We start from the raw sequence: 143505 nt of genomic DNA, 5'->3' as shown, positions 1-143505 counted from the left end.
CCCCCGGCCTTTGCCTCCACAGATCCTGTGGTTGGCTAATTAAAGGAGGAGGTGTAACTATTAATCTAATCTGGCTTGTTCTCAAATTTACCATAATTTCCACACTTGAGAGGCTGGTGAAATGAAACAGCACTACTACACTTTCCCATTCATCAGCCGGAAGCAGAACAACTCCGAGAACCGGGCGAAAAATAATTAGGATGCGGGATCAGGTGTTGCGCGCGTGCATCTGTGCCTGTACAGGGGCACGCAGGCACATGAGCATTCACGGGAGGCAGAAGCAGTAGCACGGGGGCAGATGAGCACCACCAGTCATTTGACCTCGACAGGTGAATGCTTGCAGATGTACTCACAGCACACTTATTAGAAGAGGCCCAAATGCCCGAGAAAACTGCCGTCAGATTACGCCGGAAACAACAACGGCTTTTTAAACAACTATAGCCGCCAGAACGGTACCGGTGGCAGCACTGCAGGAGCTGCTCAGGAACCGCTGGGGCAACCCCAGCGCACCGGGTGCTCAGCGCGTGGCCCTGACCCCACCGCATGGCATGTCACCCTTGGGCAGGAAGCTTGACGTTTTCTGGAAGCACCGGTGTCATTTCACGGGCTTTGCCGTCGCTTTGCGCTTGTGGGGTAACACTATAGAGTTTTTCAGAAAGTGTTGGAGCAACTTTGGTACCTTTTCCATTCAGGCACACTGGGAGTGAGCTGTGGGGCTGCTGCCAGGGGCTCTGCTCAGCACAGCATGGCTGGAGCTGGCCCAGGACCTCCTTCGAAAGACAGACTGGTCAGACACACAGCTATCCTGAATCATCAAGGATAATCCTATGTTCAAGTTCAAGTTCCTACCTTCCAGTTCAAGTTCAAGTTCCTACGTTCCAATTGGTGCCCGTTACCTCTTGTCCTGGATCATCAAAGATGATTTTTGATGATCCAGGACAAGATGTAACGGGTACAAACTGGAACGTAGGAACTTCTATCAAAGCATGAGGAGGAACTTCTTTACTTTGAGGGTGGCAGAGCGCTGGAACAGGCTGCCCAGGGAGGCGGTAGAGTCTCCCACCCCAGAGACATTCAAAACCCGCCTGGAGGTCATCCTGTGCAACCTGCTGTAGGTGACCCTGCTCTGGCAGGGGGGTTGGGCTGGATGATCTCCAGAGGTCCTTTCCAACCCTAACCAATCTGTGATTCTGTGATCAGAGCTGTTCTTCGAAATCTGTTCCTAGGAAATCGCTGCGAGAAGGAGGATGCACCTGAGGAGCAGGCCTAAGATGGAGGATTGAACAAACAAGTAGCTCTTACCTGAGGAATCGGCTATCCCATGGAACAACTTCTGAGAAAGATTCTGCAACATTACTAGGGGTCCGCCAAAACATACAATTACTTGCCATGTTCCAGTTAAAGCCTAAACTATCGAGTTGGCATTTCTTTTTAAAAGTGTATAAAGAAGCGGTAATGGGCCAAATCCTCAAGCCACTGTAAATCAACACGATTTGCTTGCCTCCGCTGGAACACCCGCTCTCTATTTCAGTTCAGGAGCTAACACACAGTATCTTAATATGCATTTATGTTAATATTTGCACTTTGCGGGGCTAGGTAGATTGCACGGCTGGCACATATCAGACTAAATGTCACTTCCGAAAGCTAAGGGACCGAACCGGAAGCTGCCATTCAGAGGGACTACCTGACAACATGTGGAACCTCTCCGGAAAAGCCTTCCCACCTCAAGCAACTCCTTTTGATTAATCTTTCACATAGACAATACACGTTATATACACCGACACACCCCCCCGGCCTTTGCCTCCACAGATCCTGTGGTTGGCTAATTAAAGGAGGAGGTGTAACTATTAATCTAATCTGGCTTGTTCTCAAATTTACCATAATTTCCACACTTGAGAGGCTGGTGAAATGAAACAGCACTACTACACTTTCCCATTCATCAGCCGGAAGCAGAACAACTCCGAGAACCGGGCGAAAAATAATTAGGATGCGGGATCAGGTGTTGCGCGCGTGCATCTGTGCCTGTACAGGGGCACGCAGGCACATGAGCATTCACGGGAGGCAGCAGCAGTAGCACGGGGGCAGATGAGCACCACCAGTCATTTGACCTCGACAGGTGAATGCTTGCAGATGTACTCACAGCACACTTATTAGAAGAGGCCCAAATGCCCGAGAAAACTGCCGTCAGATTACGCCGGAAACAAGAACGGCTTTTTAAACAACTACAGCCGCCAGAACGGTACCGGCGGCAGCACTGCAGGAGCTGCTCAGGAACCGCTGGGGCAACCCCAGCGCACCGGGTGCTCAGCGCGTGGCCCTGACCCCACCGCATGGCATGTCACCCTTGGGCAGGAAGCTTGACATTTTCTGGAAGCACCGGTGTCATTTCACGGGCTTTGCCGTCGCTTTGCGCTTGTGGGGTAACACTATAGAGTTTTTCAGAAAGTGTTGGAGCAACTTTGGTACCTTTTCCATTCAGGCACACTGGGAGTGAGCTGTGGGGCTGCTGCCAGGGGCTCTGCTCAGCACAGCATGGCTGGAGCTGGCCCAGGACCTCCTTCGAAAGACAGACTGGTCAGACACACAGCTATCCTGAATCATCAAGGATAATCCTATGTTCAAGTTCAAGTTCCTACCTTCCAGTTCAAGTTCAAGTTCCTACGTTCCAATTGGTGCCCGTTACCTCTTGTCCTGGATCATCAAAGATGATTTTTGATGATCCAGGACAAGATGTAACGGGTACAAACTGGAACGTAGGAACTTCTATCAAAGCATGAGGAGGAACTTCTTTACTTTGAGGGTGGCAGAGCGCTGGAACAGGCTGCCCAGGGAGGCGGTAGAGTCTCCCACCCCAGAGACATTCAAAACCCGCCTGGAGGTCATCCTGTGCAACCTGCTGTAGGTGACCCTGCTCTGGCAGGGGGGTTGGGCTGGATGATCTCCAGAGGTCCTTTCCAACCCTAACCAATCTGTGATTCTGTGATCAGAGCTGTTCTTCGAAATCTGTTCCTAGGAAATCGCTGCGAGAAGGAGGATGCACCTGAGGAGCAGGCCTAAGATGGAGGATTGAACAAACAAGTAGCTCTTACCTGAGGAATCGGCTATCCCATGGAACAACTTCTGAGAAAGATTCTGCAACATTACTAGGGGTCCGCCAAAACATACAATTACTTGCCATGTTCCAGTTAAAGCCTAAACTATCGAGTTGGCATTTCTTTTTAAAAGTGTATAAAGAAGCGGTAATGGGCCAAATCCTCAAGCCACTGTAAATCAACACGATTTGCTTGCCTCCGCTGGAACACCCGCTCTCTATTTCAGTTCAGGAGCTAACACACAGTATCTTAATATGCATTTATGTTAATATTTGCACTTTGCGGGGCTAGGTAGATTGCACGGCTGGCACATATCAGACTAAATGTCACTTCCGAAAGCTAAGGGACCGAACCGGAAGCTGCCATTCAGAGGGACTACCTGACAACATGTGGAACCTCTCCGGAAAAGCCTTCCCACCTCAAGCAACTCCTTTTGATTAATCTTTCACATAGACAATACACCTTATATACACCGACACACCCCCCCGGCCTTTGCCTCCACAGATCCTGTGGTTGGCTAATTAAAGGAGGAGGTGTAACTATTAATCTAATCTGGCTTGTTCTCAAATTTACCATAATTTCCACACTTGAGAGGCTGGTGAAATGAAACAGCACTACTACACTTTCCCATTCATCAGCCGGAAGCAGAACAACTCCGAGAACCGGGCGAAAAATAATTAGGATGCGGGATCAGGTGTTGCGCGCGTGCATCTGTGCCTGTACAGGGGCACGCAGGCACATGAGCATTCACGGGAGGCAGAAGCAGTAGCACGGGGGCAGATGAGCACCACCAGTCATTTGACCTCGACAGGTGAATGCTTGCAGATGTACTCACAGCACACTTATTAGAAGAGGCCCAAATGCCCGAGAAAACTGCCGTCAGATTACGCCGGAAACAACAACGGCTTTTTAAACAACTATAGCCGCCAGAACGGTACCGGTGGCAGCACTGCAGGAGCTGCTCAGGAACCGCTGGGGCAACCCCAGCGCACCGGGTGCTCAGCGCGTGGCCCTGACCCCACCGCATGGCATGTCACCCTTGGGCAGGAAGCTTGACGTTTTCTGGAAGCACCGGTGTCATTTCACGGGCTTTGCCGTCGCTTTGCGCTTGTGGGGTAACACTATAGAGTTTTTCAGAAAGTGTTGGAGCAACTTTGGTACCTTTTCCATTCAGGCACACTGGGAGTGAGCTGTGGGGCTGCTGCCAGGGGCTCTGCTCAGCACAGCATGGCTGGAGCTGGCCCAGGACCTCCTTCGAAAGACAGACTGGTCAGACACACAGCTATCCTGAATCATCAAGGATAATCCTATGTTCAAGTTCAAGTTCCTACCTTCCAGTTCAAGTTCAAGTTCCTACGTTCCAATTGGTGCCCGTTACCTCTTGTCCTGGATCATCAAAGATGATTTTTGATGATCCAGGACAAGATGTAACGGGTACAAACTGGAACGTAGGAACTTCTATCAAAGCATGAGGAGGAACTTCTTTACTTTGAGGGTGGCAGAGCGCTGGAACAGGCTGCCCAGGGAGGCGGTAGAGTCTCCCACCCCAGAGACATTCAAAACCCGCCTGGAGGTCATCCTGTGCAACCTGCTGTAGGTGACCCTGCTCTGGCAGGGGGGTTGGGCTGGATGATCTCCAGAGGTCCTTTCCAACCCTAACCAATCTGTGATTCTGTGATCAGAGCTGTTCTTCGAAATCTGTTCCTAGGAAATCGCTGCGAGAAGGAGGATGCACCTGAGGAGCAGGCCTAAGATGGAGGATTGAACAAACAAGTAGCTCTTACCTGAGGAATCGGCTATCCCATGGAACAACTTCTGAGAAAGATTCTGCAACATTACTAGGGGTCCGCCAAAACATACAATTACTTGCCATGTTCCAGTTAAAGCCTAAACTATCGAGTTGGCATTTCTTTTTAAAAGTGTATAAAGAAGCGGTAATGGGCCAAATCCTCAAGCCACTGTAAATCAACACGATTTGCTTGCCTCCGCTGGAACACCCGCTCTCTATTTCAGTTCAGGAGCTAACACACAGTATCTTAATATGCATTTATGTTAATATTTGCACTTTGCGGGGCTAGGTAGATTGCACGGCTGGCACATATCAGACTAAATGTCACTTCCGAAAGCTAAGGGACCGAACCGGAAGCTGCCATTCAGAGGGACTACCTGACAACATGTGGAACCTCTCCGGAAAAGCCTTCCCACCTCAAGCAACTCCTTTTGATTAATCTTTCACATAGACAATACACGTTATATACACCGACACACCCCCCCGGCCTTTGCCTCCACAGATCCTGTGGTTGGCTAATTAAAGGAGGAGGTGTAACTATTAATCTAATCTGGCTTGTTCTCAAATTTACCATAATTTCCACACTTGAGAGGCTGGTGAAATGAAACAGCACTACTACACTTTCCCATTCATCAGCCGGAAGCAGAACAACTCCGAGAACCGGGCGAAAAATAATTAGGATGCGGGATCAGGTGTTGCGCGCGTGCATCTGTGCCTGTACAGGGGCACGCAGGCACATGAGCATTCACGGGAGGCAGCAGCAGTAGCACGGGGGCAGATGAGCACCACCAGTCATTTGACCTCGACAGGTGAATGCTTGCAGATGTACTCACAGCACACTTATTAGAAGAGGCCCAAATGCCCGAGAAAACTGCCGTCAGATTACGCCGGAAACAAGAACGGCTTTTTAAACAACTACAGCCGCCAGAACGGTACCGGCGGCAGCACTGCAGGAGCTGCTCAGGAACCGCTGGGGAAACCCCAGCGCACCGGGTGCTCAGCGCGTGGCCCTGACCCCACCGCATGGCATGTCACCCTTGGGCAGGAAGCTTGACATTTTCTGGAAGCACCGGTGTCATTTCACGGGCTTTGCCGTCGCTTTGCGCTTGTGGGGTAACACTATAGAGTTTTTCACAAAGTGTTGGAGCAACTTTGGTACCTTTTCCATTCAGGCACACTGGGAGTGAGGTGTGGGGCTGCTGCCAGGGGCTCTGCTCAGCACAGCATGGCTGGAGCTGGCCCAGGACCTCCTTCGAAAGACAGACTGGTCAGACACACAGCTATCCTGAATCATCAAGGATAATCCTATGTTCAAGTTCAAGTTCCTACCTTCCAGTTTAAGTTCAAGTTCCTACGTTCCAGTTTGTACCCGTTACCTCTTGTCCTGGATCATCTTTGATGATACAGGACAAGAGGTAACGGGCACCAATTGGAACGTAGGAACTTCTATCAAAGCATGAGGAGGAACTTCTTTACTTTGAGGGTGGCAGAGCGCTGGAACAGGCTGCCCGGGGAGGCGGTAGAGTCTCCGACCCCAGAGACATTCAAAACCCGCCTGGAGGTCATCCTGTGCAACCTGCTGTAGGTGACCCTGCTCTGGCAGGGGGGTTGGGCTGGATGATCTCCAGAGCTCCTTTCCAACCCTAACCAATCTGTGATTCTGTGATCAGAGCTGTTCTTCGAAATCTGTTCCTAGGAAATCGCTGCGAGAAGGAGGATGCACCTGAGGAGCAGGCCTAAGATGGAGGATTGAACAAACAAGTAGCTCTTACCTGAGGAATCGGCTATCCCATGGAACAACTTCTGAGAAAGATTCTGCAACATTACTAGGGGTCCGCCAAAACATACAATTACTTGCCATGTTCCAGTTAAAGCCTAAACTATCGAGTTGGCATTTCTTTTTAAAAGTGTATAAAGAAGCGGTAATGGGCCAAATCCTCAAGCCACTGTAAATCAACACGATTTGCTTGCCTCCGCTGGAACACCCGCTCTCTATTTCAGTTCAGGAGCTAACACACAGTATCTTAATATGCCTTTATGTTAATATTTGCACTTTGCGGGGCTAGGTAGATTGCACGGCTGGCACATATCAGACTAAATGTCACTTCCGAAAGCTAAGGGACCGAACCGGAAGCTGCCATTCAGAGGGACTACCTGACAACATGTGGAACCTCTCCGGAAAAGCCTTCCCACCTCAAGCAACTCCTTTTGATTAATCTTTCACATAGACAATACACGTTATATACACCGACACCCCCCCGGCCTTTGCCTCCACAGATCCTGTGGTTGGCTAATTAAAGGAGGAGGTGTAACTATTAATCTAATCTGGCTTGTTCTCAAATTTACCATAATTTCCACACTTGAGAGGCTGGTGAAATGAAACAGCACTACTACACTTTCCCATTCATCAGCCGGAAGCAGAACAACTCCGAGAACCGGGCGAAAAATAATTAGGATGCGGGATCAGGTGTTGCGCGCGTGCATCTGTGCCTGTACAGGGGCACGCAGGCACATGAGCATTCACGGGAGGCAGCAGCAGTAGCACGGGGGCAGATGAGCACCACCAGTCATTTGACCTCGACAGGTGAATGCTTGCAGATGTACTCACAGCACACTTATTAGAAGAGGCCCAAATGCCCGAGAAAACTGCCGTCAGATTACGCCGGAAACAACAACGGCTTTTTAAACAACTACAGCCGCCAGAACGGTACCGGCGGCAGCACTGCAGGAGCTGCTCAGGAACCGCTGGGGCAACCCCAGCGCACCGGGTGCTCAGCGCGTGGCCCTGACCCCACCGCATGGCATGTCACCCTTGGGCAGGAAGCTTGACATTTTCTGGAAGCACCGGTGTCATTTCACGGGCTTTGCCGTCGCTTTGCGCTTGTGGGGTAACACTATAGAGTTTTTCAGAAAGTGTTGGAGCAACTTTGGTACCTTTTCCATTCAGGCACACTGGGAGTGAGGTGTGGGGCTGCTGCCAGGGGCTCTGCTCAGCACAGCATGGCTGGAGCTGGCCCAGGACCTCCTTCGAAAGACAGACTGGTCAGACACACAGCTATCCTGAATCATCAAGGATAATCCTATGTTCAAGTTCAAGCTCCTACGTTCCAGTTCAAGTTCAAGTTCCTACGTTCCAATTGGTGCCCGTTACCTCTTGTCCTGGATCATCAAAGATGATCCAGGACAAGAGGTAACGGGTACAAACTGGAACCTAGGAACTTCTATCAAAGCATGAGGAGGAACTTCTTTACTTTGAGGGTGGCAGAGCGCTGGAACAGGCTGCCCAGGGAGGCGGTAGAGTCTCCCACCCCAGAGACATTCAAAACCCGCCTGGAGGTCATCCTGTGCAACCTGCTGTAGGTGACCCTGCTCTGGCAGGGGGGTTGGGCTGGATGATCTCCAGAGCTCCTTTCCAACCCTAACCAATCTGTGATTCTGTGATCAGAGCTGTTCTTCGAAATCTGTTCCTAGGAAATCGCTGCGAGAAGGAGGATGCACCTGAGGAGCAGGCCTAAGATGGAGGATTGAACAAACAAGTAGCTCTTACCTGAGGAATCGGCTATCCCATGGAACAACTTCTGAGAAAGATTCTGCAACATTACTAGGGGTCCGCCAAAACATACAATTACTTGCCATGTTCCAGTTAAAGCCTAAACTATCGAGTTGGCATTTCTTTTTAAAAGTGTATAAAGAAGCGGTAATGGGCCAAATCCGCAAGCCACTGTAAATCAACACGATTTGCTTGCCTCCGCTGGAACACCCGCTCTCTATTTCAGTTCAGGAGCTAACACACACTATCTTAATATGCATTTAGGTTAATATTTGCACTTTGCGGGGCTAGGTAGATTGCACGGCTGGCACATATCAGACTAAATGTCACTTCCGAAAACTAAGGGACCGAACCGGAAGCTGCCATTCAGAGGGACTACCTGACAACATGTGGAACCTCTCCGGAAAAGCCTTCCCACCTCAAGCAACTCCTTTTGATTAATCTTTCACATAGACAATACACGTTATATACACCGACACACCCCCCTGGCCTTTGCCTCCACAGATCCTGTGGTTGGCTAATTAAAGGAGGAGGTGTAACTATTAATCTAATCTGGCTTGTTCTCAAATTTACCATAATTTCCACACTTGAGAGGCTGGTGAAATGAAACAGCACTACTACACTTTCCCATTCATCAGCCGGAAGCAGAACAACTCCGAGAACCGGGCGAAAAATAATTAGGATGCGGGATCAGGTGTTGCGCGCGTGCATCTGTGCCTGTACAGGGGCACGCAGGCACATGAGCATTCACGGGAGGCAGCAGCAGTAGCACGGGGGCAGATGAGCACCACCAGTCATTTGACCTCGACAGGTGAATGCTTGCAGATGTACTCACAGCACACTTATTAGAAGAGGCCCAAATGCCCGAGAAAACTGCCGTCAGATTACGCCGGAAACAACAACGGCTTTTTAAACAACTACAGCCGCCAGAACGGTACCGGCGGCAGCACTGCAGGAGCTGCTCAGGAACCGCTGGGGCAACCCCAGCGCACCGGGTGCTCAGCGCGTGGCCCTGACCCCACCGCATGGCATGTCACCCTTGGGCAGGAAGCTTGACATTTTCTGGAAGCACCGGTGTCATTTCACGGGCTTTGCCGTCGCTTTGCGCTTGTGGGGTAACACTATAGAGTTTTTCAGAAAGTGTTGGAGCAACTTTGGTACCTTTTCCATTCAGGCACACTGGGAGTGAGGTGTGGGGCTGCTGCCAGGGGCTCTGCTCAGCACAGCATGGCTGGAGCTGGCCCAGGACCTCCTTCGAAAGACAGACTGGTCAGACACACAGCTATCCTGAATCATCAAGGATAATCCTATGTTCAAGTTCAAGTTCCTACCTTCCAGTTCAAGTTCAAGTTCCTACGTTCCAATTGGTGCCCGTTACCTCTTGTCCTGGATCATCAAAGATGATCCAGGACAAGAGGTAACGGGTACAAACTGGAACCTAGGAACTTCTATCAAAGCATGAGGAGGAACTTCTTTACTTTGAGGGTGGCAGAGCGCTGGAACAGGCTGCCCAGGGAGGCGGTAGAGTCTCCGACCCCAGAAACATTCAAAACCCGCCTGGAGGTCATCCTGTGCAACCTGCTGTAGGTGACCCTGCTCTGGCAGGGGGGTTGGGCTGGATGATCTCCAGAGGTCCTTTCCAACCCTAACCAATCTGTGATTCTGTGATCAGAGCTGTTCTTCGAAATCTGTTCCTAGGAAATCGCTGCGAGAAGGAGGATGCACCTGAGGAGCAGGCCTAAGATGGAGGATTGAACAAACAAGTAGCTCTTACCTGAGGAATCGGCTATCCCATGGAACAACTTCTGAGAAAGATTCTGCAACATTACTAGGGGTCCGCCAAAACATACAATTACTTGCCATGTTCCAGTTAAAGCCTAAACTATCGAGTTGGCATTTCTTTTTAAAAGTGTATAAAGAAGCGGTAATGGGCCAAATCCGCAAGCCACTGTAAATCAACACGATTTGCTTGCCTCCGCTGGAACACCCGCTCTCTATTTCAGTTCAGGAGCTAACACACAGTATCTTAATATGCATTTATGTTAATATTTGCACTTTGTGGGGCTAGGTAGATTGCACGGCTGGCACATATCAGACTAAATGTCACTTCCGAAAGCTAAGGGACCGAACCGGAAGCTGCCATTCAGAGGGACTACCTGACAACATGTGGAACCTCTCCGGAAAAGCCTTCCCACCTCAAGCAACTCCTTTTGATTCATCTTTCACATAGACAATACACGTTATATACACCGACACACCCCCCCGGCCTTTGCCTCCACAGATCCTGTGGTTGGCTAATTAAAGGAGGAGGTGTAACTATCAATCTAATCTGGCTTGTTCTCAAATTTACCATAATTTCCACACTTGAGAGGCTGGTGAAATGAAACAGCACTACTACACTTTCCCATTCATCAGCCGGAAGCAGAACAACTCCGAGAACTGGGCGAAAAATAATTAGGATGCGGGATCAGGTGTTGCGCGCGTGCATCTGTGCCTGTACAGGGGCACGCAGGCACATGAGCATTCACGGGAGGCAGCAGCAGTAGCACGGGGGCAGATGAGCACCACCAGTCATTTGACCTCGACAGGTGAATGCTTGCAGATGTACTCACAGCACACTTATTAGAAGAGGCCCAAATGCCCGAGAAAACTGCCGTCAGATTACGCCGGAAACAACAACGGCTTTTTAAACAACTACAGCCGCCAGAACACTACCGGCGGCAGCACTGCAGGAGCTGCTCAGGAACCGCTGGGGCAACCCCAGCGCACCGGGTGCTCAGCGCGTGGCCCTGACCCCACCGCATGGCATGTCACCCTTGGGCAGGAAGCTTGACATTTTCTGGAAGCACCGGTGTCATTTCACGGGCTTTGCCGTCGCTTTGCGCTTGTGGGGTAACACTATAGAGTTTTTCAGAAAGTGTTGGAGCAACTTTGGTACCTTTTCCATTCAGGCACACTGGGAGTGAGGTGTGGGGCTGCTGCCAGGGGCTCTGCTCAGCACAGCATGGCTGGAGCTGGTCCAGGACCTCCTTCGAAAGACAGACTGGTCAGACACACAGCTATCCTGAATCATCAAGGATAATCCTATGTTCAAGCTCCTACGTTCCAGTTCAAGTTCAAGTTCCTACGTTCCAATTGGTGCCCGTTACCTCTTGTCCTGGATCATCAAAGATGATCCAGGACAAGAGGTAACGGGTACAAACTGGAACCTAGGAACTTCTATCAAAGCATGAGGAGGAACTTCTTTACTTTGAGGGTGGCAGAGCGCTGGAACAGGCTGCCCAGGGAGGCGGTAGAGTCTCCCACCCCAGAGACATTCAAAACCCGCCTGGAGGTCATCCTGTGCAACCTGCTGTAGGTGACCCTGCTCTGGCAGGGGGGTTGGGCTGGATGATCTCCAGAGGTCCTTTCCAACCCTAACTAATCTGTGATTCTGTGATCAGAGCTGTTCTTCGAAATCTGTTCCTAGGAAATCGCTGCGAGAAGGAGGATGCACCTGAGGAGCAGGCCTAAGATGGAGGATTGAACAAACAAGTAGCTCTTACCTGAGGAATCGGCTATCCCATGGAACAACTTCTGAGAAAGATTCTGCAACATTACTAGGGGTCCGCCAAAACATACAACTACTTGCCATGTTCCAGTTAAAGCCTAAACTATCGAGTTGGCATTTCTTTTTAAAAGTGTATAAAGAAGCGGTAATGGGCCAAATCCTCAAGCCACTGTAAATCAACACGATTTGCTTGCCTCCGCTCGAACACCCGCTCTCTATTTCAGTTCAGGAGCTAACACACAGTATCTTAATATGCATTTAGGTTAATATTTGCACTTTGCAGGGCTAGGTAGATTGCACGGCTGGCACATATCAGACTAAATGTCACTTCCGAAAGCTAAGGGACCGAACCGGAAGCTGCCATTCAGAGGGACTACCTGACAACATGTGGAACCTCTCCGGAAAAGCCTTCCCACCTCAAGCAACTCCTTTTGATTAATCTTTCACATAGACAATACACGTTATATACACCGACACACCCCCCCGGCCTTTGCCTCCACAGATCCTGTGGTTGGCTAATTAAAGGAGGAGGTGTAACTATCAATCTAATCTGGCTTGTTCTCAAATTTACCATAATTTCCACACTTGAGAGGCTGGTGAAATGAAACAGCACTACTACACTTTCCCATTCATCAGCCGGAAGCAGAACAACTCCGAGAACCGGGCGAAAAATAATTAGGATGCGGGATCAGGTGTTGCGCGCGTGCATCTGTGCCTGTACAGGGGCACGCAGGCACATGAGCATTCACAGGAGGCAGCAGCAGTAGCACGGGGGCAGATGAGCACCACCAGTCATTTGACCTCGACAGGTGAATGCTTGCAGATGTACTCACAGCACACTTATTAGAAGAGGCCCAAATGCCCGAGAAAACTGCCGTCAGATTACGCCGGAAACAACAACGGCTTTTTAAACAACTACAGCCGCCAGAACGGTACCGGCGGCAGCACTGCAGGAGCTGCTCAGGAACCGCTGGGGCAACCCCAGCGCACCGGGTGCTCAGCGCGTGGCCCTGACCCCACCGCATGGCATGTCACCCTTGGGCAGGAAGCTTGACATTTTCTGGAAGCACCGGTGTCATTTCACGGGCTTTGCCGTCGCTTTGCGCTTGTGGGGTAACACTATAGAGTTTTTCAGAAAGTGTTGGAGCAACTTTGGTACCTTTTCCATTCAGGCACACTGGGAGTGAGCTGTGGGGCTGCTGCCAGGGGCTCTGCTCAGCACAGCATGGCTGGAGCTGGCCCAGGACCTCCTTCGAAAGACAGACTGGTCAGACACACAGCTATCCTGAATCATCAAGGATAATCCTATGTTCAAGTTCAAGTTCCTACCTTCCAGTTCAAGTTCAAGTTCCTACGTTCCAATTGGTGCCCGTTACCTCTTGTCCTGGATCATCAAAGATGATCCAGGACAAGAGGTAACGGGTACAAACTGGAACCTAGGAACTTCTATCAAAGCATGAGGAGGAACTTCTTTACTTTGAGGGTGGCAGAGCGCTGGAACAGGCTGCCCAGGGAGGCGGTAGAGTCTCCGACCCCAGAAACATTCAAAACCCGCCTGGAGGTCATCCTGTGCAACCTGCTGTAGGTGACCCTGCTCTGGCAGGGGGGTTGGGCTGGATGATCTCCAGAGGTCCTTTCCAACCCTAACCAATCTGTGATTCTGTGATCAGAGCTGTTCTTCGAAATCTGTTCCTAGGAAATCGCTGCGAGAAGGAGGATGCACCTGAGGAGCAGGCCTAAGATGGAGGATTGAACAAACAAGTAGCTCTTACCTGAGGAATCGGCTATCCCATGGAACAACTTCTGAGAAAGATTCTGCAACATTACTAGGGGTCCGCCAAAACATACAATTACTTGCCATGTTCCAGTTAAAGCCTAAACTATCGAGTTGGCATTTCTTTTTAAAAGTGTATAAAGAAGCGGTAATGGGCCAAATCCTCAAGCCACTGTAAATCAACACGATTTGCTTGCCTCCGCTGGAACACCCGCTCTCTATTTCAGTTCAGGAGCTAACACACAGTATCTTAATATGCATTTATGTTAATATTTGCACTTTGTGGGGCTAGGTAGATTGCACGGCTGGCACATATCAGACTAAATGTCACTTCCGAAAGCTAAGGGACCGAACCGGAAGCTGCCATTCAGAGGGACTACCTGACAACATGTGGAACCTCTCCGGAAAAGCCTTCCCACCTCAAGCAACTCCTTTTGATTAATCTTTCACATAGACAATACACGTTATATACACCGACACACCCCCCCGGCCTTTGCCTCCACAGATCCTGTGGTTGGCTAATTAAAGGAGGAGGTGTAACTATCAATCTAATCTGGCTTGTTCTCAAATTTACCATAATTTCCACACTTGAGAGGCTGGTGAAATGAAACAGCACTACTACACTTTCCCATTCATCAGCCGGAAGCAGAACAACTCAGAGAACCGGGCGAAAAATAATTAGGATGCGGGATCAGGTGTTGCGCGCGTGCATCTGTGCCTGTACAGGGGCACGCAGGCACATGAGCATTCACGGGAGGCAGCAGCAGTAGCACGGGGGCAGATGAGCACCACCAGTCATTTGACCTCGACAGGTGAATGCTTGCAGATGTACTCACAGCACACTTATTAGAAGAGGCCCAAATGCCCGAGAAAACTGCCGTCAGATTACGCCGGAAACAACAACGGCTTTTTAAACAACTACAGCCGCCAGAACACTACCGGCGGCAGCACTGCAGGAGCTGCTCAGGAACCGCTGGGGCAACCCCAGCGCACCGGGTGCTCAGCGCGTGGCCCTGACCCCACCGCATGGCATGTCACCCTTGGGCAGGAAGCTTGACATTTTCTGGAAGCACCGGTGTCATTTCACGGGCTTTGCCGTCGCTTTGCGCTTGTGGGGTAACACTATAGAGTTTTTCAGAAAGTGTTGGAGCAACTTTGGTACCTTTTCCATTCAGGCACACTGGGAGTGAGCTGTGGGGCTGCTGCCAGGGGCTCTGCTCAGCACAGCATGGCTGGAGCTGGTCCAGGACCTCCTTCGAAAGACAGACTGGTCAGACACACAGCTATCCTGAATCATCAAGGATAATCCTATGTTCAAGCTCCTACGTTCCAGTTCAAGTTCAAGTTCCTACGTTCCAATTGGTGCCCGTTACCTCTTGTCCTGGATCATCAAAGATGATCCAGGACAAGAGGTAACGGGTACAAACTGGAACCTAGGAACTTCTATCAAAGCATGAGGAGGAACTTCTTTACTTTGAGGGTGGCAGAGCGCTGGAACAGGCTGCCCAGGGAGGCGGTAGAGTCTCCCACCCCAGAGACATTCAAAAGCCGCCTGGAGGTCATCCGGTGCAACCTGCTGTAGGTGACCCTGCTCTGGCAGGGGGGTTGGGCTGGATGATCTCCAGAGGTCCTTTCCAACCCTAACTAATCTGTGATTCTGTGATCAGAGCTGTTCTTCGAAATCTGTTCCTAGGAAATCGCTGCGAGAAGGAGGATGCACCTGAGGAGCAGGCCTAAGATGGAGGATTGAACAAACAAGTAGCTCTTACCTGAGGAATCGGCTATCCCATGGAACAACTTCTGAGAAAGATTCTGCAACATTACTAGGGGTCCGCCAAAACATACAATTACTTGCCATGTTCCAGTTAAAGCCTAAACTATCGAGTTGGCATTTCTTTTTAAAAGTGTATAAAGAAGCGGTAATGGGCCAAATCCTCAAGCCACTGTAAATCAACACGATTTGCTTGCCTCCGCTGGAACACCCGCTCTCTATTGCAGTTCAGGAGCTAACACACAGTATCTTAATATGCATTTAGGTTAATATTTGCACTTTGCAGGGCTAGGTAGATTGCACGGCTGGCACATATCAGACTAAATGTCACTTCCGAAAGCTAAGGGACCGAACCGGAAGCTGCCATTCAGAGGGACTACCTGACAACATGTGGAACCTCTCCGGAAAAGCCTTCCCACCTCAAGCAACTCCTTTTGATTAATCTTTCACATAGACAATACACGTTATATATACCGACACACCCCCCCGGCCTTTGCCTCCACAGATCCTGTGGTTGGCTAATTAAAGGAGGAGGTGTAACTATCAATCTAATCTCGCTTGTTCTCAAATTTACCATAATTTCCACACTTGAGAGGCTGGTGAAATGAAACAGCACTACTACACTTTCCCATTCATCAGCCGGAAGCAGAACAACTCAGAGAACCGGGCGAAAAATAATTAGGATGCGGGATCAGGTGTTGCGCGCGTGCATCTGTGCCTGTACAGGGGCACGCAGGCACATGAGCATTCACGGGAGGCAGCAGCAGCAGCACGGGGGCAGATGAGCACCACCAGTCATTTGACCTCGACAGGTGAATGCTTGCAGATGTACTCACAGCACACTTATTAGAAGAGGCCCAAATGCCCGAGAAAACTGCCGTCAGATTACGCCGGAAACAACAACGGCTTTTTAAACAAATACAGCTGCCAGAACGGTACCGGCAGCAGCACTGCAGGAGCTGCTCAGGAATCGCTGGGGAAACCCCAGCGCACCGGGTGCTCAGCGCGTGGCCCTGACCCCACCGCATGGCATGTCACCCTTGGGCAGGAAGCTTGACATTTTCTGGAAGCACCGGTGTCATTTCACGGGCTTTGCCGTCGCTTTGCGCTTGTGGGGTAACACTATAGAGTTTTTCAGAAAGTGTTGGAGCAACTTTGGTACCTTTTCCATTCAGGCACACTGGGAGTGAGCTGTGGGGCTGCTGCCAGGGGCTCTGCTCAGCACAGCATGGCTGGAGCTGGTCCAGGACCTCCTTCGAAAGACAGACTGGTCAGACACACAGCTATCCTGAATCATCAAGGATAATCCTATGTTCAAGTTCAAGTTCCTACGTTCCAGTTCAAGTTCAAGTTCCTACGTTCCAATTGGTGCCCGTTACCTCTTGTCCTGGATCATCAAAGATGATCCAGGACAAGAGGTAACGGGTACAAAGTGTAACGTAGGAACTTCTATCAAAGCATGAGGAGGAACTTCTTTACTTTGAGGGTGGCAGAGCGCTGGAACAGGCTGCCCAGGGAGGCGGTAGAGTCTCCCACCCCAGAGACATTCAAAACCCGCCTGGAGGTCATCCTGTGCAACCTGCTGTAGGTGACCCTGCTCTGGCAGGGGGGTTGGACTGGATGATCTCCAGAGCTCCTTTCCAACCCTAACCAATCTGTGATTCTGTGATCAGAGCTGTTCTTCGAAATCTGTTCCTAGGAAATCGCTGCGAGAAGGAGGACGCACCTGAGGAGCAGGCCTAAGATGGAGGATTGAACAAACAAGTAGCTCTTACCTGAGGAATCGGCTATCCCATGGAACAACTTCTGAGAAAGATTCTGCAACATTACTAGGGGTCCGCCAAAACATACAATTACTTGCCATGTTCCAGTTAAAGCCTAAACTATCGAGTTGGCGTTTCTTTTTAAAAGTGTATAAAGAAGCGGTAATGGGCCAAATCCTCAAGCCACTGTAAATCAACACGATTTGCTTGCCTCCGCTGGAACACCCGCTCTCTATTTCAGTTCAGGAGCTAACACACAGTATCTTAATATGCATTTAGGTTAATATTTGCACTTTGCAGGGCTAGGTAGATTGCACGGCTGGCACATATCAGACTAAATGTCACTTCCGAAAGCTAAGGGACCGAACCGGAAGCTGCCATTCAGAGGGACTACCTGACAACATGTGGAACCTCTCCGGAAAAGCCTTCCCACCTCAAGCAACTCCTTTTGATTAATCTTTCACATAGACTATACACCTTATATACACCGACACACCCCCCCGGCCTTTGCCTCCACAGATCCTGTGGTTGGCTAATTAAAGGAGGAGGTGTAACTATCAATCTAATCTGGCTTGTTCTCAAATTTACCATAATTTCCACACTTGAGAGGCTGGTGAAATGAAACAGCACTACTACACTTTCCCATTCATCAGCCGGAAGCAGAACAACTCCGAGAACCGGGCGAAAAATAATTAGGATGCGGGATCAGGTGTTGCGCGCGTGCATCTGTGCCTGTACAGGGGCACGCAGGCACATGAGCATTCACGGGAGGCAGCAGCAGTAGCACGGGGGGAGATGAGCACCACCAGTCATTTGACCTCGACAGGTGAATGCTTGCAGATGTACTCACAGCACACTTATTAGAAGAGGCCCAAATGCCCGAGAAAACTGCCGTCAGATTACGCCGGAAACAACAACGGCTTTTTAAACAACTACAGCCACCAGAACGGTACCGGCGGCAGCACTGCAGGAGCTGCTCAGGAACCGCTGGGGCAACCCCAGCGCACCGGGTGCTCAGCGCGTGGCCCTGACCCCACCGCATGGCATGTCACCCTTGGGCAGGAAGCTTGACATTTTCTGGAAGCACCGGTGTCATTTCACGGGCTTTGCCGTCGCTTTGCGCTTGTGGGGTAACACTATAGAGTTTTTCAGAAAGTGTTGGAGCAACTTTGGTACCTTTTCCATTCAGGCACACTGGGAGTGAGGTGTGGGGCTGCTGCCAGGGGCTCTGCTCAGCACAGCATGGCTGGAGCTGGCCCAGGACCTCCTTCGAAAGACAGACTGGTCAGACACACAGCTATCCTGAATCATCAAGGATAATCCTATGTTCAAGTTCAAGTTCCTACCTTCCAGTTCAAGTTCAAGTTCCTACGTTCCAATTGGTGCCCGTTACCTCTTGTCCTGGATCATCAAAGATGATCCAGGACAAGAGGTAACGGGTACAAACTGGAACCTAGGAACTTCTATCAAAGCATGAGGAGGAACTTCTTTACTTTGAGGGTGGCAGAGCGCTGGAACAGGCTGCCCAGGGAGGCGGTAGAGTCTCCCACCCCAGAGACATTCAAAACCCGCCTGGAGGTCATCCTGTGCAACCTGCTGTAGGTGACCCTGCTCTGGCAGGGGGGTTGGACTGGATGATCTCCAGAGCTCCTTTCCAACCCTAACCAATCTGTGATTCTGTGATCAGAGCTGTTCTTCGAAATCTGTTCCTAGGAAATCGCTGCGAGAAGGAGGATGCACCTGAGGAGCAGGCCTAAGATGGAGGATTGAACAAACAAGTAGCTCTTACCTGAGGAATCGGCTATCCCATGGAACAACTTCTGAGAAAGATTCTGCAACATTACTAGGGGTCCGCCAAAACATACAATTACTTGCCATGTTCCAGTTAAAGCCCAAACTATCGAGTTGGCATTTCTTTTTAAAAGTGTATAAAGAAGCGGTAATGGGCCAAATCCTCAAGCCACTCTAAATCAACACGATTTGCTTGCCTCCGCTGGAACACCCGCTCTCTATTGCAGTTCAGGAGCTAACACACAGTATCTTAATATGCATTTAGGTTAATATTTGCACTTTGCAGGGCTAGGTAGATTGCACGGCTGGCACATATCAGACTAAATGTCACTTCCGAAAGCTAAGGGACCGAAACGGAAGCTGCCATTCAGAGGGACTACCTGACAACATGTGGAACCTCTCCGGAAAAGCCTTCCCACCTCAAGCAACTCCTTTTGATTAATCTTTCACATAGACAATACACGTTATATACACCGACACACCCCCCCGGCCTTTGCCTCCACAGATCCTGTGGTTGGCTAATTAAAGGAGGAGGTGTAACTATCAATCTAATCTGGCTTGTTCTCAAATTTACCATAATTTCCACACTTGAGAGGCTGGTGAAATGAAACAGCACTACTACACTTTCCCATTCATCAGCCGGAAGCAGAACAACTCAGAGAACCGGGCGAAAAATAATTAGGATGCGGGATCAGGTGTTGCGCGCGTGCATCTGTGCCTGTACAGGGGCACGCAGGCACATGAGCATTCACGGGAGGCAGCAGCAGTAGCACGGGGGGAGATGAGCACCACCAGTCATTTGACCTCGACAGGTGAATGCTTGCAGATGTACTCACAGCACACTTATTAGAAGAGGCCCAAATGCCCGAGAAAACTGCCGTCAGATTACGCCGGAAACAACAACGGCTTTTTAAACAACTACTGCCGCCAGAACGGTACCGGCGGCAGCACTGCAGGAGCTGCTCAGGAACAGCTGGGGCAACCCCAGCGCACCGGGTGCTCAGCGCGTGGCCCTGACCCCACCGCATGGCATGTCACCCTTGGGCAGGAAGCTTGGCATTTTCTGGAAGCACCGGTGTCATTTCACGGGCTTTGCCGTCGCTTTGCGCTTGTGGGGTAACACTATAGAGTTTTTCAGAAAGTGTTGGAGCAACTTTGGTACCTTTTCCATTCAGGCACACTGGGAGTGAGCTGTGGGGCTGCTGCCAGGGGCTCTGCTCAGCACAGCATGGCTGGAGCTGGCCCAGGACCTCCTTCGAAAGACAGACTGGTCAGACACACAGCTATCCTGAATCATCAAGGATAATCCTATGTTCAAGTTCAAGTTCCTACCTTCCAGTTCAAGTTCAAGTTCCTACGTTCCAGTTGGTACCCGTTACCTCTTGTCCTGGATCATCTTTGATGATCCAGGACAAGAGGTAACGGGCACCAATTGGAACGTAGGAACTTCTATCAAAGCATGAGGAGGAACTTCTTTACTTTGAGGGTGGCAGAGCGCTGGAACAGGCTGCCCAGGGAGGCGGTAGAGTCTCCCACCCCAGAGACATTCAAAACCCGCCTGGAGGTCATCCTGTGCAACCTGCTGTAGGTGACCCTGCTCTGGCAGGGGGGTTGGACTGGATGATCTCCAGAGCTCCTTTCCAACCCTAACCAATCTGTGATTCTGTGATCAGAGCTGTTCTTCGAAATCTGTTCCTAGGAAATCGCTGCGAGAAGGAGGATGCACCTGAGGAGCAGGCCTAAGATGGAGGATTGAACAAACAAGTAGCTCTTACCTGAGGAATCGGCTATCCCATGGAACAACTTCTGAGAAAGATTCTGCAACATTACTAGGGGTCCGCCAAAACATACAATTACTTGCCATGTTCCAGTTAAAGCCCAAACTATCGAGTTGGCATTTCTTTTTAAAAGTGTATAAAGAAGCGGTAATGGGCCAAATCCTCAAGCCACTCTAAATCAACACGATTTGCTTGCCTCCGCTGGAACACCCGCTCTCTATTGCAGTTCAGGAGCTAACACACAGTATCTTAATATGCATTTAGGTTAATATTTGCACTTTGCAGGGCTAGGTAGATTGCACGGCTGGCACATATCAGACTAAATGTCACTTCCGAAAGCTAAGGGACCGAACCGGAAGCTGCCATTCAGAGGGACTACCTGACAACATGTGGAACCTCTCCGGAAAAGCCTTCCCACCTCAAGCAACTCCTTTTGATTAATCTTTCACATAGACAATACACGTTATATACACCGACACACCCCCCCGGCCTTTGCCTCCACAGATCCTGTGGTTGGCTAATTAAAGGAGGAGGTGTAACTATCAATCTAATCTGGCTTGTTCTCAAATTTACCATAATTTCCACACTTGAGAGGCTGGTGAAATGAAACAGCACTACTACACTTTCCCATTCATCAGCCGGAAGCAGAACAACTCAGAGAACCGGGCGAAAAATAATTAGGATGCGGGATCAGGTGTTGCGCGCGTGCATCTGTGCCTGTACAGGGGCACGCAGGCACATGAGCATTCACGGGAGGCAGCAGCAGTAGCACGGGGGGAGATGAGCACCACCAGTCATTTGACCTCGACAGGTGAATGCTTGCAGATGTACTCACAGCACACTTATTAGAAGAGGCCCAAATGCCCGAGAAAACTGCCGTCAGATTACGCCGGAAACAACAACGGCTTTTTAAACAACTACTGCCGCCAGAACGGTACCGGCGGCAGCACTGCAGGAGCTGCTCAGGAACAGCTGGGGCAACCCCAGCGCACCGGGTGCTCAGCGCGTGGCCCTGACCCCACCGCATGGCATGTCACCCTTGGGCAGGAAGCTTGGCATTTTCTGGAAGCACCGGTGTCATTTCACGGGCTTTGCCGTCGCTTTGCGCTTGTGGGGTAACACTATAGAGTTTTTCAGAAAGTGTTGGAGCAACTTTGGTACCTTTTCCATTCAGGCACACTGGGAGTGAGCTGTGGGGCTGCTGCCAGGGGCTCTGCTCAGCACAGCATGGCTGGAGCTGGCCCAGGACCTCCTTCGAAAGACAGACTGGTCAGACACACAGCTATCCTGAATCATCAAGGATAATCCTATGTTCAAGTTCAAGTTCCTACCTTCCAGTTCAAGTTCAAGTTCCTACGTTCCAGTTGGTACCCGTTACCTCTTGTCCTGGATCATCTTTGATGATCCAGGACAAGAGGTAACGGGCACCAATTGGAACGTAGGAACTTCTATCAAAGCATGAGGAGGAACTTCTTTACTTTGAGGGTGGCAGAGCGCTGGAACAGGCTGCCCAGGGAGGCGGTAGAGTCTCCCACCCCAGAGACATTCAAAACCCGCCTGGAGGTCATCCTGTGCAACCTGCTGTAGGTGACCCTGCTCTGGCAGGGGGGTTGGACTGGATGATCTCCAGAGCTCCTTTCCAACCCTAACCAATCTGTGATTCTGTGATCAGAGCTGTTCTTCGAAATCTGTTCCTAGGAAATCGCTGCGAGAAGGAGGATGCACCTGAGGAGCAGGCCTAAGATGGAGGATTGAACAAACAAGTAGCTCTTACCTGAGGAATCGGCTATCCCATGGAACAACTTCTGAGAAAGATTCTGCAACATTACTAGGGGTCCGCCAAAACATACAATTACTTGCCATGTTCCAGTTAAAGCCCAAACTATCGAGTTGGCATTTCTTTTTAAAAGTGTATAAAGAAGCGGTAATGGGCCAAATCCTCAAGCCACTCTAAATCAACACGATTTGCTTGCCTCCGCTGGAACACCCGCTCTCTATTGCAGTTCAGGAGCTAACACACAGTATCTTAATATGCATTTAGGTTAATATTTGCACTTTGCAGGGCTAGGTAGATTGCACGGCTGGCACATATCAGACTAAATGTCACTTCCGAAAGCTAAGGGACCGAACCGGAAGCTGCCATTCAGAGGGACTACCTGACAACATGTGGAACCTCTCCGGAAAAGCCTTCCCACCTCAAGCAACTCCTTTTGATTAATCTTTCACATAGACAATACACGTTATATACACCGACACACCCCCCCGGCCTTTGCCTCCACAGATCCTGTGGTTGGCTAATTAAAGGAGGAGGTGTAACTATCAATCTAATCTGGCTTGTTCTCAAATTTACCATAATTTCCACACTTGAGAGGCTGGTGAAATGAAACAGCACTACTACACTTTCCCATTCATCAGCCGGAAGCAGAACAACTCAGAGAACCGGGCGAAAAATAATTAGGATGCGGGATCAGGTGTTGCGCGCGTGCATCTGTGCCTGTACAGGGGCACGCAGGCACATGAGCATTCACGGGAGGCAGCAGCAGTAGCACGGGGGGAGATGAGCACCACCAGTCATTTGACCTCGACAGGTGAATGCTTGCAGATGTACTCACAGCACACTTATTAGAAGAGGCCCAAATGCCCGAGAAAACTGCCGTCAGATTACGCCGGAAACAACAACGGCTTTTTAAACAACTACTGCCGCCAGAACGGTACCGGCGGCAGCACTGCAGGAGCTGCTCAGGAACAGCTGGGGCAACCCCAGCGCACCGGGTGCTCAGCGCGTGGCCCTGACCCCACCGCATGGCATGTCACCCTTGGGCAGGAAGCTTGGCATTTTCTGGAAGCACCGGTGTCATTTCACGGGCTTTGCCGTCGCTTTGCGCTTGTGGGGTAACACTATAGAGTTTTTCAGAAAGTGTTGGAGCAACTTTGGTACCTTTTCCATTCAGGCACACTGGGAGTGAGCTGTGGGGCTGCTGCCAGGGGCTCTGCTCAGCACAGCATGGCTGGAGCTGGCCCAGGACCTCCTTCGAAAGACAGACTGGTCAGACACACAGCTATCCTGAATCATCAAGGATAATCCTATGTTCAAGTTCAAGTTCCTACCTTCCAGTTCAAGTTCAAGTTCCTACGTTCCAGTTGGTACCCGTTACCTCTTGTCCTGGATCATCTTTGATGATCCAGGACAAGAGGTAACGGGCACCAATTGGAACGTAGGAACTTCTATCAAAGCATGAGGAGGAACTTCTTTACTTTGAGGGTGGCAGAGCGCTGGAACAGGCTGCCCAGGGAGGCGGTAGAGTCTCCCACCCCAGAGACATTCAAAACCCGCCTGGAGGTCATCCTGTGCAACCTGCTGTAGGTGACCCTGCTCTGGCAGGGGGGTTGGACTGGATGATCTCCAGAGCTCCTTTCCAACCCTAACCAATCTGTGATTCTGTGATCAGAGCTGTTCTTCGAAATCTGTTCCTAGGAAATCGCTGCGAGAAGGAGGATGCACCTGAGGAGCAGGCCTAAGATGGAGGATTGAACAAACAAGTAGCTCTTACCTGAGGAATCGGCTATCCCATGGAACAACTTCTGAGAAAGATTCTGCAACATTACTAGGGGTCCGCCAAAACATACAACTACTTGCCATGTTCCAGTTAAAGCCTAAACTATCGAGTTGGCATTTCTTTTTAAAAGTGTATAAAGAAGCGGTAATGGGCCAAATCCTCAAGCCACTGTAAATCAACACGATTGGCTTGCCTCCGCTGGAACACCCGCTCTCTATTTCAGTTCAGGAGCTAACACACAGTATCTTAATATGCATTTAGGTTAATATTTGCACTTTGCAGGGCTAGGTAGATTGCACGGCTGGCACATATCAGACTAAATGTCACTTCCGAAAGCTAAGGGACCGAAACGGAAGCTGCCATTCAGAGGGACTACCTGACAACATGTGGAACCTCTCCGGAAAAGCCTTCCCACCTCAAGCAACTCCTTTTGATTAATCTTTCACATAGACAATACACGTTATACACACCGACACACCCCCCCGGCCTTTGCCTCCACAGATCCTGTGGTTGGCTAATTAAAGGAGGAGGTGTAACTATCAATCTAATCTGGCTTGTTCTCAAATTTACCATAATTTCCACACTTGAGAGGCTGGTGAAATGAAACAGCACTACTACACTTTCCCATTCATCAGCCGGAAGCAGAACAACTCCGAGAACCGGGCGAAAAATAATTAGGATGCGGGATCAGGTGTTGCGCACGTGCATCTGTGCCTGTACAGGGGCACGCAGGCACATGAGCATTCACGGGAGGCAGCAGCAGTAGCACGGGGGCAGATGAGCACCACCAGTCATTTGACCTCGACAGGTGAATGCTTGCAGATGTACTCACAGCACACTTATTAGAAGAGGCCCAAATGCCCGAGAAAACTGCCGTCAGATTACGCCGGAAACAACAACGGCTTTTTAAACAACTACAGCCGCCAGAACGGTACCGGCGGCAGCACTGCAGGAGCTGCTCAGGAACCGCTGGGGCAACCCCAGCGCACCGGGTGCTCAGCGCGTGGCCCTGACCCCACCGCATGGCATGTCACCCTTGGGCAGGAAGCTTGACATTTTCTGGAAGCACCGGTGTCATTTCACGGGCTTTGCCGTCGCTTTGCGCTTGTGGGGTAACACTATCGAGTTTTTCAGAAAGTGTTGGAGCAACTTTGGTACCTTTTCCATTCAGGCACACTGGGAGTGAGCTGTGGGGCTGCTGCCAGGGGCTCTGCTCAGCACAGCATGGCTGGAGCTGGCCCAGGACCTCCTTCGAAAGACAGACTGGTCAGACACACAGCTATCCTGAATCATCAAGGATAATCCTATGTTCAAGTTCAAGTTCCTACCTTCCAGTTCAAGTTCAAGTTCCTACGTTCCAATTGGTGCCCGTTACCTCTTGTCCTGGATCATCAAAGATGATCCAGGACAAGAGGTAACGGGTACCAACTGGAACGTAGGAACTTCTATCAAAGCATGAGGAGGAACTTCTTTACTTTGAGGGTGGCAGAGCGCTGGAACAGGCTGCCCAGGGAGGCGGTAGAGTCTCCCACCCCAGAGACATTCAAAACCCGCATGGAGGTCATCCTGTGCAACCTGCTGTAGGTGACCCTGCTCTGGCAGGGGGTTGGACTGGATGATCTCCAGAGCTCCTTTCCAACCCTAACCAATCTGTGATTCTGTGATCAGAGCTGTTCTTCGAAATCTGTTCCTAGGAAATCGCTGCGAGAAGGAGGATGCACCTGAGGAGCAGGCCTAAGATGGAGGATTGAACAAACAAGTAGCTCTTACCTGAGGAATCGGCTATCCCATGGAACAACTTCTGAGAAAGATTCTGCAACATTACTAGGGGTCTGCCAAAACATACAATTACTTGCCATGTTCCAGTTAAAGCCTAAACTATCGAGTTGGCATTTCTTTTTAAAAGTGTATAAAGAAGCGGTAATGGGCCAAATCCTCAAGCCACTGTAAATCAACACGATTGGCTTGCCTCCGCTGGAACACCCGCTCTCTATTTCAGTTCAGGAGCTAACACACAGTATCTTAATATGCATTTAGGTTAATATTTGCACTTTGCAGGGCTAGGTAGATTGCACGGCTGGCACATATCAGACTAAATGTCACTTCCGAAAGCTAAGGGACCGAACCGGAAGCTGCCATTCAGAGGGACTACCTGACAACATGTGGAACCTCTCCGGAAAAGCCTTCCCACCTCAAGCAACTCCTTTTGATTCATCTTTCACATAGACAATACACGTTATATACACCGACACACCCCCCCGGCCTTTGCCTCCACAGATCCTGTGGTTGGCTAATTAAAGGAGGAGGTGTAACTATCAATCTAATCTCGCTTGTTCTCAAATTTACCATAATTTCCACACTTGAGAGGCTGGTGAAATGAAACAGCACTACTACACTTTCCCATTCATCAGCCGGAAGCAGAACAACTCAGAGAACCGGGCGAAAAATAATTAGGATGTGGGATCAGGTGTTGCGCGCGTGCATCTGTGCCTGTACAGGGGCACGCAGGCACATGAGCATTCACGGGAGGCAGCAGCAGTAGCACGGGGGCAGATGAGCACCACCAGTCATTTGACCTCGACAGGTGAATGCTTGCAGATGTACTCACAGCACACTTATTAGAAGAGGCCCAAATGCCCGAGAAAACTGCCGTCAGATTACGCCGGAAACAACAACGGCTTTTTAAACAACTACAGCCGCCAGAACGGTACCGGCGGCAGCACTGCAGGAGCTGCTCAGGAACCGCTGGGGCAACCCCAGCGCACCGGGTGCTCAGCGCGTGGCCCTGACCCCACCGCATGGCATGTCACCCTTGGGCAGGAAGCTTGACATTTTCTGGAAGCACCGGTGTCATTTCACGGGCTTTGCCGTCGCTTTGCGCTTGTGGGGTAACACTATAGAGTTTTTCAGAAAGTGTTGGAGCAACTTTGGTACCTTTTCCATTCAGGCACACTGGGAGTGAGCTGTGGGGCTGCTGCCAGGGGCTCTGCTCAGCACAGCATGGCTGGAGCTGGCCCAGGACCTCCTTCGAAAGACAGACTGGTCAGACACACAGCTATCCTGAATCATCAAGGATAATCCTATTTTCAAGTTCAAGTTCCTACCTTCCAGTTCAAGTTCAAGTTCCTACGTTCCAATTGGTGCCCGTTACCTCTTGTCCTGGATCATCAAAGATGATCCAGGACAAGAGGTAACGGGTACCAACTGGAACGTAGGAACTTCTATCAAAGCATGAGGAGGAACTTCTTTACTTTGAGGGTGGCAGAGCGCTGGAACAGGCTGCCCAGGGAGGCGGTAGAGTCTCCCACCCCAGAGACATTCAAAACCCGCCTGGAGGTCATCCTGTGCAACCTGCTGTAGGTGACTCTGCTCTGGCAGGGGGGTTGGACTGGATGATCTCCAGAGCTCCTTTCCAACCCTAACCAATCTGTGATTCTGTGATCAGAGCTGTTCTTCGAAATCTGTTCCTAGGAAATCGCTGCGAGAAGGAGGATGCACCTGAGGAGCAGGCCTAAGATGGAGGATTGAACAAACAAGTATCTCTTACCTGAGGAATCGGCTATCCCATGGAACAACTTCTGAGAAAGATTCTGCAACATTACTAGGGGTCCGCCAAAACATACAATTACTTGCCATGTTCCAGTTAAAGCCTAAACTATCGAGTTGGCATTTCTTTTTAAAAGTGTATAAAGAAGCGGTAATGGGCCAAATCCTCAAGCCACTGTAAATCAACACGATTGGCTTGCCTCCGCTGGAACACCCGCTCTCTATTTCAGTTCAGGAGCTAACACACAGTATCTTAATATGCATTTAGGTTAATATTTGCACTTTGCAGGGCTAGGTAGATTGCACGGCTGGCACATATCAGACTAAATGTCACTTCCGAAAGCTAAGGGACCGAACCGGAAGCTGCCATTCAGAGGGACTACCTGACAACATGTGGAACCTCTCCGGAAAAGCCTTCCCACCTCAAGCAACTCCTTTTGATTAATCTTTCACATAGACAATACAACTTATATACACCGACACACCCCCCCGGCCTTTGCCTCCACAGATCCTGTGGTTGGCTAATTAAAGGAGGAGGTGTAACTATCAATCTAATCTGGCTTGTTCTCAAATTTACCATAATTTCCACACTTGAGAGGCTGGTGAAATGAAACAGCACTACTACACTTTCCCATTCATCAGCCGGAAGCAGAACAACTCCGAGAACCGGGCGAAAAATAATTAGGATGCGGGATCAGGTGTTGCGCGCGTGCATCTGTGCCTGTACAGGGGCACGCAGGCACGTGAGCATTCACGGGAGGCAGCAGCAGTAGCACGGGGGGAGATGAGCACCACCAGTCATTTGACCTCGACAGGTGAATGCTTGCAGATGTACTCACAGCACACTTATTAGAAGAGGCCCAAATGCCCGAGAAAACTGCCGTCAGATTACGCCGGAAACAACAACGGCTTTTTAAACAACTACAGCCGCCAGAACGGTACCGGCGGCAGCACTGCAGGAGCTGCTCAGGAACCGCTGGGGCAACCCCAGCGCACCGGGTGCTCAGCGCATGGCCCTGACCCCACCGCATGGCATGTCACCCTTGGGCAGGAAGCTTGGCATTTTCTGGAAGCACCGGTGTCATTTCACGGGCTTTGCCGTCGCTTTGCGCTTGTGGGGTAACACTATAGAGTTTTTCAGAAAGTGTTGCAGCAACTTTGGTACCTTTTCCATTCAGGCACACTGGGAGTGAGCTGTGGGGCTGCTGCCAGGGGCTCTGCTCAGCACAGCATGGCTGGAGCTGGCCCAGGACCTCCTTCGAAAGACAGACTGGTCAGACACAACGCTATCCTGAATCATCAAGAATAATCCTATGTTCAAGTTCAAGTTCCTACGTTCCAGTTCAAGTTCAAGTTCCTACGTTCCAATTGGTGCCCGTTACCTCTTGTCCTGGATCATCAAAGATGATCCAGGACAAGAGGTAACGGGTACAAACTGGAACCTAGGAACTTCTATCAAAGCATGAGGAGGAACTTCTTTACTTTGAGGGTGGCAGAGCGCTGGAACAGGCTGCCCAGGGAGGCGGTAGAGTCTCCCACCCCAGAGACATTCAAAACCCGCCTGGAGGTCATCCTGTGCAACCTGCTGTAGGTGACCCTGCTCTGGCAGGGGGTTGGACTGGATGATCTCCAGAGCTCCTTTCCAACCCTAACCAATCTGTGATTCTGTGATCAGAGCTGTTCTTCGAAATCTGTTCCTAGGAAATCGCTGCGAGAAGGAGGATGCACCTGAGGAGCAGGCCTAAGATGGAGGATTGAACAAACAAGTAGCTCTTACCTGAGGAATCGGCTATCCCATGGAACAACTTCTGAGAAAGATTCTGCAACATTACTAGGGGTCCGCCAAAGCATACAACTACTTGCCATGTTCCAGTTAAAGCCTAAACTATCGAGTTGGCATTTCTTTTTAAAAGTGTATAAAGAAGCGGTAATGGGCCAAATCCTCAAGCCACTGTAAATCAACACGATTTGCTTGCCTCCGCTGGAACACCCGCTCTCTATTTCAGTTCAGGAGCTAACACACAGTATTTTAATATGCATTTAGGTTAATATTTGCACTTTGCAGGGCTAGGTAGATTGCACGGCTGGCACATATCAGACTAAATGTCACTTCCGAAAGCTAAGGGACCGAACCGGAAGCTGCCATTCAGAGGGACTACCTGACAACATGTGGAACCTCTCCGGAAAAGCCTTCCCACCTCAAGCAACTCCTTTTGATTAATCTTTCACATAGACAATACACGTTATATACACCGACACACCCCCCCGGCCTTTGCCTCCACAGATCCTGTGGTTGGCTAATTAAAGGAGGAGGTGTAACTATCAATCTAATCTGGCTTGTTCTCAAATTTACCATAATTTCCACACTTGAGAGGCTGGTGAAATGAAACAGCACTACTACACTTTCCCATTCATCAGCCGGAAGCAGAACAACTCAGAGAACCGGGCGAAAAATAATTAGGATGCGGAATCAAATGTTGCGCGCGTGCATCTGTGCCTGTACAGGGGCACGCAGGCACATGAGCATTCACGGGAGGCAGCAGCAGTAGCACGGGGGCAGATGAGCACCACCAGTCATTTGACCTCGACAGGTGAATGCTTGCAGATGTACTCACAGCACACTTATTAGAAGAGGCCCAAATGCCCGAGAAAACTGCCGTCAGATTACGCCGGAAACAACAACGGCTTTTTAAACAACTACAGCCGCCAGAACACTACCGGCGGCAGCACTGCAGGAGCTGCTCAGGAACCGCTGGGGCAACCCCAGCGCACCGGGTGCTCAGCGCGTGGCCCTGACCCCACCGCATGGCATGTCACCCTTGGGCAGGAAGCTTGACATTTTCTGGAAGCACCGGTGTCATTTCACGGGCTTTGCCGTCGCTTTGCGCTTGTGGGGTAACACTATAGAGTTTTTCAGAAAGTGTTGGAGCAACTTTGGTACCTTTTCCATTCAGGCACACTGGGAGTGAGCTGTGGGGCTGCTGCCAGGGGCTCTGCTCAGCACAACATGGCTGGAGCTGGCCCAGGACCTCCTTCGAAAGACAGACTGGTCAGACACACAGCTATCCTGAATCATCAAGGATAATCCTATGTTCAAGTTCAAGTTCCTACGTTCCAGTTCAAGTTCAAGTTCCTACGTTCCAATTGGTGCCCGTTACCTCTTGTCCTGGATCATCAAAGATGATCCAGGACAAGAGGTAACGGGTACAAACTGGAACCTAGGAACTTCTATCAAAGCATGAGGAGGAACTTCTTTACTTTGAGGGTGGCAGAGCGCTGGAACAGGCTGCCCAGGGAGGCGGTAGAGTCTCCCACCCCAGAGACATTCAAAACCCGCATGGAGGTCATCCTGTGCAACCTGCTGTAGGTGACTCTGCTCTGGCAGGGGGGTTGGACTGGATGATCTCCAGAGCTCCTTTCCAACCCTAACCAATCTGTGATTCTGTGATCAGAGCTGTTCTTCGAAATCTGTTCCTAGGAAATCGCTGCGAGAAGGAGGATGCACCTGAGGAGCAGGCCTAAGATGGAGGATTGAACAAACAAGTAGCTCTTACCTGAGGAATCGGCTATCCCATGGAACAACTTCTGAGAAAGATTCTGCAACATTACTAGGGGTCCGCCAAAACATACAATTACTTGCCATGTTCCAGTTAAAGCCTAAACTATCGAGTTGGCATTTCTTTTTAAAAGTGTATAAAGAAGCGGTAATGGGCCAAATCCTCAAGCCACTGTAAATCAACACGATTGGCTTGCCTCCGCTGGAACACCCGCTCTCTATTTCAGTTCAGGAGCTAACACACAGTATCTTAATATGCATTTAGGTTAATATTTGCACTTTGCAGGGCTAGGTAGATTGCACGGCTGGCACATATCAGACTAAATGTCACTTCCGAAAGCTAAGGGACCGAACCGGAAGCTGCCATTCAGAGGGACTACCTGACAACATGTGGAACCTCTCCGGAAAAGCCTTCCCACCTCAAGCAACTCCTTTTGATTAATCTTTCACATAGACAATACACCTTATATACACCGACACACCCCCCCGGCCTTTGCCTCCACAGATCCTGTGGTTGGCTAATTAAAGGAGGAGGTGTAACTATCAATCTAATCTGGCTTGTTCTCAAATTTACCATAATTTCCACACTTGAGAGGCTGGTGAAATGAAACAGCACTACTACACTTTCCCATTCATCAGCCGGAAGCAGAACAACTCCGAGAACCGGGCGAAAAATAATTAGGATGCGGGATCAGGTGTTGCGCGCGTGCATCTGTGCCTGTACAGGGGCACGCAGGCACATGAGCATTCACGGGAGGCAGCAGCAGTAGCACGGGGGCAGATGAGCACCACCAGTCATTTGACCTCGACAGGTGAATGCTTGCAGATGTACTCACAGCACACTTATTAGAAGAGGCCCAAATGCCCGAGAAAACTGCCGTCAGATTACGCCGGAAACAACAACGGCTTTTTAAACAACTACAGCCGCCAGAACGGTACCGGCGGCAGCACTGCAGGAGCTGCTCAGGAACCGCTGGGGCAACCCCAGCGCACCGGGTGCTCAGCGCATGGCCCTGACCCCACCGCATGGCATGTCACCCTTGGGCAGGAAGCTTGGCATTTTCTGGAAGCACCGGTGTCATTTCACGGGCTTTGCCGTCGCTTTGCGCTTGTGGGGTAACACTATCGAGTTTTTCAGAAAGTGTTGGAGCAACTTTGGTACCTTTTCCATTCAGGCACACTGGGAGTGAGCTGTGGGGCTGCTGCCAGGGGCTCTGCTCAGCACAGCATGGCTGGAGCTGGCCCAGGACCTCCTTCGAAAGACAGACTGGTCAGACACAACGCTATCCTGAATCATCAAGGATAATCCTATGTTCAAGTTCAAGTTCCTACGTTCCAGTTCAAGTTCAAGTTCCTACGTTCCAATTGGTGCCCGTTACCTCTTGTCCTGGATCATCAAAGATGATCCAGGACAAGAGGTAACGGGTACAAACTGGAACCTAGGAACTTCTATCAAAGCATGAGGAGGAACTTCTTTACTTTGAGGGTGGCAGAGCGCTGGAACAGGCTGCCCAGGGAGGCGGTAGAGTCTCCCACCCCAGAGACATTCAAAACCCGCCTGGAGGTCATCCTGTGCAACCTGCTGTAGGTGACCCTGCTCTGGCAGGGGGTTGGACTGGATGATCTCCAGAGCTCCTTTCCAACCCTAACCAATCTGTGATTCTGTGATCAGAGCTGTTCTTCGAAATCTGTTCCTAGGAAATCGCTGCGAGAAGGAGGATGCACCTGAGGAGCAGGCCTAAGATGGAGGATTGAACAAACAAGTAGCTCTTACCTGAGGAATCGGCTATCCCATGGAACAACTTCTGAGAAAGATTCTGCAACATTACTAGGGGTCCGCCAAAGCATACAACTACTTGCCATGTTCCAGTTAAAGCCTAAACTATCGAGTTGGCATTTCTTTTTAAAAGTGTATAAAGAAGCGGTAATGGGCCAAATCCTCAAGCCACTGTAAATCAACACGATTGGCTTGCCTCCGCTGGAACACCCGCTCTCTATTTCAGTTCAGGAGCTAACACACAGTATCTTAATATGCATTTAGGTTAATATTTGCACTTTGCAGGGCTAGGTAGATTGCACGGCTGGCACATATCAGACTAAATGTCACTTCCGAAAGCTAAGGGACCGAAACGGAAGCTGCCATTCAGAGGGACTACCTGACAACATGTGGAACCTCTCCGGAAAAGCCTTCCCACCTCAAGCAACTCCTTTTGATTAATCTTTCACATAGACAATACACGTTATATACACCGACACACCCCCCCGGCCTTTGCCTCCACAGATCCTGTGGTTGGCTAATTAAAGGAGGAGGTGTAACTATCAATCTAATCTGGCTTGTTCTCAAATTTACCATAATTTCCACACTTGAGAGGCTGGTGAAATGAAACAGCACTACTACACTTTCCCATTCATCAGCCGGAAGCAGAACAACTCAGAGAACCGGGCGAAAAATAATTAGGATGCGGAATCAAATGTTGCGCGCGTGCATCTGTGCCTGTACAGGGGCACGCAGGCACATGAGCATTCACGGGAGGCAGCAGCAGTAGCACGGGGGCAGATGAGCACCACCAGTCATTTGACCTCGACAGGTGAATGCTTGCAGATGTACTCACAGCACACTTATTAGAAGAGGCCCAAATGCCCGAGAAAACTGCCGTCAGATTACGCCGGAAACAACAACGGCTTTTTAAACAACTACAGCCGCCAGAACGGTACCGGCGGCAGCACTGCAGGAGCTGCTCAGGAACCACTGGGGCAACCCCAGCGCACCGGGTGCTCAGCGCGTGGCCCTGACCCCACCGCATGGCACGTCACCCTTGGGCAGGAAGCTTGACATTTTCTGGAAGCACCGGTGTCATTTCACGGGCTTTGCCGTCGCTTTGCGCTTGTGGGGTAACACTATAGAGTTTTTCAGAAAGTGTTGGAGCAACTTTGGTACCTTTTCCATTCAGGCACACTGGGAGTGAGGTGTGGGGCTGCTGCCAGGGGCTCTGCTCAGCACAGCATGGCTGGAGCTGGCCCAGGACCTCCTTCGAAAGACAGACTGGTCAGACACACAGCTATCCTGAATCATCAAGGATAATCCTATGTTCAAGTTCAAGTTCCTACCTTCCAGTTCAAGTTCAAGTTCCTACGTTCCAATTGGTGCCCGTTACCTCTTGTCCTGGATCATCAAAGATGATCCAGGACAAGAGGTAACGGGTACAAACTGGAACCTAGGAACTTCTATCAAAGCATGAGGAGGAACTTCTTTACTTTGAGGGTGGCAGAGCGCTGGAACAGGCTGCCCAGGGAGGCGGTAGAGTCTCCCACCCCAGAGACATTCAAAACCCGCCTGGAGGTCATCCTGTGCAACCTGCTGTAGGTGACCCTGCTCTGGCAGGGGGGTTGGACTGGATGATCTCCAGAGCTCCTTTCCAACCCTAACCAATCTGTGATTCTGTGATCAGAGCTGTTCTTCGAAATCTGTTCCTAGGAAATCGCTGCGAGAAGGAGGATGCACCTGAGGAGCAGGCCTAAGATGGAGGATTGAACAAACAAGTAGCTCTTACCTGAGGAATCGGCTATCCCATGGAACAACTTCTGAGAAAGATTCTGCAACATTACTAGGGGTCCGCCAAAGCATACAATTACTTGCCATGTTCCAGTTAAAGCCTAAACTATCGAGTTGGCATTTCTTTTTAAAAGTGTATAAAGAAGCGGTAATGGGCCAAATCCTCAAGCCACTGTAAATCAACACGATTTGCTTGCCTCCGCTGGAACACCCGCTCTCTATTTCAGTTCAGGAGCTAACACACAGTATCTTAATATGCATTTAGGTTAATATTTGCACTTTGCAGGGCTAGGTAGATTGCACGGCTGGCACATATCAGACTAAATGTCACTTCCGAAAGCTAAGGGACCGAACCGGAAGCTGCCATTCAGAGGGACTACCTGACAACATGTGGAACCTCTCCGGAAAAGCCTTCCCACCTCAAGCAACTCCTTTTGATTAATCTTTCACATAGACAATACACCTTATATACACCGACACACCCCCCCGGCCTTTGCCTCCACAGATCCTGTGGTTGGCTAATTAAAGGAGGAGGTGTAACTATCAATCTAATCTGGCTTGTTCTCAAATTTACCATAATTTCCACACTTGAGAGGCTGGTGAAATGAAACAGCACTACTACACTTTCCCATTCATCAGCCGGAAGCAGAACAACTCCGAGAACCGGGCGAAAAATAATTAGGATGCGGGATCAGGTGTTGCGCGCGTGCATCTGTGCCTGTACAGGGGCACGCAGGCACATGAGCATTCACGGGAGGCAGCAGCAGTAGCACGGGGGCAGATGAGCACCACCAGTCATTTGACCTCGACAGGTGAATGCTTGCAGATGTACTCACTACACACTTATTAGAAGAGGCCCAAATGCCCGAGAAAACTGCCGTCAGATTACGCCGGAAACAACAACGGCTTTTTAAACAACTACAGCCGCCAGAACGGTACCGGCGGCAGCACTGCAGGAGCTGCTCAGGAACCGCTGGGGCAACCCCAGCGCACCGGGTGCTCAGCGCGTGGCCCTGACCCCACCGCATGGCATGTCACCCTTGGGCAGGAAGCTTGACATTTTCTGGAAGCACCGGTGTCATTTCACGGGCTTTGCCGTCGCTTTGCACTTGTGGGGTAACACTATAGAGTTTTTCAGAAAGTGTTGGAGCAACTTTGGTACCTTTTCCATTCAGGCACACTGGGAGTGAGCTGTGGGGCTGCTGCCAGGGGCTCTGCTCAGCACAACATGGCTGGAGCTAGCCCAGGACCTCCTTCGAAAGACAGACTGGTCAGACACACAGCTATCCTGAATCATCAAGGATAATCCTATATTCAAGTTCAAGTTCCTACCTTCCAGTTCAAGTTCAAGTTCCTACCTTCCAATTGGTGCCCGTTACCTCTTGTCCTGGATCATCAAAGATGATCCAGGACAAGAGGTAACGGGTACAAACTGGAACCTAGGAACTTCTATCAAAGCATGAGGAGGAACTTCTTTACTTTGAGGGTGGCAGAGCGCTGGAACAGGCTGCCCAGGGAGGCGGTAGAGTCTCCCACCCCAGAGACATTCAAAACCCGCCTGGAGGTCATCCTGTGCAACCTGCTGTAGGTGACTCTGCTCTGGCAGGGGGGTTGGACTGGATGATCTCCAGAGCTCCTTTCCAACCCTAACCAATCTGTGATTCTGTGATCAGAGCTGTTCTTCGAAATCTGTTCCTAGGAAATCGCTGCGAGAAGGAGGATGCACCTGAGGAGCAGGCCTAAGATGGAGGATTGAACAAACAAGTAGCTCTTACCTGAGGAATCGGCTATCCCATGGAACAACTTCTGAGAAAGATTCTGCAATATTACTAGGGGTCCGCCAAAACACACAATTACTTGCCATGTTCCAGTTAAAGCCTAAACTATCGAGTTGGCATTTCTTTTTAAAAGTGTATAAAGAAGCGGTAATGGGCCAAATCCTCAAGCCACTGTAAATCAACACGATTTGCTTGCCTCCGCTGGAACACCCGCTCTCTATTTCAGTTCAGGAGCTAACACACAGTATCTTAATATGCATTTAGGTTAATATTTGCACTTTGCAGGGCTAGGTAGATTGCACGGCTGGCACATATCAGACTAAATGTCACTTCCGAAAGCTAAGGGACCGAACCGGAAGCTGCCATTCAGAGGGACTACCTGACAACATGTGGAACCTCTCCGGAAAAGCCTTCCCACCTCAAGCAACTCCTTTTGATTAATCTTTCACATAGACAATACACCTTATATACACCGACACACCCCCCCGGCCTTTGCCTCCACAGATCCTGTGGTTGGCTAATTAAAGGAGGAGGTGTAACTATCAATCTAATCTGGCTTGTTCTCAAATTTACCATAATTTCCACACTTGAGAGGCTGGTGAAATGAAACAGCACTACTACACTTTCCCATTCATCAGCCGGAAGCAGAACAACTCAGAGAACCGGGCGAAAAATAATTAGGATGCGGGATCAGGTGTTGCGCGCGTGCATCTGTGCCTGTACAGGGGCACGCAGGCACATGAGCATTCACGGGAGGCAGCAGCAGTAGCACGGGGGCAGATGAGCACCACCAGTCATTTGACCTCGACAGGTGAATGCTTGCAGATGTACTCACAGCACACTTATTAGAAGAGGCCCAAATGCCCGAGAAAACTGCCGTCAGATTACGCCGGAAACAACAACGGCTTTTTAAACAACTACAGCCGCCAGAACGGTACCGGCGGCAGCACTGCAGGAGCTGCTCAGGAACCGCTGGGGCAACCCCAGCGCACCGGGTGCTCAGCGCGTGGCCCTGACCCCACCGCATGGCATGTCACCCTTGGGCAGGAAGCTTGACATTTTCTGGAAGCACCGGTGTCATTTCACGGGCTTTGCCGTCGCTTTGCGCTTGTGGGGTAACACTATAGAGTTTTTCAGAAAGTGTTGGAGCAACTTTGGTACCTTTTCCATTCAGGCACACTGGGAGTGAGCTGTGGGGCTGCTGCCAGGGGCTCTGCTCAGCACAACATGCTGGAGCTGGCCCAGGACCTCCTTCGAAAGACAGACTGGTCAGACACACAGCTATCCTGAATCATCAAGGATAATCCTATATTCAAGTTCAAGTTCCTACCTTCCAGTTGAAGTTCAAGTTCCTACGTTCCAATTGGTGCCCGTTACCTCTTGTCCTGGATCATCAAAGATGATCCAGGACAAGAGGTAACGGGTACAAACTGGAACCTAGGAACTTCTATCAAAGCATGAGGAGGAACTTCTTTACTTTGAGGGTGGCAGAGCGCTGGAACAGGCTGCCCAGGGAGGCGGTAGAGTCTCCCACCCCAGAGACATTCAAAACCCGCCTGGAGGTCATCCTGTGCAACCTGCTGTAGGTGACCCTGCTCTGGCAGGGGGTTGGACTGGATGATCTCCAGAGCTCCTTTCCAACCCTAACCAATCTGTGATTCTGTGATCAGAGCTGTTCTTCGAAATCTGTTCCTAGGAAATCGCTGCGAGAAGGAGGATGCACCTGAGGAGCAGGCCTAAGATGGAGGATTGAACAAACAAGTAGCTCTTACCTGAGGAATCGGCTATCCCATGGAACAACTTCTGAGAAAGATTCTGCAACATTACTAGGGGTCCGCCAAAACATACAATTACTTGCCATGTTCCAGTTAAAGCCTAAACTATCGAGTTGGCATTTCTTTTTAAAAGTGTATAAAGAAGCGGTAATGGGCCAAATCTTCAAGCCACTGTAAATCAACACGATTTGCTTGCCTCCGCTGGAACACCCGCTCTCTATTGCAGTTCAGGAGCTAACACACAGTATCTTAATATGCATTTATGTTAATATTTGCACTTTGCAGGGCTAGGTAGATTGCACGGCTGGCACATATCAGACTAAATGTCACTTCCGAAAGCTAAGGGACCGAAACGGAAGCTGCCATTCAGAGGGACTACCTGACAACATGTGGAACCTCTCCGGAAAAGCCTTCCCACCTCAAGCAACTCCTTTTGATTAATCTTTCACATAGACAATACACCTTATATACACCGACACACCCCCCCGGCCTTTGCCTCCACAGATCCTGTGGTTGGCTAATTAAAGGAGGAGGTGTAACTATCAATCTAATCTCGCTTGTTCTCAAATTTACCATAATTTCCACACTTGAGAGGCTGGTGAAATGAAACAGCACTACTACACTTTCCCATTCATCAGCCGGAAGCAGAAAAACTCAGAGAACCGGGCGAAAAATAATTAGGATGCGGGATCAGGTGTTGCGCGCGTGCATCTGTGCCTGTACAGGGGCACGCAGGCACATGAGCATTCACGGGAGGCAGCAGCAGTAGCACGGGGGCAGATGAGCACCACCAGTCATTTGACCTCGACAGGTGAATGCTTGCAGATGTACTCACAGCACACTTATTAGAAGAGGCCCAAATGCCTGAGAAAACTGCCGTCAGATTACGCCGGAAACAACAACGGCTTTTTAAACAACTACAGCCGCCAGAACGGTACCGGCGGCAGCACTGCAGGAGCTGCTCAGGAACCACTGGGGCAACCCCAGCGCACCGGGTGCTCAGCGCGTGGCCCTGACCCCACCGCATGGCATGTCACCCTTGGGCAGGAAGCTTGACATTTTCTGGAAGCACCGGTGTCATTTCACGGGCTTTGCCGTCGCTTTGCGCTTGTGGGGTAACACTATAGAGTTTTTCAGAAAGTGTTGGAGCAACTTTGGTACCTTTTCCATTCAGGCACACTGGGAGTGAGCTGTGGGGCTGCTGCCAGGGGCTCTGCTCAGCACAGCATGGCTGGAGCTGGCCCAGGACCTCCTTCGAAAGACAGACTGGTCAGACACACAGCTATCCTGAATCATCAAGGATAATCCTATGTTCAAGTTCAAGTTCCTACCTTCCAGTTCAAGTTCAAGTTCCTACCTTCCAATTGGTGCCCGTTACCTCTTGTCCTGGATCATCAAAGATGATCCAGGACAAGAGGTAACGGGTACAAACTGGAACCTAGGAACTTCTATCAAAGCATGAGGAGGAACTTCTTTACTTTGAGGGTGGCAGAGCGCTGGAACAGGCTGCCCAGGGAGGCGGTAGAGTCTCCCACCCCAGAGACATTCAAAACCCGCCTGGAGGTCATCCTGTGCAACCTGCTGTAGGTGACTCTGCTCTGGCAGGGGGGTTGGACTGGATGATCTCCAGAGCTCCTTTCCAACCCTAACCAATCTGTGATTCTGTGATCAGAGCTGTTCTTCGAAATCTGTTCCTAGGAAATCGCTGCGAGAAGGAGGATGCACCTGAGGAGCAGGCCTAAGATGGAGGATTGAACAAACAAGTAGCTCTTACCTGAGGAATCGGCTATCCCATGGAACAACTTCTGAGAAAGATTCTGCAACATTACTAGGGGTCCGCCAAAACATACAATTACTTGCCATGTTCCAGTTAAAGCCTAAACTATCAAGTTGGCATTTCTTTTTAAAAGTGTATAAAGAAGCGGTAATGGGCCAAATCCTCAAGCCACTGTAAATCAACACGATTTGCTTGCCTCCGCTGGAACACCCGCTCTCTATTTCAGTTCAGGAGCTAACACACAGTATCTTAATATGCATTTATGTTAATATTTGCACTTTGCAGGGCTAGGTAGATTGCACGGCTGGCACATATCAGACTAAATGTCACTTCCGAAAGCTAAGGGACCGAACCGGAAGCTGCCATTCAGAGGGACTACCTGACAACATGTGGAACCTCTCCGGAAAAGCCTTCCCACCTCAAGCAACTCCTTTTGATTAATCTTTCACATAGACAATACACCTTATATACACCGACACACCCCCCCGGCCTTTGCCTCCACAGATCCTGTGGTTGGCTAATTAAAGGAGGAGGTGTAACTATCAATCTAATCTGGCTTGTTCTCAAATTTACCATAATTTCCACACTTGAGAGGCTGGTGAAATGAAACAGCACTACTACACTTTCCCATTCATCAGCCGGAAGCAGAACAACTCAGAGAACCGGGCGAAAAATAATTAGGATGCGGGATCAGGTGTTGCGCGCGTGCATCTGTGCCTGTACAGGGGCACGCAGGCACATGAGCATTCACGGGAGGCAGCAGCAGTAGCACGGGGGCAGATGAGCACCACCAGTCATTTGACCTCGACAGGTGAATGCTTGCAGATGTACTCACAGCACACTTATTAGAAGAGGCCCAAATGCCCGAGAAAACTGCCGTCAGATTACGCCGGAAACAACAACGGCTTTTTAAACAACTACAGCCGCCAGAACGGTACCGGCGGCAGCACTGCAGGAGCTGCTCAGGAACCACTGGGGCAACCCCAGCGCACCGGGTGCTCAGCGCGTGGCCCTGACCCCACCGCATGGCATGTCACCCTTGGGCAGGAAGCTTGACATTTTCTGGAAGCACCGGTGTCATTTCACGGGCTTTGCCGTCGCTTTGCGCTTGTGAGGTAACACTATAGAGTTTTTCAGAAAGTGTTGGAGCAACTTTGGTACCTTTTCCATTCAGGCACACTGGGAGTGAGGTGTGGGGCTGCTGCCAGGGGCTCTGCTCAGCACAGCATGGCTGGAGCTGGCCCAGGACCTCCTTCGAAAGACAGACTGGTCAGACACACAGCTATCCTGAATCATCAAGGATAATCCTATGTTCAAGTTCAAGTTCCTACCTTCCAGTTCAAGTTCAAGTTCCTACGTTCCAATTGGTGCCCGTTACCTCTTGTCCTGGATCATCAAAGATGATCCAGGACAAGAGGTAACGGGTACAAACTGGAACCTAGGAACTTCTATCAAAGCATGAGGAGGAACTTCTTTACTTTGAGGGTGGCAGAGCGCTGGAACAGGCTGCCCAGGGAGGCGGTAGAGTCTCCCACCCCAGAGACATTCAAAACCCGCATGGAGGTCATCCTGTGCAACCTGCTGTAGGTGACCCTGCTCTGGCAGGGGGTTGGACTGGATGATCTCCAGAGCTCCTTTCCAACCCTAACCAATCTGTGATTCTGTGATCAGAGCTGTTCTTCGAAATCTGTTCCTAGGAAATCGCTGCGAGAAGGAGGATGCACCTGAGGAGCAGGCCTAAGATGGAGGATTGAACAAACAAGTAGCTCTTACCTGAGGAATCGGCTATCCCATGGAACAACTTCTGAGAAAGATTCTGCAACATTACTAGGGGTCTGCCAAAACATACAATTACTTGCCATGTTCCAGTTAAAGCCTAAACTATCGAGTTGGCATTTCTTTTTAAAAGTGTATAAAGAAGCGGTAATGGGCCAAATCCTCAAGCCACTGTAAATCAACACGATTGGCTTGCCTCCGCTGGAACACCCGCTCTCTATTTCAGTTCAGGAGCTAACACACAGTATCTTAATATGCATTTAGGTTAATATTTGCACTTTGCAGGGCTAGGTAGATTGCACGGCTGGCACATATCAGACTAAATGTCACTTCCGAAAGCTAAGGGACCGAACCGGAAGCTGCCATTCAGAGGGACTACCTGACAACATGTGGAACCTCTCCGGAAAAGCCTTCCCACCTCAAGCAACTCCTTTTGATTAATCTTTCACATAGACAATACACGTTATATACACCGACACACCCCCCCGGCCTTTGCCTCCACAGATCCTGTGGTTGGCTAATTAAAGGAGGAGGTGTAACTATCAATCTAATCTGGCTTGTTCTCAAATTTACCATAATTTCCACACTTGAGAGGCTGGTGAAATGAAACAGCACTACTACACTTTCCCATTCATCAGCCGGAAGCAGAACAACTCCGAGAACCGGGCGAAAAATAATTAGGATGCGGAATCAAATGTTGCGCGCGTGCATCTGTGCCTGTACAGGGGCACGCAGGCACATGAGCATTCACGGGAGGCAGCAGCAGTAGCACAGGGGCAGATGAGCACCACCAGTCATTTGACCTCGACAGGTGAATGCTTGCAGATGTACTCACAGCACACTTATTAGAAGAGGCCCAAATGCCCGAGAAAACTGCCGTCAGATTACGCCGGAAACAACAACGGCTTTTTAAACAACTACAGCCGCCAGAACGGTACCGGCGGCAGCACTGCAGGAGCTGCTCAGGAACCGCTGGGGCAACTCCAGCGCACCGGGTGCTCAGCACGTGGCCCTGACCCCACCGCATGGCATGTCACCCTTGGGCAGGAAGCTTGACATTTTCTGGAAGCACCGGTGTCATTTCACGGGCTTTGCCGTCGCTTTGCGCTTGTGGGGTAACACTATAGAGTTTTTCAGAAAGTGTTGGAGCAACTTTGGTACCTTTTCCATTCAGGCACACTGGGAGTGAGCTGTGGGGCTGCTGCCAGGGGCTCTGCTCAGCACAGCATGGCTGGAGCTGGCCCAGGACCTCCTTCGAAAGACAGACTGGTCAGACACACAGCTATCCTGAATCATCAAGGATAATCCTATGTTCAAGTTCAAGTTCCTACCTTCCAGTTCAAGTTCAAGTTCCTACGTTCCAATTGGTGCCCGTTACCTCTTGTCCTGGATCATCAAAGATGATCCAGGACAAGAGGTAACGGGTACAAACTGGAACCTAGGAACTTCTATCAAAGCATGAGGAGGAACTTCTTTACTTTGAGGGTGGCAGAGCACTGGAACAGGCTGCCCAGGGTGGCGGTAGAGTCTCCCACCCCAGAGACATTCAAAACCCGCCTGGAGGTCATCCTGTGCAACCTGCTGTAGGTGACCCTGCTCTGGCAGGGGGGTTGGGCTGGATGATCTCCAGAGCTCCTTTCCAACCCTAACCAATCTGTGATTCTGTGATCAGAGCTGTTCTTCGAAATCTGTTCCTAGGAAATCGCTGCGAGAAGGAGGATGCACCTGAGGAGCAGGCCTAAGATGGAGGATTGAACAAACAAGTAGCTCTTACCTGAGGAATCGGCTATCCCATGGAACAACTTCTGAGAAAGATTCTGCAACATAACTAGGGGTCCGCCAAAACACAGAATTACTTGCCATGTTCCAGTTAAAGCCTAAACTATCGAGTTGGCATTTCTTTTTAAAATTGTATAAAGAAGCGGTAATGGGCCAAATCCTCAAGCCACTGTAAATCAACACGATTTGCTTGCCTCCGCTGGAACATCCGCTCTCTATTTCAGTTCAGGAGCTAACACACAGTATCTTAATATGCATTTAGGTTAATATTTGCACTTTGCAGGGCTAGGTAGATTGCACGGCTGGCACATATCAGACTAAATGTCACTTCCGAAAGCTAAGGGACCGAACCGGAAGCTGCCATTCAGAGGGACTACCTGACAACATGTGGAACCTCTCCGGAAAAGCCTTCCCACCTCAAGCAACTCCTTTTGATTCATCTTTCACATAGACAATACACCTTATATACACCGACACACCCCCCCGGCCTTTGCCTCCACAGATCCTGTGGTTGGCTAATTAAAGGAGGAGGTGTAACTATCAATCTAATCTGGCTTGTTCTCAAATTTACCATAATTTCCACACTTGAGAGGCTGGTGAAATGAAACAGCACTACTACACTTTCCCATTCATCAGCCGGAAGCAGAACAACTCCGAGAACCGGGCGAAAAATAATTAGGATGCGGGATCAGGTGTTGCGCGCGTGCATCTGTGCCTGTACAGGGGCACGCAGGCACATGAGCATTCACGGGAGGCAGCAGCAGTAGCACGGGGGGAGATGAGCACCACCAGTCATTTGACCTCGACAGGTGAATGCTTGCAGATGTACTCACAGCACACTTATTAGAAGAGGCCCAAATGCCCGAGAAAACTGCCGTCAGATTACGCCGGAAACAACAACGGCTTTTTAAACAACTACAGCCGCCAGAACGGTACCGGCGGCAGCACTGCAGGAGCTGCTCAGGAACCGCTGGGGCAACCCCAGCGCACCGGGTGCTCAGCGCGTGGCCCTGACCCCACCGCATGGCATGTCACCCTTGGGCAGGAAGCTTGACATTTTCTGGAAGCACCGGTGTCATTTCACGGGCTTTGCCGTCGCTTTGCGCTTGTGGGGTAACACTATAGAGTTTTTCAGAAAGTGTTGGAGCAACTTTGGTACCTTTTCCATTCAGGCACACTGGGAGTGAGCTGTGGGGCTGCTGCCAGGGGCTCTGCTCAGCACAGCATGGCTGGAGCTGGCCCAGGACCTCCTTCGAAAGACAGACTGGTCAGACACACAGCTATCCTGAATCATCAAGGATAATCCTATGTTCAAGTTCCTACGTTCCAGTTCAAGTTCAAGTTCCTACGTTCCAATTGGTGCCCGTTACCTCTTGTCCTGGATCATCAAAGATGATCCAGGACAAGAGGTAACGGGTACAAACTGGAACCTAGGAACTTCTATCAAAGCATGAGGAGGAACTTCTTTACTTTGAGGGTGGCAGAGCGCTGGAACAGGCTGCCCAGGGAGGCGGTAGAGTCTCCCACCCCAGAGACATTCAAAACCCGCCTGGAGGTCATCCTGTGCAACCTGCTGTAGGTGACCCTGCTCTGGCAGGGGGTTGGACTGGATGATCTCCAGAGCTCCTTTCCAACCCTAACCAATCTGTGATTCTGTGATCAGAGCTGTTCTTCGAAATCTGTTCCTAGGAAATCGCTGCGAGAAGGAGGATGCACCTGAGGAGCAGGCCTAAGATGGAGGATTGAACAAACAGGTAGCTCTTACCTGAGGAATCGGCTATCCCATGGAACAACTTCAGAGAAAGATTCTGCAACATTACTAGGAGTCTGCCAAAACATAGAATTACTTGCCATGTTCCAGTTAAAGCCTAAACTATCGAGTTGGCATTTCTTTTTAAAAGTGTATAAAGAAGCGGTAATGGGCCAAGTCCTCAAGCCACTGTAAATCAACACGATTTGCTTGCCTCCGCTGGAACACCCGCTCTCTATTGCAGTTCAGGAGCTAACACACAGTATCTTAATATGCATTTAGGTTAATATTTGCACTTTGCAGGGCTAGGTAGATTGCACGGCTGGCACATATCAGACTAAATGTCACTTCCGAAAGCTAAGGGACCGAACCGGAAGCTGCCATTCAGAGGGACTACCTGACAACATGTGGAACCTCTCCGGAAAAGCCTTCCCACCTCAAGCAACTCCTTTTGATTCATCTTTCACATAGACAATACACCTTATATACACCGACACACCCCCCCGGCCTTTGCCTCCACAGATCCTGTGGTTGGCTAATTAAAGGAGGAGGTGTAACTATCAATCTAATCTGGCTTGTTCTCAAATTTACCATAATTTCCACACTTGAGAGGCTGGTGAAATGAAACAGCACTACTACACTTTCCCATTCATCAGCCAGAAGCAGAACAACTCCGAGAACCGGGCGAAAAATAATTAGGATGCGGGATCAGGTGTTGCGCGCGTGCATCTGTGCCTGTACAGGGGCACGCAGGCACATGAGCATTCACGGGAGGCAGCAGCAGTAGCACGGGGGCAGATGAGCACCACCAGTCATTTGACCTCGACAGGTGAATGCTTGCAGATGTACTCACAGCACACTTATTAGAAGAGGCCCAAATGCCCGAGAAAACTGCCGTCAGATTACGCCGGAAACAACAACGGCTTTTTAAACAACTACAGCCGCCAGAACGGTACCGGCGGCAGCACTGCAGGAGCTGCTCAGGAACCGCTGGGGCAACCCCAGCGCACCGGGTGCTCAGCGCGTGGCCCTGACCCCACCGCATGGCATGTCACCCTTGGGCAGGAAGCTTGACATTTTCTGGAAGCACCGGTGTCATTTCACGGGCTTTGCCGTCGCTTTGCGCTTGTGGGGTAACACTATAGAGTTTTTCAGAAAGTGTTGGAGCAACTTTGGTACCTTTTCCATTCAGGCACACTGGGAGTGAGCTGTGGGGCTGCTGCCAGGGGCTCTGCTCAGCACAGCATGGCTGGAGCTGGCCCAGGACCTCCTTCGAAAGACAGACTGGTCAGACACACAGCTATCCTGAATCATCAAGGATAATCCTATGTTCAAGTTCCTACGTTCCAGTTCAAGTTCAAGTTCCTACGTTCCAATTGGTGCCCGTTACCTCTTGTCCTGGATCATCAAAGATGATCCAGGACAAGAGGTAACGGGTACAAACTGGAACCTAGGAACTTCTATCAAAGCATGAGGAGGAACTTCTTTACTTTGAGGGTGGCAGAGCGCTGGAACAGGCTGCCCAGGTAGGCAGTAGAGTCTCCCACCCCAGAGACATTCAAAACCCGCCTGGAGGTCATCCGGTGCAACCTGCTGTAGGTGACCCTGCTCTGGCAGGGGGGTTGGGCTGGATGATCTCCAGAGCTCCTTTCCAACCCTAACCAATCTGTGATTCTGTGATCAGAGCTGTTCTTCGAAATCTGTTCCTAGGAAATCGCTGCGAGAAGGAGGATGCACCTGAGGAGCAGGCCTAAGATGGAGGATTGAACAAACAAGTAGCTCTTACCTGAGGAATCGGCTATCCCATGGAACAACTTCTGAGAAAGATTCTGCAACATTACTAGGGGTCCGCCAAAACATACAATTACTTGCCATGTTCCAGTTAAAGCCTAAACTATCGAGTTGGCATTTCTTTTTAAAAGTGTATAAAGAAGCGGTAATGGGCCAAATCCTCAAGCCACTGTAAATCAACACGATTTGCTTGCCTCCGCTGGAACACCCGCTCTCTATTTCAGTTCAGGAGCTAACACACAGTATCTTAATATGCATTTAGGTTAATATTTGCACTTTGCAGGGCTAGGTAGATTGCACGGCTGGCACATATCAGACTAAATGTCACTTCCGAAAGCTAAGGGACCGAACCGGAAGCTGCCATTCAGAGGGACTACCTGACAACATGTGGAACCTCTCCGGAAAAGCCTTCCCACCTCAAGCAACTCCTTTTGATTAATCTTTCACATAGACAATACACGTTACTATTTTAAAAAGCTGAATTTTTAAGGACAGAATACCTTAACGAACAGAGGAAAATGTGAACCAATTAGCATCTTCAAGCACTCTGAGACGCAGGGAGAGAAGGCCTACATAGAGTAGCCAGGTCCCTTCAGAGACCACAGCTGTAGCCCCTCTCTGCAATGTTGCCTCCTGGCAGCTAGACCGGGTCCAACCCCAGGACCCAGACACACTGCCAGTCACTCCAGAGTGTCATTAAGATGCACGGCACCACGGCGCAATTCAAATCAATGTTTCTTTCCTGCACGTTGCAGCGGGCGAGGTAGCAAAGTTTGACATGAAAAGTGGGAGAGCTGCCCAGTAACCGTGAGGTTTTGTATCATGCGAACTTACAAAATGGTCTGGAATAAAGAATCTGTGCAGTATTGCCTTTCACACGGTGTCTAATCTCGCACCGCTAGACAACTTCAACTACGAGTATCTGGAAGAACTCGAGATGGTTTCACAAAGACTTGTCATCCTCCTTCACCAGATCACTCTCTGGAAGGCGTGAGGGAGGGGGAGTTGAAATACATCATATTAGAATGAATAGAAATGGTAATGATCGGGCTCTTCCACAACACTTCCGCTCTAAGTAATCAGTTAATTAACCCTGAATCGAGCGGGCTTGCTGGTCAGGAATACAGCAGTTGGATTGACAAGAGCTTCCAGACTCCTGCTTCTCAAGGACAAGATTCGGTAACCCTTATTGATGTTAAACATTAGCTTACCCTGTGAGCAACCTCCAGAAATCAAGAGCGATTGTGCTACGTGAGGAAGACTGGCAGAATCTCATACCAATTTACAAGACAAGAAAGAACAGACAAGAAAGAACCTCCAGCAATCTCGCCATGGTAAAATCGTATGCCCCCCCACCGACACGCCCCCCGGCCTTTGCCTCCACAGATCCTGTGGTTGGCTAATTAAAGGAGGAGGTGTAACTATCAATCTAATCTGGCTTGTTCTCAAATTTACCATAATTTCCACACTTGAGAGGCTGGTGAAATGAAACAGCACTACTACACTTTCCCATTCATCAGCCGGAAGCAGAACAACTCCGAGAACCGGGCGAAAAATAATTAGGATGCGGGATCAGGTGTTGCGCGCGTGCATCTGTGCCTGTACAGGGGCACGCAGGCACATGAGCATTCACGGGAGGCAGCAGCAGTAGCACGGGGGGAGATGAGCACCACCAGTCATTTGACCTCGACAGGTGAATGCTTGCAGATGTACTCACAGCACACTTATTAGAAGAGGCCCAAATGCCCGAGAAAACTGCCGTCAGATTACGCCGGAAACAACAACGGCTTTTTAAACAACCACAGCCGCCAGAACGGTACCGGCGGCAGCACTGCAGGAGCTGCTCAGGAACCGCTGGGGCAACCCCAGCGCACCGGGTGCTCAGCGCGTGGCCCTGACCCCACCGCATGGCATGTCACCCTTGGGCAGGAAGCTTGACATTTTCTGGAAGCACCGGTGTCATTTCACGGGCTTTGCCGTCGCTTTGCGCTTGTGGGGTAACACTATAGAGTTTTTCAGAAAGTGTTGGAGCAACTTTGGTACCTTTTCCATTCAGGCACACTGGGAGTGAGCTGTGGGGCTGCTGCCAGGGGCTCTGCTCAGCACAGCATGGCTGGAGCTGGCCCAGGACCTCCTTCGAAAGACAGACTGGTCAGACACACAGCTATCCTGAATCATCAAGGATAATCCTATGTTCAAGTTCCTACGTTCCAGTTCAAGTTCAAGTTCCTACGTTCCAATTGGTGCCCGTTACCTCTTGTCCTGGATCATCAAAGATGATCCAGGACACGAGGTAACGGGTACAAACTGGAACGTAGGAACTTCTATCAAAGCATGAGGAGGAACTTCTTTACTTTGAGGGTGGCAGAGCGCTGGAACAGGCTGCCCAGGGAGGCAGTAGAGTCTCCCACCCCAGAGACATTCAAAACCCGCCTGGAGGTCATCCGGTGCAACCTGCTGTAGGTGACCCTGCTCTGGCAGGGGGGTTGGGCTGGATGATCTCCAGAGCTCCTTTCCAACCCTAACCAATCTGTGATTCTGTGATCAGAGCTGTTCTTCGAAATCTGTTCCTAGGAAATCGCTGCGAGAAGGAGGATGCACCTGAGGAGCAGGCCTAAGATGGAGGATTGAACAAACAAGTAGCTCTTACCTGAGGAATCGGCTATCCCATGGAACAACTTCTGAGAAAGATTCTGCAACATTACTAGGGGTCCGCCAAAACATACAATTACTTGCCATGTTCCAGTTAAAGCCTAAACTATCGAGTTGGCATTTCTTTTTAAAAGTGTATAAAGAAGCGGTAATGGGCCAAATCCTCAAGCCACTGTAAATCAACACGATTTGCTTGCCTCCGCTGGAACACCCGCTCTCTATTTCAGTTCAGGAGCTAACACACACTATCTTAATATGCATTTAGGTTAATATTTGCACTTTGCAGGGCTAGGTAGATTGCACGGCTGGCACATATCAGACTAAATGTCACTTCCGAAAGCTAAGGGACCGAACCGGAAGCTGCCATTCAGAGGGACTACCTGACAACATGTGGAACCTCTCCGGAAAAGCCTTCCCACCTCAAGCAACTCCTTTTGATTAATCTTTCACATAGACAATACACGTTACTATTTTAAAAAGCTGAATTTTTACGGACAGAATACCTTAACGAACAGAGGAAAATGTGAACCAATTAGCATCTTCAAGCACTCTGAGACGCAGGGAGAGAAGGCCTACATAGAGTAGCCAGGTCCCTTCAGAGACCACAGCTGTAGCCCCTCTCTGCAATGTTGCCTCCTGGCAGCTAGACCGGGTCCAACCCCAGGACCCAGACACACTGCCAGTCACTCCAGAGTGTCATTAAGATGCACGGCACCACGGCGCAATTCAAATCAATGTTTCTTTCCTGCACGTTGCAGCGGGCGAGGTAGCAAAGTTTGACATGAAAAGTGGGAGAGCTGCCCAGTAACCGTGAGGTTTTGTATCATGCGAACTTACAAAATGGTCTGGAATAAAGAATCTGTGCAGTATTGCCTTTCACACGGTGTCTAATCTCGCACCGCTAGACAACTTCAACTACGAGTATCTGGAAGAACTCGAGATGGTTTCACAAAGACTTGTCATCCTCCTTCACCAGATCACTCTCTGGAAGGCGTGAGGGAGGGGGAGTTGAAATACATCATATTAGAATGAATAGAAATGGTAATGATCGGGCTCTTCCACAACACTTCCGCTCTAAGTAATCAGTTAATTAACCCTGAATCGAGCGGGCTTGCTGGTCAGGAATACAGCAGTTGGATTGACAAGAGCTTCCAGACTCCTGCTTCTCAAGGACAAGATTCGGTAACCCTTATTGATGTTAAACATTAGCTTACCCTGTGAGCAACCTCCAGAAATCAAGAGCGATTGTGCTACGTGAGGAAGACTGGCAGAATCTCATACCAATTTACAAGACAAGAAAGAACAGACAAGAAAGAACCTCCAGCAATCTCGCCATGGTAAAATCGTATGCCGCCCCACCGACACGCCCCCCGGCCTTTGCCTCCACAGATCCTGTGGTTGGCTAATTAAAGGAGGAGGTGTAACTATCAATCTAATCTGGCTTGTTCTCAAATTTACCATAATTTCCACACTTGAGAGGCTGGTGAAATGAAACAGCACTACTACACTTTCCCATTCATCAGCCGGAAGCAGAACAACTCCGAGAACCGGGCGAAAAATAATTAGGATGCGGGATCAGGTGTTGCGCGCGTGCATCTGTGCCTGTACAGGGGCACGCAGGCACTTGAGCATTCACGGGAGGCAGCAGCAGTAGCACGGGGGGAGATGAGCACCACCAGTCATTTGACCTCGACAGGTGAATGCTTGCAGATGTACTCACAGCACACTTATTAGAAGAGGCCCAAATGCCCGAGAAAACTGCCGTCAGATTACGCCGGAAACAACAACGGCTTTTTAAACAACTACAGCCGCCAGAACGGTACCGGCGGCAGCACTGCAGGAGCTGCTCAGGAACCGCTGGGGCAACCCCAGCGCACCGGGTGCTCAGCGCGTGGCCCTGACCCCACCGCATGGCATGTCACCCTTGGGCAGGAAGCTTGACATTTTCTGGAAGCACCGGTGTCATTTCACGGGCTTTGCCGTCGCTTTGCGCTTGTGGGGTAACACTATAGAGTTTTTCAGAAAGTGTTGCAGCAACTTTGGTACCTTTTCCATTCAGGCACACTGGGAGTGAGCTGTGGGGCTGCTGCCAGGGGCTCTGCTCAGCACAGCATGGCTGGAGCTGGCCCAGGACCTCCTTCGAAAGACAGACTGGTCAGACACACAGCTATCCTGAATCATCAAGGATAATCCTATGTTCAAGTTCCTACGTTCCAGTACAAGTTCAAGTTCCTACGTTCCAATTGGTGCCCGTTACCTCTTGTCCTGGATCATCAAAGATGATCCAGGACAAGAGGTAACGGGTACAAACTGGAACCTAGGAACTTCTATCAAAGCATGAGGAGGAACTTCTTTACTTTGAGGGTGGCAGAGCGCTGGAACAGGCTGCCCAGGGAGGCGGTAGAGTCTCCCACCCCAGAGACATTCAAAACCCGCCTGGAGGTCATCCGGTGCAACCTGCTGTAGGTGACCCTGCTCTGGCAGGGGGGTTGGGCTGGATGATCTCCAGAGCTCCTTTCCAACCCTAACCAATCTGTGATTCTGTGATCAGAGCTGTTCTTCGAAATCTGTTCCTAGGAAATCGCTGCGAGAAGGAGGATGCACCTGAGGAGCAGGCCTAAGATGGAGGATTGAACAAACAAGTAGCTCTTACCTGAGGAATCGGCTATCCCATGGAACAACTTCTGAGAAAGGTTCTGCAACATTACTAGGGGTCCGCCAAAACATACAATTACTTGCCATGTTCCAGTTAAAGCCTAAACTATCGAGTTGGCATTTCTTTTTAAAAGTGTATAAAGAAGCAGTAATGGGCCAAATCCTCAAGCCACTGTAAATCAACACGATTTGCTTGCCTCCGCTGGAACACCCGCTCTCTATTTCAGTTCAGGAGCTAACACACAGTATCTTAATATGCATTTAGGTTAATATTTGCACTTTGCAGGGCTAGGTAGATTGCACGGCTGGCACATATCAGACTAAATGTCACTTCCGAAAGCTAAGGGACCGAACCGGAAGCTGCCATTCAGAGGGACTACCTGACAACATGTGGAACCTCTCCGGAAAAGCCTTCCCACCTCAAGCAACTCCTTTTGATTAATCTTTCACATAGACAATACACGTTATACACACCGACACACCCCCCCGGCCTTTGCCTCCACAGATCCTGTGGTTGGCTAATTAAAGGAGGAGGTGTAACTATCAATCTAATCTGGCTTGTTCTCAAATTTACCATAATTTCCACACTTGAGAGGCTGGTGAAATGAAACAGCACTACTACACTTTCCCATTCATCAGCCGGAAGCAGAACAACTCCGAGAACCGGGCGAAAAATAATTAGGATGCGGGATCAGGTGTTGCGCGCGTGCATCTGTGCCTGTACAGGGGCACGCAGGCACATGAGCATTCACGGGAGGCAGCAGCAGTAGCACGGGGGGAGATGAGCACCACCAGTCATTTGACCTTGACAGGTGAATGCTTGCAGATGTACTCACAGCACACTTATTAGAAGAGACCCAAATGCCCGAGAAAACTGCCGTCAGATTACGCCGGAAACAACAACGGCTTTTTAAACAACTACAGCCGCCAGAACGGTACCGGCGGCAGCACTGCAGGAGCTGCTCAGGAACCACTGGGGCAACCCCAGCGCACCGGGTGCTCAGCGCGTGGCCCTGACCCCACCGCATGGCATGTCACCCTTGGGCAGGAAGCTTGACATTTTCTGGAAGCACCGGTGTCATTTCACGGGCTTTGCCGTCGCTTTGCGCTTGTGGGGTAACACTATAGAGTTTTTCAGAAAGTGTTGGAGCAACTTTGGTACCTTTTCCATTCAGGCACACTGGGAGTGAGGTGTGGGGCTGCTGCCAGGGGCTCTGCTCAGCACAGCATGGCTGGAGCTGGCCCAGGACCTCCTTCGAAAGACAGACTGGTCAGACACACAGCTATCCTGAATCATCAAGGATAATCCTATGTTCAAGTTCCTACGTTCCAGTTCAAGTTCAAGTTCCTACGTTCCAATTGGTGCCCGTTACCTCTTGTCCTGGATCATCAAAGATGATCCAGGACAAGAGGTAACGGGTACAAACTGGAACCTAGGAACTTCTATCAAAGCATGAGGAGGAACTTCTTTACTTTGAGGGTGGCAGAGCGCTGGAACAGGCTGCCCAGGGAGGCGGTAGAGTCTCCCACCCCAGAGACATTCAAAACCCACCTGGAGGTCATCCGGTGCAACCTGCTGTAGGTGACCCTGCTCTGGCAGGGGGGTTGGGCTGGATGATCTCCAGAGCTCCTTTCCAACCCTAACCAATCTGTGATTCTGTGATCAGAGCTGTTCTTCGAAATCTGTTCCTAGGAAATCGCTGCGAGAAGGAGGATGCACCTGAGGAGCAGGCCTAAGATGGAGGATTGAACAAACAAGTAGCTCTTACCTGAGGAATCGGCTATCCCATGGAACAACTTCTGAGAAAGATTCTGCAACATTACTAGGGGTCCGCCAAAACATACAATTACTTGCCATGTTCCAGTTAAAGCCTAAACTATCGAGTTGGCATTTCTTTTTAGAAGTGTATAAAGAAGCGGTAATGGGCCAAATTCTCAAGCCACTGTAAATCAACACGATTTGCTTGCCTCCGCTGGAACACCCGCTCTCTATTTCAGTTCAGGAGCTAACACACAGTATCTTAATATGCATTTAGGTTAATATTTGCACTTTGCAGGGCTAGGTAGATTGCACGGCTGGCACATATCAGACTAAATGTCACTTCCGAAAGCTAAGGGACCGAACCGGAAGCTGCCATTCAGAGGGACTACCTGACAACATGTGGAACCTCTCCGGAAAAGCCTTCCCACCTCAAGCAACTCCTTTTGATTCATCTTTCACATAGACAATACACGTTACTATTTTAAAAAGCTGAATTTTTAAGGACAGAATACCTTAACGAACAGAGGAAAATGTGAACCAATTAGCATCTTCAAGCACTCTGAGACGCAGGGAGAGAAGGCCTACATAGAGTAGCCAGGTCCCTTCAGAGACCACAGCTGTAGCCCCTCTCTGCAATGTTGCCTCCTGGCAGCTAGACCGGGTCCAACCCCAGGACCCAGACACACTGCCAGTCACTCCAGAGTGTCATTAAGATGCACGGCACCACGGCGCAATTCAAATCAATGTTTCTTTCCTGCACGTTGCAGCGGGCGAGGTAGCAAAGTTTGACATGAAAAGTGGGAGAGCTGCCCAGTAACCGTGAGGTTTTGTATCATGCGAACTTACAAAATGGTCTGGAATAAAGAATCTGTGCAGTATTGCCTTTCACACGGTGTCTAATCTCGCACCGCTAGACAACTTCAACTACGAGTATCTGGAAGAACTCGAGATGGTTTCACAAAGACTTGTCATCCTCCTTCACCAGATCACTCTCTGGAAGGCGTGAGGGAGGGGGAGTTGAAATACATCATATTAGAATGAATAGAAATGGTAATGATCGGGCTCTTCCACAACACTTCCGCTCTAAGTAATCAGTTAATTAACCCTGAATCGAGCGGGCTTGCTGGTCAGGAATACAGCAGTTGGATTGACAAGAGCTTCCAGACTCCTGCTTCTCAAGGACAAGATTCGGTAACCCTTATTGATGTTAAACATTAGCTTACCCTGTGAGCAACCTCCAGAAATCAAGAGCGATTGTGCTACGTGAGGAAGACTGGCAGAATCTCATACCAATTTACAAGACAAGAAAGAACAGACAAGAAAGAACCTCCAGCAATCTCGCCATGGTAAAATCGTATGCCGCCCCACCGACACGCCCCCCGGCCTTTGCCTCCACAGATCCTGTGGTTGGCTAATTAAAGGAGGAGGTGTAACTATCAATCTAATCTGGCTTGTTCTCAAATTTACCATAATTTCCACACTTGAGAGGCTGGTGAAATGAAACAGCACTACTACACTTTCCCATTCATCAGCCGGAAGCAGAACAACTCCGAGAACCGGGCGAAAAATAATTAGGATGCGGGATCAGGTGTTGCGCGCGTGCATCTGTGCCTGTACAGGGGCACGCAGGCACATGAGCATTCACGGGAGGCAGCAGCAGTAGCACGGGGGGAGATGAGCACCACCAGTCATTTGACCTCGACAGGTGAATGCTTGCAGATGTACTCACAGCACACTTATTAGAAGAGGCCCAAATGCCCGAGAAAACTGCCGTCAGATTACGCCGGAAACAACAACGGCTTTTTAAACAACTACAGCCGCCAGAACGGTACCGGCGGCAGCACTGCAGGAGCTGCTCAGGAACCGCTGGGGCAACCCCAGCGCACCGGGTGCTCAGCGCGTGGCCCTGACCCCACCGCATGGCATGTCACCCTTGGGCAGGAAGCTTGACATTTTCTGGAAGCACCGGTGTCATTTCACGGGCTTTGCCGTCGCTTTGCGCTTGTGGGGTAACACTATAGAGTTTTTCAGAAAGTGTTGCAGCAACTTTGGTACCTTTTCCATTCAGGCACACTGGGAGTGAGCTGTGGGGCTGCTGCCAGGGGCTCTGCTCAGCACAGCATGGCTGGAGCTGGCCCAGGACCTCCTTCGAAAGACAGACTGGTCAGACACACAGCTATCCTGAATCATCAAGGATAATCCTATGTTCAAGTTCCTACGTTCCAGTTCAAGTTCAAGTTCCTACGTTCCAATTGGTGCCCGTTACCTCTTGTCCTGGATCATCAAAGATGATCCAGGACAAGAGGTAACGGGTACAAACTGGAACCTAGGAACTTCTATCAAAGCATGAGGAGGAACTTCTTTACTTTGAGGGTGGCAGAGCGCTGGAACAGGCTGCCCAGGGAGGCGGTAGAGTCTCCCACCCCAGAGACATTCAAAACCCGCCTGGAGGTCATCCGGTGCAACCTGCTGTAGGTGACCCTGCTCTGGCAGGGGGGTTGGGCTGGATGATCTCCAGAGCTCCTTTCCAACCCTAACCAATCTGTGATTCTGTGATCAGAGCTGTTCTTCGAAATCTGTTCCTAGGAAATCGCTGCGAGAAGGAGGATGCACCTGAGGAGCAGGCCTAAGATGGAGGATTGAACAAACAAGTAGCTCTTAGCTGAGAAATCGGCTATCCCATGGAACAACTTCTGAGAAAGGTTCTGCAACATTACTAGGGGTCCGCCAAAACATACAATTACTTGCCATGTTCCAGTTAAAGCCTAAACTATCGAGTTGGCATTTCTTTTTAAAAGTGTATAAAGAAGCGGTAATGGGCCAAATCCTCAAGCCACTGTAAATCAACACGATTTGCTTGCCTCCGCTGGAACACCCGCTCTCTATTTCAGTTCAGGAGCTAACACACAGTATCTTAATATGCATTTAGGTTAATATTTGCACTTTGCAGGGCTAGGTAGATTGCACGGCTGGCACATATCAGACTAAATGTCACTTCCGAAAGCTAAGGGACCGAACCGGAAGCTGCCATTCAGAGGGACTACCTGACAACATGTGGAACCTCTCCGGAAAAGCCTTCCCACCTCAAGCAACTCCTTTTGATTAATCTTTCACATAGACAATACACGTTATACACACCGACACACCCCCCCGGCCTTTGCCTCCACAGATCCTGTGGTTGGCTAATTAAAGGAGGAGGTGTAACTATCAATCTAATCTGGCTTGTTCTCAAATTTACCATAATTTCCACACTTGAGAGGCTGGTGAAATGAAACAGCACTACTACACTTTCCCATTCATCAGCCGGAAGCAGAACAACTCCGAGAACCGGGCGAAAAATAATTAGGATGCGGGATCAGGTGTTGCGCGCGTGCATCTGTGCCTGTACAGGGGCACGCAGGCACATGAGCATTCACGGGAGGCAGCAGCAGTAGCACGGGGGCAGATGAGCACCACCAGTCATTTGACCTCGACAGGTGAATGCTTGCAGATGTACTCACAGCACACTTATTAGAAGAGGCCCAAATGCCCGAGAAAACTGCCGTCAGATTACGCCGGAAACAACAACGGCTTTTTAAACAACTACAGCCGCCAGAACGGTACCGGCGGCAGCACTGCAGGAGCTGCTCAGGAACCACTGGGGCAACCCCAGCGCACCGGGTGCTCAGCGCGTGGCCCTGACCCCACCGCATGGCATGTCACCCTTGGGCAGGAAGCTTGACATTTTCTGGAAGCACCGGTGTCATTTCACGGGCTTTGCCGTCGCTTTGCGCTTGTGGGGTAACACTATAGAGTTTTTCAGAAAGTGTTGGAGCAACTTTGGTACCTTTTCCATTCAGGCACACTGGGAGTGAGGTGTGGGGCTGCTGCCAGGGGCTCTGCTCAGCACAGCATGGCTGGAGCTGGCCCAGGACCTCCTTCGAAAGACAGACTGGTCAGACACACAGCTATCCTGAATCATCAAGGATAATCCTATGTTCAAGTTCCTACGTTCCAGTTCAAGTTCAAGTTCCTACGTTCCAATTGGTGCCCGTTACCTCTTGTCCTGGATCATCAAAGATGATCCAGGACAAGAGGTAACGGGTACAAACTGGAACCTAGGAACTTCTATCAAAGCATGAGGAGGAACTTCTTTACTTTGAGGGTGGCAGAGCGCTGGAACAGGCTGCCCAGGGAGGCGGTAGAGTCTCCCACCCCAGAGACATTCAAAACCCGCCTGGAGGTCATCCGGTGCAACCTGCTGTAGGTGACCCTGCTCTGGCAGGGGGGTTGGGCTGGATGATCTCCAGAGCTCCTTTCCAACCCTAACCAATCTGTGATTCTGTGATCAGAGCTGTTCTTCGAAATCTGTTCCTAGGAAATCGCTGCGAGAAGGAGGATGCACCTGAGGAGCAGGCCTAAGATGGAGGATTGAACAAACAAGTAGCTCTTACCTGAGGAATCGGCTATCCCATGGAACAACTTCTGAGAAAGATTCTGCAACATTACTAGGGGTCCGCCAAAACATACAATTACTTGCCATGTTCCAGTTAAAGCCTAAACTATCGAGTTGGCATTTCTTTTTAGAAGTGTATAAAGAAGCGGTAATGGGCCAAATTCTCAAGCCACTGTAAATCAACACGATTTGCTTGCCTCCGCTGGAACACCCGCTCTCTATTTCAGTTCAGGAGCTAACACACAGTATCTTAATATGCATTTAGGTTAATATTTGCACTTTGCAGGGCTAGGTAGATTGCACGGCTGGCACATATCAGACTAAATGTCACTTCCGAAAGCTAAGGGACCGAACCGGAAGCTGCCATTCAGAGGGACTACCTGACAACATGTGGAACCTCTCCGGAAAAGCCTTCCCACCTCAAGCAACTCCTTTTGATTAATCTTTCACATAGACAATACACGTTATACACACCGACACACCCCCCCGGCCTTTGCCTCCACAGATCCTGTGGTTGGCTAATTAAAGGAGGAGGTGTAACTATCAATCTAATCTGGCTTGTTCTCAAATTTACCATAATTTCCACACTTGAGAGGCTGGTGAAATGAAACAGCACTACTACACTTTCCCATTCATCAGCCGGAAGCAGAACAACTCAGAGAACCGGGCGAAAAATAATTAGGATGCGGGATCAGGTGTTGCGCGCGTGCATCTGTGCCTGTACAGGGGCATGCAGGCACATGAGCATTCACGGGAGGCAGCAGCAGTAGCACGGGGGGAGATGAGCACCACCAGTCATTTGACCTCGACAGGTGAATGCTCTCAGATGTACTCACAGCACACTTATTAGAAGAGGCCCAAATGCCCGAGAAAACTGCCGTCAGATTACGCCGGAAACAACAACGGCTTTTTAAACAACTACAGCCGCCAGAACGGTACCGGCGGCAGCATTGCAGGAGCTGCTCAGGAACCGCTGGGGCAACCCCAGCGCACCGGGTGCTCAGCGCGTGGCCCTGACCCCACCGCATGGCATGTCACCCTTGGGCAGGAAGCTTGACATTTTCTGGAAGCACCGGTGTCATTTCACGGGCTTTGCCGTCGCTTTGCACTTGTGGGGTAACACTATAGAGTTTTTCAGAAAGTGTTGGAGCAACTTTGGTACCTTTTCCATTCAGGCACACTGGGAGTGAGCTGTGGGGCTGCTGCCAGGGGCTCTGCTCAGCACAGCATGGCTGGAGCTGGCCCAGGACCTCCTTCGAAAGACAGACTGGTCAGACACACAGCTATCCTGAATCATCAAGGATAATCCTATGTTCAAGTTCCTACGTTCCAGTTCAAGTTCAAGTTCCTACGTTCCAATTGGTGCCCGTTACCTCTTGTCCTGGATCATCAAAGATGATCCAGGACAAGAGGTAACGGGTACAAACTGGAACCTAGGAACTTCTATCAAAGCATGAGGAGGAACTTCTTTACTTTGAGGGTGGCAGAGCGCTGGAACAGGCTGCCCAGGGAGGCAGTAGAGTCTCCCACCCCAGAAACATTCAAAACCCGCCTGGAGGTCATCCGGTGCAACCTGCTGTAGGTGACCCTGCTCTGGCAGGGGGGTTGGGCTGGATGATCTCCAGAGCTCCTTTCCAACCCTAACCAATCTGTGATTCTGTGATCAGAGCTGTTCTTCGAAATCTGTTCCTAGGAAATCGCTGCGAGAAGGAGGATGCACCTGAGGAGCAGGCCTAAGATGGAGGATTGAACAAACAAGTAGCTCTTACCTGAGGAATCGGCTATCCCATAGAACAACTTCTGAGAAAGATTCTGCAACATTACTAGGGGTCCGCCAAAACATACAATTACTTGCCATGTTCCAGTTAAAGCCTAAACTATCGAGTTGGCATTTCTTTTTAAAAGCGTATAAAGAAGCGGTAATGGGCCAAATCCTCAAGCCACTGTAAATCAACAGGATTTGCTTGCCTCCGCTGGAACACCCGCTCTCTATTTCAGTTCAGGAGCTAACACACAGTATCTTAATATGCATTTAGGTTAATATTTGCACTTTGCAGGGCTAGGTAGATTGCACGGCTGGCACATATCAGACTAAATGTCACTTCCGAAAGCTAAGGGACCGAACCGGAAGCTGCCATTCAGAGGGACTACCTGACAACATGTGGAACCTCTCCGGAAAAGCCTTCCCACCTCAAGCAACTCCTTTTGATTAATCTTTCACATAGACAATACACGTTATACACACCGACACACCCCCCCGGCCTTTGCCTCCACAGATCCTGTGGTTGGCTAATTAAAGGAGGAGGTGTAACTATCAATCTAATCTGGCTTGTTCTCAAATTTACCATAATTTCCACACTTGAGAGGCTGGTGAAATGAAACAGCACTACTACACTTTCCCATTCATCAGCCGGAAGCAGAACAACTCCGAGAACCGGGCGAAAAATAATTAGGATGCGGGATCAGGTGTTGCGCGCGTGCATCTGTGCCTGTACAGGGGCACGCAGGCACATGAGCATTCACGGGAGGCAGCAGCAGTAGCACGGGGGGAGATGAGCACCACCAGTCATTTGACCTCGACAGGTGAATGCTCTCAGATGTACTCACAGCACACTTATTAGAAGAGGCCCAAATGCCCGAGAAAACTGCCGTCAGATTACGCCGGAAACAACAACGGCTTTTTAAACAACTACAGCCGCCAGAACGGTACCGGCGGCAGCACTGCAGGAGCTGCTCAGGAACCGCTGGGGCAACCCCAGCGCACCGGGTGCTCAGCGCGTGGCCCTGACCCCACCGCATGGCATGTCACCCTTGGGCAGGAAGCTTGACATTTTCTGGAAGCACCGGTGTCATTTCACGGGCTTTGCCGTCGCTTTGCACTTGTGGGGTAACACTATAGAGTTTTTCAGAAAGTGTTGGAGCAACTTTGGTACCTTTTCCATTCAGGCACACTGGGAGTGAGCTGTGGGGCTGCTGCCAGGGGCTCTGCTCAGCACAGCATGGCTGGAGCTGGCCCAGGACCTCCTTCGAAAGACAGACTGGTCAGACACACAGCTATCCTGAATCATCAAGGATAATCCTATGTTCAAGTTCCTACGTTCCAGTTCAAGTTCAAGTTCCTACGTTCCAATTGGTGCCCGTTACCTCTTGTCCTGGATCATCAAAGATGATCCAGGACAAGAGGTAACGGGTACAAACTGGAACCTAGGAACTTCTATCAAAGCATGAGGAGGAACTTCTTTACTTTGAGGGTGGCAGAGCGCTGGAACAGGCTGCCCAGGGAGGCAGTAGAGTCTCCCACCCCAGAAACATTCAAAACCCGCCTGGAGGTCATCCGGTGCAACCTGCTGTAGGTGACCCTGCTCTGGCAGGGGGGTTGGGCTGGATGATCTCCAGAGCTCCTTTCCAACCCTAACCAATCTGTGATTCTGTGATCAGAGCTGTTCTTCGAAATCTGTTCCTAGGAAATCGCTGCGAGAAGGAGGATGCACCTGAGGAGCAGGCCTAAGATGGAGGATTGAACAAACAAGTAGCTCTTACCTGAGGAATCGGCTATCCCATAGAACAACTTCTGAGAAAGATTCTGCAACATTACTAGGGGTCCGCCAAAACATACAATTACTTGCCATGTTCCAGTTAAAGCCTAAACTATCGAGTTGGCATTTCTTTTTAAAAGCGTATAAAGAAGCGGTAATGGGCCAAATCCTCAAGCCACTGTAAATCAACAGGATTTGCTTGCCTCCGCTGGAACACCCGCTCTCTATTTCAGTTCAGGAGCTAACACACAGTATCTTAATATGCATTTAGGTTAATATTTGCACTTTGCAGGGCTAGGTAGATTGCACGGCTGGCACATATCAGACTAAATGTCACTTCCGAAAGCTAAGGGACCGAACCGGAAGCTGCCATTCAGAGGGACTACCTGACAACATGTGGAACCTCTCCGGAAAAGCCTTCCCACCTCAAGCAACTCCTTTTGATTAATCTTTCACATAGACAATACACGTTATACACACCGACACACCCCCCCGGCCTTTTCCTCCACAGATCCTGTGGTTGGCTAATTAAAGGAGGAGGTGTAACTATCAATCTAATCTGGCTTGTTCTCAAATTTACCATAATTTCCACACTTGAGAGGCTGGTGAAATGAAACAGCACTACTACACTTTCCCATTCATCAGCCGGAAGCAGAACAACTCAGAGAACCGGGCGAAAAATAATTAGGATGCGGGATCAGGTGTTGCGCGCGTGCATCTGTGCCTGTACAGGGGCACGCAGGCACATGAGCATTCACGGGAGGCAGCAGCAGTAGCACGGGGGCAGATGAGCACCACCAGTCATTTGACCTCGACAGGTGAATGCTTGCAGATGTACTCACAGCACACTTATTAGAAGAGGCCCAAATGCCCGAGAAAACTGCCGTCAGATTATGCCGGAAACAACAACGGCTTTTTAAACAACTACAGCCGCCAGAACGGTACCGGCGGCAGCACTGCAGGAGCTGCTCAGGAACCACTGGGGCAACCCCAGCGCACCGGGTGCTCAGCGCGTGGCCCTGACCCCACCGCATGGCATGTCACCCTTGGGCAGGAAGCTTGACATTTTCTGGAAGCACCGGTGTCATTTCACGGGCTTTGCCGTCGCTTTGCGCTTGTGGGGTAATACTATAGAGTTTTTCAGAAAGTGTTGGAGCAACTTTGGTACCTTTTCCATTCAGGCACACTGGGAGTGAGCTGTGGGGCTGCTGCCAGGGGCTCTGCTCAGCACAGCATGGCTGGAGCTGGTCCAGGACCTCCTTCGAAAGACAGACTGGTCAGACACACAGCTATCCTGAATCATCAAGGATAATCCTATGTTCAAGTTCCTACGTTCCAGTTCAAGTTAAAGTTCCTACGTTCCAATTGGTGCCCGTTACCTCTTGTCCTGGATCATCAAAGATGATCCAGGACAAGAGGTAACGGGTACAAACTGGAACCTAGGAACTTCTATCAAAGCATGAGGAGGAACTTCTTTACTTTGAGGGTGGCAGAGCGCTGGAACAGGCTGCCCAGGGAGGCAGTAGAGTCTCCCACCCCAGAGACATTCAAAACCCGCCTGGAGGTCATCCGGTGCAACCTGCTGTAGGTGACCCTGCTCTGGGAGGGGGGTTGGGCTGGATGATCTCCAGAGCTCCTTTCCAACCCTAACCAATCTGTGATTCTGTGATCAGAGCTGTTCTTCGAAATCTGTTCCTAGGAAATCGCTGCGAGAAGGAGGATGCACCTGAGGAGCAGGCCTAAGATGGAGGATTGAACAAACAAGTAGCTCTTACCTGAGGAATCGGCTATCCCATGGAACAACTTCTGAGAAAGATTCTGCAACATTACTAGGGGTCCGCCAAAACATACAATTACTTGCCATGTTCCAGTTAAAGCCTAAACTATCGAGTTGGCATTTCTTTTTAAAAGTGTATAAAGAAGCGGTAATGGGCCAAATCCTCAAGCCACTGTAAATCAACACGATTTGCTTGCCTCCGCTGGAACACCCGCTCTCTATTTCAGTTCAGGAGCTAACACACAGTATCTTAATATGCATTTAAGGTTAATATTTGCACTTTGCAGGGCTAGGTAGATTGCACGGCTGGCACATATCAGACTAAATGTCACTTCCGAAAGCTAAGGGACCGGAAGCTGCCATTCAGAGGGACTACCTGACAACATGTGGAACCTCTCCGGAAAAGCCTTCCCACCTCAAGCAACTCCTTTTGATTAATCTTTCACATAGACAATACACGTTATACACACCGACACACCCCCCCGGCCTTTGCCTCCACAGATCCTGTGGTTGGCTAATTAAAGGAGGAGGTGTAACTATCAATCTAGTCTGGCTTGTTCTCAAATTTACCATAATTTCCACACTTGAGAGGCTGGTGAAATGAAACAGCACTACTACACTTTCCCATTCATCAGCCGGAAGCAGAACAACTCCGAGAACCGGGCGAAAAATAATTAGGATGCGGGATCAGGTGTTGCGCCCGTGCATCTGTGCCTGTACAGGGGCATGCAGGCACATGAGCATTCACGGGAGGCAGCAGCAGTAGCACGGGGGGAGATGAGCACCACCAGTCATTTGACCTCGACAGGTGAATGCTTGCAGATGTACTCACAGCACACTTATTAGAAGAGGCCCAAATGCCCGAGAAAACTGCCGTCAGATTACGCCGGAAACAACAACGGCTTTTTAAACAACTACAGCCGCCAGAACGGTACCGGCGGCAGCACTGCAGGAGCTGCTCAGGAACCGCTGGGGCAACCCCAGCGCACCGGGTGCTCAGCGCGTGGCCCTGACCCCACCGCATGGCATGTCACCCTTGGGCAGGAAGCTTGACATTTTCTGGAAGCACCGGTGTCATTTCACGGGCTTTGCCGTCGCTTTGCGCTTGTGGGGTAACACTATAGAGTTTTTCAGAAAGTGTTGGAGCAACTTTGGTACCTTTTCCATTCAGGCACACTGGGAGTGAGCTGTGGGGCTGCTGCCAGGGGCTCTGCTCAGCACAGCATGGCTGGAGCTGGCCCAGGACCTCCTTCGAAAGACAGACTGGTCAGACACACAGCTATCCTGAATCATCAAGGATAATCCTATGTTCAAGTTCCTACGTTCCAGTTCAAGTTCAAGTTCCTACGTTCCAATTGGTGCCCGTTACCTCTTGTCCTGGATCATCAAAGATGATCCAGGACAAGAGGTAACGGGTACAAACTGGAACCTAGGAACTTCTATCAAAGCATGAGGAGGAACTTCTTTACTTTGAGGGTGGCAGAGCGCTGGAACAGGCTGCCCAGGGAGGCGGTAGAGTCTCCCACCCCAGAGACATTCAAAACCCGCCTGGAGGTCATCCGGTGCAACCTGCTGTAGGTGACCCTGCTCTGGCAGGGGGGTTGGACTGGATGATCTCCAGAGCTCCTTTCCAACCCTAACCAATCTGTGATTCTGTGATCAGAGCTGTTCTTCGAAATCTGTTCCTAGGAAATCGCTGCGAGAAGGAGGATGCACCTGAGGAGCAGGCCTAAGATGGAGGATTGAACAAACAAGTAGCTCTTACCTGAGGAATCGGCTATCCCATGGAACAACTTCTGAGAAAGATTCTGCAACATTACTAGGGGTCCGCCAAAACATACAATTACTTGCCATGTTCCAGTTAAAGCCTAAACTATCGAGTTGGCATTTCTTTTTAAAAGTGTATAAAGAAGCGGTAATGGGCCAAATCCTCAAGCCACTGTAAATCAACACGATTTGCTTGCCTCCGCTGGAACACCCGCTCTCTATTTCAGTTCAGGAGCTAACACACAGTATCTTAATATGCATTTAGGTTAATATTTGCACTTTGCAGGGCTAGGTAGATTGCACGGCTGGCACATATCAGACTAAATGTCACTTCCGAAAGCTAAGGGACTGAACCGGAAGCTGCCATTCAGAGGGACTACCTGACAACATGTGGAACCTCTCCGGAAAAGCCTTCCCACCTCAAGCAACTCCTTTTGATTAATCTTTCACATAGACAATACACGTTATACACACCGACACGCCCCCCCGGCCTTTGCCTCTACAAATCCTGTGGTTGGCTAATTAAAGGAGGAGGTGTAACTATCAATCTAATCTCGCTTGTTCTCAAATTTACCATAATTTCCACACTTGAGAGGCTGGTGAATTGAAACAGCACTACTACACTTTCCCATTCATCAGCCGGAAGCAGAACAACTCCGAGAACCGGGCGAAAAATAATTAGGATGCGGGATCAGGTGTTGCGCGCGTGCATCTGTGCCTGTACAGGGGCACGCAGGCACATGAGCATTCACGGGAGGCAGCAGCAGTAGCACGGGGGGAGATGAGCACCACCAGTCATTTGACCTCGACAGGTGAATGCTTGCAGATGTACTCACAGCACACTTATTAGAAGAGGCCCAAATGCCCGAGAAAACTGCCGTCAGATTACGCCGGAAACAACAACGGCTTTTTAAACAACTACAGCCGCCAGAACGGTACCGGCGGCAGCACTGCAGGAGCTGCTCAGGAACCGCTGGGGCAACCCCAGCGCACCGGGTGCTCAGCGCGTGGCCCTGACCCCACCGCATGGCATGTCACCCTTGGGCAGGAAGCTTGACATTTTCTGGAAGCACCGGTGTCATTTCACGGGCTTTGCCGTCGCTTTGCGCTTGTGGGGTAACACTATCGAGTTTTTCAGAAAGTGTTGGAGGAACTTTGGTACCTTTTCCATTCAGGCACACTGGGAGTGAGCTGTGGGGCTGCTGCCAGGGGCTCTGCTCAGCACAGCATGGCTGGAGCTGGTCAAGGACCTCCTTCGAAAGACAGACTGGTCAGACACACAGCTATCCTGAATCATCAAGGATAATCCTATGTTCAAGTTCCTACGTTGCAGTTCAAGTTCAAGTTCCTACGTTCCAATTGGTGCCCGTTACCTCTTGTCCTGGATCATCAAAGATGATCCAGGACAAGAGGTAACGGGTACAAACTGGAACCTAGGAACTTCTATCAAAGCATGAGGAGGAACTTCTTTACTTTGAGGGTGGCAGAGCGCTGGAACAGGCTGCCCAGGGAGGCAGTAGAGTCTCCCACCCCAGAGACATTCAAAACCCGCCTGGAGGTCATCCGGTGCAACCTGCTGTAGGTGACCCTGCTCTGGCAGGGGGGTTGGACTGGATGATCTCCAGAGCTCCTTTCCAACCCTAACCAATCTGTGATTCTGTGATCAGAGCTGTTCTTCGAAATCTGTTCCTAGGAAATCGCTGCGAGAAGGAGGATGCACCTGAGGAGCAGGCCTAAGATGGAGGATTGAACAAACAAGTAGCTCTTACCTGAGGAATCGGCTATCCCATGGAACAACTTCTGAGAAAGATTCTGCAACATTACTAGGGGTCCGCCAAAACATACAATTACTTGCCATGTTCCAGTTAAAGCCTAAACTATCGAGTTGGCATTTCTTTTTAAAAGTGTATAAAGAAGCGGTAATGGGCCAAATCCTCAAGCCACTGTAAATCAACACGATTTGCTTGCCTCCGCTGGAACACCCGCTCTCTATTTCAGTTCAGGAGCTAACACACAGTATCTTAATATGCATTTAGGTTAATATTTGCACTTTGCAGGGCTAGGTAGATTGCACGGCTGGCACATATCAGACTAAATGTCACTTCCGAAAGCTAAGGGACTGAACCGGAAGCTGCCATTCAGAGGGACTACCTGACAACATGTGGAACCTCTCCGGAAAAGCCTTCCCACCTCAAGCAACTCCTTTTGATTAATCTTTCACATAGACAATACACGTTATACACACCGACACGCCCCCCCGGCCTTTGCCTCTACAAATCCTGTGGTTGGCTAATTAAAGGAGGAGGTGTAACTATCAATCTAATCTCGCTTGTTCTCAAATTTACCATAATTTCCACACTTGAGAGGCTGGTGAATTGAAACAGCACTACTACACTTTCCCATTCATCAGCCGGAAGCAGAACAACTCCGAGAACCGGGCGAAAAATAATTAGGATGCGGGATCAGGTGTTGCGCGCGTGCATCTGTGCCTGTACAGGGGCACGCAGGCACATGAGCATTCACGGGAGGCAGCAACAGTAGCACGGGGGGAGATGAGCACCACCAGTCATTTGACCTCGACAGGTGAATGCTTGCAGATGGACTCACAGCACACTTATTAGAAGAGGCCCAAATGCCCGAGAAAACTGCCGTCAGATTACGCCGGAAACAACAACGGCTTTTTAAACAACTACAGCCGCCAGAACGGTACCGCCGGCAGCACTGCAGGAGCTGCTCAGGAACCGCTGGGGCAGCCCCAGCGCACCGGGTGCTCAGCGCGTGGCCCTGACCCCACCGCATGGCATGTCACCCTTGGGCAGGAAGCTTGACATTTTCTGGAAGCACCGGTGTCATTTCACGGGCTTTGCCGTCGCTTTGCGCTTGTGGGGTAACACTATCGAGTTTTTCAGAAAGTGTTGGAGCAACTTTGGTACCTTTTCCATTCAGGCACACTGGGAGTGAGCTGTGGGGCTGCTGCCAGGGGCTCTGCTCAGCACAGCATGGCTGGAGCTGGTCCAGGACCTCCTTCGAAAGACAGACTGGTCAGACACACAGCTATCCTGAATCATCAAGGATAATCCTATGTTCAAGTTCCTACGTTCCAGTTCAAGTTCAAGTTCCTACGTTCCAATTGGTGCCCGTTACCTCTTGTCCTGGATCATCAAAGATGATCCAGGACAAGAGGTAACGGGTACAAACTGGAACCTAGGAACTTCTATCAAAGCATGAGGAGGAACTTCTTTACTTTGAAGGTGGCAGAGCGCTGGAACAGGCTGCCCAGGGAGGCGGTAGAGTCTCCCACCCCAGAAACATTCAAAACCCGCCTGGAGGTCATCCGGTGCAACCTGCTGTAGGTGACCCTGCTCTGGCAGGGGGGTTGGGCTGGATGATCTCCAGAGTTCCTTTCCAACCCTAAACAATCTGTGATTCTGTGATCAGAGCTGTTCTTCAAAATCTGTTCCTAGGAAATCGCTGCGAGAAGGAGGATGCACCTGAGGAGCAGGCCTAAGATGGAGGATTGAACAAACAAGTAGCTCTTACCTGAGGAATCGGCTATCCCATGGAACAACTTCTGAGAAAGATTCTGCAACATTACTAGGGGTCCGCCAAAACATACAATTACTTGCCATGTTCCAGTTAAAGCCTAAACTATCGAGTTGGCATTTCTTTTTAAAAGTGTATAAAGAAGCGGTAATGGGCCAAATCCTCAAGCCACTGTAAATCAACACGATTTGCTTGCCTCCGCTGGAACACCCGCTCTCTATTTCAGTTCAGGAGCTAACACACAGTATCTTAATATGCATTTAGGTTAATATTTGCACTTTGCAGGGCTAGGTAGATTGCACGGCTGGCACATATCAGACTAAATGTCACTTCCGAAAGCTAAGGGACCGAACCGGAAGCTGCCATTCAGAGGGACTACCTGACAACATGTGGAACCTCTCCGGAAAAGCCTTCCCACCTCAAGCAACTCCTTTTGATTCATCTTTCACATAGACAATACACCTTATATACACCGACACACCCCCCCGGCCTTTGCCTCCACAGATCCTGTGGTTGGCTAATTAAAGGAGGAGGTGTAACTATCAATCTAATCTGGCTTGTTCTCAAATTTACCATAATTTCCACACTTGAGAGGCTGGTGAAATGAAACAGCACTACTACACTTTCCCATTCATCAGCCGGAAGCAGAACAACTCCGAGAACCGGGCGAAAAATAATTAGGATGCGGGATCAGGTGTTGCGCGCGTGCATCTGTGCCTGTACAGGGGCACGCAGGCACATGAGCATTCACGGGAGGCAGCAGCAGTAGCACGGGGGCAGATGAGCACCACCAGTCATTTGACCTCGACAGGTGAATGCTTGCAGATGTACTCACAGCACACTTATTAGAAGAGGCCCAAATGCCCGAGAAAACTGCCGTCAGATTACGCTGGAAACAACAACGGCTTTTTAAACAACTACAGCCGCCAGAACGGTACCGGCGGCAGCACTGCAGGAGCTGCTCAGGAACCGCTGGGGCAACCCCAGCGCACCGGGTGCTCAGCGCGTGGCCCTGACCCCACCGCATGGCATGTCACCCTTGGGCAGGAAGCTTGACATTTTCTGGAAGCACCGGTGTCATTTCACGGGCTTTGCTGTCGCTTTGCGCTTGTGGGGTAACACTATAGAGTTTTTCAGAAAGTGTTGGAGCAACTTTGGTACCTTTTCCATTCAGGCACACTGGGAGTGAGCTGTGGGGCTGCTGCCAGGGGCTCTGCTCAGCACAGCATGGCTGGAGCTGGCCCAGGACCTCCTTCGAAAGACAGACTGGTCAGACACACAGCTATCCTGAATCATCAAGGATAATCCTATGTTCAAGTTCCTACGTTCCAGTTCAAGTTCAAGTTCCTACGTTCCAATTGGTGCCCGTTACCTCTTGTCCTGGATCATCAAAGATGATCCAGGACAAGAGGTAACGGGTACAAACTGGAACCTAGGAACTTCTATCAAAGCATGAGGAGGAACTTCTTTACTTTGAAGGTGGCAGAGCGCTGGAACAGGCTGCCCAGGGAGGCGGTAGAGTCTCCGACCCCAGAAACATTCAAAACCCGCCTGGAGGTCATCCGGTGCAACCTGCTGTAGGTGACCCTGCTCTGGCAGGGGGGTTGGACTGGATGATCTCCAGAGTTCCTTTCCAACCCTAAACAATCTGTGATTCTGTGATCAGAGCTGTTCTTCGAAATCTGTTCCTAGGAAATCGCTGCGAGAAGGAGGATGCACCTGAGGAGCAGGCCTAAGATGGAGGATTGAACAAACAAGTAGCTCTTACCTGAGGAATCGGCTATCCCATGGAACAACTTCTGAGAAAGATTCTGCAACATTACTAGGGGTCCGCCAAAACATACAATTACTTGCCATGTTCCAGTTAAAGCCTAAACTATCGAGTTGGCATTTCTTTTTAAAAGTGTATAAAGAAGCGGTAATGGGCCAAATCCTCAAGCCACTGTAAATCAACACGATTTGCTTGCCTCCGCTGGAACACCCGCTCTCTATTTCAGTTCAGGAGCTAACACACAGTATCTTAATATGCATTTAGGTTAATATTTGCACTTTGCAGGGCTAGGTAGATTGCACGGCTGGCACATATCAGACTAAATGTCACTTCCGAAAGCTAAGGGACCGAACCGGAAGCTGCCATTCAGAGGGACTACCTGACAACATGTGGAACCTCTCCGGAAAAGCCTTCCCACCTCAAGCAACTCCTTTTGATTAATCTTTCACATAGACAATACACGTTATACACACCGACACGCCCCCCCGGCCTTTGCCTCTACAAATCCTGTGGTTGGCTAATTAAAGGAGGAGGTGTAACTATCAATCTAATCTGGCTTGTTCTCAAATTTACCATAATTTCCACACTTGAGAGGCTGGTGAATTGAAACAGCACTACTACACTTTCCCATTCATCAGCCGGAAGCAGAACAACTCAGAGAACCGGGCGAAAAATAATTAGGATGCGGGATCAGGTGTTGCGCGCGTGCATCTGTGCCTGTACAGGGGCACGCAGGCACATGAGCATTCACGGGAGGCAGCAGCAGTAGCACGGGGGCAGATGAGCACCACCAGTCATTTGACCTCGACAGGTGAATGCTTGCAGATGTACTCACAGCACACTTATTAGAAGAGGCCCAAATGCCCGAGAAAACTGCCGTCAGATTACGCTGGAAACAACAACGGCTTTTTAAACAACTACAGCCGCCAGAACGGTACCGGCGGCAGCACTGCAGGAGCTGCTCAGGAACCGCTGGGGCAACCCCAGCGCACCGGGTGCTCAGCGCGTGGCCCTGACCCCACCGCATGGCATGTCACCCTTGGGCAGGAAGCTTGACATTTTCTGGAAGCACCGGTGTCATTTCACGGGCTTTGCTGTCGCTTTGCGCTTGTGGGGTAACACTATAGAGTTTTTCAGAAAGTGTTGGAGCAACTTTGGTACCTTTTCCATTCAGGCACACTGGGAGTGAGCTGTGGGGCTGCTGCCAGGGGCTCTGCTCAGCACAGCATGGCTGGAGCTGGCCCAGGACCTCCTTCGAAAGACAGACTGGTCAGACACACAGCTATCCTGAATCATCAAGGATAATCCTATGTTCAAGTTCCTACGTTCCAGTTCAAGTTCAAGTTCCTACGTTCCAATTGGTGCCCGTTACCTCTTGTCCTGGATCATCAAAGATGATCCAGGACAAGAGGTAACGGGTACAAACTGGAACCTAGGAACTTCTATCAAAGCATGAGGAGGAACTTCTTTACTTTGAAGGTGGCAGAGCGCTGGAACAGGCTGCCCAGGGAGGCGGTAGAGTCTCCCACCCCAGAAACATTCAAAACCCGCCTGGAGGTCATCCGGTGCAACCTGCTGTAGGTGACCCTGCTCTGGCAGGGGGGTTGGGCTGGATGATCTCCAGAGTTCCTTTCCAACCCTAAACAATCTGTGATTCTGTGATCAGAGCTGTTCTTCGAAATCTGTTCCTAGGAAATCGCTGCGAGAAGGAGGATGCACCTGAGGAGCAGGCCTAAGATGGAGGATTGAACAAACAAGTAGCTCTTACCTGAGGAATCGGCTATCCCATGGAACAACTTCTGAGAAAGATTCTGCAACATTACTAGGGGTCCGCCAAAACATACAATTACTTGCCATGTTCCAGTTAAAGCCTAAACTATCGAGTTGGCATTTCTTTTTAAAAGTGTATAAAGAAGCGGTAATGGGCCAAATCCTCAAGCCACTGTAAATCAACACGATTTGCTTGCCTCCGCTGGAACACCCGCTCTCTATTTCAGTTCAGGAGCTAACACACAGTATCTTAATATGCATTTAGGTTAATATTTGCACTTTGCAGGGCTAGGTAGATTGCACGGCTGGCACATATCAGACTAAATGTCACTTCCGAAAGCTAAGGGACCGAACCGGAAGCTGCCATTCAGAGGGACTACCTGACAACATGTGGAACCTCTCCGGAAAAGCCTTCCCACCTCAAGCAACTCCTTTTGATTAATCTTTCACATAGACAATACACGTTATACACACCGACACGCCCCCCCGGCCTTTGCCTCTACAAATTCTGTGGTTGGCTAATTAAAGGAGGAGGTGTAACTATCAATCTAATCTGGCTTGTTCTCAAATTTACCATAATTTCCACACTTGAGAGGCTGGTGAATTGAAACAGCACTACTACACTTTCCCATTCATCAGCCGGAAGCAGAACAACTCAGAGAACCGGGCGAAAAATAATTAGGATGCGGGATCAGGTGTTGCGCGCGTGCATCTGTGCCTGTACAGGGGCACGCAGGCACATGAGCATTCACGGGAGGCAGCAGCAGTAGCACGGGGGCAGATGAGCACCACCAGTCATTTGACCTCGACAGGTGAATGCTTGCAGATGTACTCACAGCACACTTATTAGAAGAGGCCCAAATGCCCGAGAAAACTGCCGTCAGATTACGCCGGAAACAACAACGGCTTTTTAAACAACTACAGCCGCCAGAACGGTACCGGCGGCAGCACTGCAGGAGCTGCTCAGGAACCGCTGGGGCAACCCCAGCGCACCGGGTGCTCAGCGCGTGGCCCTGACCCCACCGCATGGCATGTCACCCTTGGGCAGGAAGCTTGACATTTTCTGGAAGCACCGGTGTCATTTCACGGGCTTTGCTGTCGCTTTGCGCTTGTGGGGTAACACTATAGAGTTTTTCAGAAAGTGTTGGAGCAACTTTGGTACCTTTTCCATTCAGGCACACTGGGAGTGAGCTGTGGGGCTGCTGCCAGGGGCTCTGCTCAGCACAGCATGGCTGGAGCTGGCCCAGGACCTCCTTCGAAAGACAGACTGGTCAGACACACAGCTATCCTGAATCATCAAGGATAATCCTATGTTCAAGTTCCTACGTTCCAGTTCAAGTTCAAGTTCCTACGTTCCAATTGGTGCCCGTTACCTCTTGTCCTGGATCATCAAAGATGATCCAGGACAAGAGGTAACGGGTACAAACTGGAACCTAGGAACTTCTATCAAAGCATGAGGAGGAACTTCTTTACTTTGAAGGTGGCAGAGCGCTGGAACAGGCTGCCCAGGGAGGCGGTAGAGTCTCCCACCCCAGAAACATTCAAAACCCGCCTGGAGGTCATCCGGTGCAACCTGCTGTAGGTGACCCTGCTCTGGCAGGGGGGTTGGGCTGGATGATCTCCAGAGTTCCTTTCCAACCCTAAACAATCTGTGATTCTGTGATCAGAGCTGTTCTTCGAAATCTGTTCCTAGGAAATCGCTGCGAGAAGGAGGATGCACCTGAGGAGCAGGCCTAAGATGGAGGATTGAACAAACAAGTAGCTCTTACCTGAGGAATCGGCTATCCCATGGAACAACTTCTGAGAAAGATTCTGCAACATTACTAGGGGTCCGCCAAAACATACAATTACTTGCCATGTTCCAGTTAAAGCCTAAACTATCGAGTTGGCATTTCTTTTTAAAAGTGTATAAAGAAGCGGTAATGGGCCAAATCCTCAAGCCACTGTAAATCAACACGATTTGCTTGCCTCCGCTGGAACACCCGCTCTCTATTTCAGTTCAGGAGCTAACACACACTATCTTAATATGCATTTAGGTTAATATTTGCACTTTGCAGGGCTAGGTAGATTGCACGGCTGGCACATATCAGACTAAATGTCACTTCCGAAAGCTAAGGGACCGAACCGGAAGCTGCCATTCAGAGGGACTACCTGACAACATGTGGAACCTCTCCAGAAAAGCCTTCCCACCTCAAGCAACTCCTTTTGATTAATCTTTCACATAGACAATACACGTTATACACACCGACACACCCCCCCGGCCTTTTCCTCCACAGATCCTGTGGTTGGCTAATTAAAGGAGGAGGTGTAACTATCAATCTAATCTCGCTTGTTCTCAAATTTACCATAATTTCCACACTTGAGAGGCTGGTGAAATGAAACAGCACTACTACACTTTCCCATTCATCAGCCGGAAGCAGAACAACTCCGAGAACCGGGCGAAAAATAATTAGGATGCGGGATCAGGTGTTGCGCGCGTGCATCTGTGCCTGTACAGGGGCACGCAGGCACATGAGCATTCACGGGAGGCAGCAGCAGTAGCACGGGGGGAGATGAGCACCACCAGTCATTTGACCTCGACAGGTGAATGCTTGCAGATGTACTCACAGCACACTTATTAGAAGAGGCCCAAATGCCCGAGAAAACTGCCGTCAGATTACGCCGGAAACAACAACGGCTTTTTAAACAACTACAGCCGCCAGAACGGTACCGGCGGCAGCACTGCAGGAGCTGCTCAGGAACCGCTGGGGCAACCCCAGCGCACCGGGTGCTCAGCGCGTGGCCCTGACCCCACCGCATGGCATGTCACCCTTGGGCAGGAAGCTTGACATTTTCTGGAAGCACCGGTGTCATTTCACGGGCTTTGCCGTCGCTTTGCGCTTGTGGGGTAACACTATAGAGTTTTTCAGAAAGTGTTGGAGCAACTTTGGTACCTTTTCCATTCAGGCACACTGGGAGTGAGCTGTGGGGCTGCTGCCAGGGGCTCTGCTCAGCACAGCATGGCTGGAGCTGGCCCAGGACCTCCTTCGAAAGACAGACTGGTCAGACACACAGCTATCCTGAATCATCAAGGATAATCCTATGTTCAAGTTCCTACGTTGCAGTTCAAGTTCAAGTTCCTACGTTCCAATTGGTGCCCGTTACCTCTTGTCCTGGATCATCAAAGATGATCCAGGACAAGAGGTAACGGGTACAAACTGGAACCTAGGAACTTCTATCAAAGCATGAGGAGGAACTTCTTTACTTTGAGGGTGGCAGAGCGCTGGAACAGGCTGCCCAGGGAGGCAGTAGAGTCTCCCACCCCAGAGACATTCAAAACCCGCCTGGAGGTCATCCGGTGCAACCTGCTGTAGGTGACCCTGCTCTGGCAGGGGGGTTGGACTGGATGATCTCCAGAGCTCCTTTCCAACCCTAACCAATCTGTGATTCTGTGATCAGAACTGTTCTTCGAAATCTGTTCCTAGGAAATCGCTGCGAGAAGGAGGATGCACCTGAGGAGCAGGCCTAAGATGGAGGATTGAACAAACAAGTAGCTCTTACCTGAGGAATCGGCTATCCCATGGAACAACTTCTGAGAAAGATTCTGCAACATTACTAGGGGTCCGCCAAAACATACAATTACTTGCCATGTTCCAGTTAAAGCCTAAACTATCGAGTTGGCATTTCTTTTTAAAAGTGTATAAAGAAGCGGTAATGGGCCAAATCCTCAAGCCACTGTAAATCAACACGATTGGCTTGCCTCCGCTGGAACACCCGCTCTCTATTTCAGTTCAGGAGCTAACACACAGTATCTTAATACGCATTTAGGTTAATATTTGCACTTTGCAGGGCTAGGTAGATTGCACGGCTGGCACATATCAGACTAAATGTCACTTCCGAAAGCTAAGGGACTGAACCGGAAGCTGCCATTCAGAGGGACTACCTGACAACATGTGGAACCTCTCCGGAAAAGCCTTCCCACCTCAAGCAACTCCTTTTGATTAATCTTTCACATAGACAATACACGTTATACACACCGACACGCCCCCCCGGCCTTTGCCTCTACAAATCCTGTGGTTGGCTAATTAAAGGAGGAGGTGTAACTATCAATCTAATCTCGCTTGTTCTCAAATTTACCATAATTTCCACACTTGAGAGGCTGGTGAAATGAAACAGCACTACTACACTTTCCCATTCATCAGCCGGAAGCAGAACAACTCAGAGAACCGGGCGAAAAATAATTAGGATGCGGGATCAGGTGTTGCGCGCGTGCATCTGTGCCTGTACAGGGGCACGCAGGCACATGAGCATTCACGGGAGGCAGCAGCAGTAGCACGGGGGCAGATGAGCACCACCAGTCATTTGACCTCGACAGGTGAATGCTTGCAGATGTACTCACAGCACACTTATTAGAAGAGGCCCAAATGCCCGAGAAAACTGCCGTCAGATTACGCCGGAAACAACAACGGCTTTTTAAACAACTACAGCCGCCAGAACGGTACCGGCGGCAGCACTGCAGGAGCTGCTCAGGAACCGCTGGGGCAACCCCAGCGCACAGGGTGCTCAGCGCGTGGCCCTGACCCCACCGCATGGCATGTCACCCTTGGGCAGGAAGCTTGACATTTTCTGGAAGCACCGGTGTCATTTCACGGGCTTTGCCGTCGCTTTGCGCTTGTGGGGTAACACTATAGAGTTTTTCAGAAAGTGTTGGAGCAACTTTGGTACCTTTTCCATTCAGGCACACTGGGAGTGAGCTGTGGGGCTGCTGCCAGGGGCTCTGCTCAGCACAGCATGGCTGGAGCTGGTCCAGGACCTCCTTCGAAAGACAGACTGGTCAGACACACAGCTATCCTGAATCATCAAGGATAATCCTATGTTCAAGTTCCTACGTTCCAGTTCAAGTTCAAGTTCCTACGTTCCAATTGGTGCCCGATACCTCTTGTCCTGGATCATCAGCAAAGGTGCCAGCGGGCAAAAGTAATGCTGGTTCTCACTGCCTCCTGGAACCCTTTCAAATGCCCCAGACAATTTGGCCCTCTCTGCTTTCCTGCGGACTCCATCCTCAAAAGCACCTGTTTTCGCTTTCGGCAGCCTCCAGAGCAAAAAAGACAAACGTCCAGCTTTTGCTGCCACAGCAAAGGTGCCAGCGGGGAAAAGTAATGCTGGTCCTCATTGCTTCCTGGAACCTCTTCAAAAGCCACAGACAATTTGGCCCTCTCTGCTTTCCTGCGGACTCCATCCTCAAAAGCACCTGTTTTCGCTTTCGGCAACCTCAGGAGCAAAAAAGACAAATGTCCAGCTTTTGCTGCCGCAGCAAAGGTGCCAGCGGGCAAAAGTAATGCTGGTTCTCACTGCCTCCTGGAACTCTTTCAAATGCCCCAGACAATTTGGCCCTCTCTGCTTTCCTGCGGACTCCATCCTCAAAAGCACCTCTTTTCGCTTTCGGCAGCCTCGGGAGCAAAAAAGACAAACGTCCAGGTTTTGCTGCCACAGCAAAGGTGCCAGCGGGGAAAAGTAATGCTGGTTCTCACTGCCTCCTGGAACCCTTTCAAATGCCCCAGACTATTTGGCCCTCTCTGCTTTCCTGCGGACTCCATCCTCAAAAGCACCTGTTTTCGCTTTCGGCAGCCTCCAGAGCAAAAAAGACAAACGTCCAGCTTTTGCTGCCACAGCAAAGGTGCCAGCTAGGAAAAGTAATGCTGGTCCTCACTGCGTCCTGGAACCTCTTCAAATGCCACAGACAATTTGGCCCTCTCTGCTTTCCTGCGGACTCCATCCTCAAAAGCACCTCTTTTCGCTTTCGGCAGCCTCCAGAGCAAAAAAGACAAACGTCCAGCTTTTGCTGCCACAGCAAAGGTGCCAGCGGGGAAAAGTAATGCTGGTCCTCATTGCTTCCTGGAACCTCTTCAAAAGCCACAGACAATTTGGCCCTCTCTGCTTTCCTGCGGACTCCATCCTCAAAAGCACCTGTTTTCGCTTTCGGCAACCTCAGGAGCAAAAAAGACAAATGTCCAGCTTTTGCTGCCGCAGCAAAGGTGCCAGCGGGCAAAAGTAATGCTGGTTCTCACTGCCTCCTGGAACTCTTTCAAATGCCCCAGACAATTTGGCCCTCTCTGCTTTCCTGCGGACTCCATCCTCAAAAGCACCTGTTTTCGCTTTCGGCAACCTCCGGAGCAAAAAAGACAAACGTCCAGCTTTTGCTGCCACAGCAGAGGTGCCAGCGGGGAAAAGTAATGCTGGTTCTCACTGCCTCCTGGAACCCTTTCAAATGCCCCAGACAATTTGGCCCTCTCTGCTTTCCTGCGGACTCCATCCTCAAAAGCACCTCTTTTCGCTTTCGTCAGCCTCCAGAGCAAAAAAGACAAACGTCCAGCTTTTGCTGCCACAGCAAAGGTGCCAGCGGGGAAAAGTAATGCTGGTTCTCACTGCCTCCTGGAACCCTTTCAAATGCCCCAGACAATTTGGCCCTCTCTGCTTTCCTGCGGACTCCATCCTCAAAAGCACCTGTTTTCGCTTTCGGCAGCCTCCAGAGCAAAAAAGACAAACGTCCAGCTTTTGCTGCCACAGCAAAGGTGCCAGCTAGGAAAAGTAATGCTGGTCCTCACTGCGTCCTGGAACCTCTTCAAATGCCACAGACAATTTGGCCCTCTCTGCTTTCCTGCGGACTCCATCCTCAAAAGCACCTGTTTTCGCTTTCGGCAACCTCCAGAGCAAAAAAGACAAACGTCCAGCTTTTGCTGCCACAGCAAAGGTGCCAGCGGGGAAAAGTGATGCTGGTCCTCATTGCCTCCTGGAACCTCTTCAAATGCCACAGACAATTTGGCCCTCTCTGCTTTCCTGCGGACTCCATCCTCAAAAGCACCTGTTTTCGCTTTCGGCAACCTCAGGAGCAAAAAAGACAAACGTCCAGGTTTTCCTGCCACAGCAAAGGTGCCAGCGGGGAAAAGTAATGCTGGTTCTCACTGCCTCCTGGAACTCTTTCAAATGCCCCAGACAATTTGGCCCTCTCTGCTTTCCTGCGGACTCCATCCTCAAAAGCACCTGTTTTCGCTTTCGGCATCCTCAGGAGCAAAAAAGACAAATGTCCAGCTTTTGCTGCCACAGCAGAGGTGCCACCGGGTAAAAGTAATGCTGGTTCTCACTGCCTCCTGGAACTCTTTCAAATGCCCCAGACAATTTGGCCCTCTCTGCTTTCCTGCGGACTCCATCCTCAAAAGCACCTGTTTTCGCTTTCGGCAGCCTCAGGAGCAAAAAAGACAAACGTCCAGCTTTTGCTGCCACAGCAAAGGTGCCAGCGGGGAAAAGTAATGCTGGTTCTCACTGCCTCCTGGAACCCTTTCAAATGCCACAGACAATTTGGCTCTCTCTGCTTTCCTGCGGACTCCATCCTCAAAAGCACCTGTTTTTGCTTTTGGCAGCCTCCGGAGCAAAAAAGACAAACGTCCAGGTTTTGCTGCCACAGCAAAGGTGCCAGCGGGCAAAAGTAATGCTGGTTCTCACTGCCTCCTGGAACCCTTTCAAATGCCACAGACAATTTGGCCCTCTCTGCTTTCCTGCGGACTCCATCCTCAAAAGTACCTCTTTTCGCTTTCGGCAGCCTCCAGAGCAAAAAAGACAAACGTCCAGCTTTTGCTGCCACAGCAAAGGTGCCAGCGGGCAAAAGTAATGCTGGTTCTCACTGCCTCCTGGAACTCTTTCAAATGCCCCAGACAATTTGGCCCTCTCTGCTTTCCTGCGGACTCCATCCTCAAAAGCACCTGTTTTCGCTTTCGGCATCCTCAGGAGCAAAAAAGACAAACGTCCAGCTTTTGCTGCCACAGCAGAGGTGCCAGCGGGGAAAAGTAATGCTGGTTCTCACTGCCTCCTGGAACCCTTTGAAATGCCCCAGACAATTTGGCCCTCTCTGCTTTCCTGCGGACTCCATCCTCAAAAGCACCTGTTTTCGCTTTCGGCAGCCTCCGGAGCAAAAACGACAAACGTCCAGCTTTTGCTGCCACAGCAAAGGTGCCAGCGGGGAAAAGTAATGCTGGTTCTCACTGCCTCCTGGAACCTCTTCAAATGCCACAGACAATTTGGCCCTCTCTGCTTTCCTGCGGACTCCATCCTCAAAAGCACCTGTTTTCGCTTTCGGCAACCTCCGGAGCAAAAAAGACAAACGTCCAGCTTTTGCTGCCACAGCAGAGGTGCCAGCGGGGAAAAGTAATGCTGGTTCTCACTGCCTCCTGGAACCCTTTCAAATGCCCCAGACAATTTGGCCCTCTCTGCTTTCCTGCGGACTCCATCCTCAAAAGCACCTCTTTTCGCTTTCGTCAGCCTCCAGAGCAAAAAAGACAAACGTCCAGCTTTTGCTGCCACAGCAAAGGTGCCAGCGGGGAAAAGTAATGCTGGTTCTCACTGCCTCCTGGAACCCTTTCAAATGCCCCAGACAATTTGGCCCTCTCTGCTTTCCTGCGGACTCCATCCTCAAAAGCACCTGTTTTCGCTTTCGGCAGCCTCCAGAGCAAAAAAGACAAACGTCCAGCTTTTGCTGCCACAGCAAAGGTGCCAGCTAGGAAAAGTAATGCTGGTCCTCACTGCGTCCTGGAACCTCTTCAAATGCCACAGACAATTTGGCCCTCTCTGCTTTCCTGCGGACTCCATCCTCAAAAGCACCTGTTTTCGCTTTCGGCAACCTCCAGAGCAAAAAAGACAAACGTCCAGCTTTTGCTGCCACAGCAAAGGTGCCAGCGGGGAAAAGTGATGCTGGTCCTCATTGCCTCCTGGAACCTCTTCAAATGCCACAGACAATTTGGCCCTCTCTGCTTTCCTGCGGACTCCATCCTCAAAAGCACCTGTTTTCGCTTTCGGCAACCTCAGGAGCAAAAAAGACAAACGTCCAGGTTTTCCTGCCACAGCAAAGGTGCCAGCGGGGAAAAGTAATGCTGGTTCTCACTGCCTCCTGGAACTCTTTCAAATGCCCCAGACAATTTGGCCCTCTCTGCTTTCCTGCGGACTCCATCCTCAAAAGCACCTGTTTTCGCTTTCGGCAACCTCAGGAGCAAAAAAGACAAATGTCCAGCTTTTGCTGCCACAGCAGAGGTGCCACCGGGTAAAAGTAATGCTGGTTCTCACTGCCTCCTGGAACTCTTTCAAATGCCCCAGACAATTTGGCCCTCTCTGCTTTCCTGCGGACTCCATCCTCAAAAGCACCTGTTTTCGCTTTCGGCAGCCTCAGGAGCAAAAAAGACAAACGTCCAGCTTTTGCTGCCACAGCAAAGGTGCCAGCGGGGAAAAGTAATGCTGGTTCTCACTGCCTCCTGGAACCCTTTCAAATGCCACAGACAATTTGGCTCTCTCTGCTTTCCTGCGGACTCCATCCTCAAAAGCACCTGTTTTTGCTTTTGGCAGCCTCCGGAGCAAAAAAGACAAACGTCCAGGTTTTGCTGCCACAGCAAAGGTGCCAGCGGGCAAAAGTAATGCTGGTTCTCACTGCCTCCTGGAACCCTTTCAAATGCCCCAGACAATTTGGCCCTCTCTGCTTTCCTGCGGACTCCATCCTCAAAAGTACCTCTTTTCGCTTTCGGCAGCCTCCAGAGCAAAAAAGACAAACGTCCAGCTTTTGCTGCCACAGCAAAGGTGCCAGCGGGCAAAAGTAATGCTGGTTCTCACTGCCTCCTGGAACTCTTTCAAATGCCCCAGAAAATTTGGCCCTCTCTGCTTTCCTGCGGACTCCATCCTCAAAAGCACCTGTTTTCGCTTTCGGCATCCTCAGGAGCAAAAAAGACAAACGTCCAGCTTTTGCTGCCACAGCAGAGGTGCCAGCGGGGAAAAGTAATGCTGGTTCTCACTGCCTCCTGGAACCCTTTGAAATGCCCCAGACAATTTGGCCCTCTCTGCTTTCCTGCGGACTCCATCCTCAAAAGCACCTGTTTTCGCTTTCGGCAGCCTCCAGAGCAAAAAAGACAAACGTCCAGCTTTTGCTGCCACAGCAAAGGTGCCAGCGGGGAAAAGTAATGCTGGTTCTCACTACCTCCTAGAACTCTTTCAAATGCCCCAGACAATTTGGCCCTCTCTGCTTTCCTGCGGACTGCATCCTCAAAAGCACCTCTTTTCGCTTTCGGCAGCCTCCGGAGCAAAAAAGACAAACGTCCAGGTTTTGCTGCCACAGCAAAGGTGCCAGCCGGGAAAAGTTATGCTGGTTCTCACTGCGTCCTGGAACCCTTTCAAATGCCCCAGACAATTTGGCCCTCTCTGCTTTCCTGCGGACTCCATCCTCAAAAGCACCTGTTTTCGCTTTCGGCAGCCTCCGGAGCAAAAACGACAAACGTCCAGCTTTTGCTGCCACAGCAAAGGTGCCAGCGGGGAAAAGTAATGCTGGTTCTCACTGCCTCCTGGAACCTCTTCAAATGCCACAGACAATTTGGCCCTCTCTGCTTTCCTGCGGACTCCATCCTCAAAAGCACCTGTTTTCGCTTTCGGCAGCCTCCGGAGCAAAAAAGACAAACGTCCAGCTTTTGCTGCCGCAGCAAAGGTGCCAGCGGGGAAAAGTAATGCTGGTCCTCATTGCCTCCTGGAACCTCTTCAAATGCCACAGACAATTTGGCCCTCTCTGCTTTCCTGCGGACTCCATCCTCAAAAGCACCTGTTTTCGCTTTCGGAAACCTCAGGAGCAAAAAAGACAAACGTCCAGGTTTTCCTGCCACAGCAAAGGTGCCAGCGGGGAAAAGTGATGCTGGTCCTCATTGCCTCCTGGAACCCCTTCAAATGCCACAGACAATTTGGCCCTCTCTGCTTTCCTGCGGACTCCATCCTCAAAAGCACCTGTTTTCGCTTTCGGCAACCTCAGTAACAATAAAGACAAACGTCCAGGTTTTCCTGCCACAGCAAAGGTGCCAGCGGGGAAAAGTAATGCTGGTTCTCACTGCCTCCTGGAACCCTTTCAAATGCCACAGACAATTTGGCCCTCTCTACTTTCCTGCGGACTCCATCCTCAAAAGCACCTGTTTTCGCTTTCGGCAGCCTCCGGAGCAAAAAAGACAAACGTCCAGCTTTTGCTGCCACAGAAAAGGTGCCAGCCGGGAAAAGTAATGCTGGTTCTCACTGCCTCCTGGAACCCTTTCAAATGCCCCAGACAATTTGGCCCTCTCTGCTTTCCTGCGGACTCCATCCACAAAAGCACCTCTTTTCGCATTCGGCAGCCTCCAGAGCAAAAAAGACAAACGTCCAGCTTTTGCTGCCACAGCAAAGGTGCCAGCGGGGAAAAGTAATGCTGGTTCTCACTACCTCCTAGAACTCTTTCAAATGCCCCAGACAATTTGGCCCTCTCTGCTTTCCTGCGGACTCCATCCTCAAAAGCACCTGTTTTCGCTTTCGGCAGCCTCCAGAGCAAAAAAGACAAACGTCCAGCTTTTGCTGCCACAGCAAAGGTGCCAGCGGGGAAAAGTAATGCTGGTTCTCACTACCTCCTAGAACTCTTTCAAATGCCCCAGACAATTTGGCCCTCTCTGCTTTCCTGCGGACTCCATCCTCAAAAGCACCTCTTTTCGCTTTCGGCAGCCTCAGGAGCAAAAAAGACAAACGTCCAGGTTTTGCTGCCACAGCAAAGGTGCCAGCCGGGAAAAGTAATGCTGGTTCTCACTGCGTCCTGGAACCCTTTCAAATGCCCCAGACAATTTGGCCCTCTCTGCTTTCCTGCGGACTCCATCCTCAAAAGCACCTGTTTTCGCTTTCGGCAGCCTCCGGAGCAAAAAAGACAAACGTCCAGCTTTTGCTGCCACAGCAAAGGTGCCAGCGGGGAAAAGTAATGCTGGTTCTCACTGCCTCCTGGAACCTCTTCAAATGCCACAGACAATTTGGCCCTCTCTGCTTTCCTGCGGACTCCATCCTCAAAAGCACCTGTTTTCGCTTTCGGCAGCCTCAGGAGCAAAAAAGACAAACGTCCAGCTTTTGCTGCCGCAGCAAACGTGCCAGCGGGGAAAAGTAATGCTGGTCCTCATTGCCTCCTGGAACCTCTTCAAATGCCACAGACAATTTGGCCCTCTCTGCTTTCCTGCGGACTCCATCCTCAAAAGCACCTGTTTTCGCTTTCGGCAACCTCAGGAGCAAAAAAGACAAACGTCCACCTTTTGCTGCCACAGCAAAGGTGCCAGCGGGGAAAAGTAATGCTGGTTCTCACTACCTCCTAGAACTCTTTCAAATGCCCCAGACAATTTGGCCCTCTCTGCTTTCCTGCGGACTCCATCCTCAAAAGCACCTGTTTTCGCTTTCGGCAGCCTCCAGAGCAAAAAAGACAAACGTCCAGCTTTTGCTGCCACAGCAAAGGTGCCAGCGGGGAAAAGTAATGCTGGTTCTCACTACCTCCTAGAACTCTTTCAAATGCCCCAGACAATTTGGCCCTCTCTGCTTTCCTGCGGACTCCATCCTCAAAAGCACCTCTTTTCGCTTTCGGCAGCCTCCGGAGCAAAAAAGACAAACGTCCAGCTTTTGCTGCCACAGCAAAGGTGCCAGCCGGGAAAAGTAATGCTGGTTCTCACTGCCTCCTGGAACCCTTTCAAATGCCCCAGACAATTTGGCCCTCTCTGCTTTCCTGCGGACTCCATCCTCAAAAGCACCTGTTTTCGCTTTCGGCAGCCTCCGGAGCAAAAACGACAAACGTCCAGCTTTTGCTGCCACAGCAAAGGTGCCAGCGGGGAAAAGTAATGCTGGTTCTCACTGCCTCCTGGAACCTCTTCAAATGCCACAGACAATTTGGCCCTCTCTGCTTTCCTGCGGACTCCATCCTCAAAAGCACCTGTTTTCGCTTTCGGCAGCCTCCGGAGCAAAAAAGACAAACGTCCAGCTTTTGCTGCCGCAGCAAAGGTGCCAGCGGGGAAAAGTAATGCTGGTCCTCATTGCCTCCTGGAACCTCTTCAAATGCCACAGACAATTTGGCCCTCTCTGCTTTCCTGCGGACTCCATCCTCAAAAGCACCTGTTTTCGCTTTCGGCAACCTCAGGAGCAAAAAAGACAAACGTCCACCTTTTGCTGCCACAGCAAAGGTGCCAGCGGGGAAAAGTGATGCTGGTCCTCATTGCCTCCTGGAACCCCTTCAAATGCCACAGACAATTTGGCCCTCTCTGCTTTCCTGCGGACTCCATCCTCAAAAGCACCTGTTTTCGCTTTCGGCAACCTCAGTAACAATAAAGACAAACGTCCAGGTTTTCCTGCCACAGCAGAGGTGCCAGCGGGGAAAAGTAATGCTGGTTCTCACTGCCTCCTGGAACCCTTTCAAATGCCCCAGACAATTTGGCCCTCTCTGCTTTCCTGCGGACTCCATCCTCAAAAGCACCTGTTTTCGCTTTCGGCAGCCTCCAGAGCAAAAAAGACAAACGTCCACCTTTTGCTGCCACAGCAAAGGTGCCAGCGAGGAAAAGTTATGCTGGTCCTCATTGCCTCCTGGAACCTCTTCAAATGCCACAGACAATTTGGCCCTCTCTGCTTTCCTGCGGACTCCATCCTCAAAAGCACCTGTTTTCGCTTTCGGCAACCTCAGTAACAATAAAGACAAACGTCCAGGTTTTCCTGCCAGAGCAAAGATGCCAGCGGGCAAAAGTAATGCTGGTTCTCACTGCCTCCTGGAAACCTTTCAAATGCCCCAGACAATTTGGCCCTCTCTGCTTTCCTGCGGACTCCATCCTCAAAAGCACCTGTTTTCGCTTTCGGCAGCCTCCGGAGCAAAAAAGACAAACGTCCAGGTTTTGCTGCCACAGCAAAGGTGCCAGCGGGGAAAAGTAATGCTGGTTCTCACTGCCTCCTGGAACCCTTTCAAATGCCCCAGACAATTTGGCCCTCTCTGCTTTCCTGTGGACTCCATCCTCAAAAGCACCTGTTTTCGCTTTCGGCAACCTCCGGAGCAAAAAAGACAAACGTCCAGGTTTTGCTGCCACAGCAAAGGTGCCAGCGGGGAAAAGTAATGCTGGTTCTCACTGCCTCCTGGAACCCTTTCAAATGCCACAGACAATTTGGCCCTCTCTACTTTCCTGCGGACTCCATCCTCAAAAGCACCTGTTTTCGCTTTCGGCAGCCTCCGGAGCAAAAAAGACAAACGTCCAGCTTTTGCTGCCACAGCAAAGGTGCCAGCCGGGAAAAGTAATGCTGGTTCTCACTGCGTCCTGGAACCCTTTCAAATGCCCCAGACCATTTGGCCCTCTCTGCTTTCCTGCGGACTCCATCCTCAAAAGCACCTCTTTTCGCTTTCGGCAGCCTCCAGAGCAAAAAAGACAAACGTCCAGCTTTTGCTGCCACAGCAAAGGTGCCAGCGGGGAAAAGTAATGCTGGTTCTCACTACCTCCTAGAACTCTTTCAAATGCCACAGACAATTTGGCCCTCTCTGCTTTCCTGCGGACTCCATCCTCAAAAGCACCTGTTTTCGCTTTCGGCAACCTCCGGAGCAAAAAAGACAAACGTCCAGCTTTTGCTGCCACAGCAAAGGTGCCAGCGGGGAAAAGTAATGCTGGTTCTCACTGCGTCCTGGAACCCTTTCAAATGCCACAGACTATTTGGCCCTCTCTGCTTTCCTGCGGACTCCATCCTCAAAAGCACCTGTTTTCGCTTTCGGCAGCCTCAGGAGCAAAAACGACAAACGTCCAGCTTTTGCTGCCACAGCAAAGGTGCCAGCGGGGAAAAGTAATGCTGGTTCTCACTGCCTCCTGGAACCTCTTCAAATGCCACAGACAATTTGGCCCTCTCTGCTTTCCTGCGGACTCCATCCTCAAAAGCACCTGTTTTCGCTTTCGGCAGCCTCCGGAGCAAAAAAGACAAACGTCCAGCTTTTGCTGCCGCAGCAAAGGTACCAGCGGGGAAAAGTAATGCTGGTCCTCATTGCCTCCTGGAACCTCTTCAAATGCCACAGACAATTTGGCCCTCTCTGCTTTCCTGCGGACTCCATCCTCAAAAGCACCTGTTTTCGCTTTCGGCAACCTCAGGAGCAAAAAAGACAAACGTCCACCTTTTGCTGCCACAGCAAAGGTGCCAGCGGGGAAAAGTGATGCTGGTCCTCATTGCCTCCTGGAACCCCTTCAAATGCCACAGACAATTTGGCCCTCTCTGCTTTCCTGCGGACTCCATCCTCAAAAGCACCTGTTTTCGCTTTCGGCAACCTCAGTAACAATAAAGACAAACGTCCAGGTTTTCCTGCCACAGCAAAGGTGCCAGCGGGGAAAAGTAATGCTGGTTCTCACTGCCTCCTGGAACCCTTTCAAATGCCACAGACAATTTGGCCCTCTCTACTTTCCTGCGGACTCCATCCTCAAAAGCACCTGTTTTCGCTTTCGGCAGCCTCCGGAGCAAAAAAGACAAACGTCCAGGTTTTGCTGCCACAGCAAAGGTGCCAGCGGGCAAAAGTAATGCTGGTTCTCACTGCTTCCTGGAACCCTTTCAAATGCCCCAGACAATTTGGCCCTCTCTGCTTTCCTGCGGACTCCATCCTCAAAAGCACCTGTTTTCGCTTTCGGCAGCCTCCAGAGCAAAAAAGACAAACGTCCAGCTTTTGCTGCCACAGCAAAGGTGCCAGCGGGGAAAAGTAATGCTGGTCCTCATTGCTTCCTGGAACCTCTTCAAAAGCCACAGACAATTTGGCCCTCTCTGCTTTCCTGCGGACTCCATCCTCAAAAGCACCTGTTTTCGCTTTCGGCAACCTCAGGAGCAAAAAAGACAAACGTCCAGCTTTTGCTGCCACAGCAAAGGTGCCAGCGGGCAAAAGTAATGCTGGTTCTCACTGCCTCCTGGAACTCTTTCAAATGCCCCAGACAATTTGGCCCTCTCTGCTTTCCTGCGGACTCCATCCTCAAAAGCACCTGTTTTCGCTTTCGGCATCCTCAGGAGCAAAAAAGACAAACGTCCAGCTTTTGCTGCCACAGCAGAGGTGCCAGCCGGGAAAAGTAATGCTGGTTCTCACTGCCTCCTGGAACCCTTTCAAATGCCACAGACAATTTGGCCCTCTCTGCTTTCCTGCGGACTCCATCCTCAAAAGCACCTGTTTTCGCTTTCGGCAGCCTCCAGAGCAAAAAAGACAAACGTCCACCTTTTGCTGCCACAGCAAAGGTGCCAGCAAGGAAAAGTGATGCTGGTCCTCATTGCCTCCTGGAACCTCTTCAAATGCCACAGACAATTTGGCCCTCTCTGCTTTCCTGCGGACTCCATCCTCAAAAGCACCTGTTTTCGCTTTCGGCAACCTCAGTAACAATAAAGACAAACGTCCAGGTTTTCCTGCCACAGCAAAGGTGCCAGCGGGCAAAAGTAATGCTGGTTCTCACTGCCTCCTGGAAACCTTTCAAATGCCCCAGACAATTTGGCCCTCTCTGCTTTCCTGCGGACTCCATCCTCAAAAGCACCTGTTTTCGCTTTCAGCAGCCTCCAGAGCAAAAAAGACAAACGTCCAGGTTTTGCTGCCACAGCAAAGGTGCCAGCTAGGAAAAGTAATGCTGGTTCTCACTGCGTCCTGGAACCTCTTCAAATGCCACAGACAATTTGGCCCTCTCTGCTTTCCTGCGGACTCCATCCTCAAAAGTACCTGTTTTCGCTTTCGGCAACCTCCGGAGCAAAAAAGACAAACGTCCAGCTTTTGCTGCCACAGCAAAGGTGCCAGCCGGGAAAAGTAATGCTGGTTCTCACTGCGTCCTGGAACCCTTTCAAATGCCCCAGACCATTTGGCCCTCTCTGCTTTCCTGCGGACTCCATCCTCAAAAGCACCTGTTTTCGCTTTCGGCAGCCTCCAGAGCAAAAAAGACAAACGTCCAGCTTTTGCTGCCACAGCAAAGGTGCCAGCGGGGAAAAGTAATGGTGGTTCTCACTGCGTCCTGGAACCCTTTCAAATGCCCCAGACTATTTGGCCCTCTCTGCTTTCCTGCGGACTCCATCCTCAAAAGCACCTGTTTTCGCTTTCGGCAGCCTCAGGAGCAAAAAAGACAAACGTCCAGCTTTTGCTGCCACAGCAAAGGTGCCAGCTAGGAAAAGTAATGCTGGTTCTCACTGCGTCCTGGAACCTCTTCAAATGCCACAGACAATTTGGCCCTCTCTGCTTTCCTGCGGACTCCATCCTCAAAAGTACCTGTTTTCGCTTTCGGCAACCTCAGGAGCAAAAAAGACAAACGTCCAGGTTTTGCTGCCACAGCAAAGGTGCCAGCGGGGAAAAGTTATGCTGGTCCTCATTGCCTCCTGGAACCTCTTCAAAAGCCACAGACAATTTGGCCCTCTCTGCTTTCCTGCGGATTCCATCCTCAAAAGCATCTGTTTTCGCTTTCGGCATCCTCAGGAGCAAAAAAGACAAATGTCCAGCTTTTGCTGCCGCAGCAAAGGTGCCAGCGGGCAAAAGTAATGCTGGTTCTCACTGCCTCCTGGAACTCTTTCAAATGCCCCAGACAATTTGGCCCTCTCTGCTTTCCTGCGGACTCCATCCTCAAAAGCACCTGTTTTCGCTTTCGGCATCCTCAGGAGCAAAAAAGACAAACGTCCAGCTTTTGCTGCCACAGCAGAGGTGCCAGCGGGGAAAAGTAATGCTGGTTCTCACTGCCTCCTAGAACCCTTTCAAATGCCACAGACAATTAGGCCCTCTCTGCTTTCCTGCGGACTCCATCCTCAAAAGCACCTGTTTTCGCTTTCGGCAACCTCAGGAGCAAAAAAGACAAATGTCCAGCTTTTGCTGCCGCAGCAAAGGTGCCAGCGGGCAAAAGTAATGCTGGTTCTCACTGCCTCCTGGAACTCTTTCAAATGCCCCAGTCAATTTGGCCCTCTCTGCTTTCCTGCGGACTCCATCCTCAAAAGCACCTGTTTTCGCTTTCGGCAGCCTCCAGAGCAAAAAAGACAAACGTCCAGCTTTTGCTGCCACAGCAAAGGTGCCAGCGGGGAAAAGTAATGCTAGTTCTCACTACCTCCTGGAACTCTTTCAAATGCCACAGACAATTTGGCCCTCTCTGCTTTCCTGCGGACTCCATCCTCAAAAGCACCTGTTTTCGCTTTCGGCAGCCTCCGGAGCAAAAAAGACAAACGTCCAGGTTTTGCTGCCACAGCAAAGGTGCCAGCTAGGAAAAGTAATGCTGGTTCTCACTGCGTCCTAGAACCCTTTCAAATGCCCCAGACCATTTGGCCCTCTCTGCTTTCCTGCGGACTCCATCCTCAAAAGTACCTGTTTTCGCTTTCGGCAACCTCAGGAGCAAAAAAGACAAACGTCCAGGTTTTGCTGCCACAGCAAAGGTGCCAGCGGGGAAAAGTTATGCTGGTCCTCATTGCCTCCTGGAACCTCTTCAAATGCCACAGACAATTTGGCCCTCTCTGCTTTCCTGCGGACTGCATCCTCAAAAGCACCTGTTTTCGCTTTCGGCAACCTCAGGAGCAAAAAAGACAAACGTCCAGGTTTTCCTGCCACAGCAAAGGTGCCAGCGGGCAAAAGTAATGCTGGTTCTCACTGCCTCCTGGAACTCTTTCAAATGCCCCAGACCATTTGGCCCTCTCTGCTTTCCTGCGGACTCCATCCTCAAAAGCACCTGTTTTCGCTTTCGGCATCCTCAGGAGCAAAAAAGACAAACGTCCAGCTTTTGCTGCCACAGCAGAGGTGCCACCGGGGAAAAGTAATGCTGGTTCTCACTGCCTCCTGGAACTCTTTCAAATGCCACAGACAATTTGGCCCTCTCTGCTTTCCTGCGGACTCCATCCTCAAAAGCACCTGTTTTCGCTTTCGGCAACCTCAGGAGCAAAAAAGACAAACGTCCAGCTTTTGCTGCCACAGCAAAGGTGCCAGCGGGGAAAAGTAATGCTGGTTCTCACTGCGTCCTGGAAACCTTTCAAATGCCCCAGACTATTTGGCCCTCTCTGCTTTCCTGCGGACTCCATCCTCAAAAGCACCTGTTTTCGCTTTCGGCAGCCTCCGGAGCAAAAAAGACAAACGTCCAGCTTTTGCTGCCACAGCAAAGGTGCCAGCGGGGAAAAGTAATGCTGGTCCTCATTGCCTCCTGGAACCTCTTCAAATGCCACAGACAATTTGGCCCTCTCTGCTTTCCTGCGGACTCCATCCTCAAAAGCACCTGTTTTCGCTTTTGGCAACCTCAGGAGCAAAAAAGACAAACGTCCACCTTTTGCTGCCACAGCAAAGGTGCCAGCGGGGAAAAGTGATGCTGGTCCTCATTGCCTCCTGGAACCTCTTCAAATGCCACAGACAATTTGGCCCTCTCTGCTTTCCTGCGGACTCCATCCTCAAAAGCACCTGTTTTCGCTTTCGGCAACCTCAGGAACAATAAAGACACACGTCCAGGTTTTCCTGCCACAGCAAAGGTGCCAGCGGGCAAAAGTAATGCTGGTTCTCACTGCCTCCTGGAACTCTTTCAAATGCCCCAGACAATTTGGCCCTCTCTGCTTTCCTGCGGACTCCATCCTCAAAAGCACCTGTTTTCGCTTTCGGCAGCCTCCAGAGCAAAAAAGACAAACGTCCAGCTTTTGCTGCCACAGCAAAGGTGCCAGCGGAGAAAAGTAATGCTGGTTCTCACTGCCTCCTGGAACTCTTTCAAATGCCCCAGTCAATTTGGCCCTCTCTGCTTTCCTGCGGACTCCATCCTCAAAAGCACCTGTTTTCGCTTTCGGCAGCCTCCGGAGCAAAAAAGACAAACGTCCAGCTTTTGCTGCCACAGCAAAGGTGCCAGCGGGGAAAAGTAATGCTGGTTCTCACTGCCTCCTGGAACTCTTTCAAATGCCACAGACAATTTGGCCCTCTCTGCTTTCCTGCGGACTCCATCCTCAAAAGCACCTGTTTTCGCTTTCGGCAGCCTCCGGAGCAAAAAAGACAAACGTCCAGCTTTTGCTGCCACAGCAAAGGTGCCAGCGGGGAAAAGTTATGCTGGTCTTCATTGCCTCCTGGAACCTCTTCAAATGCCACAGACAATTTGGCCCTCTCTGCTTTCCTGCGGACTCCATCCTCAAAAGCACCTGTTTTCGCTTTCGGCAACCTCCGGAGCAAAAACGAGAAACATCCAGCTTTTGCTGCCACAGCAAAGGTGCCAGCGGGGAAAAGTAATGCTGGTTCTCACTGCCTCCTGGAACCCTTTCAAATGCCACAGACAATTTGGCCCTCTCTGCTTTCCTGCGGACTCCATCCTCAAAAGCACCTGTTTTCGCTTTCGGCAACCTCAGGAGCAAAAAAGACAAACGTCCAGCTTTTCCTGCCACAGCAAAGGTGCCAGCGGGGAAAAGTAATGCTGGTTCTCACTGCCTCCTGGAACTCTTTCAAATGCCCCAGACCATTTGGCCCTCTCTGCTTTCCTGCGGACTCCATCCTCAAAAGCACCTGTTTTCGCTTTCGGCATCCTCAGGAGCAAAAAAGACAAACGTCCAGCTTTTGCTGCCACAGCAGAGGTGCCACCGGGGAAAAGTAATGCTGGTTCTCACTGCCTCCTGGAACTCTTTCAAATGCCCCAGACAATTTGGCCCTCTCTGCTTTCCTGCGGACTCCATCCTCAAAAGCACCTGTTTTCGCTTTCGGCAACCTCAGGAGCAAAAAAGACAAACGTCCAGCTTTTGCTGCCACAGCAAAGGTGCCAGCGGGGAAAAGTAATGCTGGTTCTCACTGCGTCCTGGAACCCTTTCAAATGCCCCAGACTATTTGGCCCTCTCTGCTTTCCTGCGGACTCCATCCTCAAAAGCACCTGTTTTCGCTTTCGGCAGCCTCCGGAGCAAAAAAGACTAACGTCCAGCTTTTGCTGCCACAGCAAAGGTGCCAGCCGGGAAAAGTAATGCTGGTCCTCATTGCCTCCTGGAACCTCTTCAAATGCCACAGACAATTTGGCCCTCTCTGCTTTCCTGCGGACTCCATCCTCAAAAGCACCTGTTTTCGCTTTTGGCAACCTCAGGAGCAAAAAAGACAAACGTCCACCTTTTGCTGCCACAGCAAAGGTGCCAGCGGGGAAAAGTGATGCTGGTTCTCACTGCCTCCTGGAACCTCTTCAAATGCCACAGACAATTTGGCCCTCTCTGCTTTCCTGCGGACTCCATCCTCAAAAGCACCTGTTTTCGCTTTTGGCAACCTCAGGAGCAAAAAAGACAAACGTCCAGCTTTTGCTGCCACAGCAAAGGTGCCAGCGGGGAAAAGTAATGCTAGTTCTCACTACCTCCTGGAACTCTTTCAAATGCCACAGACAATTTGGCCCTCTCTGCTTTCCTGCGGACTCCATCCTCAAAAGCACCTGTTTTCGCTTTCGGCAGCCTCCAGAGCAAAAAAGACAAACGTCCAGGTTTTGCTGCCACAGCAAAGGTGCCAGCGGGGAAAAGTTATGCTGGTCCTCATTGCCTCCTGGAACCTCTTCAAATGCCACAGACAATTTGGCCCTCTCTGCTTTCCTGCGGACTCCATCCTCAAAAGCACCTGTTTTCGCTTTCGGCAACCTCAGGAGCAAAAAAGACAAACGTCCAGGTTTCCCTGCCACAGCAAAGGTGCCAGCGGGCAAAAGTAATGCTGGTTCTCACTGCCTCCTGGAACTCTTTCAAATGCCCCAGACCATTTGGCCCTCTCTGCTTTCCTGCGGACTCCATCCTCAAAAGCACCTGTTTTCGCTTTCGGCATCCTCAGGAGCAAAAAAGACAAACGTCCAGCTTTTGCTGCCACAGCAGAGGTGCCACCGGGGAAAAGTAATGCTGGTTCTCACTGCCTCCTGGAACCCTTTCAAATGCCACAGACAATTTGGCCCTCTCTGCTTTCCTGCGGACTCCATCCTCAAAAGCACCTGTTTTCGCTTTCGGCAACCTCAGGAGCAAAAAAGACAAACGTCCAGCTTTTGCTGCCACAGCAAAGGTGCCAGCGGGGAAAAGTAATGCTGGTCCTCATTGCCTCCTGGAACCTCTTCAAATGCCACAGACAATTTGGCCCTCTCTGCTTTCCTGCGGACTCCATCCTCAAAAGCACCTGTTTTCGCTTTTGGCAACCTCAGGAGCAAAAAAGACAAACGTCCAGCTTTTGCTGCCACAGCAAAGGTGCCAGCGGGGAAAAGTGATGCTGGTTCTCACTGCCTCCTGGAACTCTTTCAAATGCCCCAGTCAATTTGGCCCTCTCTGCTTTCCTGCGGACTCCATCCTCAAAAGCACCTGTTTTCGCTTTCGGCAGCCTCCAGAGCAAAAAAGACAAACGTCCAGCTTTTGCTGCCACAGCAAAGGTGCCAGCGGGGAAAAGTAATGCTAGTTCTCACTACCTCCTGGAACTCTTTCAAATGCCACAGACAATTTGGCCCTCTCTGCTTTCCTGCGGACTCCATCCTCAAAAGCACCTGTTTTCGCTTTCGGCAGCCTCCAGAGCAAAAAAGACAAACGTCCAGGTTTTGCTGCCACAGCAAAGGTGCCAGGTAGGAAAAGTAATGCTGGTTCTCACTGCGTCCTGGAACCCTTTCAAATGCCCCAGACCATTTGGCCCTCTCTGCTTTCCTGCGGACTCCATCCTCAAAAGTACCTGTTTTCGCTTTCGGCAACCTCCGGAGCAAAAAAGACAAACGTCCAGCTTTTGCTGCCACAGCAAAGGTGCCAGCGGGGAAAAGTTATGCTGGTCCTCATTGCCTCCTGGAACCTCTTCAAATGCCACAGACAATTTGGCCCCCTCTGCTTTCCTGCGGACTGCATCCTCAAAAGCACCTGTTTTCGCTTTCGGCAACCTCAGGAGCAAAAAAGACAAACGTCCAGGTTTTCCTGCCACAGCAAAGGTGCCAGCGGGCAAAAGTAATGCTGGTTCTCACTGCCTCCTGGAACTCTTTCAAATGCCCCAGACCATTTGGCCCTCTCTGCTTTCCTGCGGACTCCATCCTCAAAAGCACCTGTTTTCGCTTTCGGCATCCTCAGGAGCAAAAAAGACAAACGTCCAGCTTTTGCTGCCACAGCAGAGGTGCCACCGGGGAAAAGTAATGCTGGTTCTCACTGCCTCCTGGAACTCTTTCAAATGCCACAGACAATTTGGCCCTCTCTGCTTTCCTGCGGACTCCATCCTCAAAAGCACCTGTTTTCGCTTTCGGCAACCTCAGGAGCAAAAAAGACAAACGTCCAGCTTTTGCTGCCACAGCAAAGGTGCCAGCGGGGAAAAGTAATGCTGGTCCTCATTGCCTCCTGGAACCTCTTCAAATGCCACAGACAATTTGGCCCTCTCTGCTTTCCTGCAGACTCCATCCTCAAAAGCACCTGTTTTCGCTTTCGGCAACCTCAGGAACAATAAAGACAAACGTCCAGGTTTTCCTGCCACAGCAAAGGTGCCAGCGGGCAAAAGTAATGCTGGTTCTCACTGCCTCCTGGAACTCTTTCAAATGCCCCAGACAATTTGGCCCTCTCTGCTTTCCTGCGGACTCCATCCTCAAAAGCACCTGTTTTCGCTTTCGGCAGCCTCCGGAGCAAAAAAGACAAACGTCCAGCTTTTGCTGCCACAGCAAAGGTGCCAGCGGAGAAAAGTAATGCTGGTTCTCACTGCCTCCTGGAACTCTTTCAAATGCCCCAGTCAATTTGGCCCTCTCTGCTTTCCTGCGGACTCCATCCTCAAAAGCACCTGTTTTCGCTTTCGGCAGCCTCCGGAGCAAAAAAGACAAACGTCCAGCTTTTGCTGCCACAGCAAAGGTGCCAGCGGGGAAAAGTAATGCTGGTTCTCACTGCCTCCTGGAACTCTTTCAAATGCCACAGACAATTTGGCCCTCTCTGCTTTCCTGCGGACTCCATCCTCAAAAGCACCTGTTTTCGCTTTCGGCAGCCTCCGGAGCAAAAAAGACAAACGTCCAGCTTTTGCTGCCACAGCAAAGGTGCCAGCGGGGAAAAGTTATGCTGGTCTTCATTGCCTCCTGGAACCTCTTCAAATGCCACAGACAATTTGGCCCTCTCTGCTTTCCTGCGGACTCCATCCTCAAAAGCACCTGTTTTCGCTTTCGGCAACCTCCGGAGCAAAAAAGACAAACGTCCAGCTTTTGCTGCCACAGCAAAGGTGCCAGCGGAGAAAAGTAATGGTGGTTCTCACTGCCTCCTGGAACTCTTTCAAATGCCCCAGTCAATTTGGCCCTCTCTGCTTTCCTGCGGACTCCATCCTCAAAAGCACCTGTTTTCGCTTTCGGCAGCCTCCGGAGCAAAAAAGACAAACGTCCAGCTTTTGCTGCCACAGCAAAGGTGCCAGCGGGGAAAAGTAATGCTGGTTCTCACTGCCTCCTGGAACTCTTTCAAATGCCACAGACAATTTGGCCCTCTCTGCTTTCCTGCGGACTCCATCCTCAAAAGCACCTGTTTTCGCTTTCGGCAGCCTCCGGAGCAAAAAAGACAAACGTCCAGCTTTTGCTGCCACAGCAAAGGTGCCAGCTGGGAAAAGTTATGCTGGTCTTCATTGCCTCCTGGAACCTCTTCAAATGCCACAGACAATTTGGCCCTCTCTGCTTTCCTGCGGACTCCATCCTCAAAAGCACCTGTTTTCGCTTTCGGCAACCTCCGGAGCAAAAAAGACAAACGTCCAGCTTTTGCTGCCACAGCAAAGGTGCCAGCGGGGAAAAGTAATGCTGGTTCTCACTGCCTCCTGGAACCCTTTCAAATGCCACAGACAATTTGGCCCTCTCTGCTTTCCTGCGGACTCCATCCTCAAAAGCACCTGTTTTCGCTTTCGGCAACCTCAGGAGCAAAAAAGACAAACGTCCAGCTTTTCCTGCCACAGCAAAGGTGCCAGCGGGGAAAAGTAATGCTGGTTCTCACTGCCTCCTGGAACTCTTTCAAATGCCCCAGACCATTTGGCCCTCTCTGCTTTCCTGCGGACTCCATCCTCAAAAGCACCTGTTTTCGCTTTCGGCATCCTCAGGAGCAAAAAAGACAAACGTCCAGCTTTTGCTGCCACAGCAGAGGTGCCACCGGGGAAAAGTAATGCTGGTTCTCACTGCCTCCTGGAACTCTTTCAAATGCCCCAGACAATTTGGCCCTCTCTGCTTTCCTGCGGACTCCATCCTCAAAAGCACCTGTTTTCGCTTTCGGCAGCCTCCAGAGCAAAAAAGACAAACGTCCAGCTTTTGCTGCCACAGCAAAGGTGCCAGCGGGGAAAAGTAATGCTGGTTCTCACTGCGTCCTGGAACCCTTTCAAATGCCCCAGACTATTTGGCCCTCTCTGCTTTCCTGCGGACTCCATCCTCAAAAGCACCTGTTTTCGCTTTCGGCAGCCTCCGGAGCAAAAAAGACAAACGTCCAGCTTTTGCTGCCACAGCAAAGGTGCCAGCCGGGAAAAGTAATGCTGGTCCTCATTGCCTCCTGGAACCTCTTCAAATGCCACAGACAATTTGGCCCTCTCTGCTTTCCTGCGGACTCCATCCTCAAAAGCACCTGTTTTCGCTTTCGGCAACCTCAGGAGCAAAAAAGACAAACGTCCAGGTTTTCCTGCCACAGCAAAGGTGCCAGCGGGCAAAAGTAATGCTGGTTCTCACTGCCTCCTGGAACTCTTTCAAATGCCCCAGACCATTTGGCCCTCTCTGCTTTCCTGCGGACTCCATCCTCAAAAGCACCTGTTTTCGCTTTCGGCATCCTCAGGAGCAAAAAAGACAAACGTCCAGCTTTTGCTGCCACAGCAAAGGTGCCAGCCGGGAAAAGTAATGCTGGTCCTCATTGCCTCCTGGAACCTCTTCAAATGCCACAGACAATTTGGCCCTCTCTGCTTTCCTGCGGACTCCATCCTCAAAAGCACCTGTTTTCGCTTTCGGCAACCTCAGGAGCAAAAAAGACAAACGTCCAGGTTTTCCTGCCACAGCAAAGGTGCCAGCGGGCAAAAGTAATGCTGGTTCTCACTGCCTCCTGGAACTCTTTCAAATGCCCCAGACCATTTGGCCCTCTCTGCTTTCCTGCGGACTCCATCCTCAAAAGCACCTGTTTTCGCTTTCGGCATCCTCAGGAGCAAAAAAGACAAACGTCCAGCTTTTGCTGCCACAGCAGAGGTGCCACCGGGGAAAAGTAATGCTGGTTCTCACTGCCTCCTGGAACTCTTTCAAATGCCACAGACAATTTGGCCCTCTCTGCTTTCCTGCGGACTCCATCCTCAAAAGCACCTGTTTTCGCTTTCGGCAACCTCAGGAGCAAAAAAGACAAACGTCCAGCTTTTGCTGCCACAGCAAAGGTGCCAGCGGGGAAAAGTAATGCTGGTCCTCATTGCCTCCTGGAACCTCTTCAAATGCCACAGGCAATTTGGCCCTCTCTGCTTTCCTGCGGACTCCATCCTCAAAAGCACCTGTTTTCGCTTTCGGCAACCTCAGGAACAATAAAGACAAACGTCCAGGTTTTCCTGCCACAGCAAAGGTGCCAGCGGGGAAAAGTAATGCTGGTTCTCACTGCGTCCTGGAACCCTTTCAAATGCCCCAGACTATTTGGCCCTCTCTGCTTTCCTGCGGACTCCATCCTCAAAAGCACCTGTTTTCGCTTTCGGCAGCCTCCGGAGCAAAAAAGACAAACGTCCAGCTTTTGCTGCCACAGCAAAGGTGCCAGCCGGGAAAAGTAATGCTGGTCCTCATTGCCTCCTGGAACCTCTTCAAATGCCACAGACAATTTGGCCCTCTCTGCTTTCCTGCGGACTCCATCCTCAAAAGCACCTGTTTTCGCTTTCGGCAACCTCAGGAGCAAAAAAGACAAACGTCCAGGTTTTCCTGCCACAGCAAAGGTGCCAGCGGGCAAAAGTAATGCTGGTTCTCACTGCCTCCTGGAACTCTTTCAAATGCCCCAGACCATTTGGCCCTCTCTGCTTTCCTGCGGACTCCATCCTCAAAAGCACCTGTTTTCGCTTTCGGCATCCTCAGGAGCAAAAAAGACAAACGTCCAGCTTTTGCTGCCACAGCAAAGGTGCCAGCCGGGAAAAGTAATGCTGGTCCTCATTGCCTCCTGGAACCTCTTCAAATGCCACAGACAATTTGGCCCTCTCTGCTTTCCTGCGGACTCCATCCTCAAAAGCACCTGTTTTCGCTTTCGGCAACCTCAGGAGCAAAAAAGACAAACGTCCAGGTTTTCCTGCCACAGCAAAGGTGCCAGCGGGCAAAAGTAATGCTGGTTCTCACTGCCTCCTGGAACTCTTTCAAATGCCCCAGACCATTTGGCCCTCTCTGCTTTCCTGCGGACTCCATCCTCAAAAGCACCTGTTTTCGCTTTCGGCATCCTCAGGAGCAAAAAAGACAAACGTCCAGCTTTTGCTGCCACAGCAGAGGTGCCACCGGGGAAAAGTAATGCTGGTTCTCACTGCCTCCTGGAACTCTTTCAAATGCCACAGACAATTTGGCCCTCTCTGCTTTCCTGCGGACTCCATCCTCAAAAGCACCTGTTTTCGCTTTCGGCAACCTCAGGAGCAAAAAAGACAAACGTCCAGCTTTTGCTGCCACAGCAAAGGTGCCAGCGGGGAAAAGTAATGCTGGTCCTCATTGCCTCCTGGAACCTCTTCAAATGCCACAGGCAATTTGGCCCTCTCTGCTTTCCTGCGGACTCCATCCTCAAAAGCACCTGTTTTCGCTTTCGGCAACCTCAGGAACAATAAAGACAAACGTCCAGGTTTTCCTGCCACAGCAAAGGTGCCAGCGGGCAAAAGTAATGCTGGTTCTCACTGCCTCCTGGAACTCTTTCAAATGCCCCAGACAATTTGGCCCTCTCTGCTTTCCTGCGGACTCCATCCTCAAAAGCACCTGTTTTCGCTTTCGGCAGCCTCCGGAGCAAAAAAGACAAACGTCCAGCTTTTGCTGCCACAGCAAAGGTGCCAGCGGAGAAAAGTAATGCTGGTTCTCACTGCCTCCTGGAACTCTTTCAAATGCCCCAGTCAATTTGGCCCTCTCTGCTTTCCTGCGGACTCCATCCTCAAAAGCACCTGTTTTCGCTTTCGGCAGCCTCCGGAGCAAAAAAGACAAACGTCCAGCTTTTGCTGCCACAGCAAAGGTGCCAGCGGGGAAAAGTAATGCTGGTTCTCACTGCCTCCTGGAACTCTTTCAAATGCCACAGACAATTTGGCCCTCTCTGCTTTCCTGCGGACTCCATCCTCAAAAGCACCTGTTTTCGCTTTCGGCAGCCTCCGGAGCAAAAAAGACAAACGTCCAGGTTTTGCTGCCACAGCAAAGGTGCCAGCGGGGAAAAGTAATGCTGGTCTTCATTGCCTCCTGGAACCTCTTCAAATGCCACAGACAATTTGGCCCTCTCTGCTTTCCTGCGGACTCCATCCTCAAAAGCACCTGTTTTCGCTTTCGGCAACCTCCGGAGCAAAAAAGACAAACGTCCAGCTTTTGCTGCCACAGCAAAGGTGCCAGCGGGGAAAAGTAATGCTGGTTCTCACTGCCTCCTGGAACCCTTTCAAATGCCACAGACAATTTGGCCCTCTCTGCTTTCCTGCGGACTCCATCCTCAAAAGCACCTGTTTTCGCTTTCGGCAACCTCAGGAGCAAAAAAGACAAACGTCCAGCTTTTCCTGCCACAGCAAAGGTGCCAGCGGGGAAAAGTAATGCTGGTTCTCACTGCCTCCTGGAACTCTTTCAAATGCCCCAGACCATTTGGCCCTCTCTGCTTTCCTGCGGACTCCATCCTCAAAAGCACCTGTTTTCGCTTTCGGCATCCTCAGGAGCAAAAAAGACAAACGTCCAGCTTTTGCTGCCACAGCAAAGGTGCCAGCGGAGAAAAGTAATGGTGGTTCTCACTGCCTCCTGGAACTCTTTCAAATGCCCCAGTCAATTTGGCCCTCTCTGCTTTCCTGCGGACTCCATCCTCAAAAGCACCTGTTTTCGCTTTCGGCAGCCTCCGGAGCAAAAAAGACAAACGTCCAGCTTTTGCTGCCACAGCAAAGGTGCCAGCGGGGAAAAGTAATGCTGGTTCTCACTGCCTCCTGGAACTCTTTCAAATGCCACAGACAATTTGGCCCTCTCTGCTTTCCTGCGGACTCCATCCTCAAAAGCACCTGTTTTCGCTTTCGGCAGCCTCCGGAGCAAAAAAGACAAACGTCCAGCTTTTGCTGCCACAGCAAAGGTGCCAGCTGGGAAAAGTTATGCTGGTCTTCATTGCCTCCTGGAACCTCTTCAAATGCCACAGACAATTTGGCCCTCTCTGCTTTCCTGAGGACTCCATCCTCAAAAGCACCTGTTTTCGCTTTCGGCAACCTCCGGAGCAAAAAAGACAAACGTCCAGCTTTTGCTGCCACAGCAAAGGTGCCAGCGGGGAAAAGTAATGCTGGTTCTCACTGCCTCCTGGAACCCTTTCAAATGCCACAGACAATTTGGCCCTCTCTGCTTTCCTGCGGACTCCATCCTCAAAAGCACCTGTTTTCGCTTTCGGCAACCTCAGGAGCAAAAAAGACAAACGTCCAGCTTTTCCTGCCACAGCAAAGGTGCCAGCGGGGAAAAGTAATGCTGGTTCTCACTGCCTCCTGGAACTCTTTCAAATGCCCCAGACCATTTGGCCCTCTCTGCTTTCCTGCGGACTCCATCCTCAAAAGCACCTGTTTTCGCTTTCGGCATCCTCAGGAGCAAAAAAGACAAACGTCCAGCTTTTGCTGCCACAGCAGAGGTGCCACCGGGGAAAAGTAATGCTGGTTCTCACTGCCTCCTGGAACTCTTTCAAATGCCCCAGACAATTTGGCCCTCTCTGCTTTCCTGCGGACTCCATCCTCAAAAGCACCTGTTTTCGCTTTCGGCAACCTCAGGAGCAAAAAAGACAAACGTCCAGCTTTTGCTGCCACAGCAAAGGTGCCAGCGGGGAAAAGTAATGCTGGTTCTCACTGCGTCCTGGAACCCTTTCAAATGCCCCAGACTATTTGGCCCTCTCTGCTTTCCTGCGGACTCCATCCTCAAAAGCACCTGTTTTCGCTTTCGGCAGCCTCCGGAGCAAAAAAGACAAACGTCCAGCTTTTGCTGCCACAGCAAAGGTGCCAGCCGGGAAAAGTAATGCTGGTCCTCATTGCCTCCTGGAACCTCTTCAAATGCCACAGACAATTTGGCCCTCTCTGCTTTCCTGCGGACTCCATCCTCAAAAGCACCTGTTTTCGCTTTCGGCAACCTCAGGAACAATAAAGACAAACGTCCAGGTTTTCCTGCCACAGCAAAGGTGCCAGCGGGCAAAAGTAATGCTGGTTCTCACTGCCTCCTGGAACTCTTTCAAATGCCCCAGACAATTTGGCCCTCTCTGCTTTCCTGCGGACTCCATCCTCAAAAGCACCTGTTTTCGCTTTCGGCAGCCTCCGGAGCAAAAAAGACAAACGTCCAGCTTTTGCTGCCACAGCAAAGGTGCCAGCGGAGAAAAGTAATGCTGGTTCTCACTGCCTCCTGGAACTCTTTCAAATGCCCCAGTCAATTTGGCCCTCTCTGCTTTCCTGCGGACTCCATCCTCAAAAGCACCTGTTTTCGCTTTCAGCAGCCTCCGGAGCAAAAAAGACAAACGTCCAGCTTTTGCTGCCACAGCAAAGGTGCCAGCGGGGAAAAGTAATGCTGGTTCTCACTGCCTCCTGGAACTCTTTCAAATGCCCCAGACAATTTGGCCCTCTCTGCTTTCATGCGGACTCCATCCTCAAAAGTACCTGTTTTCGCTTTCGGCAGCCTCCGGAGCAAAAAAGACAAACGTCCAGCTTTTGCTGCCACAGAAAGGTGCCAGCCGGGAAAAGTAATGCTGGTTCTCACTGCCTCCTGGAACCCTTTCAAATGCCCCAGACAATTTGGCCCTCTCTGCTTTCCTGCCGACTCCATCCTCAAAAGCACCTGTTTTCGCTTTCGGCAGCCTCCAGAGCAAAAAAGACAAACGTCCAGCTTTTGCTGCCACAGCAAAGGTGCCAGCGGGGAAAAGTAATGCTAGTTCTCACTACCTCCTAGAACTCTTTCAAATGCCACAGAAAATTTGGCCCTCTCTGCTTTCCTGCGGACTCCATCCTCAAAAGCACCTGTTTTCGCTTTCGGCAACCTCAGGAGCAAAAAAGACAAACGTCCAGCTTTTGCTGCCACAGCAAAGGTGCCAGCGTGGAAAAGTAATGCTGGTTCTCACTGCGTCCTGGAACCTCTTCAAATGCCACAGACAATTTGGCCCTCTCTGCTTTCCTGCGGACTCCATCCTCAAAAGTACCTGTTTTCGCTTTCGGCAACCTCAAGAGCAAAAAAGACAAACGTCCAGCTTTTGCTGTTACAGCAAAGGTGCCAGCGGGGAAAAGTTATGCTGGTCCTCATTGCCTCCTGGAACCTCTTCAAATGCCACAGACAATTTGGCCCTCTCTGCTTTCCTGCGGACTCCATCCTCAAAAGCACCTGTTTTCGCTTTCGGCAACCTCAGGAGCAAAAAAGACAAACGTCCAGGTTTTGCTGCCACAGCAAAGGTGCCAGCCGGGAAAAGTAATGCTGGTTCTCACTGCCTCCTGGAACTCTTTCAAATGCCCCAGACAATTTGGCCCTCTCTGCTTTCCTGCGGACTCCATCCTCAAAAGCACCTGTTTTCGCTTTCGGCAACCTCAGGAGCAAAAAAGACAAACGTCCAGCTTTTGCTGCCACAGCAGAGGTGCCAGCGGGGAAAAGTAATGCTGGTTCTCACTGCCTCCTGGAACCCTTTCAAATGCCACAGACAATTTGGCCCTCTCTGCTTTCCTGCGGACTCCATCCTCAAAAGCACCTGTTTTCGCTTTCGGCAACCTCCGGAGCAAAAAAGACAAACGTCCAGGTTTTGCTGCCACAGCAAAGGTGCCAGCGGGCAAAAGTAATGCTGGTTCTCACTGCCGCCTGGAACCCTTTCAAATGCCCCAGACAATTTGGCCCTCTCTGCTTTCCTGCGGACTCCATCCTCAAAAGCAACTGTTTTCGCTTTCGGCAACCTCCGGAGCAAAAAAGACAAACGTCCAGGTTTTGCTGCCACAGCAGAGGTGCCAGCGGGGAAAAGTAATGCTGGTTCTCACTGCCTCCTGGAACCCTTTCAAATGCCCCAGACAATTTGGCCCTCTCTGCTTTCCTGCGGACTCCATCCTCAAAAGCACCTGTTTTCGCTTTCGGCAGCCTCCAGAGCAAAAAAGACAAACGTCCAGCTTTTGCTCCCACAGCAAAGGTGCCAGCGGGCAAAAGTAATGCTGGTTCTCACTACCTCCTAGAACTCTTTAAAATGCCCTAGACAATTTGGCCCTCTCTGCTTTCCTGCGGACTCCATCCTCAAAAGCACCTGTTTTCGCTTTCGGCAACCTCCGGAGCAAAAAAGACAAACGTCCAGCTTTTGCTGCCACAGCAAAGGTGCCATCCGGGAAAAGTAATGCTGGTTCTCACTGCCTCCTGGAACCCTTTCAAATGCCCCAGACAATTTGGCCCTCTCTGCTTTCCTGCGGACTCCATCCTCAAAAGCACCTGTTTTCGCTTTCGGCAGCCTCCAGAGCAAAAAAGACAAACGTCCAGCTTTTGCTGCCACAGCAAAGGTGCCAGCGGGCAAAAGTAATGCTAGTTCTCACTACTTCCTGGAACTCTTTCAAATGCCACAGACAATTTGGCCCTCTCTGCTTTCCTGCGGACTCCATCCTCAAAAGCACCTGTTTTCGCTTTCGGCAACCTCAGGAGCAAAAAAGACAAACGTCCAGGTTTTCCTGCCACAGCAAAGGTGCCAGCGGGGAAAAGTAATGCTGGTTCTCACTGCGTCCTGGAACCCTTTCAAATGCCCCAGACTATTTGGCCCTCTCTGCTTTCCTGCGGACTCCATCCTCAAAAGCACCTGTTTTCGCTTTCGGCAGCCTCCGGAGCAAAAAAGACAAACGTCCAGCTTTTGCTGCCACAGCAAAGGTGCCAGCGGGGAAAAGTTATGCTGGTCCTCATTGCCTCCTGGAACCTCTTCAAATGCCACAGACAATTTGGCCCTCTCTGCTTTCCTGCGGACTCCATCCTCAAAAGCACCTGTTTTCGCTTTCGGCAGCCTCCGGAGCAAAAAAGACAAACGTCCAGGTTTTGCTGCCACAGCAAAGGTGCCAGCGGGCAAAAGTAATGCTGGTTCTCACTGCCTCCTGGAACTCTTTCAAATGCCCCAGACAATTTGGCCCTCTCTGCTTTCCTGCGGACTCCATCCTCAAAAGCACCTGTTTTCGCTTTCGGCAGCCTCCGGAGCAAAAAAAAAAACGTCCAGCTTTTGCTGCCACAGCAAAGGTGCCAGCGGAGAAAAGTAATGCTGGTTGTCACTGCCTCCTGGAACTCTTTCAAATGCCCCAGTCAATTTGGCCCTCTCTGCTTTCCTGCGGACTCCATCCTCAAAAGCACCTGTTTTCGCTTTCGGCAGCCTCCGGAGCAAAAAAGACAAACGTCCAGCTTTTGCTGCCACAGCAAAGGTGCCAGCGGAGAAAAGTAATGCTGGTTGTCACTGCCTCCTGGAACTCTTTCAAATGCCCCAGTCAATTTGGCCCTCTCTGCTTTCCTGCGGACTCCATCCTCAAAAGCACCTGTTTTCGCTTTCGGCACCCTCAGGAGCAAAAAAGACAAACGTCCAGCTTTTGCTGCCACAGCAAAGGTGCCAGGTAGGAAAAGTAATGCTGGTTCTCACTGCCTCCTGGAACTCTTTCAAATGCCCCAGTCAATTTGGCCCTCTCTGCTTTCCTGCGGACTCCATCCTCAAAAGCACCTGTTTTCGCTTTCGGCAACCTCAGGAGCAAAAAAGACAAACGTCCAGCTTTTGCTGCCACAGCAAAGGTGCCAGCGGGGAAAAGTTATGCTGGTCCTCATTGCCTCCTAGAACCTCTTCAAATGCCCCAGACAATTTGGCCCTCTCTGCTTTCCTGCGGACTCCATCCTCAAAAGCACCTGTTTTCGCTTTCGGCAACCTCAGGAGCAAAAAAGACAAACGTCCAGGTTTTCCTGCCACAGCAAAGGTGCCAGCGGGCAAAAGTAATGCTGGTTCTCACTGCCTCCTGGAACTCTTTCAAATGCCCCAGACCATTTGGCCCTCTCTGCTTTCCTGCGGACTCCATCCTCAAAAGCACCTGTTTTCGCTTTCGGCAGCCTCCGGAGCAAAAAAGACAAACGTCCAGCTTTTGCTGCCACAGCAGAGGTGCCACCGGGGAAAAGTAATGCTGGTTCTCACTGCCTCCTGGAACCCTTTCAAATGCCCCAGACAATTTGGCCCTCTCTGCTTTCCTGCGGACTCCATCCTCAAAAGCACCTGTTTTCGTTTTCGGCAGCCTCCGGAGCAAAAAAGACAAACGTCCAGCTTTTGCTGCCACAGCAAAGGTGCCAGCCGGGAAAAGTAATGCTGGTTCTCACTGCCTCCTGGAACTCTTTCAAATGCCCCAGACAATTTGGCCCTCTCTGCTTTCCTGCGGACTCCATCCTCAAAAGCACCTGTTTTCGCTTTCGGCAGCCTCCGGAGCAAAAAAGACAAACGTCCAGCTTTTGCTGCCATAGCAGAGGTGCCAGCGGGGAAAAGTAATGCTGGTTCTCACTGCCTCCTGGAACCCTTTCAAATGCCACAGACAATTTGGCCCTCTCTGCTTTCCTGCGGACTCCATCCTCAAAAGCACCTGTTTTCGCTTTCGGCAGCCTCCGGAGCAAAAAAGACAAACGTCCAGGTTTTGCTGCCACAGCAAAGGTGCCATCCGGGAAAAGTAATGCTGGTTCTCACTGCCTCCTGGAACCCTTTCAAATGCCACAGACAATTTGGCCCTCTCTACTTTCCTGCGGACTCCATCCTCAAAAGCACCTGTTTTCGCTTTCGGCAACCTCCGGAGCAAAAAAGACAAACGTCCAGGTTTTGCTGCCACAGCAAAGGTGCCAGCGGGCAAAAGTAATGCTGGTTCTCACTGCCTCCTGGAACCCTTTCAAATGCCCCAGACAATTTGGCCCTCTCTGCTTTCCTGCGGACTCCATCCTCAAAAGCACCTGTTTTCGCTTTCGGCAGCCTCGGGAGCAAAAAAGACAAACGTCCAGCTTTTGCTGCCACAGCAAAGGTGCCAGCGGGGAAAAGTAATGCTGGTTCTCACTGCCTCCTGGAACCCTTTCAAATGCCCCAGACAATTTGGCCCTCTCTGCTTTCCTGCGGACTCCATCCTCAAAAGCACCTGTTTTCGCTTTCGGCATCCTCAGGAGCAAAAAAGACAAACGTCCAGGTTTTGCTGCCACAGCAAAGGTGCCAGCGGGGAAAAGTAATGCTGGTTCTCACTGCCTCCTGGAACCCTTTCAAATGCCCCAGACAATTTGGCCCTCTCTGCTTTCCTGCGGACTCCATCCTCAAAAGCACCTGTTTTCGCTTTCGGCATCCTCAGGAGCAAAAAAGACAAATGTCCAGCTTTTGCTGCCACAGCAAAGGAGTCAGCGGGCAAAAGTAATGCTGGTCCTCATTGCCTCCTGGAACCTCTTCAAATGCCACAGACAATTTGGCCCTCTCTGCTTTCCTGCGGACTCCATCCTCAAAAGCACCTGTTTTCGCTTTCGGCAACCTCCAGAGCAAAAAAGACAAACGTCCAGCTTTTGCTGCCACAGCAGAGGTGCCAGCCGGGAAAAGTAATGCTGGTTCTCACTGCCTCCTGGAACTCTTTCAAATGCCCCAGACAATTTGGCCCTCTCTGCTTTCCTGCGGACTCCATCCTCAAAAGCACCTCTTTTCGCATTCGGCAGCCTCCAGAGCAAAAAAGACAAACGTCCACCTTTTGCTGCCACAGCAAAGGTGCCAGCGGGGAAAAGTGATGCTGGTCCTCATTGCCTCCTGGAACCTCTTCAAATGCCACAGACAATTTGGCCCTCTCTGCTTTCCTGCGGACTCCATCCTCAAAAGCACCTGTTTTCGCTTTCGGCAACCTCAGGAGCAAAAAAGACAAACGTCCAGCTTTTGCTGCCACAGCAAAGGTGCCAGCGGGGAAAAGTAATGCTGGTTCTCACTGCCTCCTGGAACCCTTTCAAATGCCCCAGACAATTTGGCCCTCTCTGCTTTCCTGCGGACTCCATCCTCAAAAGCACCTGTTTTCACTTTCGGCATCCTCAGGAGCAAAAAAGACAAACGTCCAGGTTTTGCTGCCACAGCAAAGGTGCCAGCGGGGAAAAGTAATGCTGGTTCTCACTGCCTTCTGGAACCCTTTCAAATGCCCCAGACTATTTGGCCCTCTCTGCTTTCCTGCGGATTCCATCCTCAAAAGCACCTGTTTTCGCTTTCGGCAGCCTCCGGAGCAAAAAAGACAAACGTCCAGGTTTTGCTGCCACAGCAAAGGTGCCAGCGGGGAAAAGTAATGCTGGTCCTCATTGCCTCCTGGAACCTCTTCAAATGCCACAGACAATTTGGCCCTCTCTGCTTTCCTGCGGACTCCATCCTCAAAAGCACCTGTTTTCGCTTTCGGCAGCCTCAGGAGCAAAAAAGACAAACGTCCAGCTTTTGCTGCCACAGCAAAGGTGCCAGCGGGGAAAAGTAATGCTGGTTCTCACTGCGTCCTGGAACCCTTTCAAATGCCCCAGACTATTTGGCCCTCTCTGCTTTCCTGCGGACTCCATCCTCAAAAGCACCTGTTTTCGCTTTCGGCAGCCTCCGGAGCAAAAAAGACAAACGTCCAGCTTTTGCTGCCACAGCAAAGGTGCCAGCGGGGAAAAGTTATGCTGGTCCTCATTGCCTCCTGGAACCTCTTCAAATGCCACAGACAATTTGGCCCTCTCTGCTTTCCTGCGGACTCCATCCTCAAAAGCACCTGTTTTCGCTTTCGGCAGCCTCCGGAGCAAAAAAGACAAACGTCCAGGTTTTGCTGCCACAGCAAAGGTGCCAGCGGGCAAAAGTAATGCTGGTTCTCACTGCCTCCTGGAACTCTTTCAAATGCCCCAGACAATTTGGCCCTCTCTGCTTTCCTGCGGACTCCATCCTCAAAAGCACCTGTTTTCGCTTTCGGCAGCCTCCGGAGCAAAAAAAAAAACGTCCAGCTTTTGCTGCCACAGCAAAGGTGCCAGCGGAGAAAAGTAATGCTGGTTGTCACTGCCTCCTGGAACTCTTTCAAATGCCCCAGACAATTTGGCCCTCTCTGCTTTCCTGCGGACTCCATCCTCAAAAGCACCTGTTTTCGCTTTCGGCAGCCTCCGGAGCAAAAAAGACAAACGTCCAGCTTTTGCTGCCACAGCAAAGGTGCCAGCGGAGAAAAGTAATGCTGGTTGTCACTGCCTCCTGGAACTCTTTCAAATGCCCCAGTCAATTTGGCCCTCTCTGCTTTCCTGCGGACTCCATCCTCAAAAGCACCTGTTTTCGCTTTCGGCACCCTCAGGAGCAAAAAAGACAAACGTCCAGCTTTTGCTGCCACAGCAAAGGTGCCAGGTAGGAAAAGTAATGCTGGTTCTCACTGCCTCCTGGAACTCTTTCAAATGCCCCAGTCAATTTGGCCCTCTCTGCTTTCCTGCGGACTCCATCCTCAAAAGCACCTGTTTTCGCTTTCGGCAACCTCAGGAGCAAAAAAGACAAACGTCCAGCTTTTGCTGCCACAGCAAAGGTGCCAGCGGGGAAAAGTTATGCTGGTCCTCATTGCCTCCTAGAACCTCTTCAAATGCCCCAGACAATTTGGCCCTCTCTGCTTTCCTGCGGACTCCATCCTCAAAAGCACCTGTTTTCGCTTTCGGCAACCTCAGGAGCAAAAAAGACAAACGTCCAGGTTTTCCTGCCACAGCAAAGGTGCCAGCGGGCAAAAGTAATGCTGGTTCTCACTGCCTCCTGGAACTCTTTCAAATGCCCCAGACCATTTGGCCCTCTCTGCTTTCCTGCGGACTCCATCCTCAAAAGCACCTGTTTTCGCTTTCGGCAGCCTCCGGAGCAAAAAAGACAAACGTCCAGCTTTTGCTGCCACAGCAGAGGTGCCACCGGGGAAAAGTAATGCTGGTTCTCACTGCCTCCTGGAACCCTTTCAAATGCCCCAGACAATTTGGCCCTCTCTGCTTTCCTGCGGACTCCATCCTCAAAAGCACCTGTTTTCGTTTTCGGCAGCCTCCGGAGCAAAAAAGACAAACGTCCAGCTTTTGCTGCCACAGCAAAGGTGCCAGCCGGGAAAAGTAATGCTGGTTCTCACTGCCTCCTGGAACTCTTTCAAATGCCCCAGACAATTTGGCCCTCTCTGCTTTCCTGCGGACTCCATCCTCAAAAGCACCTGTTTTCGCTTTCGGCATCCTCAGGAGCAAAAAAGACAAACGTCCAGCTTTTGCTGCCATAGCAGAGGTGCCAGCGGGGAAAAGTAATGCTGGTTCTCACTGCCTCCTGGAACCCTTTCAAATGCCACAGACAATTTGGCCCTCTCTGCTTTCCTGCGGACTCCATCCTCAAAAGCACCTGTTTTCGCTTTCGGCAGCCTCCGGAGCAAAAAAGACAAACGTCCAGGTTTTGCTGCCACAGCAAAGGTGCCAGCGGGGAAAAGTAATGCTGGTTCTCACTGCCTCCTGGAACCCTTTCAAATGCCACAGACAATTTGGCCCTCTCTACTTTCCTGCGGACTCCATCCTCAAAAGCACCTGTTTTCGCTTTCGGCAACCTCCGGAGCAAAAAAGACAAACGTCCAGGTTTTGCTGCCACAGCAAAGGTGCCAGCGGGCAAAAGTAATGCTGGTTCTCACTGCCTCCTGGAACCCTTTCAAATGCCCCAGACAATTTGGCCCTCTCTGCTTTCCTGCGGACTCCATCCTCAAAAGCACCTGTTTTCGCTTTCGGCAGCCTCGGGAGCAAAAAAGACAAACGTCCAGCTTTTGCTGCCACAGCAAAGGTGCCAGCGGGGAAAAGTAATGCTGGTTCTCACTGCCTCCTGGAACCCTTTCAAATGCCCCAGACAATTTGGCCCTCTCTGCTTTCCTGCGGACTCCATCCTCAAAAGCACCTGTTTTCGCTTTCGGCATCCTCAGGAGCAAAAAAGACAAACGTCCAGGTTTTGCTGCCACAGCAAAGGTGCCAGCGGGGAAAAGTAATGCTGGTTCTCACTGCCTCCTGGAACCCTTTCAAATGCCCCAGACAATTTGGCCCTCTCTGCTTTCCTGCGGACTCCATCCTCAAAAGCACCTGTTTTCACTTTCGGCATCCTCCAGAGCAAAAAAGACAAACGTCCAGGTTTTGCTGCCACAGCAAAGGTGCCAGCGGGGAAAAGTAATGCTGGTTCTCACTGCCTCCTGGAACCTCTTCAAAAGCCACAGACAATTTGGCCCTCTCTGCTTTCCTGCGGACTCCATCCTCAAAAGCACCTGTTTTCGCTTTCGGCATCCTCAGGAGCAAAAAAGACAAATGTCCAGCTTTTGCTGCCACAGCAAAGGAGCCAGCGGGCAAAAGTAATGCTGGTCCTCATTGCCTCCTGGAACCTCTTCAAATGCCACAGACCATTTGGCCCTCTCTGCTTTCCTGCGGACTCCATCCTCAAAAGCACCTGTTTTCGCTTTCGGCAACCTCCAGAGCAAAAAAGACAAACGTCCAGCTTTTGCTGCCACAGCAGAGGTGCCAGCCGGGAAAAGTAATGCTGGTTCTCACTGCCTCCTGGAACTCTTTCAAATGCCCCAGACAATTTGGCCCTCTCTGCTTTCCTGCGGACTCCATCCTCAAAAGCACCTCTTTTCGCATTCGGCAGCCTCCAGAGCAAAAAAGACAAACGTCCACCTTTTGCTGCCACAGCAAAGGTGCCAGCGGGGAAAAGTGATGCTGGTCCTCATTGCCTCCTGGAACCTCTTCAAATGCCACAGACAATTTGGCCCTCTCTGCTTTCCTGCGGACTCCATCCTCAAAAGCACCTGTTTTCGCTTTCGGCAACCTCAGGAGCAAAAAAGACAAACGTCCAGCTTTTGCTGCCACAGCAAAGGTGCCAGCGGGGAAAAGTAATGCTGGTTCTCACTGCCTCCTGGAACCCTTTCAAATGCCCCAGACAATTTGGCCCTCTCTGCTTTCCTGCGGACTCCATCCTCAAAAGCACCTGTTTTCACTTTCGGCATCCTCAGGAGCAAAAAAGACAAACGTCCAGGTTTTGCTGCCACAGCAAAGGTGCCAGCGGGGAAAAGTAATGCTGGTTCTCACTGCCTTCTGGAACCCTTTCAAATGCCCCAGACTATTTGGCCCTCTCTGCTTTCCTGCGGATTCCATCCTCAAAAGCACCTGTTTTCGCTTTCGGCAGCCTCCGGAGCAAAAAAGACAAACGTCCAGGTTTTGCTGCCACAGCAAAGGTGCCAGCGGGGAAAAGTAATGCTGGTCCTCATTGCCTCCTGGAACCTCTTCAAATGCCACAGACAATTTGGCCCTCTCTGCTTTCCTGCGGACTCCATCCTCAAAAGCACCTGTTTTCGCTTTCGGCAACCTCAGGAGCAAAAAAGACAAACGTCCAGCTTTTGCTGCCACAGCAAAGGTGCCAGCGGGGAAAAGTAATGCTGGTTCTCACTGCGTCCTGGAACCCTTTCAAATGCCCCAGACTATTTGGCCCTCTCTGCTTTCCTGCGGACTCCATCCTCAAAAGCACCTGTTTTCGCTTTCGGCAGCCTCCGGAGCAAAAAAGACAAACGTCCAGCTTTTGCTGCCACAGCAAAGGTGCCAGCGGGGAAAAGTTATGCTGGTCCTCATTGCCTCCTGGAACCTCTTCAAATGCCACAGACAATTTGGCCCTCTCTGCTTTCCTGCGGACTCCATCCTCAAAAGCACCTGTTTTCGCTTTCGGCAGCCTCCGGAGCAAAAAAGACAAACGTCCAGGTTTTGCTGCCACAGCAAAGGTGCCAGCGGGCAAAAGTAATGCTGGTTCTCACTGCCTCCTGGAACTCTTTCAAATGCCCCAGACAATTTGGCCCTCTCTGCTTTCCTGCGGACTCCATCCTCAAAAGCACCTGTTTTCGCTTTCGGCAGCCTCCGGAGCAAAAAAAAAAACGTCCAGCTTTTGCTGCCACAGCAAAGGTGCCAGCGGAGAAAAGTAATGCTGGTTGTCACTGCCTCCTGGAACTCTTTCAAATGCCCCAGACAATTTGGCCCTCTCTGCTTTCCTGCGGACTCCATCCTCAAAAGCACCTGTTTTCGCTTTCGGCAGCCTCCGGAGCAAAAAAGACAAACGTCCAGCTTTTGCTGCCACAGCAAAGGTGCCAGCGGAGAAAAGTAATGCTGGTTGTCACTGCCTCCTGGAACTCTTTCAAATGCCCCAGTCAATTTGGCCCTCTCTGCTTTCCTGCGGACTCCATCCTCAAAAGCACCTGTTTTCGCTTTCGGCACCCTCAGGAGCAAAAAAGACAAACGTCCAGCTTTTGCTGCCACAGCAAAGGTGCCAGGTAGGAAAAGTAATGCTGGTTCTCACTGCCTCCTGGAACTCTTTCAAATGCCCCAGTCAATTTGGCCCTCTCTGCTTTCCTGCGGACTCCATCCTCAAAAGCACCTGTTTTCGCTTTCGGCAACCTCAGGAGCAAAAAAGACAAACGTCCAGCTTTTGCTGCCACAGCAAAGGTGCCAGCGGGGAAAAGTTATGCTGGTCCTCATTGCCTCCTAGAACCTCTTCAAATGCCCCAGACAATTTGGCCCTCTCTGCTTTCCTGCGGACTCCATCCTCAAAAGCACCTGTTTTCGCTTTCGGCAACCTCAGGAGCAAAAAAGACAAACGTCCAGGTTTTCCTGCCACAGCAAAGGTGCCAGCGGGCAAAAGTAATGCTGGTTCTCACTGCCTCCTGGAACTCTTTCAAATGCCCCAGACCATTTGGCCCTCTCTGCTTTCCTGCGGACTCCATCCTCAAAAGCACCTGTTTTCGCTTTCGGCAGCCTCCGGAGCAAAAAAGACAAACGTCCAGCTTTTGCTGCCACAGCAGAGGTGCCACCGGGGAAAAGTAATGCTGGTTCTCACTGCCTCCTGGAACCCTTTCAAATGCCCCAGACAATTTGGCCCTCTCTGCTTTCCTGCGGACTCCATCCTCAAAAGCACCTGTTTTCGTTTTCGGCAGCCTCCGGAGCAAAAAAGACAAACGTCCAGCTTTTGCTGCCACAGCAAAGGTGCCAGCCGGGAAAAGTAATGCTGGTTCTCACTGCCTCCTGGAACTCTTTCAAATGCCCCAGACAATTTGGCCCTCTCTGCTTTCCTGCGGACTCCATCCTCAAAAGCACCTGTTTTCGCTTTCGGCATCCTCAGGAGCAAAAAAGACAAACGTCCAGCTTTTGCTGCCATAGCAGAGGTGCCAGCGGGGAAAAGTAATGCTGGTTCTCACTGCCTCCTGGAACCCTTTCAAATGCCACAGACAATTTGGCCCTCTCTGCTTTCCTGCGGACTCCATCCTCAAAAGCACCTGTTTTCGCTTTCGGCAGCCTCCGGAGCAAAAAAGACAAACGTCCAGGTTTTGCTGCCACAGCAAAGGTGCCAGCGGGGAAAAGTAATGCTGGTTCTCACTGCCTCCTGGAACCCTTTCAAATGCCACAGACAATTTGGCCCTCTCTACTTTCCTGCGGACTCCATCCTCAAAAGCACCTGTTTTCGCTTTCGGCAACCTCCGGAGCAAAAAAGACAAACGTCCAGGTTTTGCTGCCACAGCAAAGGTGCCAGCGGGCAAAAGTAATGCTGGTTCTCACTGCCTCCTGGAACCCTTTCAAATGCCCCAGACAATTTGGCCCTCTCTGCTTTCCTGCGGACTCCATCCTCAAAAGCACCTGTTTTCGCTTTCGGCAGCCTTGGGAGCAAAAAAGACAAACGTCCAGCTTTTGCTGCCACAGCAAAGGTGCCAGCGGGGAAAAGTAATGCTGGTTCTCACTGCCTCCTGGAACCCTTTCAAATGCCCCAGACAATTTGGCCCTCTCTGCTTTCCTGCGGACTCCATCCTCAAAAGCACCTGTTTTCGCTTTCGGCATCCTCAGGAGCAAAAAAGACAAACGTCCAGGTTTTGCTGCCACAGCAAAGGTGCCAGCGGGGAAAAGTAATGCTGGTTCTCACTGCCTCCTGGAACCCTTTCAAATGCCCCAGACAATTTGGCCCTCTCTGCTTTCCTGCGGACTCCATCCTCAAAAGCACCTGTTTTCACTTTCGGCATCCTCCAGAGCAAAAAAGACAAACGTCCAGGTTTTGCTGCCACAGCAAAGGTGCCAGCGGGGAAAAGTAATGCTGGTTCTCACTGCCTCCTGGAACCTCTTCAAAAGCCACAGACAATTTGGCCCTCTCTGCTTTCCTGCGGACTCCATCCTCAAAAGCACCTGTTTTCGCTTTCGGCATCCTCAGGAGCAAAAAAGACAAATGTCCAGCTTTTGCTGCCACAGCAAAGGAGCCAGCGGGCAAAAGTAATGCTGGTCCTCATTGCCTCCTGGAACCTCTTCAAATGCCACAGACCATTTGGCCCTCTCTGCTTTCCTGCGGACTCCATCCTCAAAAGCACCTGTTTTCGCTTTCGGCAACCTCCAGAGCAAAAAAGACAAACGTCCAGCTTTTGCTGCCACAGCAGAGGTGCCAGCCGGGAAAAGTAATGCTGGTTCTCACTGCCTCCTGGAACTCTTTCAAATGCCCCAGACAATTTGGCCCTCTCTGCTTTCCTGCGGACTCCATCCTCAAAAGCACCTCTTTTCGCATTCGGCAGCCTCCAGAGCAAAAAAGACAAACGTCCACCTTTTGCTGCCACAGCAAAGGTGCCAGCGGGGAAAAGTGATGCTGGTCCTCATTGCCTCCTGGAACCTCTTCAAATGCCACAGACAATTTGGCCCTCTCTGCTTTCCTGCGGACTCCATCCTCAAAAGCACCTGTTTTCGCTTTCGGCAACCTCAGGAGCAAAAAAGACAAACGTCCAGCTTTTGCTGCCACAGCAAAGGTGCCAGCGGGGAAAAGTAATGCTGGTTCTCACTGCCTCCTGGAACCCTTTCAAATGCCCCAGACAATTTGGCCCTCTCTGCTTTCCTGCGGACTCCATCCTCAAAAGCACCTGTTTTCACTTTCGGCATCCTCAGGAGCAAAAAAGACAAACGTCCAGGTTTTGCTGCCACAGCAAAGGTGCCAGCGGGGAAAAGTAATGCTGGTTCTCACTGCCTTCTGGAACCCTTTCAAATGCCCCAGACTATTTGGCCCTCTCTGCTTTCCTGCGGATTCCATCCTCAAAAGCACCTGTTTTCGCTTTCGGCAGCCTCAGGAGCAAAAAAGACAAACGTCCAGCTTTTGCTGCCACAGCAAAGGTGCCAGCGGGGAAAAGTAATGCTGGTCCTCATTGCCTCCTGGAACCTCTTCAAATGCCACAGACAATTTGGCCCTCTCTGCTTTCCTGCGGATTCCATCCTCAAAAGCACCTGTTTTCGCTTTCGGCAACCTCAGGAGCAAAAAAGACAAACGTCCAGCTTTTGCTGCCACAGCAAAAGTGCCAGCGGTGAAAAGTGATGCTGGTCCTCATTGCCTCCTGGAACCTCTTCAAATGCCACAGACAATTTGGCCCTCTCTGCTTTCCTGCGGACTCCATCCTCAAAAGCACCTGTTTTCGCTTTCGGCAGCCTCCGGAGCAAAAAAGACAAACGTCCAGGTTTTGCTGCCACAGCAAAGGTGCCAGCGGGCAAAAGTAATGCTGGTTCTCACTGCCTCCTGGAACTCTTTCAAATGCCCCAGACAATTTGGCCCTCTCTGCTTTCCTGCGGACTGCATCCTCAAAAGCACCTGTTTTCGCTTTCGGCAGCCTCCGGAGCAAAAAAGACAAACGTCCAGCTTTTGCTGCCACAGCAAAGGTGCCAGCTAGGAAAAGTAATGCTGGTTCTCACTGCCTCCTGGAACCTCTTCAAATGCCACAGACAATTTGGCCCTCTCTGCTTTCCTGCGGACTCCATCCTCAAAAGCACCTGTTTTCGCTTTCGGCAACCTCCGGAGCAAAAAAGACAAACGTCCAGCTTTTGCTGCCACAGCAAAGGTGCCAGCCGGGAAAAGTAATGCTGGTTCTCACTGCCTCCTGGAACCCTTTCAAATGCCCCAGACTATTTGGCCCTCTCTGCTTTCCTGCGGACTCCATCCTCAAAAGCACCTGTTTTCGCTTTCGGCAGCCTCAGGAGCAAAAAAGACAAACATCCAGCTTTTGCTGCCACAGCAAAGGTGCCAGCGGGGAAAAGTAATGCTGGTTCTCACTGCCTCCTGGAACCCTTTCAAATGCCCCAGACAATTTGGCCCTCTCTGCTTTCCTGCGGACTCCATCCTCAAAAGCACCTGTTTTCGCTTTCGGCAGCCTCCGGAGCAAAAAAGACAAACGTCCAGCTTTTGCTGCCACAGCAAAGGTGCCAGCCGGGAAAAGTAATGCTGGTTCTCACTGCCTCCTGGAACTCTTTCAAATGCCACAGACAATTTGGCCCTCTCTGCTTTCCTGCGGACTGCATCCTCAAAAGCACCTGTTTTCGCTTTCGGCATCCTCAGGAGCAAAAAAGACAAACGTCCAGCTTTTGATGCCACAGCAGAGGTGCCAGCGGGGAAAAGTAATGCTGGTTCTCACGGCCTCCTGGAACCCTTTCAAATGCCCCAGACAATTTGGCCCTCTCTGCTTTCCTGCGGACTCCATCCTCAAAAGCACCTGTTTTCGCTTTCGGCAGCCTCCGGAGCAAAAAAGACAAACGTCCAGCTTTTGCTGCCACAGCAAAGGTGCCAGCTAGGAAAAGTAATGCTGGTTCTCACTGCCTCCTGGAACCTCTTCAAATGCCACAGACAATTTGGCCCTCTCTGCTTTCCTGCGGACTCCATCCTCAAAAGCACCTGTTTTCGCTTTCGGCAACCTCCGGAGCAAAAAAGACAAACGTCCAGCTTTTGCTGCCACAGCAAAGGTGCCAGCCGGGAAAAGTAATGCTGGTTCTCACTGCCTCCTGGAACCCTTTCAAATGCCCCAGACTATTTGGCCCTCTCTGCTTTCCTGCGGACTCCATCCTCAAAAGCACCTGTTTTCGCTTTCGGCAGCCTCAGGAGCAAAAAAGACAAACATCCAGCTTTTGCTGCCACAGCAAAGGTGCCAGCGGGGAAAAGTAATGCTGGTTCTCACTGCCTCCTGGAACCCTTTCAAATGCCCCAGACAATTTGGCCCTCTCTGCTTTCCTGCGGACTCCATCCTCAAAAGCACCTCTTTTCGCTTTCGGCAGCCTCCGGAGCAAAAAAGACAAACGTCCAGCTTTTGCTGCCACAGCAAAGGTGCCAGCCGGGAAAAGTAATGCTGGTTCTCACTGCCTCCTGGAACTCTTTCAAATGCCACAGACAATTTGGCCCTCTCTGCTTTCCTGCGGACTGCATCCTCAAAAGCACCTGTTTTCGCTTTCGGCATCCTCAGGAGCAAAAAAGACAAACGTCCAGCTTTTGATGCCACAGCAGAGGTGCCAGCGGGGAAAAGTAATGCTGGTTCTCACGGCCTCCTGGAACCCTTTCAAATGCCCCAGACAATTTGGCCCTCTCTGCTTTCCTGCGGACTCCATCCTCAAAAGCACCTGTTTTCGCTTTCGGCAGCCTCCAGAGCAAAAAAGACAAACGTCCAGCTTTTGCTGCCACAGCAAAGGTGCCAGCGGGGAAAAGTAATGCTGGTTCTCACTACCTCCTAGAACTCTTTCAAATGCCCCAGACAATTTGGCCCTCTCTGCTTTCCTGCGGACTCCATCCTCAAAAGCACCTGTTTTCGCTTTCGGCAGCCTCCGGAGCAAAAACGAGAAACGTCCAGCTTTTGCTGCCACAGCGAAGGTGCCAGCGGGCAAAAGTAATGCTGGTTCTCACTGCCTCCTGGAACCCTTTCAAATGCCCCAGACAATTTGGCCCTCTCTGCTTTCCTGCGGACTCCATCCTCAAAAGCACCTGTTTTCGCTTTCGGCAGCCTCCGGAGCAAAAAAGACAAACGTCCAGCTTTTGCTGCCACAGCAAAGGTGCCAGCCGGGAAAAGTAATGCTGGTTCTCACTGCCTCCTGGAACTCTTTCAAATGCCACAGACAATTTGGCCCTCTCTGCTTTCCTGCGGACTGCATCCTCAAAAGCACCTGTTTTCGCTTTCGGCATCCTCAGGAGCAAAAAAGACAAACGTCCAGCTTTTGATGCCACAGCAGAGGTGCCAGCGGGGAAAAGTAATGCTGGTTCTCACGGCCTCCTGGAACCCTTTCAAATGCCCCAGACAATTTGGCCCTCTCTGCTTTCCTGCGGACTCCATCCTCAAAAGCACCTGTTTTCGCTTTCGGCAGCCTCCGGAGCAAAAAAGACAAACGTCCAGCTTTTGCTGCCACAGCAAAGGTGCCAGCTAGGAAAAGTAATGCTGGTTCTCACTGCCTCCTGGAACCTCTTCAAATGCCACAGACAATTTGGCCCTCTCTGCTTTCCTGCGGACTCCATCCTCAAAAGCACCTGTTTTCGCTTTCGGCAACCTCCGGAGCAAAAAACACAAACGTCCAGCTTTTGCTGCCACAGCAAAGGTGCCAGCCGGGAAAAGTAATGCTGGTTCTCACTGCCTCCTGGAACCCTTTCAAATGCCCCAGACTATTTGGCCCTCTCTGCTTTCCTGCGGACTCCATCCTCAAAAGCACCTGTTTTCGCTTTCGGCAGCCTCAGGAGCAAAAAAGACAAACATCCAGCTTTTGCTGCCACAGCAAAGGTGCCAGCGGGGAAAAGTAATGCTGGTTCTCACTGCCTCCTGGAACCCTTTCAAATGCCCCAGACAATTTGGCCCTCTCTGCTTTCCTGCGGACTCCATCCTCAAAAGCACCTGTTTTCGCTTTCGGCAGCCTCCGGAGCAAAAAAGACAAACGTCCAGCTTTTGCTGCCACAGCAAAGGTGCCAGCCGGGAAAAGTAATGCTGGTTCTCACTGCCTCCTGGAACTCTTTCAAATGCCACAGACAATTTGGCCCTCTCTGCTTTCCTGCGGACTGCATCCTCAAAAGCACCTGTTTTCGCTTTCGGCATCCTCAGGAGCAAAAAAGACAAACGTCCAGCTTTTGATGCCACAGCAGAGGTGCCAGCGGGGAAAAGTAATGCTGGTTCTCACGGCCTCCTGGAACCCTTTCAAATGCCCCAGACAATTTGGCCCTCTCTGCTTTCCTGCGGACTCCATCCTCAAAAGCACCTGTTTTCGCTTTCGGCAGCCTCCAGAGCAAAAAAGACAAACGTCCAGCTTTTGCTGCCACAGCAAAGGTGCCAGCGGGGAAAAGTAATGCTGGTTCTCACTACCTCCTAGAACTCTTTCAAATGCCCCAGACAATTTGGCCCTCTCTGCTTTCCTGCGGACTCCATCCTCAAAAGCACCTGTTTTCGCTTTCGGCAGCCTCCGGAGCAAAAACGAGAAACGTCCAGCTTTTGCTGCCACAGCAAAGGAGCCAGCGGGCAAAAGTAATGCTGGTTCTCACTGCCTCCTGGAACCTCTTCAAATGCCACAGACAATTTGGCCCTCTCTGCTTTCCTGCGGACTCCATCCTCAAAAGCACCTGTTTTCGCTTTCGGCAACCTCCGGAGCAAAAAAGACAAACGTCCAGCTTTTGCTGCCACAGCAAAGGTGCCAGCCGGGAAAAGTAATGCTGGTTCTCACTGCGTCCTGGAACCCTTTCAAATGCCCCAGACTATTTGGCCCTCTCTGCTTTCCTGCGGACTGCATCCTCAAAAGCACCTGTTTTCTCTTTTGGCAGCCTCCGGAGCAAAAAAGACAAATGTCCAGCTTTTGCTGCCACAGCAAAGGTGCCAGCGGGGAAAAGTAATGCTGGTTCGCACTGCCTCCTGGAACCCTTTCAAATGCCCCAGACAATTTGGCCCTCTCTGCTTTCCTGCGGACTCCATCCTCAAAAGCACCTGTTTTCGCTTTCGGCAGCCTCCGGAGCAAAAAAAAAAAAAAACGTCCAGCTTTTGCTGCCACAGCAAAGGTGCCAGAGGGGAAAAGTAATGCTGGTCCTCATTGCCTCCTGGAACCTCTTCAAATGCCACAGACAATTTGGCCCTCTCTGCTTTCCTGCGGACTCCATCCTCAAAAGCACCTGTTTTCGCTTTCGGCAACCTCAGGAGCAAAAAAGACAAACGTCCAGCTTTTGCTGCCACAGCAAAAGTGCCAGCGGGGAAAAGTGATGCTGGTCCTCATTGCCTCCTGGAACCTCTTCAAATGCCACAGACAATTTGGCCCTCTCTGCTTTCCTGCGGACTCCATCCTCAAAAGCACCTGTTTTCGCTTTCGGCAGCCTCCGGAGCAAAAAAGACAAACGTCCAGCTTTAGCTGCCACAGCAGAGGTGCCAGCGGGGAAAAGTAATGCTGGTTCTCACTGCCTCCTGGAACCCTTTCAAATGCCCCAGACAATTTGGCCCTCTCTGCTTTCCTGCGGACTCCATCCTCAAAAGCACCTGTTTTCGTTTTCGGCAGCCTCAGGAGCAAAAAAGACAAACGTCCAGGTTTTGCTGCCACAGCAAAGGTGCCAGCCGGGAAAAGTAATGCTGGTTCTCACTGCCTCCTGGAACCCTTTCAAATGCCCCAGACAATTTGGCCCTCTCTGCTTTCCTGCGGACTCCATCCTCAAAAGCACTTGTTTTCGCTTTCGGCAGCCTCCGGAGCAAAAAAGACAAACGTCCAGGTTTTGCTGCCACAGCAAAGGTGCCAGCGGGGAAAAGTAATGCTGGTTCTCACTGCCTCCTGGAACCCTTTCAAATGCCCCAGACAATTTGGCCCTCTCTACTTTCCTGCGGACTCCATCCTCAAAAGCACCTGTTTTCGCTTTCGGCAACCTCCGGAGCAAAAAAGACAAACGTCCAGGTTTTGCTGCCACAGCAAAGGTGCCAGCGGGCAAAAGTAATGCTGGTTCTCACTGCCTCCTGGAACCCTTTCAAATGCCCCAGACAATTTGGCCCTCTCTGCTTTCCTGCGGACTCCATCCTCAAAAGCACCTGTTTTCGCTTTCGGCAGCCTCGGGAGCAAAAAAGACAAACGTCCAGCTTTTGCTGCCACAGCAAAGGTGCCAGCGGGGAAAAGTAATGCTGGTTCTCACTGCCTCCTGGAACCCTTTCAAATGCCCCAGACAATTTGGCCCTCTCTGCTTTCCTGCGGACTCCATCCTCAAAAGCACCTGTTTTCGCTTTCGGCATCCTCAGGAGCAAAAAAGACAAACGTCCAGGTTTTGCTGCCACAGCAAAGGTGCCAGCGGGGAAAAGTAATGCTGGTTCTCACTGCCTCCTGGAACCCTTTCAAATGCCCCAGACAATTTGGCCCTCTCTGCTTTCCTGCGGACTCCATCCTCAAAAGCACCTGTTTTCACTTTCGGCATCCTCCAGAGCAAAAAAGACAAACGTCCAGGTTTTGCTGCCACAGCAAAGGTGCCAGCGGGGAAAAGTAATGCTGGTTCTCACTGCCTCCTGGAACCTCTTCAAAAGCCACAGACAATTTGGCCCTCTCTGCTTTCCTGCGGACTCCATCCTCAAAAGCACCTGTTTTCGCTTTCGGCATCCTCAGGAGCAAAAAAGACAAATGTCCAGCTTTTGCTGCCACAGCAAAGGTGCCAGCGGGCAAAAGTAATGCTGGTCCTCATTGCCTCCTGGAACCTCTTCAAATGCCACAGACAATTTGGCCCTCTCTGCTTTCCTGCGGACTCCATCCTCAAAAGCACCTGTTTTCGCTTTCGGCAACCTCCAGAGCAAAAAAGACAAACGTCCAGCTTTTGCTGCCACAGCAGAGGTGCCAGCCGGGAAAAGTAATGCTGGTTCTCACTGCCTCCTGGAACTCTTTCAAATGCCCCAGACAATTTGGCCCTCTCTGCTTTCCTGCGGACTCCATCCTCAAAAGCACCTGTTTTCGCTTTCGGCAGCCTCCAGAGCAAAAAAGACAAACGTCCAGCTTTTGCTGCCACAGCAAAGGTGCCAGCGGGGAAAAGTAATGCTGGTTCTCACTGCCTCCTGGAACCCTTTCAAATGCCCCAGACAATTTGGCCCTCTCTGCTTTCCTGCGGACTCCATCCTCAAAAGCACCTGTTTTCGCTTTCGGCAGCCTCCGGAGCAAAAAAGACAAACGTCCAGCTTTTGCTGCCACAGCAAAGGTGCCAGCGGGGAAAAGTAATGCTGGTTCTCACTGCCTCCTGGAACCCTTTCAAATGCCCCAGACAATTTGGCCCTCTCTGCTTTCCTGCGGACTCCATCCTCAAAAGCACCTGTTTTCGCTTTCGGCAGCCTCCGGAGCAAAAAAGACAAACGTCCAGCTTTTGCTGCCACAGCATAGGTGCCAGCAGGGAAAAGTGATGCTGGTCCTCATTGCCTCCTGGAACCTCTTCAAATGCCACAGACAATTTGGCCCTCTCTGCTTTCCTGCGGACTCCATCCTCAAAAGCACCTGTTTTCGCTTTCGGCAACCTCAGGAACAATAAAGACAAACGTCCAGGTTTTCCTGCCACAGTAAAGGTGCCAGCGGGCAAAAGTAATGCTGGTTCTCACTGCCTCCTGGAACTCTTTCAAATGCCCCAGACAATTTGGCCCTCTCTGCTTTCCTGCGGACTCCATCCTCAAAAGCACCTCTTTTCGCATTCGGCAGCCTCCAGAGCAAAAAAGACAAACGTCCACCTTTTGCTGCCACAGCAAAGGTGCCAGCGGGGAAAAGTGATGCTGGTCCTCATTGCCTCCTGGAACCTCTTCAAATGCCACAGACAATTTGGCCCTCTCTGCTTTCCTGCGGACTCCATCCTCAAAAGCACCTGTTTTCGCTTTCGGCAGCCTCAGGAGCAAAAAAGACAAACGTCCAGCTTTTGCTGCCACAGCAAAGGTGCCAGCGGGGAAAAGTAATGCTGGTTCTCACTGCCTCCTGGAACCCTTTCAAATGCCCCAGACAATTTGGCCCTCTCTGCTTTCCTGCGGACTCCATCCTCAAAAGCACCTGTTTTCACTTTCGGCATCCTCAGGAGCAAAAAAGACAAACGTCCAGGTTTTGCTGCCACAGCAAAGGTGCCAGCGGGGAAAAGTAATGCTGGTTCTCACTGCCTTCTGGAACCCTTTCAAATGCCCCAGACTATTTGGCCCTCTCTGCTTTCCTGCGGATTCCATCCTCAAAAGCACCTGTTTTCGCTTTCGGCAGCCTCCGGAGCAAAAAAGACAAACGTCCAGCGTTTGCTGCCACAGCAAAGGTGCCAGCGGGGAAAAGTAATGCTGGTCCTCATTGCCTCCTGGAACCTCTTCAAATGCCACAGACAATTTGGCCCTCTCTGCTTTCCTGCGGACTCCATCCTCAAAAGCACCTGTTTTCGCTTTCGGCAACCTCAGGAGCAAAAAAGACAAACGTCCAGCTTTTGCTGCCACAGCAAAAGTGCCAGCGGTGAAAAGTGATGCTGGTCCTCATTGCCTCCTGGAACCTCTTCAAATGCCACAGACAATTTGGCCCTCTCTGCTTTCCTGCGGACTCCATCCTCAAAAGCACCTGTTTTCGCTTTCGGCAACCTCAGGAGCAAAAAAGACAAACGTCCAGGTTTTGCTGCCACAGCAAAGGTGCCAGCGGGGAAAAGTAATGCTGGTTCTCACTGCCTCCTGGAACCCTTTCAAATGCCCCAGACAATTTGGCCCTCTCTGCTTTCCTGCGGACTCCATCCTCAAAAGCACCTGTTTTCGCTTTCAGCAACCTCCGGAGTAAAAAAGACAAACGTCCAGCTTTTGCTGCCACAGCAAAGGTGCCAGCCGGGAAAAGTAATGCTGGTTCTCACTGCCTCCTGGAACCCTTTCAAATGCCCCAGACTATTTGGCCCTCTCTGCTTTCCTGCGGACTCCATCCTCAAAAGCACCTGTTTTCGCTTTCGGCATCCTCAGGAGCAAAAAAGACAAACGTCCAGCTTTTGCTGCCACAGCAAAGGTGCCAGCGGGGAAAAGTAATGCTGGTTCTAACTACCTCCTAGAACTCTTTCAAATGCCCCAGACAATTTGGCCCTCTCTGCTTTCCTGCGGACTCCATACTCAAAAGCACCTGTTTTCGCTTTCGGCAGCCTCCGGAGCAAAAAAGACAAACGTCCAGCTTTTGCTGCCACAGCAAAGGTGCCAGCGGGGAAAAGTAATGCTGGTTCTCACTGCCTCCTGGAACCCTTTCAAATGCCCCAGACAATTTGGCCCTCTCTGCTTTCCTGCGGACTCCATCCTCAAAAGCACCTGTTTTCGCTTTCGGCAGCCTCCGGAGCAAAAAAGACAAACGTCCAGCTTTTGCTGCCACAGCAAAGGTGCCAGCAGGGAAAAGTGATGCTGGTCCTCATTGCCTCCTGGAACCTCTTCAAATGCCACAGACAATTTGGCCCTCTCTGCTTTCCTGCGGACTCCATCCTCAAAAGCACCTGTTTTCGCTTTCGGCAACCTCAGGAACAATAAAGACAAACGTCCAGGTTTTCCTGCCACAGTAAAGGTGCCAGCGGGCAAAAGTAATGCTGGTTCTCACTGCCTCCTGGAACCTCTTCAAATGCCACAGACAATTTGGCCCTCTCTGCTTTCCTGCGGACTCCATCCTCAAAAGCACCTGTTTTCGCTTTCGGCAGCCTCAGGAGCAAAAAAGACAAACGTCCAGCTTTTGCTGCCACAGCAAAGGTGCCAGCGGGGAAAAGTAATGCTGGTTCTCACTGCCTCCTGGAACCCTTTCAAATGCCCCAGACAATTTGGCCCTCTCTGCTTTCCTGCGGACTCCATCCTCAAAAGCACCTGTTTTCACTTTCGGCATCCTCAGGAGCAAAAAAGACAAACGTCCAGGTTTTGCTGCCACAGCAAAGGTGCCAGCGGGGAAAAGTAATGCTGGTTCTCACTGCCTTCTGGAACCCTTTCAAATGCCCCAGACTATTTGGCCCTCTCTGCTTTCCTGCGGATTCCATCCTCAAAAGCACCTGTTTTCGCTTTCGGCAGCCTCCGGAGCAAAAAAGACAAACGTCCAGCTTTTGCTGCCACAGCAAAGGTGCCAGCGGGGAAAAGTAATGCTGGTCCTCATTGCCTCCTGGAACCTCTTCAAATGCCACAGACAATTTGGCCCTCTCTGCTTTCCTGCGGACTCCATCCTCAAAAGCACCTGTTTTCGCTTTCGGCAACCTCCGGAGCAAAAAAGACAAACGTCCAGCTTTTGCTGCCACAGCAAAAGTGCCAGCGGTGAAAAGTGATGCTGGTCCTCATTGCCTCCTGGAACCTCTTCAAATGCCACAGACAATTTGGCCCTCTCTGCTTTCCTGCGGACTCCATCCTCAAAAGCACCTGTTTTCGCTTTCGGCAGCCTCCGGAGCAAAAAAGACAAACGTCCAGGTTTTGCTGCCACAGCAAAGGTGCCAGCGGGCAAAAGAAATGCTGGTTCTCACTGCCTCCTGGAACTCTTTCAAATGCCCCAGACAATTTGGCCCTCTCTGCTTTCCTGCGGACTGCATCCTCAAAAGCACCTGTTTTCGCTTTCGGCATCCTCAGGAGCAAAAAAGACAAACGTCCAGGTTTTGCTGCCACAGCAAAGGTGCCAGCGGGGAAAAGTAATGCTGGTTCTCACTGCCTTCTGGAACCCTTTCAAATGCCCCAGACTATTTGGCCCTCTCTGCTTTCCTGCGGATTCCATCCTCAAAAGCACCTGTTTTCGCTTTCGGCAGCCTCCGGAGCAAAAAAGACAAACGTCCAGCTTTTGCTGCCACAGCAAAGGTGCCAGCGGGGAAAAGTAATGCTGGTCCTCATTGCCTCCTGGAACCTCTTCAAATGCCACAGACAATTTGGCCCTCTCTGCTTTCCTGCGGACTCCATCCTCAAAAGCACCTGTTTTCGCTTTCGGCAACCTCAGGAGCAAAAAAGACAAACGTCCAGCTTTTGCTGCCACAGCAAAAGTGCCAGCGGTGAAAAGTGATGCTGGTCCTCATTGCCTCCTGGAACCTCTTCAAATGCCACAGACAATTTGGCCCTCTCTGCTTTCCTGCGGACTCCATCCTCAAAAGCACCTGTTTTCGCTTTCGGCAGCCTCCGGAGCAAAAAAGACAAACGTCCAGGTTTTGCTGCCACAGCAAAGGTGCCAGCGGGCAAAAGAAATGCTGGTTCTCACTGCCTCCTGGAACTCTTTCAAATGCCCCAGACAATTTGGCCCTCTCTGCTTTCCTGCGGACTGCATCCTCAAAAGCACCTGTTTTCGCTTTCGGCAGCCTCCGGAGCAAAAAAGACAAACGTCCAGCTTTTGCTGCCACAGCAAAGGTGCCAGCTAGGAAAAGTAATGCTGGTTCTCACTGCCTCCTGGAACCTCTTCAAATGCCACAGACAATTTGGCCCTCTCTGCTTTCCTGCGGACTCCATCCTCAAAAGCACCTGTTTTCGCTTTCGGCAACCTCCGGAGTAAAAAAGACAAACGTCCAGCTTTTGCTGCCACAGCAAAGGTGCCAGCCGGGAAAAGTAATGCTGGTTCTCACTGCCTCCTGGAACCCTTTCAAATGCCCCAGACTATTTGGCCCTCTCTGCTTTCCTGCGGACTCCATCCTCAAAAGCACCTGTTTTCGCTTTCGGCATCCTCAGGAGCAAAAAAGACAAACGTCCAGCTTTTGCTGCCACAGCAAAGGTGCCAGCGGGGAAAAGTAATGCTGGTTCTCACTGCCTCCTGGAACCCTTTCAAATGCCCCAGACAATTTGGCCCTCTCTGCTTTCCTGCGGACTCCATCCTCAAAAGCACCTGTTTTCGCTTTCGGCAGCCTCCGGAGCAAAAAAGACAAACGTCCAGCTTTTGCTGCCACAGCAAAGGTGCCAGCCGGGAAAAGTAATGCTGGTTCTCACTGCCTCCTGGAACTCTTTCAAATGCCACAGACAATTTGGCCCTCTCTGCTTTCCTGCGGACTGCATCCTCAAAAGCACCTGTTTTCGCTTTCGGCATCCTCAGGAGCAAAAAAGACAAACGTCCAGCTTTTGATGCCACAGCAGAGGTGCCAGCGGGGAAAAGTAATGCTGGTTCTCACGGCCTCCTGGAACCCTTTCAAATGCCCCAGACAATTTGGCCCTCTCTGCTTTCCTGCGGACTCCATCCTCAAAAGCACCTGTTTTCGCTTTCGGCAGCCTCCAGAGCAAAAAAGACAAACGTCCAGCTTTTGCTGCCACAGCAAAGGTGCCAGCGGGGAAAAGTAATGCTGGTTCTCACTACCTCCTAGAACTCTTTCAAATGCCCCAGACAATTTGGCCCTCTCTGCTTTCCTGCGGACTCCATCCTCAAAAGCACCTGTTTTCGCTTTCGGCAGCCTCCGGAGCAAAAAAGACAAACGTCCAGCTTTTGCTGCCACAGCAAAGGTGCCAGCCGGGAAAAGTAATGCTGGTTCTCACTGCGTCCTGGAACCCTTTCAAATGCCCCAGACTATTTGGCCCTCTCTGCTTTCCTGCGGACTGCATCCTCAAAAGCACCTGTTTTCTCTTTTGGCAGCCTCCGGAGCAAAAAAGACAAATGTCCAGCTTTTGCTGCCACAGCAAAGGTGCCAGCGGGATAAAGTAATGCTGGTTCGCACTGCCTCCTGGAACCCTTTCAAATGCCACAGACAATTTGGCCCTCTCTGCTTTCCTGCGGACTCCATCCTCAAAAGCACCTGTTTTCGCTTTCGGCAGCCTCCGGAGCAAAAAAAACAAACGTCCAGCTTTTGCTGCCACAGCAAAGGTGCCAGAGGGGAAAAGTAATGCTGGTCCTCATTGCCTCCTGGAACCTCTTCAAATGCCACAGACAATTTGGCCCTCTCTGCTTTCCTGCGGACTCCATCCTCAAAAGCACCTGTTTTCGCTTTCGGCAACCTCAGGAGCAAAAAAGACAAACGTCCAGCTTTTGCTGCCACAGCAAAAGTGCCAGCGGGGAAAAGTGATGCTGGTCCTCATTGCCTCCTGGAACCTCTTCAAATGCCACAGACAATTTGGCCCTCTCTGCTTTCCTGCGGACTCCATCCTCAAAAGCACCTGTTTTCGCTTTCGGCAACCTCAGGAGCAAAAAAGACAAACGTCCAGGTTTTGCTGCCACAGCAAAGGTGCCAGCGGGGAAAAGTAATGCTGGTTCTCACTGCCTCCTGGAACCCTTTCAAATGCCCCAGACAATTTGGCCCTCTCTGCTTTCCTGCGGACTCCATCCTCAAAAGCACCTGTTTTCGCTTTCGGCAGCCTCCGGAGCAAAAAAGACAAACGTCCAGCTTTTGCTGCCACAGCAAAGGTGCCAGAGGGCAAAAGAAATGCTGGTTCTCACTGCCTCCTGGAACTCTTTCAAATGCCCCAGACAATTTGGCCCTCTCTGCTTTCCTGCGGACTGCATCCTCAAAAGCACCTGTTTTCGCTTTCGGCAGCCTCCGGAGCAAAAAAGACAAACGTCCAGCTTTTGCTGCCACAGCAAAGGTGCCAGCGGGGAAAAGTAATGCTGGTTCTCACTGCCTCCTGGAACCCTTTCAAATTTCACAGACAATTTGGCCCTCTCTGCTTTCCTGCGGACTCCATCCTCAAAAGATCCTCTTTTCGCTTTCGGGAGCCTCCAGAGCAAAAAAGACAAACGTCCAGCTTTTGCTGCCACAGCAAAGGTGCCAGCGGGCAAAAGAAATGCTGGTTCTCACTGCCTTCTGGAACTCTTTCAAATGCCCCAGACAATTTGGCCCTCTCTGCTTTCCTGCGGACTGCATCCTCAAAAGCACCTATTTTCGCTTTCGGCAGCCTCCGGAGCAAAAAAGACAAACGTCCAGCTTTTGCTGCCACAGCAAAGGTGCCAGCTAGGAAAAGTAATGCTGGTTCTCACTGCCTCCTGGAACCCTTTCAAATTTCACAGACAATTTGGCCCTCTCTGCTTTCCTGCGGACTCCATCCTCAAAAGCACCTCTTTTCGCTTTCGGGAGCCTCCAGAGCAAAAAAGACAAACGTCCAGCTTTTGCTGCCACAGCAAAGGTGCCAGCGGGGAAAAGTAATGCTGGTCCTCATTGCCTCCTGGAACCTCTTCAAAAGCCACAGACAATTTGGCCCTCTCTGCTTTCCTGCGGACTCCATCCTCAAAAGCACCTGTTTTCGCTTTCGGCATCCTCAGGAGCAAAAAAGACAAATGTCCAGCTTTTGCTGCCACAGCAAAGGTGCCAGCGGGCAAAAGTAATGCTGGTTCTCACTGCCTCCTGGAACCCTTTCAAATGCCCCAGACAATTTGGCCCTCTCTGCTTTCCTGCGGACTCCATCCTCAAAAGCACCTGTTTTCGCTTTCGGCAGCCTCCGGAGCAAAAAAGACAAACGTCCAGCTTTTGCTGCCACAGCAAAGGTGCCAGCGGGGAAAAGTTATGCTGGTCCTCATTGCCTCCTGGAACCTCTTCAAATGCCACAGACAATTTGGCCCTCTCTGCTTTCCTGCGGACTCCATCCTCAAAAGCACCTGTTTTCGCTTTCGGCAACCTCAGGAGCAAAAAAGACAAACGTCCAGGTTTTGCTGCCACAGCAAAGGTGCCAGCGGGGAAAAGTAATGCTGGTTCTCACTGCCTCCTGGAACCCTTTCAAATGCCCCAGACAATTTGGCCCTCTCTGCTTTCCTGCGGACTCCATCCTCAAAAGCACCTGTTTTCGCTTTCGGCAGCCTCCGGAGCAAAAAAGACAAACGTCCAGCTTTTGCTGCCACAGCAAAGGTGCCAGCGGGGAAAAGTAATGCTGGTCCTCATTGCCTCCTGGAACCTCTTCAAATGCCACAGACAATTTGGCCCTCTCTGCTTTCCTGCGGACTCCATCCTCAAAAGCACCTGTTTTCGCTTTCGGCAACCTCAGGAGCAAAAAAGACAAACGTCCAGGTTTTGCTGCCACAGCAAAGGTGCCAGCGGGGAAAAGTAATGCTGGTTCTCACTGCCTCCTGGAACCCTTTCAAATGCCACAGACAATTTGGCCCTCTCTGCTTTCCTGCGGACTCCATCCTCAAAAGCACCTCTTTTCGCTTTCGGGAGCCTCCAGAGCAAAAAAGACAAACGTCCAGCTTTTGCTGCCACAGCAAAGGTGCCAGCGGGGAAAAGTAATGCTGGTCCTCATTGCCTCCTGGAACCTCTTCAAAAGCCACAGACAATTTGGCCCTCTCTGCTTTCCTGCGGACTCCATCCTCAAAAGCACCTGTTTTCGCTTTCGGCATCCTCAGGAGCAAAAAAGACAAACGTCCAGGTTTTGCTGCCACAGCAAAGGTGCCAGCGGGCAAAAGTAATGCTGGTTCTCACTGCCTCCTGGAACCCTTTCAAATGCCCCAGACAATTTGGCCCTCTCTGCTTTCCTGCGGACTCCATCCTCAAAAGCACCTGTTTTCGCTTTCGGCAGCCTCCGGAGCAAAAAAGACAAACGTCCAGCTTTTGCTGCCACAGCAAAGGTGCCAGCGGGGAAAAGTAATGCTGGTCCTCATTGCCTCCTGGAACCTCTTCAAATGCCACAGACAATTTGGCCCTCTCTGCTTTCCTGCGGACTCCATCCTCAAAAGCACCTGTTTTCGCTTTCGGCAACCTCAGGAGCAAAAAAGACAAACGTCCAGGTTTTGCTGCCACAGCAAAGGTGCCAGCGGGGAAAAGTAATGCTGGTTCTCACTGCCTCCTGGAACCCTTTCAAATGCCCCAGACAATTTGGCCCTCTCTGCTTTCCTGCGGACTCCATCCTCAAAAGCACCTGTTTTCGCTTTCGGCAGCCTCCGGAGCAAAAAAGACAAACGTCCAGCTTTTGCTGCCACAGCAAAGGTGCCAGCGGGCAAAAGACATGCTGGTTCTCACTGCCTCCTGGAACTCTTTCAAATGCCCCAGACAATTTGGCCCTCTCTGCTTTCCTGCGGACTGCATCCTCAAAAGCACCTGTTTTCGCTTTCGGCAGCCTCCGGAGCAAAAAAGACAAACGTCCAGCTTTTGCTGCCACAGCAAAGGTGCCAGCCGGGAAAAGTAATGCTGGTTCTCACTGCCTCCTGGAACTCTTTCAAATGCCACAGACAATTTGGCCCTCTCTGCTTTCCTGCGGACTCCATCCTCAAAAGCACCTGTTTTCGCTTTCGGCATCCTCAGGAGCAAAAAAGACAAACGTCCAGGTTTTGCTGCCACAGCAAAGGTGCCAGCGGGGAAAAGTAATGCCGGTTCTCACTGCCTCCTGGAACCCTTTCAAATGCCCCAGACAATTTGGCCCTCTCTGCTTTCCTGCGGACTGCATCCTCAAAAGCACCTGTTTTCGCTTTCGGCAGCCTCCGGAGCAAAAAAGACAAACGTCCAGCTTTTGCTGCCACAGCAAAGGTGCCAGCGGGGAAAAGTGATGCTGGTCCTCATTGCCTCCTGGAACCTCTTCAAATGCCACAGACAATTTGGCCCTCTCTGCTTTCCTGCGGACTGCATCCTCAAAAGCACCTGTTTTCGCTTTCGGCAGCCTCCGGAGCAAAAAAGACAAACGTCCAGCTTTTGCTGCCACAGCAAAGGTGCCAGCCGGGAAAAGTAATGCTGGTTCTCACTGCCTCCTGGAACCCTTTCAAATGCCACAGACAATTTGGCCCTCTCTGCTTTCCTGCGGACTCCATCCTCAAAAGCACCTGTTTTCGCTTTCGGCAGCCTCCGGAGCAAAAAAGACAAACGTCCAGCTTTTGCTGCCACAGCAAAGGTGCCAGCCGGGAAAAGTAATGCTGGTTCTCACTGCCTCCTGGAACTCTTTCAAATGCCACAGACAATTTGGCCCTCTCTGCTTTCCTGCGGACTGCATCCTCAAAAGCACCTGTTTTCGCTTTCGGCATCCTCAGGAGCAAAAAAGACAAACGTCCAGCTTTTGCTGCCACAGCAGAGGTGCCAGCGGGGAAAAGTAATGCTGGTTCTCACGGCCTCCTGGAACCCTTTCAAATGCCCCAGACAATTTGGCCCTCTCTGCTTTCCTGCGGACTCCATCCTCAAAAGCACCTGTTTTCGCTTTCGGCAGCCTCCAGAGCAAAAAAGACAAACGTCCATCTTTTGCTGCCACAGCAAAGGTGCCAGCGGGGAAAAGTAATGCTGGTTCTCACTACCTCCTAGAACTCTTTCAAATGCCCCAGACAATTTGGCCCTCTCTGCTTTCCTGCGGACTCCATCCTCAAAAGCACCTGTTTTCGCTTTCGGCAGCCTCCGGAGCAAAAACGAGAAACGTCCAGCTTTTGCTGCCACAGCAAAGGAGCCAGCGGGCAAAAGTAATGCTGGTTCTCACTGCGTCCTGGAACCTCTTCAAATGCCCCAGACAATTTGGCCCTCTCTGCTTTCCTGCGGACTCCATCCTCAAAAGCACCTGTTTTCGCTTTCGGCAACCTCCGGAGCAAAAAAGACAAACGTCCAGCTTTTGCTGCCACAGCAAAGGTGCCAGCCGGGAAAAGTAATGCTGGTTCTCACTGCGTCCTGGAACCCTTTCAAATGCCCCAGACTATTTGGCCCTCTCTGCTTTCCTGCGGACTGCATCCTCAAAAGCACCTGTTTTCGCTTTCGGCAGCCTCCGGAGCAAAAAAGACAAATGTCCAGCTTTTGCTGCCACAGCAAAGGTGCCAGCGGGCAAAAGTAATGCTGGTTCTCACTGCCTCCTGGAACCCTTTCAAATGCCCCAGACAATTTGGCCCTCTCTGCTTTCCTGCGGACTCCATCCTCAAAAGCACCTGTTTTCGCTTTCGGCAGCCTCCGGAGCAAAAAAGACAAACGTCCAGCTTTTGCTGCCACAGCAAAGGTGCCAGCGGGGAAAAGTAATGCTGGTCCTCATTGCCTCCTGGAACCTCTTCAAATGCCACAGACAATTTGGCCCTCTCTGCTTTCCTGCGGACTCCATCCTCAAAAGCACCTGTTTCGCTTTCGGCAACCTCAGGAGCAAAAAAGACAAACGTCCAGCTTTTGCTGCCACAGCAAAAGTGCCAGCGGGGAAAAGTGATGCTGGTCCTCATTGCCTCCTGGAACCTCTTCAAATGCCACAGACAATTTGGCCCTCTCTGCTTTCCTGCGGACTCCATCCTCAAAAGCACCTGTTTTCGCTTTCGGCAACCTCAGGAGCAAAAAAGACAAACGTCCAGGTTTTGCTGCCACAGCAAAGGTGCCAGCCGGGAAAAGTAATGCTGGTTCTCACTGCCTCCTGGAACTCTTTCAAATGCCACAGACAATTTGGCCCTCTCTGCTTTCCTGCGGACTCCATCCTCAAAAGCACCTGTTTTCGCTTTCGGCAGCCTCAGGAGCAAAAAAGACAAACGTCCAGGTTTTGCTGCCACAGCAAAGGTGCCAGCGGGGAAAAGTAATGCTGGTCCTCATTGCCTCCTGGAACCTCTTCAAATGCCACAGACAATTTGGCCCTCTCTGCTTTCCTGCGGACTCCATCCTCAAAAGCACCTGTTTTCGCTTTCGGCAACCTCAGGAGCAAAAAAGACAAACGTCCAGCTTTTGCTGCCACAGCAGAGGTGCCAGCGGGGAAAAGTAATGCTGGTTCTCACTACCTCCTAGAACTCTTTCAAATGCCCCAGACAATTTGGCCCTCTCTGCTTTCCTGCGGACTCCATGCTCAAAAGCACCTGTTTTCGCTTTCGGCAGCCTCCGGAGCAAAAAAGACAAACGTCCAGCTTTTGCTGCCACAGCAAAGGTGCCAGCGGGGAAAAGTAATGCTGGTTCTCACTGCGTCCTGGAACCTCTTCAAATGCCACAGACAATTTGGCCCTCTCTGCTTTCCTGCGGACTCCATCCTCAAAAGCACCTGTTTTCGCTTTCGGCAACCTCCGGAGCAAAAAAGACAAACGTCCAGCTTTTGCTGCCACAGCAAAGGTGCCAGCGGGCAAAAGTAATGCTGGTTCTCACTGCCTCCTGGAACCCTTTCAAATGCCCCAGACAATTTGGCCCTCTCTGCTTTCCTGCGGACTGCATCCTCAAAAGCACCTGTTTTCGCTTTCGGCAGCCTCCGGAGCAAAAAAGACAAACGTCCAGCTTTTGCTGCCACAGCAAAGGTGCCAGCGGGGAAAAGTGATGCTGGTCCTCATTGCCTCCTGGAACCTCTTCAAATGCCACAGACAATTTGGCCCTCTCTGCTTTCCTGCGGACTGCATCCTCAAAAGCACCTGTTTTCGCTTTCGGCAGCCTCCGGAGCAAAAAAGACAAACGTCCAGCTTTTGCTGCCACAGCAAAGGTGCCAGCCGGGAAAAGTAATGCTGGTTCTCACTGCCTCCTGGAACCCTTTCAAATGCCACAGACAATTTGGCCCTCTCTGCTTTCCTGCGGACTCCATCCTCAAAAGCACCTGTTTTCGCTTTCGGCAGCCTCCGGAGCAAAAAAGACAAACGTCCAGCTTTTGCTGCCACAGCAAAGGTGCCAGCCGGGAAAAGTAATGCTGGTTCTCACTGCCTCCTGGAACTCTTTCAAATGCCACAGACAATTTGGCCCTCTCTGCTTTCCTGCGGACTGCATCCTCAAAAGCACCTGTTTTCGCTTTCGGCATCCTCAGGAGCAAAAAAGACAAACGTCCAGCTTTTGCTGCCACAGCAGAGGTGCCAGCGGGGAAAAGTAATGCTGGTTCTCACGGCCTCCTGGAACCCTTTCAAATGCCCCAGACAATTTGGCCCTCTCTGCTTTCCTGCGGACTCCATCCTCAAAAGCACCTGTTTTCGCTTTCGGCAGCCTCCAGAGCAAAAAAGACAAACGTCCATCTTTTGCTGCCACAGCAAAGGTGCCAGCGGGGAAAAGTAATGCTGGTTCTCACTACCTCCTAGAACTCTTTCAAATGCCCCAGACAATTTGGCCCTCTCTGCTTTCCTGCGGACTCCATCCTCAAAAGCACCTGTTTTCGCTTTCGGCAGCCTCCGGAGCAAAAACGAGAAACGTCCAGCTTTTGCTGCCACAGCAAAGGAGCCAGCGGGCAAAAGTAATGCTGGTTCTCACTGCGTCCTGGAACCTCTTCAAATGCCCCAGACAATTTGGCCCTCTCTGCTTTCCTGCGGACTCCATCCTCAAAAGCACCTGTTTTCGCTTTCGGCAACCTCCGGAGCAAAAAAGACAAACGTCCAGCTTTTGCTGCCACAGCAAAGGTGCCAGCCGGGAAAAGTAATGCTGGTTCTCACTGCGTCCTGGAACCCTTTCAAATGCCCCAGACTATTTGGCCCTCTCTGCTTTCCTGCGGACTGCATCCTCAAAAGCACCTGTTTTCGCTTTCGGCAGCCTCCGGAGCAAAAAAGACAAATGTCCAGCTTTTGCTGCCACAGCAAAGGTGCCAGCGGGCAAAAGTAATGCTGGTTCTCACTGCCTCCTGGAACCCTTTCAAATGCCCCAGACAATTTGGCCCTCTCTGCTTTCCTGCGGACTCCATCCTCAAAAGCACCTGTTTTCGCTTTCGGCAGCCTCCGGAGCAAAAAAGACAAACGTCCAGCTTTTGCTGCCACAGCAAAGGTGCCAGCGGGGAAAAGTAATGCTGGTCCTCATTGCCTCCTGGAACCTCTTCAAATGCCACAGACAATTTGGCCCTCTCTGCTTTCCTGCGGACTCCATCCTCAAAAGCACCTGTTTCGCTTTCGGCAACCTCAGGAGCAAAAAAGACAAACGTCCAGCTTTTGCTGCCACAGCAAAAGTGCCAGCGGGGAAAAGTGATGCTGGTCCTCATTGCCTCCTGGAACCTCTTCAAATGCCACAGACAATTTGGCCCTCTCTGCTTTCCTGCGGACTCCATCCTCAAAAGCACCTGTTTTCGCTTTCGGCAACCTCAGGAGCAAAAAAGACAAACGTCCAGGTTTTGCTGCCACAGCAAAGGTGCCAGCCGGGAAAAGTAATGCTGGTTCTCACTGCCTCCTGGAACTCTTTCAAATGCCACAGACAATTTGGCCCTCTCTGCTTTCCTGCGGACTCCATCCTCAAAAGCACCTGTTTTCGCTTTCGGCAGCCTCAGGAGCAAAAAAGACAAACGTCCAGGTTTTGCTGCCACAGCAAAGGTGCCAGCGGGGAAAAGTAATGCTGGTCCTCATTGCCTCCTGGAACCTCTTCAAATGCCACAGACAATTTGGCCCTCTCTGCTTTCCTGCGGACTCCATCCTCAAAAGCACCTGTTTTCGCTTTCGGCAACCTCAGGAGCAAAAAAGACAAACGTCCAGCTTTTGCTGCCACAGCAGAGGTGCCAGCGGGGAAAAGTAATGCTGGTTCTCACTACCTCCTAGAACTCTTTCAAATGCCCCAGACAATTTGGCCCTCTCTGCTTTCCTGCGGACTCCATGCTCAAAAGCACCTGTTTTCGCTTTCGGCAGCCTCCGGAGCAAAAAAGACAAACGTCCAGCTTTTGCTGCCACAGCAAAGGTGCCAGCGGGGAAAAGTAATGCTGGTTCTCACTGCGTCCTGGAACCTCTTCAAATGCCACAGACAATTTGGCCCTCTCTGCTTTCCTGCGGACTCCATCCTCAAAAGCACCTGTTTTCGCTTTCGGCAACCTCCGGAGCAAAAAAGACAAACGTCCAGCTTTTGCTGCCACAGCAAAGGTGCCAGCGGGCAAAAGTAATGCTGGTTCTCACTGCCTCCTGGAACCCTTTCAAATGCCCCAGACTATTTGGCCCTCTCTGCTTTCCTGCGGACTCCATCCTCAAAAGCACCTGTTTTCGCTTTCGGCAGCCTCCGGAGCAAAAAAGACAAACGTCCAGCTTTTGCTGCCACAGCAAAGGTGCCAGCGGGGAAAAGTGATGCTGGTCCTCATTGCCTCCTGGAACCTCTTCAAATGCCACAGACAATTTGGCCCTCTCTGCTTTCCTGCGGACTCCATCCTCAAAAGCACCTGTTTTCGCTTTCGGCAACCTCAGGAGCAAAAAAGACAAACGTCCACCTTTTGCTGCCACAGCAAAGGTGCCAGCGGGGAAAAGTGATGCTGGTCCTCATTGCCTCCTGGAACCTCTTCAAATGCCACAGACAATTTGGCCCTCTCTGCTTTCCTGCGGACTCCATCCTCAAAAGCACCTGTTTTCGCTTTCGGCAGCCTCCAGAGCAAAAAAGACAAACGTCCAGCTTTTGCTGCCACAGCAAAGGTGCCAGCGGGGAAAAGTGATGCTGGTCCTCATTGCCTCCTGGAACCTCTTCAAATGCCACAGACAATTTGGCCCTCTCTGCTTTCCTGCGGACTCCATCCTCAAAAGCACCTGTTTTCGCTTTCGGTAGCCTCCGGAGCAAAAAAGACAAACGTCCAGCTTTTGCTGCCACAGCAAAGGTGCCAGCCGGGAAAAGTAATGCTGGTTCTCACTGCCTCCTGGAACTCTTTCAAATGCCACAGACAATTTGGCCCTCTCTGCTTTCCTGCGGACTCCATCCTCAAAAGCACCTGTTTTCGCTTTCGGCAGCCTCCGGAGCAAAAAAGACAAACGTCCAGGTTTTGCTGCCACAGCAAAGGTGCCAGCGGGCAAAAGTAATGCTGGTTCTCACTGCCTCCTGGAACTCTTTCAAATGCCACAGACAATTTGGCCCTCTCTGCTTTCCTGCGGACTGCATCCTCAAAAGCACCTGTTTTCGCTTTCGGCAACCTCAGGAGCAAAAAAGACAAACGTCCAGCTTTTGCTGCCACAGCAAAGGTGCCAGCCGGGAAAAGTAATGCTGGTTCTCACTGCCTCCTGGAACTCTTTCAAATGCCACAGACAATTTGGCCCTCTCTGCTTTCCTGCGGACTCCATCCTCAAAAGCACCTGTTTTCGCTTTCGGCATCCTCAGGAGCAAAAAAGACAAACGTCCAGCTTTTGCTGCCACAGCAAAGGTGCCAGCGGGGAAAAGTGACGCTGGTCCTCATTGCCTCCTGGAACCTCTTCAAATGCCACAGACAATTTGGCCCTCTCTGCTTTCCTGCGGACTCCATCCTCAAAAGCACCTGTTTTCGCTTTCGGCAACCTCAGGAGCAAAAAAGACAAACGTCCAGCTTTTGCTGCCACAGCAAAGGTGCCAGCGGGCAAAAGTAATGCTGGTTCTCACTGCCTCCTGGAACTCTTTCAAATGCCCCAGACAATTTGGCCCTCTCTGCTTTCCTGCGGACTCCATCCTCAAAAGCACCTGTTTTCGCTTTCGGCAGCCTCCGGAGCAAAAAAGACAAACGTCCAGGTTTTGCTGCCACAGCAAAGGTGCCAGCGGGCAAAAGTAATGCTGGTTCTCACTGCCTCCTGGAACTCTTTCAAATGCCCCAGACAATTTGGCCCTCTCTGCTTTCCTGCGGACTCCATCCTCAAAAGCACCTGTTTTCGCTTTCGGCAGCCTCCGGAGCAAAAAAGACAAACGTCCAGGTTTTGCTGCCACAGCAAAGGTGCCAGCGGGGAAAAGTAATGCTGGTCCTCATTGCCTCCTGGAACCTCTTCAAATGGCACAGACAATTTGGCCCTCTCTGCTTTCCTGCGGACTCCATCCTCAAAAGCACCTGTTTTCGCTTTCGGCAGCCTCCAGAGCAAAAAAGACAAACGTCCAGCTTTTGCTGCCACAGCAAAGGTGCCAGCGGGGAAAAGTAATGCTGGTTCTCACTACCTCCTAGAACTCTTTCAAATGCCCCAGACAATTTGGCCCTCTCTGCTTTCCTGCGGACTCCATGCTCAAAAGCACCTGTTTTCGCTTTCGGCAGCCTCCGGAGCAAAAAAGACAAACGTCCAGGTTTTGCTGCCACAGCAAAGGTGCCAGCGGGGAAAAGTAATGCTGGTCCTCATTGCCTCCTGGAACCTCTTCAAATGCCACAGACAATTTGGCCCTCTCTGCTTTCCTGCGGACTCCATCCTCAAAAGCACCTGTTTTCGCTTTCGGCAGCCTCCGGAGCAAAAAAGACAAACGTCCAGCTTTTGCTGCCACAGCAAAGGTGCCAGCGGGGAAAAGTAATGCTGGTTCTCACTGCCTCCTGGAACCCTTTCAAATGCCACAGACTATTTGGCCCTCTCTGCTTTCCTGCGGACTCCATCCTCAAAAGCACCTGTTTTCGCTTTCGGCAGCCTCCGGAGCAAAAAAGACAAACGTCCAGCTTTTGCTGCCACAGCGAAGGTGCCAGCGGGCAAAAGTAATGCTGGTTCTTACTGCCTCCTGGAACCCTTTCAAATGCCCCAGACAATTTGGCCCTCTCTGCTTTCCTGCGGACTCCATCCTCAAAAGCACCTGTTTTCGCTTTCGGCAGCCTCCGGAGCAAAAAAGACAAACGTCCAGCTTTTGCTCCCACAGCAAAGGTGCCAGCCGGGAAAAGTAATGCTGGTTCTCACTGCCTCCTGGAACTCTTTCAAATGCCACAGACAATTTGGCCCTCTCTGCTTTCCTGCGGACTCCATCCTCAAAAGCACCTGTTTTCGCTTTCGGCAGCCTCCGGAGCAAAAAAGACAAACGTCCAGCTTTTGCTCCCACAGCAAAGGTGCCAGCCGGGAAAAGTAATGCTGGTTCTCACTGCCTCCTGGAACTCTTTCAAATGCCACAGACAATTTGGCCCTCTCTGCTTTCCTGCGGACTCCATCCTCAAAAGCACCTGTTTTCGCTTTCGGCAGCCTCCGGAGCAAAAAAGACAAACGTCCAGCTTTTGCTGCCACAGCAAAGGTGCCATCGGGGAAAAGTAATGCTGGTTCTCACTGCCTCCTGGAACCTCTTCAAATGCCACAGACAATTTGGCCCTCTCTGCTTTCCTGCGGACTCCATCCTCAAAAGCACCTGTTTTCGCTTTCGGCAACCTCAGGAGCAAAAAAGACAAACGTCCAGCTTTTGCTGCCACAGCAAAGGTGCCAGCCGGGAAAAGTAATGCTGGTTCTCACTGCCTCCTGGAACCCTTTCAAATGCCACAGACAATTTGGCCCTCTCTGCTTTCCTGCGGACTCCATCCTCAAAAGCACCTGTTTTCGCTTTCGGCAACCTCAGGAGCAAAAAAGACAAACGTCCAGGTTTTCCTGCCACAGCAAAGGTGCCAGCGGGCAAAAGTAATGCTGTTTCTCACTGCCTCCTGGAACTCTTTCAAATGCCCCAGACAATTTGGCCCTCTCTGCTTTCCTGCGGACTCCATCCTCAAAAGCACCTGTTTTCGCTTTCGGCAGCCTCCAGAGCAAAAAAGACAAACGTCCAGCTTTTGCTGCCACAGCAAAGGTGCCAGCCGGGAAAAGTAATGCTGGTTCTCACTGCCTCCTGGAACTCTTTCAAATGCAACAGACAATTTGGCCCTCTCTGCTTTCCTGCCGACTCCATCCTCAAAAGCACCTGTTTTCGCTTTCGGCAGCCTCAGGAGCAAAAAAGGCAAACGTCCAGCTTTTGCTGCCACAGCAAAGGTGCCAGCGGGGAAAAGTAATGCTGGTCCTCATTGCCTCCTGGAACCTCTTCAAATGCCACAGACAATTTGGCCCTCTCTGCTTTCCTGCGGACTCCATCCTCAAAAGCACCTGTTTTCGCTTTCGGCAGCCTCCAGAGCAAAAAGGACTAACTTCCAGCTTTTGCTGCCACAGCAAAGGTGCCAGCGGGGAAAAGTAATGCTGGTTCTCACTACCTCCTAGAACTCTTTCAAATGCCCCAGACAATTTGGCCCTCTCTGCTTTCCTGCGGACTCCATGCTCAAAAGCACCTGTTTTCGCTTTCGGCAACCTCCGGAGCAAAAAAGACAAACGTCCAGCTTTTGCTGCCATAGCAGAGGTGCCAGCGGGGAAAAGTAATGCTGGTTCTCACTGCGTCCTGGAACCTCTTCAAATGCCACAGACAATTTGGCCCTCTCTGCTTTCCTGCGGACTCCATCCTCAAAAGCACCTGTTTTCGCTTTCGGCAACCTCCGGAGCAAAAAAGACAAACGTCCAGCTTTTGCTCCCACAGCAAAGGTGCCAGCCGGGAAAAGTAATGCTGGTTCTCACTGCCTCCTGGAACTCTTTCAAATGCCACAGACAATTTGGCCCTCTCTGCTTTCCTGCGGACTCCATCCTCAAAAGCACCTGTTTTCGCTTTCGGCAGCCTCCGGAGCAAAAAAGACAAACGTCCAGCTTTTGCTGCCACAGCAAAGGTGCCAGCGGGGAAAAGTAATGCTGGTTCTCACTGCGTCCTGGAACCTCTTCAAATGCCACAGACAATTTGGCCCTCTCTGCTTTCCTGCGGACTCCATCCTCAAAAGCACCTGTTTTCGCTTTCGGCAACCTCCGGAGCAAAAAAGACAAACGTCCAGCTTTTGCTGCCACAGCAAAGGTGCCAGCCGGGAAAAGTAATGCTGGTTCTCACTGCCTCCTGGAACCCTTTCAAATGCCACAGACTATTTGGCCCTCTCTGCTTTCCTGCGGACTCCATCCTCAAAAGCACCTGTTTTCGCTTTCGGCAGCCTCCGGAGCAAAAAAGACAAACGTCCAGCTTTTGCTGCCACAGCAAAGGTGCCAGCGGGGAAAAGTGATGCTGGTCCTCATTGCCTCCTGGAACCTCTTCAAATGCCACAGACAATTTGGCCCTCTCTGCTTTCCTGCGGACTCCATCCTCAAAAGCACCTGTTTTCGCTTTCGGCAGCCTCCGGAGCAAAAAAGACAAACGTCCAGCTTTTGCTGCCACAGCAAAGGTGCCAGCCGGGAAAAGTAATGCTGGTTCTCACTGCCTCCTGGAACTCTTTCAAATGCCACAGACAATTTTGCCCTCTCTGCTTTCCTGCGGACTGCATCCTCAAAAGCACCTGTTTTCGCTTTCGGCATCCTCAGGAGCAAAAAAGACAAACGTCCAGCTTTTGCTGCCACAGCAGAGGTGCCAGCGGGGAAAAGTAATGCTGGTTCTCACGGCCTCCTGGAACCCTTTCAAATGCCCCAGACAATT

This window comes from Vanellus vanellus (assembly GCF_965231255.1).
Source record: "Vanellus vanellus genome assembly, chromosome: 10".
Classification (NCBI taxonomy): domain Eukaryota; kingdom Metazoa; phylum Chordata; class Aves; order Charadriiformes; family Charadriidae; genus Vanellus; species Vanellus vanellus.
This window is presented reverse-complemented; position numbering follows the sequence as displayed.